The 144,179-nt window shown below is 35.6% G+C and overlaps 9 protein-coding genes and 1 non-coding gene across 18 annotated transcripts; 8 read left to right on the forward strand and 2 right to left on the reverse strand.

The window, feature by feature from the left end:
• Positions 1-4,716: 4,716 nt before the first annotated feature.
• LOC144568044 (Rhomboid-related intramembrane serine protease family protein) lies at positions 4,717-8,245 on the forward strand. Its single transcript, XM_078318272.1, has 7 exons — positions 4,717-4,994; positions 5,350-5,465; positions 5,557-5,642; positions 5,877-5,917; positions 6,547-6,713; positions 7,205-7,267; positions 7,823-8,245. The coding sequence occupies exons 1-7, from the start codon at positions 4,769-4,771 to the stop codon at positions 8,018-8,020; spliced, it is 897 nt and encodes a 298-aa protein (XP_078174398.1). The 5' UTR covers positions 4,717-4,768; the 3' UTR covers positions 8,021-8,245.
• A 607-nt stretch (positions 8,246-8,852) lies between these two features.
• On the reverse strand, positions 8,853-13,219 carry LOC144568043 (Tetratricopeptide repeat (TPR)-like superfamily protein). 8 transcript variants are annotated; one of them, XM_078318270.1, is made up of 6 exons: positions 13,104-13,219; positions 12,544-12,656; positions 11,579-12,020; positions 10,915-11,136; positions 10,376-10,596; positions 8,853-9,875 (listed from the first exon to the last, which is right to left on the reverse strand). In XM_078318270.1, exons 2-6 carry the CDS (start codon positions 12,640-12,642, stop codon positions 9,063-9,065), a joined length of 1,797 nt encoding a protein of 598 aa, XP_078174396.1. In that variant the 5' UTR covers positions 12,643-12,656; positions 13,104-13,219; the 3' UTR covers positions 8,853-9,062. The 8 variants fall into 8 exon arrangements, with proteins under 8 accessions (XP_078174396.1, XP_078174391.1, XP_078174397.1 ...); XM_078318265.1 differs by having other exon boundaries at positions 11,579-12,026; XM_078318271.1 differs by having other exon boundaries at positions 11,579-12,026; positions 12,544-12,668; positions 13,104-13,203.
• A 4,484-nt stretch (positions 13,220-17,703) lies between these two features.
• LOC144568783 (Peroxisomal membrane 22 kDa (Mpv17/PMP22) family protein) lies at positions 17,704-20,533 on the forward strand. The gene is made up of 3 exons (XM_078319171.1): positions 17,704-18,047; positions 19,662-19,753; positions 19,990-20,533. The coding sequence occupies exons 1-3, from the start codon at positions 17,892-17,894 to the stop codon at positions 20,378-20,380; spliced, it is 639 nt and encodes a 212-aa protein (XP_078175297.1). The 5' UTR covers positions 17,704-17,891; the 3' UTR covers positions 20,381-20,533.
• Positions 20,534-34,090: 13,557 nt separating this feature from the next.
• On the forward strand, positions 34,091-40,762 carry LOC144568003 (TOM1-like protein 9). Its single transcript, XM_078318217.1, has 10 exons — positions 34,091-34,415; positions 34,992-35,070; positions 35,347-35,445; positions 35,560-35,673; positions 36,139-36,293; positions 36,433-36,514; positions 36,715-36,800; positions 37,138-37,371; positions 38,127-38,665; positions 39,951-40,762. The coding sequence occupies exons 1-10, from the start codon at positions 34,315-34,317 to the stop codon at positions 40,568-40,570; spliced, it is 2,109 nt and encodes a 702-aa protein (XP_078174343.1). The 5' UTR covers positions 34,091-34,314; the 3' UTR covers positions 40,571-40,762.
• Positions 40,763-43,090: 2,328 nt separating this feature from the next.
• PEX4 (peroxin4) lies at positions 43,091-46,276 on the forward strand. Its single transcript, XM_078318221.1, has 6 exons — positions 43,091-43,278; positions 43,465-43,513; positions 43,687-43,806; positions 44,800-44,928; positions 45,239-45,368; positions 45,969-46,276. The coding sequence occupies exons 2-6, from the start codon at positions 43,511-43,513 to the stop codon at positions 46,055-46,057; spliced, it is 471 nt and encodes a 156-aa protein (XP_078174347.1). The 5' UTR covers positions 43,091-43,278; positions 43,465-43,510; the 3' UTR covers positions 46,058-46,276.
• Positions 46,277-50,692: 4,416 nt separating this feature from the next.
• Positions 50,693-106,134, forward strand: LOC144568004 (uncharacterized). Of its 2 annotated transcripts, none has more exons than XM_078318219.1 (16): positions 50,693-50,843; positions 81,900-82,457; positions 82,712-83,836; positions 84,538-84,862; positions 85,158-85,413; positions 85,518-85,734; positions 86,454-86,815; positions 86,938-87,474; positions 92,642-93,818; positions 94,178-94,531; positions 94,909-95,146; positions 101,306-103,791; positions 104,032-104,171; positions 105,037-105,319; positions 105,397-105,536; positions 105,714-106,134. In XM_078318219.1, exons 1-16 carry the CDS (start codon positions 50,778-50,780, stop codon positions 105,976-105,978), a joined length of 8,529 nt encoding a protein of 2,842 aa, XP_078174345.1. In that variant the 5' UTR covers positions 50,693-50,777; the 3' UTR covers positions 105,979-106,134. The 2 variants fall into 2 exon arrangements, with proteins under 2 accessions (XP_078174345.1, XP_078174344.1); XM_078318218.1 differs by lacking the exon at positions 50,693-50,843 and adding an exon at positions 80,825-80,959.
• LOC144568005 (uncharacterized) lies at positions 59,231-63,391 on the forward strand. Its single transcript, XM_078318220.1, has 5 exons — positions 59,231-61,008; positions 61,248-61,387; positions 62,242-62,524; positions 62,624-62,763; positions 62,943-63,391. Exons 1-5 carry the CDS (start codon positions 59,269-59,271, stop codon positions 63,211-63,213), a joined length of 2,574 nt encoding a protein of 857 aa, XP_078174346.1. The 5' UTR covers positions 59,231-59,268; the 3' UTR covers positions 63,214-63,391.
• Positions 106,135-110,099: 3,965 nt separating the features above from the next.
• On the reverse strand, positions 110,100-111,882 carry LOC144568684 (histone-lysine N-methyltransferase, H3 lysine-9 specific SUVH1-like). The gene is made up of 3 exons (XM_078319055.1): positions 111,831-111,882; positions 110,959-111,706; positions 110,100-110,859 (listed from the first exon to the last, which is right to left on the reverse strand). Exons 1-3 carry the CDS (start codon positions 111,880-111,882, stop codon positions 110,100-110,102), a joined length of 1,560 nt encoding a protein of 519 aa, XP_078175181.1.
• Positions 111,883-131,559: 19,677 nt separating this feature from the next.
• Positions 131,560-131,666, forward strand: LOC144569016 (small nucleolar RNA R71). The gene has a single exon (XR_013515929.1). It is a non-coding gene; the product is annotated as a small nucleolar RNA R71 (small nucleolar RNA).
• Positions 131,667-143,353: 11,687 nt separating this feature from the next.
• Positions 143,354-144,097, forward strand: LOC144568685 (uncharacterized). Its single transcript, XM_078319056.1, has 2 exons — positions 143,354-143,563; positions 143,645-144,097. Exons 1-2 carry the CDS (start codon positions 143,354-143,356, stop codon positions 144,095-144,097), a joined length of 663 nt encoding a protein of 220 aa, XP_078175182.1.
• The last annotated feature ends 82 nt before the right edge of the window (positions 144,098-144,179 follow it).

The raw sequence follows: 144,179 nt of genomic DNA on the forward strand, positions 1-144,179 counted from the left end.
TAAAATTGTTGATATTGATAATGCAAAAAGGGTAGGGTGTAGACTGTAGAGAGACAGGTGACCTGCAGTAAGTGTCAAAAATCAATCGCATCAAAAAGTGTGCAAATGAGTGAAAGAAAAGTTGTGAGATGATAGCAAGACTGATCAGGCTCCCAATTTCCATAAGAAATTGGCATAGTAACTGTACGAACTCACCTCAGAATAGGTCAACTTTGGATACCCTGACACTGTTATGACAAAGAAAGTTAGCAAGAAAACAATTGCAGAGTATAACTAAATTTGTTGCCATTTGAGCACCATTATTTCGGATTTTCAGAGTAAAGAGAAAGCTACTGTGGGAGTATTATGAAGTAACCGTAGATGATAGAAATATGCAAGTTCTAAGAAGTAACCGTAGTTTTGAGGTAAAAATACCAAAATACCCCAGGTTAGTTTTGGGTACATTATGGGGCTTTTATATGGTATGTTGCATATTGAAATTAAAGTTTGGATTAACTACGGAATATTATTTGAGTGAAGGTTTGATGGAGATGTTTTTACTTTTAACTCTTGGTCTCTGGTACAAATGGTGCTCTTGGAGCAGCTAATAAATTTAAGCGTTTCTTTTTGCTATGGTTTTTCTTTTCTTTGTTAGTCCAGAATTAAAAGAAAAGGTTGGTATTTAAGGGAGGTTACTCTTTACGCTGTCATGTAGCAATTTATTTGTTTTTTTAAATTTGAAGTAGATTAGAAGTTCTGATTGATATTAAATTCTGTGAAGGCTATTGATATATAAAAAATATTTTTACATCCATAAATCTCTACAAGCTCATTCAATTTTTTTATAATTATTATTCAAAATCTTCACGAATTATATTATCATTGTCATCATCAACAGAAAATATATAGTTGATATTTGTTAGTAAAAATTTGCCTAAGGTTAATATTTAACCAATTGAAGGAATATACTTAAGAAAATTAAGGTTTGACATTTTGCTAAGAAATTGTTATTTGAACAAGGCTACTAATATATTTTTTCTGCGACATTTTTGTTAATTGGATGAACACATGGAACAAAATTACGAACGAAACAAAAAAAATTACTTATGAAAAAAAAAATGAAGAAATTTTGTGTTTTTATAGTTCATTCTCAACACAAATATCATCCAACCTCGGAGACATGTGATTAGATTTGTTTCCTTTATCTAATAATTAGAAATATGTTTCATGCTCAAATTATTTGTGTTTAGTCTAAAATTGTTGAACTCATGTATTTTAACATAATCTTGTCATTTTTTTAAAAAACCAAATATAAGTTTTAGTTGTTTTGAAATCTGAGCAGAAAAAAATAAAATAAAAATATTACGAATTTTAATTTTAATCTTTATGATGGAGGTCCAACTCTTCCGAGATAAATTTATATTTGATGTTATCCTATTTTAATTTTTTCTCCTTTCAGTTAGCTGATAATGTGTTCATCAAAATAATATTTATTCTGTTATTCTCAAAGACAGCTTTATAAAAAAGCTATTTTAGACAAAATAAATTGGTACATTCCTTTATGCAGAAAAGAAAAAAAAAATTATTTATTATGTATCTTATTTCTCCGACTATTACAAATTACTGGGAATACGGCTTTGTAAATTTTAGACATTCAAAAAGATTAATTACTTTTTTATGTGAAAACAATTGTAGGAAAAATTAAGATTTATGTATTTGCTTTGATTTTGTAATTATATAAATGAATCTGTTTTGTACATATTAGATAATTCAGTGTAAATACCATTTGTGTTGTCCAACCATAACCCTAGTATGACTAAATAAGCACATTTAGAGTGATATAGACATGCTTTTATCACATCATATCTAATTTAATAGTAACAAAAGTCATTCCATCATCTCCTCTCCTCGTAGCTATATATAAAAAATAATCTGTTGTCATGTTTGTTTAAATTGAGATTTAATTCAACTCATTTCTTCTAAGTAAAAAACAATCCAAACCATAATTATTTGTTTAATGCAATTATTTAATAAGATGATGGAGGAAACTAACAAAAAACAATCCAAACAGTCTCTGATTTTGCAGCTAACATGTCTATCTTTTTTCTGCTGAAGTGATACTAACTCCATTTTCACAAAAAATGAAGAGAAGAGTGTGAAAAAGAAAATATATTCGTCGAAGCGGTAGCCCATGGGGGTACGAATTCAACTGCTATTATTAAGGAGCTTTAGCTGTTGGCCGATGCCTTGTTGGCAGAAGATCCTGATTTTTTCACAGTTAAGTGCTTTTGTATTTATTTATATATGTTGAACCAACTATTTATTAATTGTGTGTTCTTTTTGTGTGCTAACATAAATTAAATTGATCATCTATTGTTAATGACTAGTCTTTTTTTATTGTTTCAGGAGGAAAGTGCGCTGATTGAAAACTTCCAGGACCAAATATGATTCAGTCCTGCAAAGCTATTGAAGAAGTGTTAGGATTTTTCTTTTTAAATATTTAAAAATATATTAAATCTCTTACTTTGGAGATGATTTAATAATATTGCTTTAAATCTTGCTGCATAAAAACTTTTCATGTATACTTATAAATTATAATACATTTTTATTCTTTATTTATTAAAAGAATAAATGCATAAAATAACTAACTAAATGGACCGAAACAAGGCGAGGTTTCGCATGTAGTACTTTATTATTTCTACTATGTCTATTTTTTGAGTTATGTCCCGAAATAAATAAATACTAAAAAAATGAAAATTATAAAGAATATATTTTTCGAAATATTAAATTTTATATATAATGGAAAGCAACACAATTAGTTGTGCCAGAATATTTAAAGAGTAATGCAAAAGATTTGTTTTATTTAAGTACTTAACAACACTACCTTAGATACATTAGATATATTTTTAAGTGAGAAAAAAAAATGTATACAAAGCCTTCCGATTAAAGACAAATCAGAAAGTTGAAAATGTATACAACAATTGGTGTGATGTGACATGATGCCACGTACAACCATACTGACACTAATGCGCTGGTGCACTCGAGGTCTGTTTGTGCAGCTAACAAAAAACAAAAAATAAGATGGAGGAAACTAACAAAAAACAATCCAAACATGAATTCTCTGGTTTGCAGCTGACCTGTCTGTCTATCTTTTTATCTGGTAAGCTATCAGAAATATTATATCCAAGCTGAAGTAATACTGGCTCCATTTTCAATATCTTGTTTGATCGCTGGTTCAAGGAGACAGTATTCACACCAGCATCAGATTCACTGGTCGGGCAGACATACGAAGGCGGCACATTGCTCTCAGTATCCATGTGGATGTACATAAGATACGGCATAGAGATATTCCAGAGAAAACAAATACCTTATGTATTTTGTTTTCATTTCTGTGAATCAAAGAATACCCAAAAAGACAAAACATTTTCAAGCTTCATATATTGTGAATGGTTGATTCATAAACAATTTGAAGTTTTTCTTAATGACTATTTAATTAATACCATTTTCATCTTTGTAGAGTTGTCCATCGATCAATATGCATGGAAAAACTATTTAAAGCTTTTCTTAATGTGTTAAACAGTGTTACGAGGAATCCATTACTGACAAATTCCTAAGCTGTCTGATTTTAGAGAGTAATTGATGGGAGCCATATTTCATAATTTTCATTTGTTAAGGAACAGATTCAGCTATCATAACATTACCACAGCCTCGTTAATATTTTAATATTTTTTAAATTTGTTTCTAAATTTTTTTTTTTTTTTTTTTTTTTCGATTCCGGGGACAATAAAAATTGCAACACGCATGATAACCATCTCCTATGAGATGCCTCTGAAATGTCTCCCATACAATTTGTTTTACTTCAAATTCCTCAAATGTTTTTCCAAAGACTGCTTGGGTTGTAAGGATATGATATTTACATGATTTTGTTATGTGAGATATATATATTGAACAAGTCGAATTTACAGTTTGAATACGATAAAATTTCAACTGTTATTATATTAGATGATATACTAATATTAGTATGTTAGAAAAAAATGTATTATTATTTAAAATATTTATGAGTTGTTAATACTTAACATTAGCTAGATATTTTAGAAAATAGATTTATACATAAAAATGGAATATATTACGAAATTAATTACTTAAAAAGAGATTAATAGTTGGTGTTAACTGTTAAGTAAGATTAAGAATTGGAGGCTAGCTAGTTGTCACAAATTAAATTTTGAGAAAAAATTGCAATGTCTAGAGCAGATGTAAGCTCTTCCTCTCTCTACTAGGAGCATTTTAACGATTCAGACTGAACATGAGAATATGTTAGAATTTGAAATACAATGTGAGATAAACTTTAGTTAATGCGGAGGATACGAATTCCAATATGGAAGAGAGATGTATTTGGTAAAAGTTGTATTGGATTTGCTAAGTGTCTCTAAGATTTGCATATCCAATAATATATATTTTTGTAATTAATTTCAACAGAATATATAAACCGTCCGATTGGACATACGGAGATATTTTTAAGAAACAGATGTATGCATGTGAAATCAGGTCCTCGTTGGATGGGTTCAGATCATGAGATTTTGCATCGTCCGTTTTAACTTGACACGAATCTCAAAGCGGATCCCTTGGGCTTGGGGGCAACCCACTACACGTCAAGCATCTTCCTCTCCTCCACAGCACGCTTAGTACTTATGCCATGTGGGCCCCAACACTTCTCTCTTTACATAAAACCGTACTGTCATAGACCGCTTATAAAATTCAAAAGAAAATAAAAAGAAAATAAAAGAGGCAAATGGCACAGCTTCAGCTTCTTCATCTCCTGTCACTCGGGCAGCACAATCCCCCGACGAGGAGACACTTACATGTGGGCCCCACCACCCTCGCTTCTCCCGTCTCGGCCCTGGACACGTGGCGTACTCCCGTTGCCTGCACCCTTCCCAAGTTTCGCCGGAGATTGGATAAGTCGCCTTCGGTTGTGTTTCGTTCTCCGCACTTCATTTGCAACGCCAGGGGATCAGGTATATGGTTTTATATTTCTCTTTCTCTTTTTAATTTGTAATCGTTGATGTTAGCTCATTACAACATGAGAATTGAAGAAATGGTTTTTTCAAGTAGTAATTGATGAAATGCTTTATCTACTAGTTATTTTTTAATTTACATTTGGTGATATTTGTAATGTGTATTATCCAAATTAGTCTGTTGGTGCTGAAACCAAAATTCAAGTCTGTGTGTTAAATATTATTGCAAATTTGTAGTATTTAACTAAAGCAACTGCTTTGTTATGTAGATTATTTCTTTTATCTATTGGTTGGCAAGGGTTTGTATTCTTTCAAATTTTCTCCTTTTTTTTTTTTTTTTCAAAACAAAAAATAGATTTCACACCACACTTGGAGCTTGAAGATAAGAGGCCACCTGACAGGCGAGTAAATGGTGTATTTTGGATAATTCTTCTCAACCTTGGTTTGTATGTTGCTGATCACTTACTTATGGTATGCGCTTTCATTTATAATCAAATTAATTGAAAAGATAATCAGACTCTTAATAAAGATCCAGAGCAATTTGATTTATAAATTTTGTCAGATTAGAGAGATAAAGGCACTGTATCTGTACCATGATTGGCCTGCTTGGTACCAGTTTGTGACTGCGACCTTCTGTCATGCCAATTGGTACACAAATTTCTTTTTCCATTGGTACTTATTTCTATAACAATCAAGAATTCAAGATAACTTCTCCATCTCCTAATATTGGTTTGGACTCTATTGAAGTTTTCGCCAAAAGGGTATTAAGAAATTTACTTGTTATTTATATCTGTTGGGTCTTTGTATCAATACTACTAAGTTTGGAAAAATTTTCCCAAAAAAAGTTGCCTATTATTTACTGTAGTTATAATGCTTCTGCAGGCAGCATCTCTCAAGTAATTTATTCTTTGTCTACATCTTTGGTAAGTTCTTTTCTGTTACTTGACTTTTTGTTTGTTTCAATCTGTAGTTTATCTTTTTTGTGGTAATTTGACCTTACTTAATGAGAAACCACAGATAATCATAAATCAAACAAAATGGGTAAAATTAAATTAAAATTAGCAAAAAGGCCCATGTATTATGTATTTATGGCAGAAGAAGCATTACTTCTTTTTTTTCAAATTGGCATAGAAGTCTTATATATTATAAGAAGGATATTAGATTATTTTGAATATTGTCATATGCTGATCTATGCTCTTCATTACTTAAAGATGTCAAATCTCCAATCTTTAAACAACTGCTTAACTGTTTTTGTGACACAATTGTTCACACTTCTATTGCCTTATAGTTATACATCTTTTAAAGTTATAGTACTAGTCGAGCAATGGTATTGAGCGCTTACTAATGGTAGTGACCCCTTTTGAATTTATTGTCCAACAGTGTGGGGCTTTGTGCTATAATGTTGATCATACAGGAGATTTATTTTAACAAAAAGAAAAGAAAAGGAGAAACAAGAACAGTAGAAATCAGAGGTGCCTAGCTTGACAGTGATGTAATGACTAAATAAACTATTGTATAAAATCTTTATATTTAATATTTTTTTGCATAACAGGGAAGCTTGTGGAGGAGGAAGAAGGCAATCTTGGATTGTGGATTTCTTACATTTTAACGGGTGTCGGGGCAAACTTCGTCTCATGGTTGGTTCTTCCCCGAACTGCTGTTTCCCTTGGATCCTCTGGTGCCGTTTTTGGTCTTTTCGCAATTAGTGTTTTGGTTAAGGTAATTCTGTAACAACTTTGTGGCACGATGTTTGTGTGTTTTATCAGAGGCATGATTCATTAGATGTTTTCTTTAGGCAAATTATATTAATGTTTACAGTATTTTCTTCCAACTTCCAACATGATTTGGGTTATCTGCAAACATAAAATAACTCTTAAAACAATGTCATGGAAAACAAACAAATTAGCCAAATTTTTCATGATTCATCTTGGTGTTTAATACATACGTCCAACTTATAATTTTAGAAGTTCATGTACTTCAATTTTGACTTGATTTCACTCCATGTTGAGCTCAGGTAAAAAATGCTTAGACAATGAGGAAAAAAAATGGCAATACTTTACTGAATATATCCTTTTCTCGCCAATTGATAGGTGTTTTTAATTGCAAATTTGTGGAATGTTGGATGCATATTGGACTTGCGGGTATATTGGCTACATTTTCGAATAATCTGATAATTTATAAACTTAATATGATTGTGATTGTGATTGCAGATGTCATGGGACTGGAGGAAGATAATAGAGGTTCTTATTCTCGGCCAGTTTGTTATTGACAAGGTCCTTTAATACCCTCTTTTTTACTAATGTAATTCCATTGATATTGTTGGTACCAATTCTAAATCTAAAATGAATTTGTTTTACTGGAACATGTTTTTTTACAGTCATTTAAGCAACTCACATCAATAAAACAACAACAACCAAGCCTTTAGTCTCAAACAAGTTGGGTTAGGCTAGAAATGAAACCCAACCGGAGTCTCAGAAACAAAGTAGATAGTAATAATAAATAATAATACCTATAACAATAATAATAATATCAACAGTAGTAATACTAATAGTAATAATGGTACCAATTATAATAGTAATACTACTAATAATAATACTAACTATATTATGCCTACACTATAAATCGTAGGAGCTGAAGTCCTAAGCGCTACGTCCTTGACCCCAAATCAAAAGCCTTAGGACATAAAGCCTATAACACTACCCCTTAACCCTATAACACCCGAAGTAACTCACATCAATATAGAGAGAAAATTAGAAAAGAGACGAGTTTGTGAGATCAAGCTATAATGAACAGGTACAAAACTATAATTTTGGTATTTTCCTCAATAGGTGATGGAAGTGGCCCAAGCTTCAGCAGGATTTGCAGTTCCATTGGTTAGAGGTTACTCATTACAAGTCAACCACATTGCACATTTATCAGGTGCTCTAATTGGCGCTGCTTTGGTGTTTCTAATAGGCCGAATTCCTTCTCAATCAGCTGGCCATGATACCAAGACCTTGAGAGGAAATAAAGATAAGAAATTTTAATTCTTTTGCTGAAATTGGTCTTTGTATTTTTTAAATGCCTTTGTTGGAAACACCAGCAATGATCTACGATTCAATTGATATTCAGTGGGTGTGGTAGGGCCATATTGTCAGCAACATATTTATGTTTTTAGTTTCTGTAATTCTTGCAATTGCTTACATGTATCAAATTAATGTACATTCTCTGTTCATATATCCCATAAGTTCCTTTTGCTGGACCACTTTAAAGGCATCAAGCCCCATTAAGTTGTCTGAAGAAAGAAAAAAAAAAAACATTTCAGTTGTTTTGAGTACATTTATATGGATACAAAACAACTCGTTAAAGAGAGAGGAGGGTTCTGGTGGCACATGTTGCCCATACTCGATTTTGTATTAGTAAGAAAAGCCTTTAGTCCAAACAGTGAATAAAAACAGGTGATATTGATGCTAGTCATGAGCGTAACTGCCATGTAAAATACAATAATGTTTTGAGATTTATTTTGTATGACAGATCAAGAGGCAGAAACAACAACACACTTTATTCATCACTTCAAAAACTACTATGGTTATGTGTTGAATTTATGCCTGAAGCAAAACATAGGAAGCAAAATGAAAATTTCCACCCTTTAACAGATTGAACTTAACATTTGGACTTCTAAGTTTTGTATCAACACGAGAGAGAAAAAAAAGCAGCAACTTGCAGTACCAAAACCTTATGTTGTAGGAGCCCTTCTCATTCTTTAAAAAATATGTATGTTATATTAGTAAACCCTTGTGGCTGCTAGAGAACACTGTAAAAACCACAAAAGGGGTATCATATTGTTAAGCAATGAATCAGGAGTACACACAAAAAAAGTGTAAGGGAAGTCATGAACTTGTATATGATGAATCCAAATTGTGGTTCAAGGAAAATAAAATTGGCCTATAAATTAGGTCATGGAAAACATAAAACAGTAACCTGACTAGTAACAAAGAATAGATCCTTGACAAGTAATCATTTTTTCCACATAAAAAAATACTCAACCCATAAAATAGCTCTGGATTTCCCAGTATAATCAGAATAGGCTCAATTTGCAAAAAATATTTTGCATGAGGTTCTTATGAACTGCCCATATGACAGGGGTCCCGTGTGCCATCTTTTCGTGCAAAATACGGAGCACTTGAGCCGAACACCAAAGAACCTTCCATCCATATCTAAACTATTCACACTAACTGAATTTTGTACCTTGACTAAAGTTGATTTTTTTGAAACGGAACTTCGTCCATTCATCCCCTCCAAGCCCTCCCCTTCACTCCGATCCATAATTTTTTCTTCAACGCTTACTCTAGTACTACCATTCAGAGATTCTAAAACTCTATTGGCTTCATCTTGCAAACCTACACCCTTCCATGCACTGGCAACAAGATCATATGTTTCTTTTCTAGGGATAACCCTGTGATCTTGCATAATTTGGAGAAGCTCCTCGGCCTTCAGTGGGAGTTTGGCCTCCCCATATCCCCATATAAGTGTATGAAATGTCTTTATGTTAGGTGATATTCCTTCTTCAATCATCCTCATATAAACCCTAATTGCATCATCCATATTTGTTGTACTGCAGTATCCACTTATAACAGTGGTGTAAGTCACTACATTAGGTTTAATGCCATTTTCCTTCATTTCTTGCAAGATCGATTCAGCTTTTTTGGGATCTTGGGCACGCGCATGGGCTTTTGCAAGAATACTGTATACCTGGTAATCTGGCTTTATACCATCTTGTACCATTTTTTCAAACACCTCTGTGCATCTGTCTATCATGCCCATTTCACTCCATGCATTTGTTTGGTGGCTGTATGTCACGATGTCAGGCTTCACTCTGAATTTTCTCATCAACTTGAGGACCTATTTAATGCAAAAGACGTCATTCAATATTTTATCACTAAAACTGTGCATGTTTACAATACTTGATGAGTGAGGCCATGGTACTATGTATAGCGCAAATTGTTCCGTACTTTGATCAATATCTTTGTTTTCAAATTTCAAAGGTTGATCTAAACCATTCAACATGTTCTCCATATGAAAATGTACTTGCAGACTAAATTTGTTATTTTTTAGAATTTTTTAGATAGGTAGAAAACCACTACTTCTGGATGGTGTAGAACTTTTAGATTAAATAAACTTCTATCTTTCTAAAAACTAGTAAACAAAATTGTAAAAATGTAAATTTTGATCTACAAGTACATTTTCATATGGAAATCATGGTTCAGATCGACTGTTTGGACTTTGAAAACAAAGATATTGATCCATAGTATGGACAAATTCACGCTATACATAGTATTATAGCCTCACTCATACTGTCATACATACTTGGTCTAATGGTTTATACTAAAGCAACTACTTACTTCGTTAACTCCCGCTATGTCATGAGCATCTAGAAACCCCTTAATGAGTGTGTTGAAGACTACTATATTTGGATAAGAACCAGCATCGCTCATCTCTTGTACACATCTAAAAGCATCCCTCATATTTCCTTCCCTGCAATACCCGCTAATAACTATAGCCCAAGTTCTTTTGTCTGGCTTTAACCTAGGTTGCATCCCAAGCATCAATTGTTCTCCCTTACCTGCCAAATGGTTTCAAAGTTTTCTTCAACTGCTATCATCTTCTATTTTTTAACAGTAGGTACTGTTACCAAACATATTTTGATACTGTTCAAGTTGGGTTATCAGCACAAAAGGAGATATCTATTAGGTATTATAGCTCATTGGGTTATCACAGTTTTTTGCAATTTTGTGCTTTTTCCTGCTCAATTTTTTGGAAATTTTTTCGGTGCTTCTTGCAAATTTGTGGTAGACCCAGTAACAAATTCATTTGCTTTGCTGAATATTAAAATTTAAAAAGGGTTTTAACAAACCACTGGTATGGTGATCCTAGCTTGTACCTGTATCTCCAGTCTTAGCATAGCCGCCTATTATTGTGTTGTATGTGATAATGTCAGGCAAAAAATTATTGGCTTGCATTTTTTCTAGGGCATGCCAAGCTTTATCAATATTTTTGCTATCACACCATGCTTTAATAAGAATGTTGAATGTTCTTATTGTTGGCCTCAGATCCTTGTCAGAAGACATCATGTCAAATACCTGTTGTGCTTCCTCGGGCTTCCCTGCATGTTAGTTGCATGTCAATATGTAGTCGAGGACGGATTTACATGGACTGAATGGGGGTCAATTGAACCCCCACAATTCATTTTAAAAGTTTATGAGGGTGTTCGGCAAGGGTCACAAGCTTAAAATTTAAGCTCCACTAAAGAAAGCCCGTTTGGCAATAAAGTTGAAGAATCACTTTCTTAAGAAGACCTTAAGCTTGGAAAGTTGCTTAAGTCATGTAGAATCAAGGTTTAAAATCTTGGGCAAGCTTAAGAAAAGTGGACAAAAGGAGGACTAGGAAAGTGGTTTTAAACTTTGTAAAGGAACACTTGTTCGGCAAGCTTAAGACTCCTTAGAGTGCTAAGGAGCTCTAAGGAGGCTTAATCTGCCCCTGCCGAACACCCACATGATTATCTGTACCAAAAGCTGACACTTGACATCACCAAATAACTGTCTTACCTGCAATGCCGTATCCTTTAATAAGCGTGTTGAAAGTACTAACATTTTGCTTACAACCGCTTGCTTTCATCTTCCAATACACACCCATGGCCTCATTTATTTGACCCACCTCACAAAATGCATTAATAACTGCATTATAATAGATCGAATCTGGTTTGATCCCATACTTTTCAACCTGAGACATGACCTTGGGTATTGACTCGAACTGCCTCCCTTTTGTTAGAGCCTTCAGAAGGGTTGTATAAGTTAAAAGAGAAGGAATGTGACCCTCGTCAGTTAGAATTTTGTAGATCAAGTGCACCTCCTGAGGCTTATTTTGGAGGATTAAAGATTGCATTTCTGATGTACGGGCGCGAACTGTTTGGCAACAGTTATCTTTTGTACAGATGAGACAGTTTTGTTTTGTATCCTTTTTTGTTTGTTCCTTGTTGATGTACCTTTTCTCATCCTGATACATACAAATAAAAGGTATCGTTATAGCTTTAAGTGATGCAATATATATAAAAAAAAATGGTAACTACAGCAATCTCACTTTTTTTTTCATTCATTTTGTTTAATTGCTAGACTGTCTCAAACTAAAACCCCAGTTCAGGAGAAACATATCATGAGAATGCATATATAAAATAGGGTGGGGATCGATTGAGAACAGCTTATTTTTGACAATCTTGACAAAAATTATAGGCATGTTGTTTTCCTTGTAGATTGTTCATCAAATAACTGTTAAATATGGCAATTGCAAATTTCATGGCATTTGGTGAATGGTAGATATATAAACAGTACAGATTACCTTTTACTCTTGTTGGATTAAAAGATACAAGTTATTTTTTACTGTTGTCAAGGTTCTAACACCAATATATTTTCAATGAATCCTCATCCTATAAAATAATACAAGCATTTGTGGTTGAAATGAGATAATAAAATCGTGGTCCTCAAAAATGCTAAAATCCTGAAATGAATTCTTATACCTTCGAATGCGAGGGACTGAACCTTTTTCCTTGAAGTTGTTGCTCACTCGAATCCGTCATATTCGGATTCAATTCCAATTGTGCACCTTGTTGTGGCATGAGGATTTTCCTGCCTACATAAGCTTCTACTCGATTTAGCTTAAAAACAACCATGCTTGATGTATAATGTTCGTAATGAAGGTAAGATACATATATGATTAGAACATGGTTGGTTCCATTTAAGTATATTTTACCAGTACCGAGTAGTTTGCATGGTACTGGTATAATTTTCTGTCTGGAAAAATTGCATCAGATGTAGTGACTGAGCCACATATTTTTTTTCCCACTTCTAAGACAACTTGCTAAGAAACCATACTATTTTTAAAACAAAGCAATGAACCACACAAAATAAATAAATAAAAAAAAGACAAAATTCTCTAGCAGCTAGTTTCCAATTTAACTGAGAAAAGGTAAGCACCATGCAGCTAAGTCCCCATGAATTCTATGGAAATACACCAAATTCTTGTTGTCCGTGTGTGTGTGTGTGAGAGAGAGAGAGAGAGAGAGAGAGAGATGGACACCTCTCACCGGAGGAGAGAAATGGGAGGCGTGGGTGGAGGAGGAGCTTACATGTGGTTTCTTTCTTTTATGACACTTTATCTTCAATTTGCTTTCAAGTTTCAAAAAAACAGGAGGTTCATCATGGGGTAGTAAAGAACTGGAGGGTAGGATTAAACAAAAATAAATGGTCCAGAAGCGCTACTATGTCACACAGTACCAAACGGATAAATTTCGCACCGTTCCGACCGAAATTTCAGTTGAATTTCGTTTATTGGTTTAATTTTGTTGTATAATGTAAAAAAGAGACTGGAATTCATATATTTTTGTTTTGCTGCGTCTATTGTTCTGGAACGCTATCCTCTGCGGAGTTTTTCCGTGCGGAGCTGTGCGGAACTTTTAATCTGGTCCGTTCGTTTCGGATTGGACGGACTGGATTAAGGGTTCACCAAATTTTGAGTTTTTTAAAATTCGGGCAAGAACTGATTTGGTCTGTTCGATTCGAAACGAACAGACCAGATTAAAAGCTCCGCACAAAAAAACTCCGCAGATGATACTTTCCCTATTGTTCTAGTCAATTTAATATGTAATAGTTCATGGTTCAATTTCATTTTGAGGAGGGTTAAAATACACCAACCGTTTATACCCCAACAAGATCCCATCATCTATACCGCACATCTAATTTTAAATCAGCGGTCCAGATATCACCCGCTTCGGACCTTACAACTTTCCTAAAGTGCGCTTTGACCTCTTCCTCTCCTCTCCAGTTTGCTATCGCTTGAACTTCTCTTCCCCACTGAACGAAACTCGCACGCCAACATAACTTGCTCTTCTTCCGGCGCGCTTATCTTTTCCTCTCCTCTCCATCCACCCACTTCGCTCTTTCTTGACCATGAATGAAACTCACTCTCTTCCTAGCAGCGAACACGGGGTGGCTCACAACCTTATATTTTCAAATCAAGCTTTAGGACCAATTGGTGTTCCCTAAAATTTCATTGACCAAATTGGTATTTCAGAAAATTTTACAAACTGCCCAAATTTAACTTTTTTTATTTCTCAAACATCAGGAATTATAGCAATAAGATTAATAAGCAAAATACTTGAAATTCACAAATGTTGGTAAGAACAAATAAGAATTACATTAGTGAGGGCAGTAATACTGTATTTTGACCCAGCATATTCAGTACCACCTGGGAGTTGGCCACGATCAATAGTGGAAATAGATGAAATGCTAATCATTGCTCCTTCCAATTTAGCATAAATGGTCAGTCATGAGTTTTCACTGGTTGGCTGGAGAGACAGACGGAGGGAGGAGCCAATTTCGCTGATGGAGAGCAGAGAGTTCCTTTGCGCGCGTGTTTCGTTCAATGAAGAAGAGAGGAGCTACCGATAGTAAACTGGAGAGGAGAAGAAGAGGTCAAATCACACTTTTGGAAATTGAAAGATCTAAAGCGGGTGATATCTGGACCGCTGATCTAAAATTAGATGTGCGGTTTAGATGATGGGATTCTCTTGGGGTATAAACGGTTGGTGTATTTTAACTCTCCTCATTTTATTAGGTTGAGATTGGAGTTCAAATTTAAAAGTAATTTTGCGTTTCTTTGTTGGATTCTGACATAGTATAATGTTATGGGGGCTCCGAAATTTTTATAGTGATAAATAGATTTTTGAAAATTTAATTTTAATAATTATCTTTATAAACTATACAATATATGACAATGACTTTTTCTGTGGTTAATTCACTATAAAAGATCAATTTTTAATGTGAAATAGCCATAATGTTTGTAGTATAATATTTAATATATTTATAATTTATGGTTTTGTAATTTTGTAAATTTTGCTTCAAAAAAAATTGTAAATAAATAATGTAAACAAATACTACAAAATAACGTAGAAAGTTCGAATTTAAATTTGTTTTTATCCATATATAATACAGATTTGATCAGTAAATAATGTAAAGAAATAAAGAAATAATAAAAATAAAGTTCAATAAATGTATGCATATGTGTCAATTATTTCTCAACAGATATAAGTAACTTTTATTTAAGACTGTAGGCTTAAAATTCAGTTGAAATATTTTTTTTTGTGAATATTTAAATTCAGAAGGCTTGATCTCATTTTATCTCAAAGAAGTAATCCGTACTCCAACTTATGGATGACAAAAGAGCCCAGGGATGTTCAAACGGTTCGGTTTATTCAGTTTTCAACCAAATCGAAAAGATTTAGTTTAAATGGTTTGGTTTTTTGATTTAAATGGATTGGTTCGGTTGAATTTTTGAGTTATTTCAGTTTAAATGGATCTGTTCGCTTTAGACTTTTCAAAAATGACTAAACTGAACCGACCGAATGATATTGGTTCAAATATGATTTATGTTTTGTTTGGTTCAATTATTGCTTCCTTTCTTTCATTTTAGTTTAAATATTTTAGAACATCTATATATTTTGTATGAAATTGAACAATGTGTGTATGAACATGTATAATTTTCATTAATAATAACACCAATAGGTTTACTTTAATTTGAATTAAACAAATCAAAATTTACTTTGATTTGTTCAGTTCGATTCTTAATCAATTTATAAATTTAATCGGTTCGGTTCAGTTCAGTTCTTATTTTGAAAACCGAAAAAAAATTAATTGAATTATTTTAGTTCGATTTCAACTGAGCCGACCGTTTGAACACCCCTGCACATAGCTCAATCAGTACGACGGACAACCCACCCGATCTGATGGGCTCAGCAAATAGTCTGGATTCTACCTCAAATCAAATTCGTCCGAATTCTGATCGGACAGTCTGAATCCAATCTCAAATTTTGAGTTACTCTAGGGGATCCGGACCTGTTACCGGAAGCGTATCCTCTGCGGAGCTGTCCGGAGCTTTTAATTTGGTCCGTTTATTTCGGATCGGACGGACCAGATCAGATCTTACCCGAATTGAAAAAAAAAAAATATTCTCAAAATTTGCAAGATCTAATCCGATCCGTGTTATTCGAAACGAACGGATCAGATTAAAAGCTCCGCACAGCTCCGCAGCAATTGGCTCCGCAGAGGATACGCTTCCACCTGTTACCCTCCAATGGATTGGTGACAAATCAGGGAAGCGGCAGATTTTCTCCCATCGAAATTCTGGCAACTAAATTATTACAACATATAGTGTAGCGAGTCACTATTTCACCAAAAACGGGTTAGTTAATCTAACACCAGATATGTGTTCTTTTACTATTGCCGCAATAATCCCACAGAGGAATGAAATTTGTCTCGTTTCTTTTTTATTCTTTTCTATTTGGAAAAGGAATAGCTGTTACTTAGAGGATCCAAGTTATTGGTTACATTGCAAAATCAATTTTGGACGAAATTAATTAGCCGTTTATTTCGGCAACAAAACAAGAGTTATTTAATTAACACTGACTTGTCAAAATAGTGATTTAATGACTTGCCAAACAAGTAATGAAAATGAAATTGAATTATCCAGTGTTGATCAAACCATGAACTCATGCATGAAGCAAGATAACTTGTTGGAAAAAAAAATACAAAAGGGATATGATAAATTAATTTCAGTCACCAATTTTTAATTTTTTTTATCCTTAAATAGTGAGTTATGATTTGGTTGGTTTCATTTCAAATTTTGATCAAAATTAATTTGTATATACAAAATAGTGTATAAATTGGAAAGGGTTAACTTCACAATATAATAATTAAAATTTAATAAAAAAAATTCAACCCCAACATTTATAGAAATTTGAGCACACAATCTCTCACATGAGAAATATTATGTTAGTCAACTGTACTAAATGTAGTTTAATAAATTTTTTTTTCTCTCCAGAGTGTCAAAGAGAAGTCAAAAGTATTTCAATATATATTTTTTTTATTAAAAACTATGTCTAAGATCTTAATTGCATTGGGTTACTTCAATTATATATTTTCCGCTTCGAATAAATTATAGATGGATTTTAAATTTAATCTGACATGTCCATTCAAAATCAAACGATAGAACATGAAAACATGATGGTATTTTAAAAACGTAAATTCCAGCAGAAATGAACTGTGTTGTTCCGATTGTGAATGCATAAAATTGATGTTTTATTTTTGCGATACTGATGTTTGAGAGAGACGTTTATTGTGAAAGCATTTCACTTCGTAAAAAAAAAAAAAAAAATTATTTCTCTAACATTGAGAGAAACTCTTTTTTTCCATAAAGCGTTTTACTTCGGAAAAATATTTGTAATTTTAAGAAAATCAAGGTTTCTTTCGCGAAACATCCTTATCCTGTTATCCAGGTCTCTGCGTTGAAAATAACAGAACTTTACAGGGGCCAATATAGAATATCCCTTGAAAACCTCACTTTATCCTTATCAACGTCTAAAAGCAGACAGTCGATATTCTCTGAGGTAACAGAATACTTCTGTTTATATGAAGTCTGTCCGATCAGAGGTAGAATGCATGGGAACCTTTAATATTCGTGCGGGTTATGATCGGACGGTTATAATCTAAACCTAAATATTCTTTTACCTCAGGTAATAGAATTCGAAAGGGCAACGAAAAGGAGGAAAAAAGAAAAAAGAAAATAAAACTATTTTTTGTTTCCTGCTTATTTTTCTTTAAAAAAAAAACAAAAAAACTACTCATAAGTCATAACCCGTACACAGTTCAACTCGGCTTCAAATCAAAACAAAAAACAAAAGAAAACCTCTCTCTTTTTCTTTCTCGTATCGTATCAGATACCACAAGAAAAGAAATTGATGAACAATCAATCGATTGCTGTCATTTTGTAATCGCTCGAATCAATCCCCATTTTGAAAACCTCGCTGGTGTGATGATAGGTAGGGTGTGGCGATGGTACCAGAGCTGTTTGGAGGTACACCCAGTCAAAACCCAGATGGCGAGCTCCGCTGTGCTTTGGGGTTTAGGTGACATGGGTGCTCAGGCTGTCACACACCGTACTCACATCAGAAAACAAACTCTCGCCTCAGTAAGTACCAGATTTTTTCTTTACCGTTCTATTTTAGCTCGATTTGAAGCTAATAGGGGTTAATTTGGGGTGGAGACATGATAGATTGCTCTATGTCGTGGTTGAAGTGATCTACATTTACTAGAATCGATCAATCTGATTGTCAGTTTATATCTAGTTATGTATTCAGTGATTTTATTAGTATCCAGTATGTAACAAGGTCATGTAATCCCTTTGATCTTTGTTTCGTATATCTGCTCAATTTGTGGTGTATACATAGTTAATCAAATTAGGGATTTGGTTCATCTCCTTTTGTATGTGTTGTATCTAATCTGCATTTGCTTTTCTAGTCTGATATTTTGGGATTTGATTACAGTGGTTGGAACCTTTGATTTATAGATACATTATAGGAAATTAAGTGTGAGGTTTCTTTTCTAGGTTGCTTTTAAATATTGGGAGCTATTTATAGATTTTTCCCCAATCCCTCATTCTCAGAAGTTACCAGAAAAAAAGTTTATCTGGAAAATTTGATTTTGTGAGAAATTTGCTTTGCCAGCTAAAACAATCAAATAAATACCCCAAGCAGTCTAACTTTGACTTGCAAATTTTTGAAGAACGTCAAACTTTTGATTTATTAGTTGATTAGTTATAGCTTATAGTTCGAACCCTCTATTCAATAATAGTAGTTTTCTTACCTTAATACATAGTTTGAAGATGTGTTCAGATTAAATCTTATCGAGACATGATTGTCAGTTTTCGTAGTGTTGCTAAGAAAAGGAGATGCTTATTTGCTGTTACATTTTGAAAAATGATTACAATTTCAAGTTCAAGCAGAGATTAACTAATTTGAGATCATGCTTTTAGGATTGATTTGGCCATTATTTATGTCCTTTAATATTTCGCAAACAACAAAAGCGGAGTGCACCAGCTCCATAATTAATAGTTCATTCATTAAAACATGTTAATGCTAATTAACTCCAACAAAAATGTAACTTAGAGAGATTGAGTTTGGATACAAAAGTAAGCTAGAACTATTCCCTTTGCTGTAATGAATATTAACTTAAAACAAAAATGTGCTTAGAGAGATCGATTTTGAATGCAAATGAGTAAGATCAATCTATTGCTTTTGCTATGTTAGATCCATTACATTTTTAAACACTCATCGTATACAAGGTCATGAATTAAAATTTTCCTGTAATCTTTCTAACTTTGTTACTCAAAATATTTAGCAACATGTCATAAATCTTATGTGAATTTAGGTTAAAGTGTATTTGGCAGTTATTTATTTTTAGCTGAGTATTTCGCAAACAACTAATGCAAAGATCGCTGCAGGACTATTAATACGTTAATGCTTATTATTGGTGACAAGAATAAAGCAAAAGGTGATGATTAACTTTGATGCACATTAATAAAGTAGAGCTATTATGTTTTGCTATTTCCAATATTTTGCACAATTTTTTGGAAATATTTTGCATAATTGAAGACACTTAAAAATATTAGATGGGATTAAATAAATTCCTTTATTCTAATTTGTAAATTAAAAACAAATATTGATATCACTTCATAGCACACCTTTGCTTTGTCTATCTCATCAAAATTTAGCTTCTTATAAAAGATTGTTATCTTATTTTTCAGGACGAAGAAAAGGATTTTAAGGTCAACTGGAGAAGGGTCGGCATCACTAGTATGTTTGGGTTCACTTTTGTGGGGCCAGTTGGTCATTACTGGTACATGTTCTTCTCCCTAACTTGTCATTTAGCTTCTTGACCTAATATTTCAGTCACTAATTTTGCTTGGTGAAAGGACACTTCAATTAATTTCCAAAAAAAAAATAATAATAATAAAATAGAGAGGTAAGATCTGATTAATGTTATTTTATTCTTCTCGTTGGTTCGTCAGTTACTTTATGTATCTATGTAGAACCCTTATTTAGCTCAACTCTTTTCTCTACATTGCATCACAGGTATGAGTACTTGGACCGGTACATCCGCCAGCGGCTCCTCATGAAGCCCAACTCGGCTAAATTTGTGGCCACAAAAGTTGCGGCTGACGGGCTTTTGTTCGGCCCTGTAGACCTCCTTGTGTTTTTCTCCTACATGGGCTTCTCCTCTGGTCATAGTGTCCAACAAGTGAAAGAGGATGTCAAGAGGGATTTCCTCCCTGCTCTACTCCTTGGTGGGACTGTCTGGCCAGTGGTACAGATTGCCAACTTTCGGTATATACCAGTTCGGTACCAGCTGCTCTATGTGAACCTATTCTGTTTGTTGGATAGCACCTTTTTGTCGTGGGTTGAGCAACAAGGCGATGCCCCTTGGAAGCAGTGGTTTAAGTCTATTACTGGTGTTGATGATTAAATAGAGGACGGTGTATTTTAATTTCATTTTCGCATTTTATTGAAGGAGAGAGAGTGGGAGTTAGAAGAAGCTAATTTGGGGCTTTAATTGATGGCAACAGAAAAAAAAATGGTGAGGTGTTTTTTTTTTTCAAAAAAAAAATTGAATCATTTTTACCAAGGTATAGCGCTGCTGAACAAGGTTTATCTCATTAACTAGAAAAATAAGGCAAAAAATAAATCTTTTAAACACCATGCCAGTACCACAGGCAAGTTGCATCGCTCAATTACCAAGTATTGCTACTTTTTCATGCTGTGTAATGCTCAATTGCTTTTTGGTTTTCATTCTGCATAATTGAACCCATGTTAGGATGTACATTGAAATTCATAACTAGAAGGTAATATTGGGAAAATGGTATATTTTAATTTGTGCGCAGGTGGCAAACATTCGTGCTTGCCAAAAGTTTTTTAGTAGTTTACAAAGATACCTTGTTTCATTCTTTTGAAATTAGCAGTGTTTAATTCATCTGGTTAAATTGGTTTAAAGCATGCTTAACTTTCACAACTAAGACCATATACATCAAAATATTCGCTGGCGAATCAAAATTTCTTCCGACAAAAAAATCATTTCTTGAAAAAAAAAAGTATTAGAGTGCACTATAATGCAGTGCTTGTTTTCTGTTTCCGGTTTTTACCAATAAACCAGGGTGAGTTGGTGAGGACAAGGTACCAGTGAAAAAGATTAACATATAGTTTTTGAGTGAGTCTATGGTACTATGCATATCACGGGTTGTTACCGTGCTACAGCTCTATATTCCAGTTTTCAAATCCTAATGGTTGATCCGAACCGTTCATCTTGTTCTCCATATTAATATGTGTTTATATTCCAGTTTTCAAATCCTAATGGTTGATCCGAACCGTTCATCTTGTTCTCCATATTAATATGTGTTTGGAGACCAAATTTTACACTTTTTGAAATTTTTTACTATTTTTTTAGATATTTAGAAAATCACTTGATCTGAAAATTCTGGACCATCCAAAAATAGTGATTTTCAATAAATCTAAAAAAATAGTAAAAAAATTTCAAAAAATGTAAAATTTGGTCTCCAAACACATTAATATGGAGAACAAGATGAACGGTTCAGATCGACCGTTAGGATTTGAAAACTCGAATATAGAGCCGTAGCACGGTAACAAATCGTAATATGCATAGTACCATAGACTCACTCTATAGTTTTCATCAGAAAAAAAATAATATATATATATATATATATATATATACAAGTGAAAAAAAAAAGGATTAACTGAGGAACTATAAACATATGTGGCTTTGCCACGATGGTTTTTTTTTTGTTGTTGTTGATGAAAGCTACAATAGTATCTAAATTATATTAAAATTGTAGTATTGTACTAAGACTCGACAATTAATGAATACGCTTAGACACTGCTGGATCCACAACCCGTTTTCTCGGATCCAGTACCATCAACCCATATCACATTAACACGCTCTAAAAAAGCTTGAAAGGCTTATCATACTGCACAATTTAATATGTACAGGTGCTTATCATCATACTGCCCACAATCTTTTACATACTCTCAGTGCCTCTTTGGCAACATCCTACCGAGGATCTGGAGACCACCGTCGCCGCGCTAGCAACATCATTACAATGAAAGGCGCTCAATCCGTCGCTTCACACCATTTGCGCTCAACCCGTCTCTTTAATGAGCTCCTAGCTCTCTTGGTTGGCAAATCTGACCTCACCGTTTTCTTATTCTTGGGTTAGCACTACACTGTTTTCAGATTAGTAACTATTTTTCTCTACTATTCTACGTTTGAATCACTCTAAAAATAAATCTATTATTGGAGTTAACGCTATTCTTGTTATTCTCATAGTTCCATCCAAATGCACACATATGTCATATTGTAAACAAGGTTTGACAAGTCTTGTCAATTTTAACAGTAGACAACCTGATCAGAAAGAATGGCCTATGTCTAATCTAACACGCGTCATCTCTGTAAAAGGCAGGGAGAATCAACACTACACATGTTTCACACATGCTCTTACACCAAGGTATTATTACTTGCAAGAGATCAAAGTCAGCTCTTTGGTAAGGTAGTGGAAAGACGATGCAACAGATATTATGGTATACTGTTGGAATCAAAGAACATAAAGTAAAGACAGATACAACTGACAATCTGTTTCGTGATATGGAGAGAGATACTGCAGAATCTTTCAGAAAACTCAAAAACCTTCGAATATTCTACTGGTAGAAATAAAAAATGAACTACGAAGTTGGTTCCCGGACCAGGACATGGTGAATTAGGAATAGAAAATAAAAACAAATAGGGGTTCAATCTTGTTTATGTTTACTGTTTTATTTATTTCTTTCTTTTCTTTTCTTATTTCATTTTCTAGTTTTTCTTTATTTTCAGTTTATTTCTTGTATTTTCTTTATTTCATTCAACTCAATCAGAGTTGAACTTTTGTATCATTTGACACATATATCTTGTGTCTAATTAGAAGCTTGACTCTCACATTTCTACTTCAAAAAAAGGTCTTGTCAGTTTTTTATTCTGTATGAATGCTCAATTTCATTTTGTTTTCATCTCAGTAGAATTAATTTTCTGTAAAAGTGATGCACCCAAAATAACTTATGATTTTTTCGTTTCTCTTTTACTGCTACTTGACGGACAATTTTTAAGAAAATCTGGTTAATTTATAACGATTCCTATTTTGCATTGAGTCCTCTTTGATTGATTGGACCCATCTCTTACTAATTTATAACAATTTTTTTTTTTTTTAATTACATCTGTAAAAATGTTTGTTCTAAGAAATTTGGTAGAATATTTGACCCGTTTAAATCGTGCTTAATTTGTTCACAGTTAAAAACCATTTCATTAGCGCAACAGCGGGTAATTAGGTCAACAATAATAGAAGTATGGTTGAAGGGAAGAGAAGCAATGGGATCCATGCAAAGGGAAACATGGGTGGCAGGTCTGTGGATCCTATGAAAAGAATGAAACATGCGAACATTTTCAGGTAAGGCAAAGCCTATTCGAATCTTAGTTACAGAGGCGGGAATAGATGTCCATAACTGGACACTATTCGGAGTTTAGGACAGTTAGGGTCTGATCGGAACACTGAGGGTGTTGAAGTTCAATTGATTTCAATTCAATGTAATTCAATAGGGATGATTTCTATTTGAACTTTGTTGATTGGAATAAAAATAGAGAAGAATTGAATTCTTCTCTGTTTACTGATTGAAATGTACATATAACAAAAGATAAATGATTTCATTTGAATAAAAATGACTTTTATACCCTTTAAATAATATACTTCAAAAGATTAAAAAAAAACAAAGTGATACGAAGCACCAATAAATACATCCACTAACTCAGTACTAGTAAATACAAAACAACATGACACAAGTTGTCTAGATTACATGATTTAGTAACATGAAACGAAAAATTATGAGAAAAATTAAAATACAGTACAAGGGGTATGGAAAAATAATAATTAGAAAATTAGAACATTCAATTAGTGGCAGTACTTGGAGAATTTAATGCTCACTACCGGGTTCAATACCAGCGCCCACTGGTACCTGGTTAATTTGCAAACCAGCCCTCCATTTTCTTCCATAATTTCCTTTGCCATTAGTTGTGCTGATTTTTGCAAACCAGTGCCTGGAGATTTGAGTGCCAACTATCTGCTCCAATACCAGTGCCTGGAGATTTGAGTGCTGACTATCTGCTCCAATACCAGTGCCTACTGGTACCTGTGTAATTTGTAAATTGACCCTCCAATTCTTCAATAATTTCCCTTGCTATCAGTTGGCTATCAGTTGTGCTGATTTTTGCCAAATTGAAATAAATAAAGTACTTGAGCACTTCAGGAGTACTCAATGCCAGACTGAAAATAACAAGCACTACATGTCTAAGCAATCAAAATGTTTTAATTAAAAAAAGAAACTATAGTAAATGATCTATCATACACATCTGCCAGTGAAGATCCTCTTAATTACAAAACTAATCATCATTCTAAGAGAAAAGCATTAATGTTGTCCTGGTCTGAATCAAATGCAACTTCACTTGCTTCATCATCTCCAATGTAACATAAAATATGACAATTTGATTGAAATGTCGGAATGCTCGTATAGGCACATGGATTGTCCAGACACATTAAAAACTTGTAGATCTGAAATATTAAAAGTCACCAGAACAAAATTATATCTGATCAAATTTATATTAAGGTCGATCATACCTCACAGGAGTCGTATTATTAAAGGAACAAAATGAACCTTGAATTAGTTTTCACAATGCACTAGCACTGCTTATCAATTCAGTAATAAAATCATTTCTGAAAATTTTCTTAAGCGCACGGCAAGCAAAGAATATTAAGAGTACTGACCAAAACTTACAAGGCATTGTCAGTGTTAGGATTTGCAATTTTGACCTGAACGTAGTCAACAAAGCGACTTGCTGACTACATACGGCTGCATTCTTCTCGGCCTATCATTCTTGATATCCCTCCTTCGGTTGTTAAGTTAGTGCGTATGAATGACTGTGACTGTGTTGGTGCTGCAAATATTAAGCATCGGAATCTTTTTTATTCTTATTCAAGGACTTCAAACTTGGATTTTAGTCGGTTGGGTATTGAAAGTTCTTATCATACCAGTAGTCCCAATTTTATGTTTTTCAATTGCTTGCCAAGTCAATCGACAATCTCACTTTTTTAGTTTGATTTTTTGTTAACTAGAATATTACCTCAAAACTCTCTGGACATTCCCCTTGACTGCCTTAGCAATTTCACCTTCTCTTCGAGGTGAGCGGCTATGGCTGAGTGATACATGGCGTCAGGATAGGTCCCTGTTTCCAACATCTCCTTGTGATGCACTTTCGCCTTCTCTTTGGTGAACGCTGTAGACCTCCGCCTTGCCACCGGCAGATCCGTCGCTGCTGCATTCTGAGATGCGACAGAGGTGTCCTCCAGTGTGGTCGGGCTCCGCTGTCATTCTGAAGAGTGGTGCCCACCAGTTTGGGGATCGGGAACTAGTAGCGCAGTTCTCGGATCCACCATTAGAGGCTGCTGGAGCGCTGATTCTTCGGAGAGGCGCGAGCGCAATGATGAGAAGGTAGAGACTCGATTTGAGAGAGAGAGTGGGGGTATTGCTGGAAATAAATTACCGTTATTTTTTTAGCAAATGAACTCTCGCCAAATCTTTACATTTTTCACGGGAATTAATGGGAGGAAAATTTTCTCGCCAAATCGCGTTAAAAGAAATCATCTCCTGTCGCTTCCGCTGATCCGATCAGAGAATTTGAGAAAACTTGAATTCCATTTCTCATTTTGAATAGAAATTGATGGTTCCGATCAGACCCTTAGGAATATCTAGAGGATACGATTTATACGATGTTTATGTATATATGCTGAGTGGAACTAGGGTGTTCTTAAGTTTGGTGAACTCAAGTCTAAAATTCATCAAATCAGTTTCAAATGATGAATCCGAACGTTGAAATTCATCTACTTTATGAGTGATGCGTCTACATATAAAAATTTTAAACATTTGAATTGATTTAGTATGAAGTCAAGCAGTAAAAAAATATTCAAAAAAATGAATGCATCAAAATTAATTTATTAAGATTCTAATTTTGACCGTTTGACTTTATACTAAATTAATTTGAATGTTAAAAAATTTCACACGTAAACGCATCACTTGTAAGATAGGCAGATCTCAACGGTTCGGATTTGTAATTTGAAATTGATTTGACAGATTATAGACTTGAGTTCACCAAAGAGCTTAGTGAACTTAAGAACACACTAGTTCTACTCATATATATACTTTCATTCAGTATGAGTGGAGTCATATGTAAATAATGAGTGAGTCTATGGTACTATGCATATCATGGGTTGTTACCGTGCTACGGCTCTATATTCGAGTTTTCAAATCCTAACGGTCGATCCAAACTGTTCATCTTGTTCTTCATATTAATATGTGTTTGGAGACCAAATTTTACATTTTTTGAAAATTTTTTACTATTTTTTTAGATATTTAGAAAATCACTTGATCTGAAAATTCTGGACCATCCAAAAACAGTGATTTTCAATAAATCTAAAAAAATAGTGAAATTTTTTTCAAAAAATATAAAATTTGGTCTCCAAACACATATTCATATGGAGAACAAGATGAACGGTTCGGATCGACCGTTAGGATTTGAAAACTCGAATATAGAGCCGTAGCACGGTAACAAATCGTAATATGCATAGTACCATAGACTCACTCGTAAATCATAGGACCTTGTAAAACTTTTCTTATTTATCAATCAATTGTTTGGACCTTCACAAAAAAAAAATATATATCATGCATCAAAATATGCGCTGGCGAATTAAAATTTGTTCCGACAAAAAGTCATTTCTTAAAAAAAAAAATTATCACAGTGCACTACAAATTAATAAGACCTTCCGTGCTTGTTTTGCTGTTTTCTGTTTTTACCGATATACCAGGGTGAGGAGAAATACCTAGTGCAAAATATTAACATACCGTTTTAATCAAAAGGAAAAAAAACAGAATATTCTCCTAAAGATATTTAATCTAATGTTTCTTTAGAATAAGCAAAATATGTTATGGGGAGCAAGGAGGGAGATACAGTGCCGCAGGAGTAGGCAGTTGTCTACTTCTGAAATTTTTTTTTGTCGGACTAAGCTCTTCAACAAGTCTTGCCTACTTCTAGATTTGATTCTACCTATTCGTGGATTCAATTCGGAGTAGCAACTATCAGTTCAGACTTCAGAGATTTATGTGTGAGTCATTTAATCTAATTAGGAAAGAAATATATTTTTAAATCTTTGTTCAACTCGGAGTAACAATTCTCCTCCACCCAATTGTTACCAATTGCTTTACAAGTAATTGTTTCAGTAATTTTGGTACTGATTAGTAATTTAGAAATTACAACTGATTCGATAGGCAGAGATGCAATTTGGTAGGCGGAAAGATAACTATGGAGGTGATTCGAACCCGAACCTGTTCAGAAAAAAATAAAAGGAATCCGATTTCTACTTTTCTCTAGCTCAAATCCTGGCTATGCCACTGATGGCGAGGGAATGCAGAAAAAAAAATTTAATAACCATTTTTAAATGTTGTATTTGGGATATCAGGAGAAAATATATACAGCGATATGTTGTTAATTGTAACAGTCAGTACGCTAATTTTGTTTCTAGTAAAAAAATTTCAGGCCATTTTTTGTCATCTTTCATAAATGATAAAAAATAGTAAATTTTTTTTCAAAAATAGTAAGAATTAGTATTCTACAAGTTTATTGTATAACCAATTTATTGAGCTATTTAAACCGAAGTTTGAAATTTATATGATAGGTTTTTGAAGCCGTAGCATGAATGACCTTATGCTATCCATAGCACCCAAGCCTTTATATATATATAAAATGAGCCATGGAGTTGATAAGCCAAAATTGTATCTATTTAAACCTAGGGTTAGGTATGTAAATTAAGCCAAGTTTTGGTTAAATTAGTTTAAATTAGGTTTAATTAGGTTAGAAATGTCCAAAAGTTCAAGTTACTGCCCTAGTTATGTTTGTTTTACAGGTAATCAAGTGTTTGGACCTTAACGAAGCAAAACGGGTGAGTTAGCACGAAGAAATGAGCTTCTGCCAACATTTATTGCGGCCCGAAATGGAGTTATTGCGGCCCGCAACGCACTGTAGCAATCAGCCAAAAATAGAGTCTGAACTTAAAACGGCCATAACTTTTGACTCGTAACTCCGATTTAGGCTTGTGACCACTTTTTGGAAAGCTAACGAGAAGATCTACAACCTGAGGATATAAAAGGAATGTATTGCGACCCGCAAGGACCTCTTCAGAATTTTTCTGCGCAGTCTGTTAACTGCTACAGTACATTGCGGCCCGCAATTAGGTCGGTTCAGAGTCCGAATTTGCTATTTTTGGTTGGTTATTTCTAGGTTTTAGAGGGGGCTATAAATAGGAACCTGTAGAACAGATTGGGGGACGTTTTTTAGGCAGAATTTCTAGGGTTTTAACAAGGAAAAGCAAGGAAAAGCTAGAAGAGAGAAGAAGGAGGAAGAGATCATTGATCAATCGGTTTTATTTGTTTTCTTTCATTCGGAACTCTTCTATTTTTCTTTGATTTGATTTGTATCTTAGCCATGACAGGCTAAGGACTCTTCTAGGGTAGATTAGGGTTGTACTTGAAACTTTTGTTATGATTTAGTTGGTTTTATTTTATATATTCTTGTTCTTTATTATGATCTATTCTTTATTTTAATTGATTGTGAGGACTTAATCGAAATCACATGAAACTCTAGGATTTGGTATTTGCAATTGAGAAATTGAATATTAGGTCCAGACCATAAGGAATAGGGTATTTGATAGGCTAAGTACCGAGAGGTGACGCTTGTCTTATACGGGCTTTACCTAATAGTTTAGAGAATTGTGCCAAGTACCGAGAGGTGAAAGATACTTTTATAGATTTATTGGGACAGTAAGAACTTAATGACTTTAGATTAGGGTAGCCAAGTACCGAGAGGTGACGTTTATTCTAATTTAAAGATGGTATTAATATAGAGATATCCCTTTGTACCTACAACACCCAACTGTGCCTTCATAACTAAAAGAACAAATTTAATAAACCAATTAGTCATAACACTAGTGGATAGGAACCCTAAAAAACCCTAATTTCTCATTCTTGTTAAAAACCTAATTTTGCTTTAAAGACTTTAGTTTAATCACAACCAAACCATCCTAAAAACAAACAAATTCCTTTTATTCTCTTTTACTAAATTAAATTGTTAGGTTAGAGTTAATATTCCAACTTGTCCCTGTGGAGACGATCCCTAAGTACTACTTGACAAGGTTGTACACTTGCAACCGAATTGAGTATCAATTAGGATTTATTACTTGTATTGTAATAATTCACATCAGGAGTAAAACAAGTTTTTGCTCCATGACACTATATTTTCATTTTGAAAATTCAAACAACCGATCCGAACCGCTCAACACGATCTCCATGTTGAAATGTACTTGGAGACCAAATTTTACATTTTTTAAAATTTTTTTACTATTTTTTAAGCTACTTTGAAAATCGCTAATCCGATGGTTCAGAAATTTTTACTATTTTTTACTGTTCACAGCAAAACAACGATTTTCAAAATGGCTTAATAAATAGTAAAAAAATTCAAAAAAATGTAAAATTTAGTCTCCAAGCACATTTCAATATAGAGAACATGTTAGAAGTTTCGAATCGGTTGTTTGGATTTTTAAAATGGAATTATGGCGCGGAGTACAAACACGTTTTACTCCATGGCTCACCCAAGTCAACCTCATATATATATATATAGAGAGAGAGAGAGAGTGGCTAATATCAAAACGTTTGCACCAACCCTCCTGTGCAACCGAGTCAGTTTCCAATTTTTAAAGTTCAAATGATAAATCTAAACCGTTAGATGTGTTCTCCATATTAAAATGTGCTTGGAGACCAAATTTTACATTTTTTGGAATTTTTTTACTATTTATTAAGCCACTTTGAAAATCGCTCATCCAACGGTGGCTGTTTGGAACAGTAAAATCAGAAGCCACCGTTGGATCAGCGATTTTCAAAGTGGCTTAATAAATAGTAAAAAAATTCCAAAAAATGTAAAATTTGGTCTCCAAGCACATTTTAATATGGAGAACACATCTAACGGTTTAGATTTATCATTTGGACTTTAAAAATCGGAAACTGACTCGGTTGCACGGGAGGGTTGGTGCAAACGTTTTGATATTAGCCACTCTCTATATATATATAGATATATAGAGTGACGAGTAAAGCTAGGGTGTAATGTGCTCACCAAGAGAGTTTGGTGAGCATAACTCCAAAAGTTCATCGAATCGACGTCAAATGCCGAATCCAAACCGTTGAAATCCATGTACTTCATGAGTGATGCATATACATGCAAAATTTTGAAAGTTTCGAGTTTATTTGATACAAAGTCAAGCGGTCAAAGGAATAATAAAAATTGAATATATAAAACAACTTATGAATTAACTTATAAAAATGTTCATTTCTTTGACCGCTTGACCATATAGCAAATAAACTCGAAACTTTTAAAATTTTGCATGTATATGCATCACTCATGAAGTACATGGATTTCAACAGTTTGGATTCGGCATTTGACGTCAATCCGATATACTTTTGGAGTTGTGCTCACCAAACTCTCTTGGTGAGCACATCACACCCTAGCTTTGCTCTAGAGTGACTAATGTGCATTCGTATGCATATGGTCAGATATGCATACGGTCCAAATTTAAAATTTTAAAATCCAAAACGTCGATCCGAACCGTTCATCTTGTTCTCCATATTAATATGTGCTTGGAGACCAACTTTTATATTTTTCTGAATTTTTTTACTATTTATTAAGCCACTTTGAAAATTGCTGATCCAACGGTGGCTGCTGATTTTACTGTTTTGTTAAGCTACTGTTGGATCGGCAATTTTCCAATTGGCTTAATAAATAGTAGAAAAATTCAAAAAAATATAAAATTTGGTCTCCAAGCACATATTAATATGGAGAACAAGATGAACGGTTCGGATCGATGTTTTGGATTTAAAAATTTTAAATTTGAACCGTATGCATATCGGACCATATGCATACGAATGCACATTAGTCACACAGACACTCTCTCTCTATATATATATATCACATCATAACTTTGAGATTTAAGTATTAAGTTAACCCATCAAAATTTTGAAATTAGTTATTTCCACACATTTAAACTCATTTATTAACACCCATCTCTTTATTTAATCAATTAATACAAACTGAACAAGCAGCTGTAATTTACTTGAGGTCTGAATTGAATTTCTGTTTAATATTTTCTGATTACAGAACTTATAACTAGTGATTATCATCCCTAGGTAGTTCAATGGCTCATTATTTCTTTTATCACTCATAATCCTAGGTAATTACTTCCCAACCTAACATCTGCTTAGCTTTTGTATATATCTAATTGCTTGCTAATGGAATCCATCTTTACTTGGATAATGGAGATTCCATTGTTTTATTACCATTTGAAAGTAAGGGTAAAAATGTCATTTTGTTCTTTTATTAATATTAATATGTATTTTACTTAATCAAATCAAGAAATGAGAATATTAATAAAATAAATGAGTTTACATGGAAAATCACTAATTTGAAATTTTTGATGGGTAAGTATTTAAATCATGAAGTTATGATGGGTATGTATATAAGTTTATCTTTATTTTTTTTATGGTAAACTTTGGTTAGTTACATTTGTTTAAAACTAGCATCGTACCCGTGCGTTGCAACGGAAACAGATTATTTCATTATAAAATATTATAAAATGAAGAAGATCAAGCGTTTCATTATTTCATTATTTGCGTGACCTTTTTGAAAATCAACCGTTCAAATACCTGCTGCACAAATCTCAAAGCAATAATAATACTGATACGATACGGATACGGATATGGCGATACGGCAATTTTCAAAAATGAAGGATACGATACGGCTATTAATATATATATATATTTTTTTATTATTTTATATATGATATTTATATAATTATAATTTAAATCAAATTTGTAGAGAAAAATAGTTAAATACTATATTTATCTACAAGATAACACATGTGAACTCTAGTGTAGTGGTAAGAATTTTGGCACCAACATAACTCAACTGGGTTCGAATCCCGCCTTCAGTAGAAAAAAAAAGGATGCGCGGTGCATATGCTCGGTCCGCAGGCGCCGTGCGTGGTTCAGAGGCGCGGTTCACAAGTGCGGCGCGCGGTCTACGGGCGGATCATATGTGGCGCGACCAGTGCATGCTTAAGTGTTGAAGCGCATAATTTGGAAAATTCATCTATGTGCGTTCTGAAAATTCAACGGCTGAGCATCATTCCGAAAAAAAACAGTAAATCAGAATCCTTGCAGGATCTAGACATTAATCTCCTTAATAAGGAAGAGAGATAAGACATTTTGCTAATTTTATGTATGATAACATTCAATTGGTTAACTTTGTTATTTTTCTAATATTGTTTATAGTCACAATCGGTACGCTAATTTTGTTAATTGTGATAAGGATCCTTAATTTTGTTTGTAGTGAGTAGTGACAGTCATGTCATTAAGTTTGTTTACAAAAACAATTTGTGCGATAAACCTAATTTATTTAGTAAAGCATTTTAGGTTTTTAATTTACTTGGTTCCGTTCAAAATTAAAATTATTAAAAATTCAGTTTTTAATTAAAACAAATCAGACCAAATAAACCAAAATAGTAGTAAATTCTATATAATAATTGTAATATTAAATTGATGATATTAACACATATATTAGCTTGTTATTAATCACAGTATTATTGCTTATAAGTAGAATCCGGTATATGTGGATTGGTTATTTGGTTTACATTTCTACGAACCCAACAATTATTCTCTGATAGTAATAGAAAAAAAAGGTTAAACTTTTAAATTATCTTTAGATACTCGTCTTATTTTGATAATTTTGACAATTTTTTTTTCTAAATTATGTAAAAAAATAGAAAATAGATTTTTTTGACATGTTAATTGCTTTCGGTATTGATTAGTTGTATATTAATTTTCATGTAATTCCAACAATTATTCTATGTTTTATGAAATAATATGGTTGTTAATTATTTGCTGGAGTTCAAAATCATTAGTTATTTTTTAAAGTTATTAAACTATTTTTTTGTTAATTTATTTCCACCCATAAAAGAATATTTTTTTTATTACTTCAAGTCAGGAGAGTGATTTCTAATTGTTTTCTCTTTTATGATTAACCAAATAGACAGACACATATAAAACTACTAAAAATTATTCATATTTCTGATTTGAATTACAGGAAGAATTAACAATACACAAAAAAAAGAAATAACAAAAAAATAGACTTAAAAATAACAAAAAGATAGACTTAATAGCTCAGAATAGCAGCTATTTCTGAGTTCAGAATAGCAGCTAACCCGAGCTATTCCTTTGTTGAGAATAGTATTTTTTTTCACCCAAACGTGTTGTGTTGAGAATAGCTCGCTAGAAATAGCAGCTATTTCTGAGTTAGCGCTATTCTTGTGTCACCCAAACACGACTTCAGCTTGGGTCCGATGGCCATGAGACCCAAAGTGGTTCCAATGGGTTTGCTCACCATCGGATCTGTTTTATAATTTGTGCGCACCAATTTTAAAGCATACGCAAAAGTGCGAGCGTGAATCCTAAAACAGATCCGATAATGAGCGAACCCATTGAAACCACTTTGGATCCAATGACCATCGGACCCAAGCTGTTCTCCCCAAACACACCCTAATATCTGACGTAATGTGTCCGTTTGGTGACATAAAAGATTCATATTACTGATACAGATAACCAATTACGGGAAGAATAAACTTTTCTTTGATTTGAATTGTGTAGATGAATGTATAACGAATTAGAACAACCCGGTTGAAAGTTGAAACGCAAACCAATATTATACATCTTTTTGTCGAAAGGCTCGCTACACAAAATGCTCAATTAGAAAGTACTGACGAGATCTTTGTCAGAATAAGTGGAGTACACCATCGAAGTTTTGGTTAAGGAATTTAACAGAGTAGTTTTGGCTTCCGCACACGAATCATATCTAACGCTGTTTTGATTCGATTGTAATTGCGCTGCATGAAGCCATTATTACACTGTTAAAATCTTTACCCGAAGTTTTGTCGCTCGCCAGAGAATAAAGGAAATAACAAAAAATAGACGTAAAAATAGCAAGAAAAAGGTAAAGATTTGAGAAGAACACAAAAAAAGCATTGATGCGAACTGAATCGAGAGGCGAATAAGGCGGTGAAATATAGTCGCTGGCGATTAGGTTAGAGTTAGGGTTTCTTTCGCGATCTCCGTTTCACTTGGGGGCGAGATCTCCTTCTCCTCTACTCGGATCCATTTGTGGGAAAAATGGCGGATTCGCTGGTTCAACGGGCGACGAGCGATCAGTTAATCGGCCCGGATTGGGCTATGAACATGGAGATCTGTGATATACTCAATCGCGACCCCGGGTAATCCGATGGAACAGTTTATATTTCGGTTTTTGGTGTATTTCAATATATTTTGTTGATAGTTCTATTACATTTCTGGTTCTGACGAAATCTGAATTCAGATTTACGCTGAATGGATGATTTCTGGTTTATTTTCTTTTCTTCACCGGACATGTGTTGATTATTTCATAAGCATCTCAAGCCAGTAGTTCAATTGTAATGTTGGTTCAATAAATGGCATTCGAGAAATCAATTTTGGTTTATTTATCTAACTAAAGATCTGTTGTCTGTTTATAATAGTGCTAAAGTTGAGTCCAGTTTAGGATGGTATTATATCACTTGGGATTCCCTGACACCTTTTTAGTTTACATATACTTTCTAGGGGATACCTCTAGTCAATTGAGAGGATACAATTGAAATTAATTAGCCGAATTGGCCTTACTAAATGTTCAACAAAATACTTCTTAACATTTTACATAAATACATACATGTTCAGTATTGAAAATGTCAGAAATGGTTGCTGTTTCTACAAGTTTGGTATCTAGTTTATGAGTAACAGAATGTTGACAGTTCGGTATTAATTTTTGTTTGTTACAGACAAGCAAAAGATGCGGTAAAAGCACTCAGAAAACGTATTGGGCATAAAAGCTCCAAAGTTCAACTTCTTGCTCTAACAGTAAGCACTAATTTTCTGTTTATATTTTGTAAAAAGTAAAAAACCAAAGCAAAGTAACTGTGCATGTGAGACTCAATCATGGTTTATTCGATGGAATATTCCCAACTATTGAGAACGGAGATTAAACCAACACAAAAAAAAAAAATTCCTGAGAAAGACTTGTTAGTTTAAGGTTGATTGGTAACACATGTACTTTGTGCTTCAACAATCCATTGTTAGGCTTATTCTGGAACAAAATATTGCTAAGGATGTATGTCTTTTTGGAGTTGATTTCAGCTTCTAGAGACAATTGTGAAGAATTGTGGGGATATAGTTCATATGCATGTTGCCGAGAGAGATTTGCCCCATGAAATGGTGAAGCTATCAAGAAAAAAGGTTCTTTACTTTGTATAGAAGTATTATTGTTGTATTATTCAGCTAGTCATTGTTTTGTTGCCTCACTATATTTGTTATACTCGGCTGATATTTTTAATTATTTAAATGGTGTAGTGTGATCCGCATGTCAAAGAGAAGGTGCTGATACTGATAGATACATGGCAAGAAGCTTTTGGGGGTCCACGTGCCAGATACCCGCAATATTTTGCGGCATACCATGAGCTTCTTGTATGTTCTCATGCTTCATTCAACTGAACTATGTTTATAAATTTGCTTTGATTACAGTTTAGTAATGGTATCTACCTATGCTGTTTAAACACAACTAGCAAGTTTCTTGTGCAGTTTAGACCCAACATACATTGAGAACATAGCACCAATGACAGACTAGTGCACAAGTACTTAACAATAGTGCCTTAGACACTTGAGACTTCTAATTTGATGTGAAATAAAATCACACCAAGTATATATGGTGGGCTGTTTGTGGTTGGCTGAGTTAGCATTAAAGTTTGGTGCAGAGTATTTGCATTGTAGTTGGCTTAACTATCCTTAATATTGGGTGTCTGAATTTTATTTAATTATTTTATTTATCTGTCAGGTTAGCATTGGCATATTTATTATCTTAATCGTAACACCTAGTCTGAGTGGTAGTGTTTTTCCAAGTTGCCAGTTAATATTATATTAATTTGTTTTCAGCGGGCTGGAGCTGTATTTCCACAAAGAGCAGAGAGGTCGGCACCATATTTCAACCCACAAGTATTGCCAGCAGGAACATATCCTGGATCTTCTCGTAGCCCTGACTTTCAGAGGGAAGAAGCGGAATCTGCTGGGACTGAACCTCCTGCCCTGACGTATTTATTTCCCTCACTCTCTCAGTCATTCACTCATACACATCCAGAGTCTCTCATATTATTAATTTACACGTAGTGCTGAATTTTTTTTTTTTTAAGAATTTCAAATAGCTAAGATATGATTTTTTTTTGTTATTAGCTTGTCAGAGATTCAGAATGCGCGTGGTATCATGGATGTTCTTTCAGAGATGCTCACTGCTTTAGATCCTGCAAACAGAGAGGTACGATATTCTCTTGCTGATGTGTTATATGTTTGATTTTGTACATGATATAACAATGGGACAAGATCTCTCTTTGGGTGACCGTATGTTGACTTACTGTTTATTGATAAAAGAACACTGTATAAATATATCAAATACTTGGGTACCTTTAAATGAGGCTGTGACTTTTCAATGTGAATTGCGTTTATTCTCTTATACAGGGGGTACGGCAGGAGGTGATTGTAGACTTGGTTTCCCAGTGTCGCAATTACAAACAGAGGGTGGTCCATCTCGTAAATTCGACTGCGTAAGCTGTTGGTCTTTTGTTATCATTTCATGGAGTCATTAGTTAACAATAAGGCACCAATAATGCAAACAGCCTATTTGGTTTACATTTACTGCTCTATGACAAATTGAAGCATTTGGCGAATGATAGACCCTGAAAAATGAATACTAATTTCATAAATTTGTACTCCATTAACAAATTTGAAGAGTTTGGTGGATAGAATTAGGAATATAGCCACAAAAATGTTGTACTCCAGGTCAATTGCCTGATAAATGGAAGCACTTGCCTCCCATTTAAGGATAATTTGGTGAACTCTTACAATATTCTTATTTATGTTATGTTAATTATCTGATGATAGGGATGAGGAGCTGTTGTCTCAGGGACTTACATTGAATGATGATCTGCAAAGAGTGCTGGGGAAGCATGATGCCATTGCAGCTGGAATTCCATTTCGTGAGGATAATAGCAACAAAGGTAAAGATAAGGACAAGGAGAAAGAAACAGAGAAGCCGAAGCAGAACTCTCTTCAACGGCTGGTTGATATAGAGGATGGCACCTCCAACCGCACTTCCACCAATGATCAAGACCGAGTGTAATTTCTCTCATTAAATAATTTAGTTATAATTTTTTAATTGTGCACATTTCTCTGTTTACCAAAATGCTACAAACATGTTTCTGTCAATGAGAGGAAAATACAGAACTAAAATATTAGAAACTACCCTCATCTTATTTTCCTACTTTGTTGTTTCTATATTTACAACCAACTTAGTTGACAACTTTTACATCTGATAAAACGGTTATAAAAATTAAAGAAGCAAAATTGTGGATACGTTTCTATGTTTAGATATAAAATTTGGTGCTATATTAAAAACTGATTGGTCATCCATTGAGCGATTTGAAAAACTAATGTTAAAAAAAAATTGCACTTGATTGTGTGGCTAAATAAAACTTTGGTTGCACAGGAATTAGATACAGCTTATCTATACTACGGAGAACATATTATATATATATATATTTTTTTTTTTTTTTTTGCTTTTGATAACCATTTTCTCCTCTTTGAGGGAAATAATGAGGGTATTTGGACTATTTTGGGGACATTGAGTGTATGCATGATTGCATGATTGCATGATTGCATGATATTTATTGTCTTATGGAATGCATCTTAGTATCTTGATGTTTATGGTTCACATGAATCTTCCCTAACTTAATATCCTCAGTTTGAACGACTTGCAGACAAGAAACAATGGTATGAAATTGGGATGCATGGTTGTTTCCAGCTGGTTTGGCTTAAGATTTTGTAGATTTTTTTATACCTTATTCTACATGATTTGCGTTTGTGATATCTAGATCTGGTGCAAGCATGGGAGACAACCCACCCCTTCAGCAGCTAGCACTCCCTGGACCTGAAGGATCCAACGGCCCAGCTGCAGCCACATCATCTAAACCTGAACCTAGTATGGATCTTCTAAGCTTTGATTTTGACACCCCAGAGACAGCTCCCACAAATGGAAGTTCACTTGCACTTGTCCCCGTCACAGATCCCCTTTCTGCTTCCAATTCCAATTTTAATGCTGCTTCTAGCCCTGGTGATCTTTTGGCACTAGTAGATATGTATCCTCAAAATAATAGTGCGCCGACGACTGATCCAAGTGCCAACTTGATGGGATCTCAGTCATTTGGAGTTAATGCAGTTCAGCCACAGCAACAGCTGCCACCTCAACCAGGATTTTATGCAAATGGAGCTGTGGCACCTAATTCTGTGGCCAATCATGTGGCAACACCTCTTGATCAGGCAGCGCCACAATTGAATCAACCTGCCTTGCCCTGGAATGGTCAGATGGTCCCACAAGGCATGAGTCCCCAGTCACCGACTGGAGAATATGGTGGTAATGAACCAACACTTTTCACTGTGCTTTTTTTTTTTTGCTTCTATGCAAAAGAGGTTGGATCAACTACCAAAACAATATTTACTGTTATGTGTATCAGGGTTTCAGTACCTGATACCAGATTTGATGGAACAAATCCCTTTCACATTTTTTTTCTTGATTTTTCATTTGGGGTTTTATTTAGACTGTCCCCACTTTATTAGAAGTCCTAACAGAGGCTGTGGTAGAATAACAATCATCACTTGTATAGCTGTGGCCTGTAGATACCTCCGCTGGGCTATACTTGATGACATTCATACAGCAATTCTTTAGTAAATGAGCTGCTTTACTTTAAAATGAAGCAATTCTGTTTATTGTCAATCTTGCTAGAATTAGACTGTCCCCACTTTATTAGAAGTCCTAACAGAGGCTGTGGTAGAATAACAATCATCACTTGTATAGCTGTGGCCTGTAGATACCTCCGCTGGGCTATACTTGATGACATTCATACAGCAATTCTTTAGTAAATGAGCTGCTTTACTTTAAAATGAAGCAATTCTGTTTATTGTCAATCTTGCTAGAATTCTCTTTGTAGTACTATACTTTTTATTACTTGCATACGTGTCTGCATAATTTCGCAAGGACTAGATTGGGAAGATTTGAGGTTTTGGTTCATGATTTTGCCAAATGAACAAGTTCCTTGACCTTCATGTACAAACTTTGTTGATGTTCCCAATAAAATAACCAAGTTGGTTATTTAACTTTGAAAAAGAAAAAAAAATGTATATTCGAACTTTAGTTCGCACCAAGTTTGTCCTTGGACTAATTGTTATTTTCAGAGAAGTTTAAGGGGTAGCTCAGTTTCTTTCTGAAAATTCAAGAATCAAACTGGCCCAGGCACAAGCTCTGGGACTGATTTTGCTCCTTTTCAGAAGTTTAAGAACCAACTTGGTGCAAATGTTCATGGGCTAAGTTCAAGGATTAAAACCTGGTTTTATCAATTAGATATAACACATGTTAGGAAGGTTCAATTTATTTGAATAATATCAAATTTATCAGAATATTGTTCTGATGCAACTAAAAGAGCTTCAATGCTTTAATGGGAGACCAAACTATTAGTAAAGTTATTTTGTTGTGATTTTTGATAAGTCTGTAAATTATTTTGCTTGAATTTAGTTTATGCATTAAAGGAAAAAAGACATGTTTGCTAGTTGGGGTCATTTGCCAGAAAAGAAGCCCGAATTGGCACTCTTTGCCTTCTAAGCACGATCACATTTTAACTTTGCCTTTTGCCTTCCGTATGCAGATAATCAAGGGGAAGCTTTTCCGCTACCACCATGGGAAACCCAACTGGATCAGTCCAGTCAAACACAAGCTGTGCAACCAGGAGGAATGCAGATACAAACTCATGCTGGCCAAGGTGTTTCCACAATGCAACCACAATCCCCCATGCAAATGGGTCAGATGCCAATGCAAAATGGTCAACCTGGTTTCTTACCACAGCAACAACAACAGATGGTACAAGGGGCTCAGTACCCTGGAATGCAGTACCAACAGGGCCCGACTGGCCAATATGGCCCGCCTGGTCAGTATGGTATGTATCCTCAGCAAATGGCTATGTATGGCAATCAAATGATGGGTTACGGTGGGTACATGCAACAACCAGCACAGGATGCATCACAATACTACGGTCAGATGGGGCAACAAATGTATGGGTATGGTGCCAACATGGGCGGTACAAATGATCTATCTCAGAGGATGTACGGCCTCTCTATGCAGGATAAGACTGGTGGGTATGGGGGTGGGGCTGTTAGCGGTCTCTCTTATGGTAGCAGTACCCCAATGGTACCGTCTAGTAGGCCCGCCAAGCCTGAGGACAAACTTTTTGGAGACCTTGTTAGTATGGCAAAATCTAAGCCCAAATAAAAGTTGAAGGCATTTTTTTTTATTCACGGCAGTTCATTTTTTTTTTGTTGCATTTTCTTGTGAGGTTGTTGTACTGCTTGTAGAAATTTTATATATAATTTGTTTTCTTTCTCATTTGTTGCGGGCTATTGGTTCTGATAGTGCAAATGGCATTGTTGAATAAAGAGCTTTTGAGATTATGTGCTTCTGTAATTACACTTCTCTTTGTTTTCTTTTCCTTGTATATATATATATATATATATATGGAAAATTTCTGGTGTATCCATGAAAACTTTTGAAATAGCCAATTTACCCATCAAAATATGAAAATATCCTATTTACCCATTCAAACTGAAGTTGTTTTCTTTTATCCCCATCTCTTCATAAATATATTATTTGTCTTTTATTAAAAATCAAGTTGACTAATTTACCCGTCTTCTTCTCTCATCTAATTAATTCAACTATTTTAATCGGAGAGAACTGGTGAAGGCGAGAGAAGAAAACAATTAATCTGACTTTAAATTTGCCAAAAAGAAACTCAATAGAAGAAACAAAACAAAGAGTAGAGTGCTTTGGGTGTGGGTGGGTGTGTGTGTGTGTGTGTGTGTGTGTGTGTGTGTGTGTGGGGGGGGGGGGGGGGGGGGGGGGGTTGTTGAAGAAAAATCAAAGAAATTGCATAGTGCTACTTCGTTTGGTATAATTTCAAAAGCTTCTTTCTTCGTTAATGATCAATGGGCAAAATGACAAAAGAAAGTTAATCTTCAAGTAGCCTTTGACTCCAAGCACCAATTACTGTACTCTATGACCTTCTTCGTTGAATACAAAGATCAACTAGAGACTAGGCTTGAGCGGTTCCCTTGCAGAAACAAGGTTCTATCTCATTTTAGAAAATCATTGTCTCAATCGTTTAGTTAAAATTCTATTTGATAGTCTTACCCAATTCACTTTAAAAAAGTAGCCAAAACACTATAAAAGATCAGAGAGGGATATAGCCATAACGCTCACCCCAGGATCATTGCAATAATATCCATCGCCATTATGTATGCCGACAGGTTGGTTATAGGCTAAACAATAAGCAAGACTGCTCTCCGATTGAAATAGTCAAATCAATTAGCACATGAAAGATATCAGAGAAGAAGACGGGGTAAATTAGTCAACTTGGTTTTTAATAAAAGACAAATAATATATTTATGAAGAGATGGGGATAAAAGAAAACAACTTCAGTTTGAATGGGTAAATAGGATATTTTTATGTTTTGATGGATAAATTGGCTATTTCAAAAGTTTTGATGGGTACATTGGAAATTTTCCCTATATATGTATATATATGGGTCCGGCTAATTTGCTGCCGGCAGCATTTTTGCCGGAGGTGCTGCCGTCCTTTTTTTATTTTGTGATGTCCAAACAACAAATTCAAACCGTTAGATGTTTAATCTATATTATAATCTACTTGGAGACCAAATTTTACATTTTTTGGAATTTTTTTACTATTTATTAAGCTAGTTTGAAAACCGCTGTTTTTAGTAAATTTCTGCAGCATTGAAATCAGCGGTTTTCAAACCAGCTTAATAAATAGTAAAAAAATTCCAAAATATATAAAATTTGGTCTCCAAGCAGATTATAATATAGATTAAACATCTAACGGTTTGGATTTGTTGTTTGGACATCACAAAATAAAAAAAGGGGCGGCAGCACCTCCGGCTAAAATGCTGCCGGTAGCAAATTAGCCGGACCCTATATATATATATATATATATATATTCTTTCTATGTGTATAACGCATATTCATATGCTCTTTCTTTTCAATGGATGTCTAAATCACTTTTTGTTAATAATTGCATGCACAAACCATTATTCATATACTCTTCCTTCCTTTGATGTATCTTGCACTCGAGTATAAGCTTTGTACATTTCTTTTTTTCTTTCAAAATTGTTACAATGCGAACTAATTGAAACGATGCAAACATAAACAAAATATTATCATGTGATATTAACTCGTGTTTGATTCATCTCTTACATTGGAATTTGAGTACTTCCACATAGAGTGGGAAAAATGGCATGGCGGAGTCAGCTCACGTGTTACTGTTCCATGCTGTGATTCACATGTCGCGTGCCGTGACCACTCATTGACATTTTGGTCACCACACGGCACGTAATCACGCGAGTCATGTGTAATTAGGACCGTTAGGTCTTAATCAAATGGTGAATCTTGAATAAACTAATTTAAATTATTAAAAAATAGTTAAACATGAGAAATGTGACCAGTTATGTTTAGATACGGCACGTGAGTCACTCGCGTGCTGTGATCATCCCTTGACATTTTGATCACGGCACGACATGAGTCACTGTTTACTTGGTCACGGCACGAATTATTGTTCACTTAGTCACAGCACAGCACGGCACAGCACGTTTTTTCCACTCTGATGTATATCTCTAATCAGAAAGGGCACAATGGAATTTGAGAACTATGATTCGGCCCAAGAAGATTACAAGTAATAGCTGACCAATAAATCTCTAAATACACGGCCCAATAAAATTGCCCTTTTCATTTTCTTTTATTCTTTTCTCTTCCTAACTAACGAAACATCATTCACGCTACCCGCAACCCAATATTCTCCTCCGATCATCAATCGCATCCAATTTTGAACATACCAGTAAAAGAAAATCAAATCGGAAGACTTATCAGTCGCAAACAAACGAGAAGGAAGGGAAAATCGGCGTGAATTCGACGGTGAGTCTCTCTTCCGATTCAATTTTGCTTTCGCCCAAAACCAAAACGCAGCCAATCGGTATGCAAAATCGCCCAATAATAGAATTCCTAAAAGGGTTGTCAATAACCACACGCTGTCTCTGTATAAGATGGAACCGATCTTATTGATTACTTAAAAGTTCTCTTTTGTGATTTTCATATTTGCAGTTTGGAATTGGAATCAGAGCTTGAGATTGAAGTGATTTTGATAATCATGGTTTGTTACTCACTATGCTTTTGCTTAATATGTGTTTAATCTGCTCTGAGTTTGGGTTTCAAGGCTGAAATGCGAATTTTTGAGTGTCAATGGAAGTTTTGTCTTTGTACACCTGCGAGTATAGATTGATTGTTTGGACTAATTGATCTAATTATCTTAATTTGTAACAAAAGGCATCTAGAGCTAGGTTACACAAGGAGTACAGGGAAGTGCAAAGAGAGAAATCAGCTGACCCAGATATCCAGTTAGTATGTGACGATTCTAATATTTTCAAATGGACTGCTCTTATCAAGGTATCTTATTTTATCCCTTTTTTTTAAACAAGGAGTTCACAATTGTTCCACATTTTTAATAATGATAAAATAGCCATGGTATTTTTTCCTTGTCAAGTTTAATTTCATTCAGGAAATTTGCAACATCAGCATTTAGTTTCCTGTAAGCACCCATAACAATTCCTAATCTTTGATCTTTTCTATGGTGAGTACGGTGTAAATGGCAATCTATCTGGTCTATATGCAGTTTCTTTTGTTTACGAAACATAAATCAAACTTTCAAAATTTATACTAATATTCTTTTGTCAACAAAGTTACCACTGTGTTCTTGATAAATTTTCTATGGTATTCTAGCATAAAATAGAATATTAACAAATTAGCTTCAAGGTACATCAGTAGCAAAAAAAGGAAAAAAAATGAATGTTTACTTTTGATCTTTGGTAATAAAGTGGATTTTTTTTTCAGGAGGTTATTGACTGCCTTAACTTCGATTTTTCTCACTCTCATCAAGTCACTAACTTTCATTTTGCCCCTATTAAACGACTTGGAAAATTTTATTTTTTCTTCTTTCTTTTAATCTCCTAATGGGTCATGGTAGGAGAAGAAAGTGGTGGTTGGTACTATAAAATGAGAAGGACAAATGTCTGCGAGGGAAGTGTATATCTTGTTAGTTTACTTACAATCAGTGGGGTGGGAACGTAATGTCCAATTTGGAATTTTTTAGCAGAATTAGTGAGCTTTTTACGAATTTTCCTTGAACAAAACTTGAGTGTGCATTATTTGCATCTGTTTGGATTTATTTTTATTTTTATGAAGTTATTAACTTTAGTTTCTTTTATTTAGAAAACATTCTACCATCACTATCTCTGTAGTCTTTTGCATCTTTTACAATGTGAATGGAGTTACCAAAATACTCTCTAGAATTATTCAATGCCAGAAGGAAAGAAAGAAATTGGCTGTTATATGGGGTATAATGTGAATAGTACTTGATAGCCTGCTGTCTGTGATGTGCAGGGACCGTCAGAAACACCCTATGAAGGAGGTGTTTTTCAGCTGGCATTTGCAATTCCTGAACAGTATCCTTTATTGCCTCCTCAAGTTCGATTTTTGACCAAGATTTTCCACCCAAACGTGCATTTTAAGGTAAGTTCTCCCTTGTCTTACGAGTAATTTTTTAACTTAATAACACTTAAGAACATTTCATGGGAGTCTAGCCACTTTTGCTAGTTTGACCATGTTCATCAACTTTTGCCCTATAAAAGATGACGATGGTTTACCTCACTTTCATTTCTTTGAGGTTGTAAGCAACTTGTTTCATTCCAGAAATCATATGTAAATTGTTATTATTTTTTTTATAAGCCCTTGTAATTAATATTTAGAATTCAGACCATCGAGTATGTGCATATTCTAGTTCTGTCTTTCTCTTTTGTTTAAAATTTATTAAAAAATACAGACGGGAGAAATATGCCTAGATATATTGAAGAATGCGTGGAGCCCAGCGTGGACCCTACAGTCAGTCTGTCGGGCCATAATTGCCCTTATGGCCCATCCTGAGCCTGACAGCCCCCTCAATTGTGATTCTGGTTCGTCTTTACTTATCATTGAATCATTTGTTTAAGGCTTGATGGCATGCAACACCCTCACCTTTATAATTTTACTAGAAAGCCCAAAAGAAACGTTGAGAAGTTTAACACCTCTGAAGCTTAAAAACTTGGATACCGGTAATATACTACACAAGGACTCGAGGAAATAAATTCTCAACTTGTAGGAAGATATGTTAATATAGCTTCATGGTTCTTTCATTGTGTAAAAAAAATGTTATTTGTGATAATACCGATCCTTGAGATTTTGTTATCTATGAACTTGCAATACATCTTTCCTGTGCTGTATGGGCACATACATGTTTCTTTTACCTGATTTTGTTAAATGGCATTCTATTTGTCTTAGATCAATTAGAAACAATCTTGTTAAACTGTGCCATAAGCAAAGGAACAATTATACTCCAGGGCTTATGATTAAATATTTTTTAAGTCCAATTAAAACTTAACACAAGTCATCGGCCAACATTGCTCATTTTCTGGGAACTCCTCATATATATGGATATTTACAATCTGAATTAAAAATCATCTATCCTGTGTGTTTCTCTCTTAAAAACTGAAGTTTTGAGTTTTGTTCATTTGTAGGCAATCTTCTCCGATCAGGCGATCTTAGGGGGTTCCAATCGATGGCTAAGATGTACACAAGACTCGCAGCCATGCCAAAGAAAACTTGAACTCGTGGGGTAAATGATATAATAATTACTATGCATCAGTCTACTGGTTGATGTGGTTGATATTACTGTATTTTTATGTGATACGTGATATGGCAGTTGAGACTTCATAATAATAACAATGCATTAGTTCATATAAGACCTGATAATCATTTCATGGATGCATGAGCCTTTTGCCTACTTGATTATGTGGATTGTTGTTATAGTATATTTTTATGGAGTGAGGCTATGATACTTTGTAAAGTGCAGATCAATCCGCACTATGGATTCATATCTTTATTTTCGAAGTTCAAATAGTCGATCTGAACCGCTCAACATGATCTCTGGATGAAAAAAGTAGTTGAAGACTGGATTTTACTTTGTTTTTTTTGGGGGACTTTTTTTTCTGTATTTTTCGATAGATTGAAAATTACTACTTTTGGAGGATCTAATTTTTTTTTAAATTAGGTGATTTTCTTCTTATTTTAAAAGATAGTAAAAAAAATGTAAAGTTTGACCTACAAGTACATTTTCATATGGAGATGATCATGTTAAACGGTGAGATCAATTGTTTGGATTTCAAAACGAAAATATGGATCCATAGTTCGGATTGATGTGTGCTTTATATGTAGTTGAAGATTGGATTTTACCTTCTTTTTTTTTCTTTTTGGAATTTTGTTATTATACTTTTAGATAAGTTGAAAATTACTACATTTGGACGGTCTAAAATTTTAACTTGTGTGATTTTCTACTTATTTTAAAAGATGATAAAAAAAATCTAAGAAAAATGTAAAGTTTGATTTACAAGTATATTTTCATATGGAAATCATGTTGAATGGTCCGACCAAGTGTTTGGACTTTGAAAACAAAAATATAATCCATAGTTTGAATTGATGTGTGCTTTATATGCAATTGGAGATCGAATTACTTTTTTTTTTCTTTTTGTTTTGGAATTTTGTTACTATATTTTTAGATAGGTTGAAAACAGTCTAAAATTTTAAATTAAGTGATTTTCTACTTATTTTAAAAGATAGCAAAAAAAATCTAAACAAAATATATAAAGTTTGATCTATAAGTATATTTTCCTATATAGATTATGTTGAATGGTTTGATAAATTGTTTGGATTTAAAAAATGAAAATATGAATTCATAGTTTGGATTGATGGAAATCAAATTTTTTGCCCACTAGTCGACGGGCATGATTTTTCTGCCATCCTTGAAAACTAACAAATATACATGTGCCACGTGTTTTGAACTCTTTTGAGAAGATTTTCACAATAAATAATTCCCTAGTCCGTCATTAATATTTGTAGACTAACTTAAATAAATTTTCTAAGCATAGAAAAATTAACTCACATGACGAGAAAAAATTAGATAAAATAATCCAGTTTGTTTTTTATGAAATAATTAATAATACCACAAGTAATTTAGAAGATAATCATTATAATGAAAATGAATTAATGAAAAAAATATGACAAGATATTTTTCTTTTATCAAAAAGTAAGTCATCCAGCGGAGAATTTCGATACAACAAATTTAATGCCCATGTCGAGTTATAAATTATTAAATAGAAACAAAAAAAAAACTTTGGACATTTTGTAGTACAAAATCTCAAGATAATTTTTATTTCTAAAAATTATTATTAAATAACATAAGAAAATAGATTTATTACGTGAAATTTTTATGACCAAGAAGGCACCGAGTGGGTAACTCAGATTCAAACTTTGGAGCTGAGTTAGTAGTATGGGTCCAAAGTTTGAATTCGAACCACTAACTTGCATAGTCACAAGATTCGCGAATTAAATCCGGATAATTTGTTTTTTTGGTGATGCTGAACCAAACATTGAATTATTCGGTTGACCAAACTTTGACCGAATTAAACCCGAATAATTCGCGAATTTTTCCCATAACATTTTTTTTTGGTTTATTTTTTTTTTCTCTTTTGTAGGACTGAGATCTTTGATCCGGATAATTCTAAATCATTCTTGAATTATATCCGAATTATTTCTGAATCACGAATTTTTGACCTCATCGAATTGAACGCGAATAAGTCATTTGTCACTATGCTAGCTTGAAGCCTTTTAGGCCATCGAAAATCTCACGGACTCAATATATATTTTTATATAATAATAATTTAAAAAAATAAAAGTTCCCACTCAGACTACCAGATTTTGTTCTATAAAATATCCAAGTTTACTCTTTTATTTATAACTCAAATTACAAATAAATTTGTTGTATTGAAACTCTCATCTAGATAACTTATTTTCTTATAAAAGGAATATCTTGTGATATTTTTTTTATAAATGTATTTTTATTTATATTCATTATAATGATTATCCTTTAGATATTGGCATATATTATTAATTATTTCATAAAAGACAAAATGGATTGTATTTTTTATTTTTGTTAATTATCTGAGTTAATATATCAGTGCTTAATAAACTTGCTAAGGTAGTCTACAAATATTAATGACGGACTAGGGAATTAATTATGTTGAAAACTTTCATTGAGAGTTCAAACAACGTGGCATATACAGATTGGTTAGTTTTTTAGGATGGCAGGAACATCCTGCCCACTAGTCCCACCACTAGTGGGCAGCAGAGAATGATGCCGAAATTTTTATTAATAGGAAATATAATAAAAAAATATTCAGATTAGAGAACACTTTTGATTTTTTTCGAGATATAGGGAAAACGTTTTGATTTATCACAGCCTCTGACCGTTATGACTTATCACGGCCAAGATTAGCACTAATTACCGCACTTATTAAAAAAAAAAAAAAACAAAAAAAATTCATGGCCGTGATTGATAATCACGGCCAGCAATGCCATATTAAAATGGACAAAGGACAAACTCAGATCTCATTCTACACGGTCAGATATTGCACTGGATTTGAATTCTGGCCGTGATTATCAATCACGGCCAGGAACTCTTTTTTTTTTTTTTTTTTAATAAGTGCGGTAATTAGTGTTAATCCTGGCCGTGATAAGTCATAACGGCCAGAGGCCGTGATAAATCAAAACGTTTTCCCTATATCTCGAAAAAAATCAAAAGTGTTCTCTAATCTGAATATTTTTTTATTATATTTCCTATTAATAAAAATTTCGGGAGAATGATGTGCACTTTGTAAAGTAACATAGGCTCATTATTTGTGGGCAGAGAATTTGATTCATGAATCGATGTGCACTTTGCAAAGTAACATAGACTCACTCTTTCTTTATGTGTATATTAGATTATATGTACATATTTAGTATTTAAAAAAAAATTCAATTATATAAATTTTTTAAAATTATGAGAGTGCCGATGACAAAGCCAACAATAATAAATTCACAGATTATAAATATTTTCTGAATATTAAATAATTAGATCAGCTCTGACCTTTATAAAAAAAAACTTAATTAATAATTAATATTAGTCACTGCATTTTAACTTAACCTCTCCAATTTGCTGATGCCTCCTGGTTTGACATAAATGGAGAAGATGAGCAGCTCCGTCGCTTCAGGTCTTCAGTTCAGCTTCTTGGTTCCAGCTCCTCCTCTCTTTTTTGAAATCTTATCAGCAGCTGACAAGTGTTTAGCTCCTTCTCCTCACCATTTAATTAAGCTCCTTTTTCCAACACGAATCGAAAAGCCTGTGCGCATCTTTTTAGAAAATAAAGTTAAAAGTCTTGTTCCAGGTACTGTTGGATGATACAGTAATAATGCTAACTCAAAAATAACTGTTATTTCTGGCGAGCTATTTTTAATGCAGCACGTTTGAATAAAAAAAAAACGCTATTTTTAACAAAAGAATAGCTCGAGTTAGCTGCTATTATGCTATTCCTATTAAATGTTGGATTAGCAGCTATTTCGAACTCAGAAATAACTACTATTCCGAGTTATTTCTTGATTCATCCAAATGCATTAAAAACAAGAAATCAAGGAATACCAAAGGTCATGTATCGTCTCACGTCTATACGGTGGAATTATTAGGGTTTTAATTAGTTAAATTAAATATCATCATTTTACAATGGAAAAATTTATAATATTTGAGAAAAGAAAAGATGAATAAGAAGAAAAACTCTTTTATAACATAATTCAATTTTTATGCACAGAATATTTTTCTCGTAATATAAATCATCAACAATAACCAATGCAACAAATAATCGTAATTTTAAGAAAAATATACGCTAGGCGAAGCAGCATGAAGAATTCCAACACAATCTAATCTTATTCTTTTATTTTGTATCGTCCAGAGAATGGAATAATCAATTCTTTTTTTTCTATATTTCAATTTTTTTAGTAAAACAATTTTCATTGGCAATATTTTTTTATTTTATTTTCGATTAATAAAAAAAAATCGGAAAAAACTAGTACATCTCAAAAGAGAAAATTAATTACATGCTACAAAAGAAAACTAATTAAATTGTAATATAGACGCTTCACGCACAGTACCCTAAATGCGGTTTGAGATTCATTTTAAAGATTCCCCTCCTAAATGCGCGTCATCTCTTTTCATCAGCTTTGCTTCTCAGAGAAGAGAAGAAAGAATTAACCTTTAAAACAAAGAAAAAATAAACAATTAACTTTTGCTTCTCAGAGAAGAAACAAACGCTTTATTCCCTTGTTTGTTTTCATAAACAAGACGCATATTTCTTTATTTATAAAGGCGAAAATTGAAGTGGCATGCTACTGTGTGTGATAGCACCTCAAACGCTTTGTTCCCTTGTTTGTTTTGTTTGATCATTTCTCAACTAAGCGCATTCATGGATGAAATAATTCTTTCTTGGAAAATTGAAGACATATGCAACCAAGACCTTTACAAAGATCAGGTAATTTTTCTTTTTGATTGTTGAGAATCTGATAATATTTGCAATAAATTCTGAAGTCTGCGGGAGGCCTACTTGAATTTTATTTAAATATTTGCAATATATTAAAGAAATGCTACAATATCCAGCATAAATTGAAAATTTGCAATACAATTTAGCACATTCCATATCAAGACAGTTGCATTGGACAAGGGGATTTAGAGAATTTTGAAATAAGTTCCATGTCATTTTGTTTATTTTGGGAAAATACACATTTTGAAACATAAGTTGCAAAAAAGGACATTTATAATTCAACCTCTTTTAACATTTGGTTTGATTTCATAAACAAGACACATATTTCTTTATTTATAATGGTTATATTAAGATCACTACCAGTACATGTATGAAATTACAAAATGTATAGAGTTACAGATGGTATAGATTATTCATGCCCCGAGTAATGATTAGACTTTTAGTAGCTATACATGAGGTTCGGAAATGTCAACCATGGAAAAATTTGATAAAAATGGAAAATCATAAGTATAGTGATGATTGAGACAAAGCCAAGAAACATAAGACTGTAGTAGACACAGTGTCAACTGTCAATGCTATTTTTAAGTATAATATTCCTATTCAAACATGTCATTATGTACAGGTCCATTCAATAAGTTATGTGTGCTGTCAGGATATAAATCATATGAGTTCTTTTTCTTTTCTTATTATCTAGGTCCAGAAGATTCCAGATGAGTTTCAGTCCATTAATGAGTATTTAGAATCATATAAACTTCCTCTTATTGAAGATACTCGGGCAAAGTTATTTTCTGGTCTGGAAACGATCTCTGAGGCCCCTTGTGCCAAAATACAGGAGATAGCATTGCGTCATACCAAACTCGGACTGGTTTGTAACATGCATACCCTTGCAGACGGGTTTGCCGGTGAAACTGGGTCAACTGACAAGTATGAACCAAAGAATGGTGATGTTTTTATATTGTCAAGCTTGAAACCGGGGTCTATTGATGACCTATTCCGATATGGTGTCAGTTATTGTTTAGCCATAGTAAAGAAGGTAGTGGAGGATGTGTTAGATAAAGATAAAGTTATGGTGAAGCAGTTTACTATGAATGTGTCCCCCCCAATGACTTCAGATGATGAGATACAGAGATGCACCTTTGCTCTCCACTTGACAAGTACCATAACAAATTCCCGTATTTGGAAAGCACTACACTCCGACGGGGTTGGCCGAAATTTCACACTTCTCAAGAAAGTTCTTTCCAGAAATCAAATGGTATGCTTCTTTGTTTTGCATAGTAATAAGTGGTATTATATTTTCATTTGGAAATTCACATTGTTAGTTAGAGAAAACCAGAATACTGACTTTAATTTTGTACCAGTGTGTGTGCCTATTACCTTTATACATGTACTGGCTGATAGTATGTAGACTGTATGGCAGACTATATCTCTACATGAGTAATTATTAGTTTAAGCATAATTTCTTGAATGCTACTATGACACTTCCTTTTTTTTATCTATATTATATAGGAAGAAAGTTTATATGGCAACACCCATGAACAGAACAACCCAGAAATGAGTAGGCTTCTAGAGCAACTACTGTCAATTGACCTCAATCTGTCACAACGAGAGGCGGTCAACTCTACCATCTCAGCTGTCCGAGGCAACAAATTAAGTTCTATAAACCTTGTGTGGGGTCCACCTGGCACTGGAAAGACGAAAACTACTGGTTCAATTCTTTGGTGCCTCAAGCAGTTAAAAATCCGAACTCTCACATGCGCCCCCACTAATGTTACCATTTTGGGAGTTTGCTCCCGGCTGGTTCAATTGCTCAAGAATTTTGACGGGGATAATGGTGATTCAATTGAGCCCCCCCTCTCTCTAGCAGATGTTATATTGTTTGGTAACAGGGGGGGCATGGACATTGTTGGTGATCTAGAGGATGTTTTAATAGACTGCCGCATTGATCGGCTTGAGAATTGCTTTTTGTCAGAGAACAATTGGAGACGTGGAGTGGCTTCAATGATTAATTTTCTTGAGGATTGCGTTAACATGTATGATGTGTACACGGAAAAATGCAAAAAAGATAACCAAGATAGTTTGGGCTTTAGGGATTATCTGAGACAGCAGTTTGAAAAGCTTCAGAAGAATCTCAGCAGTTGCTTTCGAACAATGTTTGTTCACCTGCCAAGACGGTTTCTCTCTTCTGAAAATTGCACGTGCATTGTCTCACTAATGGATTTGCTTAGAGAACTTGGTAGTATGCTATCGAGCAGTGTTATAACAGAAGAGCAACTAAAGCAGACTTTTGGAACTCCAGTATGCATATTTTCCACACGGGGGAAATTATTTGATGCCCGAGAAGAGTGTCTCAAACAATTAAGGGACCTGCATGACAACCTTACACTCTCTTTATCATCTCTCACAAATGATGGTTCTATTAAAGGCTTCTGTTTTCAAAATGCAACCCTTGTGTTCTGTACTGCCTCGAGTTCTTTCTCGCTTCATAGTGAACAAACGGGTTGTTTTGATGTGGTAGTTATTGATGAAGCAGCCCAGCTAAAGGAATGTGAATCAGTAATTCCCTTAAGGCTAAATCATGTGAAGCATGCACTTTTAGTGGGTGATGAATGCCAACTTCCAGCACTTGTTCATAGCAAGGTATTTTTTTTGTTCTTAGCTTGTGCATTTATTGATGAACAATGGAGTCCAATTTATGCAGATGATGTATATATAGATGATTTTTAAGTGGCATGATTTTTTGTTGATTTTATGGTTGAATGGTTAGTCAAACCTCACATCACAAGTTTAGTCCTAATTTAGCAATATAATTTCCTCCTAAAACAGGAAACACCTAAAAGTGTTTAAAAGGGTAAAGAAAAGACATTATGTGCTGTAATACAAATAATGGTACTGATGATTATTCAGAGGTTATTTTATATCACCCATAAGTAAGCACTGGATGTATATTTTGTGGCATTTATCTTTTGTTTTACCTGTTAACTATACCAGTGCTGTTTTTTAGTCAACCCAGAGTATTGCATCTTTGGCACCATCCTGGTGACATTTTGTATTATTGGCATAATTTGCATTGAGTTAGTGGTTCTTTGAATATGGTTGGATATGTACTTCCATGGCATTGTATTGATAATTTTTCAAGGGAGATATGTTCTCCCTGGCTTGTATTGAATTACCAGATTATTGGTTACTGTTTTATTCATGGACTAATTGATCAGTTTAGTAATTTCTTGTTTCAGTGAAATGATATCTCTATAGTATTCTAGAAATGAGATGTACATAAGTGGCATCACATTGCCTCTCTCTCTCTAAATATTATGTTTTTTAGACATTAACTATGATTTTCTGTTTTCTCATTTGTAGGTTAGTGAAACAGCTGGGTTTGGAAGGAGCCTTTTTGGGAGGCTGGTATCACTCCAGCATGAAAAGCATCTACTAAACATTCAATACCGCATGCACCCTTCCATAAGCCTCTTTCCAAATAACAGGTTTTATGATGGCCAGATTTTGAATGGCCCAAATGTTTTGAAAGAAGGATACAACAACAATTACATGGATTTCAAATACGGAAGCTATGCTTTTGTACATATTGCTCATGGAAGAGAAAAAAAGGATGAAGTGGGGAAAAGCTGGATAAATTGGGTTGAAGTTGCTGTTATTGCGCACTTGGTCAAAAGCATACATGAAAGTACGTTGCTTTGTTATCAAATCATCTACTGCAATAAATTATGTATTAATTATTTACTCATTGCTCGAAGTGTGATTTTGTATATACTGGAAAATTTGTCTTTCCAAATAAATCCTAAAGTTCATTGTATTTTGTTTCACCCTGACTACAGTGATCTTCCTCATTTCTATTTTGTAATGTAAACTATATTAGATTAGTTTTTTTTCTAAAATTTCTATAAGGTAGATTTCTTTCCTTTTGTTTAATGGATTGTTATGTTTCGACATTTTGAAATATCCCATTTGTTGATGCATGTAGGTTGGAAGAGAATGAAAGGAAAGCTTACAATTGGTATAATTTCTCCATATGCTGCACAAGTTAGAACAATTAAAGATAATATTGGTCGGAGGTACGATAATCATGAAGGACTTGAAGTACGAGTGAAGTCAATTGATGGCTTCCAAGGACAAGAAGATGATGTTGTAATACTTTCCATGGTCCGATGCAACACTGAAGGAAATGTTGGTTTTCTGTATGATTATCAGAGAACTAATGTTGCCGTTACAAGAGCACGGTACTATTTCCTCCTGAATTTAGTTTCCATTAAGTTTTGTAGGAAAAAGCTTTCACAGTAGCATCCTGCTTACTTTTTTTCCCTTTTGAATTACACGTGTAGACATTGCCTCTGGATAGTAGGAAGTGCAACTACAATGTCGGATAGCAGGTCCGTATGGTCAGAGATTGTATCTGATGCAAAAAAGAGGGGACATTTGTTTGATGCAAAGGATGCCGAGGACTTGAAAATTTTGATTTTAAATGCCAAAAATGAGCTGGACCAACTTGCGGATTTGATGAACCCAAATTCTGTCCTGTTTAGCTCAACAAGGTGGAAGGTATGGAATAAAAAGATTACATTTAAACATCATATGTCAAAACCTCAATTATTATTTGGGTCAATATAGATATATATTTGCTATATAAATATTTAGATCCATGTTTAGTCTCAACATGCATAGAAGTTCGCACCACATTAATTAAATTTATTGATTGTTTTGTCGAACTGTTCATATAAGGGTGACATTAGCATTTTCCTTGTAAACATAGTGAAAATGATTCCATGTAAGTGCTATGTCGTCTCTTTACTGTGCATCTATATGGAATACAGAGGAAGAATTAAAATTTGTTTCCTATCTATGAAATTTGTTTTCCTCTTTTGTCAAACTGTGGCCTTCCGGTACAAAAGTTTTCTGATTCTGCCCCTGATATCATAGTGCCCTAATTTTATTTAGAAAAATGAAATCCCCTTGAATAGTAGGGTTTGCTTTCTGTTTTACAACATCTATCCTTTGGACCTTAATTGCACAAACACTACCAATTTAATCCCCTAGTCTTTATTTACCTCAAAAAAGAATTTTTTTCTTTATCATGCAGCTCGTTTTTAGTGATGAGTTCTTAAGATCTTTTGCGAGGTTAAGGTCGAAAACCACCAGAATGAGTTTGATTCAAATGTTGTTGAGACTTGCTGGTGGTTGGAGATCTAAGAGGAGGAATCTCAGCATGGCGGATCGTCCTTTCCCTCTTGCTAAAGTTTACTTGCACAAGGAATCTCAACATTGCCTTGTGTGGAGTATTGACTTGCACAAGGATCAACAAGTATGTACTCAGATCATTAAGTTGTGGAACCTCGTTCCACGTGCGGATGTTGAAGGATTACTGAAGCGCATGGATTATATCTTTTCAATGTACACTGATGCTTACATGGAACGGTGCAAAACCATTTTCCTTGAGCAGTATGTTCCAATTCCCAAGCTCTCTAAGTTTGTGTATTTTCTGTTAAATTTTTCTTTTAATTATTATGTATTTTTATTGTATATTCAATTTCTCTGTGTTGATCATTTTTCAATCTGATCAGGACGATTGAAGTTCCAATGATGTGGACAGATGGGCATGAGATAGCTCAATACAGAAAGATCAATCAACATGAGATCACAGGAGAGGATCAAGATCATTTTGATCCCAATTCAAGTTTACTAGAAGATTCCAAAGTCAACGAGAGTCTTGTTTTGATGAGATTCTATGCTTTATCTTCTGGTGTGGTTAAACATTTACTCATGGCACGTGATGGTTCAGATATTGATATCCCGTTTGAGCTGAATGACCAGGAGATGGAGATAATCCGATTTCCTAATAGTTGTTTTATATTGGGAAGGTCTGGAACAGGGAAGACAACAGTTCTCACAACCAAGTTGGTTCGAATGGAGCAGCAATTTTTTGTTGCATCACATGGAATGGGCTCTTCAGATGAGGGTCCTTCTGGGGTTGTTGAGAGGGCCCATGAAAATGAGCAGATTGAGGAGAGCATTGAAGTTGGTTTCATAAAACAACTTTTTCTCACTGTTAGCCCAAAGCTTTGCTCCGCTATATGTGACCAAGTTAAAAGGCTTGTAAGGTATAGTTACTCTCTTTGTTCTCTTCTTCCAAGTTGTATAATCATTGCGCTTATAATAAGCTTGATGTTGGTTAAGTTTAATTAAATTAAAATTATTATATTAAAGGGAAAATTTCTAGTGTACCCATGCAAATTTTTAAAATAGCCAATATCCCCATAAAAACACCATAATATCCAATATCCCCATCAAAACTTAACATTCTTGCTCCTATCCCCTTTTAATTATTTAACCTTTTATTTAATTATTTTACAAACTTGACTGACCAATATACCCTTGATTTTTTACTGGATGTATCCAGTTGAATTTCTAAAATGTTAAAATTTACACAATGATTGAACAAGAAAAGGAAAGACGCCTAGGTAATGTTTCCTCCCATCTAATAGTCATCTTCCCTCCTTTCTGTGCTAGAAAATTTCTATCCTCTAATCTGACAATTTAGTTGAAATCTATCCATTTTTTATTTTATTTTATCGTTCTTCTTCTTTTTCGTTATCTCTGCTCCACCATTCTCCATGTGCTACTACTACAACAATGAGTCTGACACTTTCCCATTCATCTTATACTAAAAAGATTAGGTAGGAAATTGGAATAGACAACGTTAATTAAGATGAGTTGCTTGGTTTTTTTTATATATATTTTCTATGGTCACTTTTGAGCCACTAAAGCATTTCAATTGAATAGATAAGAAATAGTTTGTGCTCATAGTTATACTGGTACATTCCATATCCAAGATCCAACATGAGAATCCTGAGACACAAAAGTTGCAATTCAACAATCAACACACGCCATTGAATTATAACAAATATAAGTGAAAAGTAATTGCTTGTACTTAAGTTTGTTTTAGATGTTAAATAATTTCTCTAATTTGTGTTATTTTGTAGAATTATAAGAAAAGGTACTGGATCAAAGAACATAGCATGTCTACCTAGCATCTATAAGCCACTTCAAGAAGAAATTTGATATTCTCTGATTGTCAATACGACGAGTACAACTATAAGATATCAATTCAAAATAGTAACAAAATAATCAAACTTATAATGAAACTTAAAAAGAAAACCGACACACACATAACACAAAAGAATATAAGCTAAACAGTTTGACTGAAATAGATATAGAAGGGGATATAAGCACATAAATCTAAGCCAAACTGTTCAGAGAAATGTTGGAGCTGTCGTAAGTAATCAAAGCACCTGAGATATTTGGGCTACCAATAAGAAAAACGCCATTACTGTTCCGCCTTTGTTCCCCATCTTGCCCAAAAAATAAACAAAACAAATATGCGAAATTGATCCAATATATGACTATAGTTTCGACATTTGTATGATCAGACCTTTAATTAGATCAAATGAGATCACAATCACAAAATCCGGAGGATAAAGATGTGATCAAATTCATCGCCAATGGCTTGAGCTTCATATTTTCTTTATTTTGTTGAGACACGCACCAGGGGGAACTAGGGCTAAGAATTTGTTGTGCGATCTCTAGCAAAATCTTGATTTTGCTGAGAGAGAAGCATATAAGGGTCGGAGAACTGGAGTTGAGAGTGACATGAGGGAGAAACATTTGGGTCCCTTCAGGAGAAGGGAGGAAGAAATGAATTAAATTATTAGAAATGGATACTTCCGGTTAAAATTCAGGGGTACATTAGTCATTTCTGTTTTAAAAATAATTAAATAAAATGTTAAATAATTAGAAGGGGATATAAGTAAGAATGTTAAATTTTGATGGGTATAATGGATATTATGATGGTTTTATGGGGATATTGGCTATTTCAAAAGTTTGTATGGGTACACTCAAAATTTTCCCTATATTAAAATAACTTATTGGGATGCAGTTATTTAAAAGATCCTCCATTTGGTTAGATAGCAACTACTGAACTGATTACTTAGATGGTGTATGATGTCTAACGGGAACTTTTCTAATTTCATCATATTTGTTGAGTTAGTTTGAAATGCTCATTTGTCTAATATATTTCTTAGGCGGTGCATGTATGGTAAAGTTCATCAGTGAGTAATTTCTTCTAGTATGGATTGTTTTTTTAATCTTCACATAGATATATTGTTTCAGCATTCTTTCTATAATTGTGCTTAATGAGAGAGAGAAGTCTTTAAGAGATTACATGTTTAACACTTTTCTTTTTTTCATTTTTAGATTTGCCAACTTTGGTGAGCTTTCAAGTCCTACAGATGTTGTCACCATGCATGATGTCATTGATAAATTAGATGAATTTTCTGATATCCCCGATCAGTTCAATGCTTAAACTCGGGACCATTACCCTTTAATTATAACATTTCGGAAGTTCCTTATGATGCTGGATGGAACAATTGGATCTTCTTTTTTTAATAAATTCTACTCTGACTGGGGAGTATCAATGGAACAGGGAGTTTCAAAGTCCCACACCCTACAGTCCTTGATTCAATCAAAGGAGGTCGATTTTGATAAGTTTTATGGTTCCTACTGGCCTCGTTTTAATGAGCAGGTGACAAAAAATCTGGATGCCTCAACTGTGTTTACACAAATCATTTCGCATATCAAAGGTGAATTTGGTTCTATTGAGGGTGCCATTGGGAGGGAGCAGTATGTCTTACTTTCTGAAAAGAAAATCTCTTCCCTGAGCAGTGAAATCAGGGAGAGAGTATATGGCATTTTTCTGGAATACGAGAGGAAGAAACGAAGTGAGATTTTCAATGTTGGTAAAGCCGTTGTGGCAAAGTTGGATTCCCTTCTTACGTCCTTTAGCAAGCAAACATTATCTTCCGAAACCAGAGGAAGGATCTCTCTTTCAGTGTATGAAATTATAAAATCTCTTAAAGAAACCTCAAGCTATAAAGATAACAATATCAATTTCCAGAGCTATATGTTATCAGTTGAGAAATGGTTTTGGGAGGCAATCTTTCCGTGGGACTCAAAGAATAGAGCTACACCGGGTGTTCTACCTATCATTGATTGCCCACCTGCTGCTGAGTTGGTTGATGAGTCAGTTGACCGATTTCTGAGCCGTATAAGTGGCAAGTTCACCTATGGGCAGTTAGGAAAATTGTCCATGATTCTTCTCTTGAGTGGAAAATTACCTGAAAACCAGTCTGCAAAAATCATGCAATGTACAGAAAATATGCCAGAATGGCGGGAGTTTTTTGGTTCTCTGGAAGTTTTCTTCAATAGTGGTTTTGAAAGGATATCCATGGTCATAAACTTCCAAAAATCACTTCAAGCGACATTCAATGTGGACTGGAGGTCGGAATCTGACTACATGTCTCCACATTGTTACCTGTACCTTCTAGAACTCCTTACCTTCTTTGCCTCATCTTGCCTTGGATCTGCTGGTTACATGATTACCACACGATCTGTACTTGCTGAGATCATGAAGTTAAGAGGTTGTAAGAATTTTCTGGATTCACCATTAGATCAAATGGTTCGAGGAGCTGGGAAACCATCTAATTTACCTAGCTTGTTTGAATTTATTGTATATTCTGTTAAAGAGCTTCTTTATAACAAGAGGGAGATGTGTCAATGGATAGACTCCTGCTCCCTTCCAGGAAACTTTTACCGTCAAATGGTGCTGAGATTAGCTATCATTCTGCACATGCCATATCTGAACATGAACAAGAGTTTGGATATTCATAGCGCTGGCAAGTTTCTGTCGAGCTGTAATGACATATCACGTGATTTACCAGGGCAATTTTCTAGCAAGCTCAACCAAGCCAGAAACAGCAGGGAGGGGGATCTAAGTCTCATTGCTTTTGTGAATGATTTTGCATCTGTTGGAGATCCTTTGGTCTTTATCAGCAGAAAGAAGGATAACTTTGTGTTTCCTCCATCCAATTTCTTTTCTTTTTGCTGTGACGAGATGAGGAACAAAGACCATGTCATGTCAGTTCTCTTTCCAGGAAGTACCGGCCCTGATGTTACACCATCTGTGGTGAGTTGTACTAATCTTCCATCTACCACTGCGGTAGCAGATGTAACTGAAGGTACACAAGACGGACAGGGTAATGTGGAAGACAAACTTGTGAAAGTGCTTCAAGCATTCCGACAGTGTGAAAAGGTAAAACAGTTGTATTACTGATACTTTTATTCTATTATTTTGAAGACTGGTGCACTCGTTACAACAAGGTACGTGGTACTGTACCATATCACTCCAGGCTCCATCCCTGCATGTTATGGTTTTGGTATTGTGCCTCTTGTTTGTACCTATCATGAGCTGAGCTGCATTAAATTTGTGGATCGCACTTGGACTTGCACAGAGGCTAACGACTTCTCTACCTTTTTTTTTCTGTTTTGTAGAAAGACATTGCAGGTACCATAGATGTTCTTGGTGTACTGCTCTCATGGTTTCAGGAAAATAAACCTCCCATGGGTTTCTATGATCAACTTGTTGAAGAAGCACGCAGCGTTTATGACCATTTTGAGAAGATTAATTTCCCGTAAGGATGCCAATTTCCATGTTTCACCTTATTTTACTTTTGTGAATTCACTTATTGTTTCACTTTTTTCTTATCCTGTACAATTTTATGATTTCCCAATATTGTTCTTGTGGGCCACAAATAATCTACAATATAGGTGTAGAAACTGGAAAGACAGTTATAGTGCATATATAACCTTTTTAAGAAGAAGAGTATCCTATCAAGCAGAGGCATTTTCTGCAAATAAAATATAGTAGTAGGTATAATAAGTTTTGAAGGAGCAAGTCATTATTTCTTCTGAAAATGACCCTTATCTCCGGTTGGTAAGCAAACATGCTCCCTTCCAGATTTTTTTTTCTTGCAGAAGTGGCTCTGTAGCTGAAATAACTAGTTTCCTATTGATTTTGAGAGGACAATTTGCTATTGATGGTTTACCGACCTTATATATTTTGGTGTGCTATTGACTCTTAGCAATCCAAAGCATGGATTTTTTTTCTTCAGTTATTTCAATTCAAACCAAAGAGCCTAATTGTGAAGGGTATATTGTGCCATCTTAATCCTGCTACAATTAGTCTTTATTTAGATAAATCATTTTTCTTTTGCGTGTCCACAGATCAACAATTTTTGAAGTCAACCACAAAAAAAAATGATTGATTGCGTGTTCAGAGAGAAATGTGGATAACTCCCCAAACTTTGTGGTGGTCTATTCTCAAATGACATATTAACTAATTCTCTGTTCCCACGTGAAACCACCCCTTTGGATGTCCAAGCAGAATTGAAAATTGTTCTTACCCAAGGGATAATACACCCAAATGATCTCTGAGAAATTTCCAATTCAAATGGTTTTTTACTATGTTTCCTTCTTTGGTTGTCAGGGATAAAGAAAAGTACTCTTATCCAAACCTGGAGACTCTTTATTCCTACTGGCAAGATGGTGAGGCAAAATTGAATTTGATCATAGATACACTTGTTTCCGAAAAAAGAAGTGAAGAGGCCTCAGAGAGAGATGCAAAAGATGCAGCATTGGAAGAAAGAAAGATTGTGGCTCCCACTGTTGTAGTGAAGAAAGAGGTTAAAGAAAAGGAGCTAGTCATGGATACTCCCAAGGAACTTTTCTGGGAAGAGCTTGAAGCATTCCAGCAGAGAAGTTATCGGAAGGTACATAATTAACACAAAGCACTATTTTGTTATTTATTGAAGTATAAATATTAGAGCAATATACATCTTTTTCGTTACTATTTCTCTTATGTTATGAAGGATGATTTGAAAAGCATTGCCAATCCTCTCGTGGCTGCCCTTTCGTTGTTAGATGAAAAACAATCTTTCAGAAGTTTTGATGAACATCTAATTGAAGAAATGAAAAGCGTGTACAATTCTTTTTCAGACCTACTTTCTAGGTAAGATTTCTATGGATCTGCTCTAGCATCATTTTTGCTCTTGTAATTGATCCCAGTTACCTATGCGTGTAATATATTGCCTATGTCTGATTCAGATCTTGCAGCTATAGGATATAAAATATGCACACGAATCTAAGAATCTAATTTTCCTTTTGTGCTATTCCTAATTTGTATTACAGAGGTGATCATGGCCCTACTTTGGAGGATATATATTCTCGATGGCCACATGGAGAAATAAAATTGAAACTAATTATCGACACACTATGGAGAGCTCATGGAAGAAATTTCTCTGATGACAAAGACGCTTCAGAAAGAAGACCTGTCAAAAGCAAAGTGGTTGAAGCAAATGCTGTTGCCAAAACTGGTCCGGGATCTTCTAGCAAGTCCAACATAAACGAACCAAAAGGCAAAAAAAACAAGAAGTCTAAGAAGAGAGGGAAAAAGAACTAAGGGCTAGTTTTTTTTTTTTTTTGTTTAAAAAAAACTCTATTGCATGGCTCTCTATAGAAGCTTATATTTTAATTATTACCTTTTGGAGGAGGGAAAGGGCAGTACCTCCCATTTTGGTGATGTAAATGACATTCTCTGTGACGCTATTTTGAGGATGTTTTGAAGTTACCTAATTTTTGTCAAACCGGCCAATTGTCATGAATTGTGATATGATTTTGAGGAATAAGTCTGATGGTTTATTAGTGCTTACAGAGTTGCAGAATTATGTTCGTTACAATACCAAAAAGAGCATAAAGCATCAAATGCCTTGGTCGAAATTTTCTAACTCAATACCATGCTAAGCATATAATTGTCAATTTTAACGCAGCACTAGCTCATAACATTTTCCCCAGAATAAGCTATTATTCGTGGGAGTGTATTTGTCGAAGACATTAAATAGCTTATCCGGAGATGGGTGATGCGTGATGGTGTGTGTAAGAATCTGTACTCACACAAAGAAGGGGGGAAAAAAAAAGCTAATGATTTATGATCATTGCAATAGAAGCTAATTATAATAAAAGTTTCTTTTAATATAACTATTGCAGTTTATATAAGTTAAAAGTTTTGTGAACTTTATTCATTTAATTAAGAATCTTAATTTCTTTCCGTTTTAAGTATTTAAGTAGCTTCTTAAGCCTTAAGGTAATGTTTGGTTGTTGATTAAGTTACTCTATCTTTCTAGGTACATAGATTAATTTAGAGATTCATTTTCTTCACATCTTACTCTTCATAAGAATTAATACAAGTCATCAATTTAAATTACCACACAGGATATAAAATATATAGATTAAAATGGAGTAAACAATTTAATTCACATTAACTTTTACTTCCCGATCAAACATGACCTAATATAATTCAACCAGCTAGATTTCGTCTCTAATAAGTGCAGTTTATTTAATATTATCATCGGCAATTTTTATCAACAAATTATATGGGGTTTCATAAAATATGCAGTCTTAATTACTAACAGATGGATCAAAGGCGGATCGAAAAGGTTATATAATCTAATGTCAATAAGATTTTAACTATAAATACATCTTCAAAATTATTTTACTTTGACAAAAAAAAAATGAAATCATTGTATGACATTGTGATTTTGAAATATAAATACATCTTCAAAATTATTTAAAAATGATTTTATTAACATAAAGTAACAAAATTATTTTGAACTCAAGATGGGCCTTTCCAGATAGAGATTACGCAGGGCCATCGTCTTTTCGTCCACCTCTTGGGACCTAGACTGAGACGGATGTGACAGATGAGAGTCACTCTAGAGCAGCTCAAAAGGACGGCCACAACAGCAACTACAGCTTGATGTTCGTAGGCCACAACGCTTCTCGCATTCACAATATCCCAGCCATTGATCTATTTGAGATGTACTATATGTAGGATTTATCTATTATCGTATGCTTTATCTATTTGAGATGTAATGTTTGTGGGAGGTATCTATTTTAATTTGTATTGTTTGCTTTATCTATTTGAGATGTACTGTAGGATTTTTCTATAGGGTTGATCGTTTATTTTGTATGTTTTATTTTATCTATTTTAACCAATGTAAATAACATACTAAATAACAAAAATAAAAACGACTTATTTTTCGACCCTAATTCATCCAATTACTTCTTAAAAAGAGTCTTGAACGTACATGGAACAAAAATAACTCAACTAGAATCATTCATCCTCAAAAAACTGCTTTCTGTCTCAATTTTGTCCAGGAACATGTTGTTTCGGCTATGACCAAACTATCCGCATTTGTGCGCAGCTGTTTTGACCTCGGTTTCATACAGGAACAGTTTGTTTCAGCTATGGCTGACTACCCACATTTTTGTAACTCTATTTCGGCTGTGACCGAACTACCCACTTTTCTGCACAGCTGTTTCGGCCTCAATTTTGGCCTAAAACTGTTTCTTTCGGCATGGAACTGTCTGTTTCATCTAGGAACTAGTTTTGTTTTGGCATTCACAGAACATGTTGTTCTTGAACACTTTGGTTTTTGCCAGGAACTTATTCCGAAACTTTCCGGAACAGACTTTGTTTTGGCCAGAAACTGTCTATTTTGGCCAGGACCTGTGGTAAATATTCAGAATTCCTGTCTGGTCACAAAAATTCCTTTTTACAGCCAACAAAGATTCTTCCCGCTAGATCTTTTCAGATATTTAGATTGCATTAACTATAAATACATCTTCAAAATTATTTAAAGATGGTTTTATTAACAAAAAGTAACAAAATTGTACAATAGTAGAAGGAAAAAAGTACCTATTCTGTGATTTATCGCAATAGTTATAGAAATTGGAAATGCAAACAAAACTTTTGCTCTTACTAAACATAAAAAATTTCCAAATTTTTAATTAAAATACAAAAAAAAAATCAAAATTTCAAAATCTACATTCAAGTTATTTCCAGATCTGTCCAAATCAGGCAATTATTTTTCGAATTCAGCCCCTAAATCCAAAAAATAATTTTCCGGATCTCAAGGGTCTCTTTCTGGAAAATTATTTTTCAGATTTGGTTGTTCGGAAAATAATTCTCTGATTTTTTTAAATAGAAAATGTTATGATTTATTTATTTTTTTGTATTGAAATATTACAAATATTTTCATATTTCTTTAAAAATAAATAAAATACTATATAATTGTGTTAAGAAATACTGCGACAAATAATCCGGATCAACATTTTTCAAACTGAATTTTTTGCGGTTGTAAGAAAAATTAAAATATTTTTTTGTGTGTTATTGAAGAAAATGTTTTGGATTTAAGTTATTGATTCAGGTTGAAAAATCACTTCTGAGTAAATAAAGAAAATATCGTGATCATTTTAGTATATTCAAATTGTAAGATACTTCATCTATTTTTGAAAAAAAAACCAATTTTATTTGACATTTCATAATGATTGCAAATCATTTTTTTTTTTTCAAAATAGATCGAGTACTTTAAAATTCGAATGTACTACAAGTATCACAATAATTTCTTTATTTACCTAGAAATGACTTTTGAACCGGGATCAATAACTCAAATCCAAAACATTTTTGTTCTATTCCCAATAACACAAAAAGAAATATTTTATTTTTTCTTACCATCACAAAAAATCCTATTTGAAAAATGTTGATCCGAGTTATTTGTCATAATTTTTCTAAAAAATTCAATTATGTAGTTGTTGTACCCTAAAAAAATTGAGAAATGATTATCTGGACAAAGATACCATTTAATCAGATCAAATTGATCAATTGACATGTCAATAATATGTTAAATGGTTCAAATCCACAAAATGGGAAGCAAATTCCTCAAATAAAATTCATTATTAGATTCTATACAAATAATCATGAATTTTGATATGTTATACACTTCCTAACTCAAAATGGTTGGAAAGATATGAAATTTTGAAAGTTTTGATGACATGGCATGCTCTGATTAGTGCCACGTGCCTCTGGTTACCCATAGCAATTACCCCAACCTCACTGTGTGCAAATTGGAGCGCCTAAACAAAGGTATGACAATGTGGATCCACAAGTCAGACTCTCAATGCTATTTTCGCTAAGAGGCTGAGATGGATGAGCATGGTTCATGAGTTTAAACCCTATACACCACACTGTCAATGGAATGGTCTACAGAAAATCGAGTCTACCCAAACTATTAATACAAGTTAAAACCTAGGCGCTGCGCGCTCTGACCCCTTCGATTCACATGTGCTTGGAGCACCATGCACCATGCCGCTACCCTTGCACGGTTCATTGAACACCAAGTGCAACCAAAACAAATTTAAATCAAAGGGAAACAGAACTGCCGCTCTGAGTGACTGACAAGTGGGACCTGTACCTTTGATTCCTCCCTCTTCACTGCTTCATCTTGTCATGGCCGGAAATGGAAGCTGAAAATTCGAGGAAATGAAAGGAGCTCAGTGCAAGCCTTGACCTAAGAATGAAAGGGGGTTGTATTCTCTCTTCTCTGTCTAAAACTCTATTTGAAATCTCTCTCTCACAAGCTTCAATTACGGCCGAGAATGGGATGAAATGGAAATTTAGAACTCGAGTTATATGTCAGATTGAGACTCGAGACTCAACCGGCTAGCTAAATATGAGTAGGCGATGCCATTTAACATGCCAATTCAATGTGAAATGCAAAGAAGCAAGTCGCAGCACACAAGGCCATAAAGTCAGTGCACAAGATGCCAAATCCCCATGGACACGTGTTAAAAGGGTTTGGGGTTAGGCCAAAATGGAAGAATCTTCTCCTGCACAATGGGAGCGCGCATTTCATCATGCCCTTTTCACATGGCAGTAAACCAAGGGCTATGATGCCATTTGATGTTTTCAATGCAATCCAAAGGTTCAAAAGCATCCAACAAAGGATTGGTGATCTGTCTAAATGCAATAAGGTGATCCCCTGCCTTGATGGCACATAATATGAAGATGATACATCTTTGCCCTTGATCAAACACTTGATGTGCAAGATGGAAGACACATCACCAATGCCTAAACCCTAAACCTGATGTTTGCCTATATAAAGGCACCTATACCCATGTTCAAATGCAAACGCATATACCATATACCCCTGTTAGGTTAGACATATAGTTCAAAGCCTTGAAATTCTTGTAATTTGGCTCTTCAGAGGCAATTTTATTCCCTTTTCTCTGTAGCAATCCTTTGAAATAGGTAATTGAAGTTCAAAAGATGTAAGGCCTTCATAAGCCAGTGCGATGTATATACATTTTCATGAATAAAGATCTTTCTTTGCCATTTTCTTGCATTTTCTTTACTGTTATGCACTGTTCTTAGTTCCTTTGTTGCATTTTTCTTCTTTTTTTTGTTTCTAATGTCTTTTAAATGATAAAAGTGAAGGCTTGTGAATTATCTAGGTTCTTTCTATGAAGAACTAAGGATATACAAGCCTAATGATCATAAAAATATCATTTCTTTTGTATTTTCTGTTTTAAAACATAATAAAACGATATAAAATGTTATTTTAGTGTATTTTAATATCTTTTTTGCCATTTATACTTATTTGCAACTTTCAACAAAAAATATAAAAAGATATGTATATAAAAGTGTTTGAAAACCCTTTTTCTGCCTCTCTTTTGAATTTTCCTTCATACCAGATCCTTTAAACCCTTCTAAAATGATCAAGTAGTGAAAATATAGGAATTGAGCCAGCTAGTATCCTCCTACATCAGATCTATGAGGTTATTTTGGTTTTAAAAGGGCTTTAAAAAATCTAAAATCATGTTTTCAATGAACAAGGGTTGATGAAGTTGAGCCAGTTGATATTCTTAATCAATTTCTTTCAAATTTGACCTGTTTTGCAAAGAAAAGAGGTGTTATGCTGCCAAAATCAGCAAAAATGCCTCTTTTAAACCCTTTCTTTGCAAAATAGTGAGAAGATGAGGTCAAAGATGCAAATAGACAATAGTTATGCTGCCAAAATGTCATTTGTATTCTTTAAACTATGATTCTTCAATGACATTGTCCAATTCATGTGAAAATACATGTTTAAAACATGATTTTCAGCAGTTTCAGAGGCTTTTATGCTCAACTGTTAGCATAGATAGTCTCCAAATGTTTTAAAATGATGCTTTGATGATATTTTGATGCTTTATTCTATTTTGATTGGTTGCTAGTACAGTACATTGGCTTTAAAGCCTTTAAAAACTTGTTTTGAACCTAACCTGATCTCTGTCTATGCGTATGACATCTTTACTTGACCTCGATCTGGTATGGTACCAAGTATTGACTCAGGACCTACATGTGGTACATTGGCTATCAATGCAAGGAAATACATCAAGATGCCCTAATTGCACTGTTCTAGTAAACTGGTCAATGCAGACCAGAATAGGGATCAAATTGTAAAATAAAATTCATAGTTGGATAGAGCATTAAAAACACACACAAGATAGACTCAAACTTGACATTTTTTCTGATTTTTCTACAATAAGATATGAATTTTCAAAGTTCATCTTTTAAAAATACAAAAATGTTGATTTTACTGTCAAAATGACAGTTCATGCCCTTGACAGTAATTAAATATGTGCCCTGGCTGCGAGTAATTACTGTCAAAATGACTCCCACGTAAAAAGCTCACTAATTCTGCTAAAAAATTCCAAATTGGACATTATGTTCCCACCCCACAGATTGTAAGTAAACTAATTACAAGATATACATTTCCCTCGCAGACATTTGTCCTTCTCATTTTATAGTACCAACTACCACTTTCTTCTCCTACCATGACCCATTAGGAGATTAAAAGAAAGAAGAAAAAAGAAAATTTCCCGAGTCGTTTAATAGCGGCAAAATGAAAGTTAGTGACTTGATGAGAGTAAGAAAAATCGAAGTTAAGGCGATCTTAAGGGGTTCCAATCGATGGCTAGGATGTACACAAGACTCGCAGCCATGCCAAAGAAAACTTGAACTCGTGGGGTAAATGATATAATAATAACTATGCATTAGTCTACCGGTTGATGTGCAATTGATATTACTGTATTTTTATGTGATACGTGATATGGCAGTTGAGACTTCATAATAATAACAGTGCATTAGTTCATATATATAAGACCTGATAATCATTTCATGGATGCACGAACCTTTTGCCTACTTGATTATGTGGATTGTTGTTATAGTATATTCTTATGGAGTGAGGCTATGATACTATGCAAAGCACATATCAATCCACACTATGGATTCATATCTCTATTTTCGTAGTTCAAACAGTCGATCTAAACCGTTCAACATGATCTCTATATGAAAATGTAGTCTGATTTTACTTCTTTTTTTTCTTTTGTTTTGGAATTTTGTTACTATATTTTTAGATAGGTTAAAAATTACTATTTTGGACGGTCTAAATTTTTTAAATTAGGTGATTTTAAAAAAATCTAAAAAAATATAAAGTTTGATTTACAAGTACATTTTCATATGCAGATCATATTGAACGGACAGATCAACTGTTCAGACTTCGAAAATGAAAATATGGATTCATAGTTCGGATTGATGTGCACTTAGCAAAGGAACATAGACTCACTCTTTCTCTTTGTGTATATTTGTTTTGTGGTTTATGTCCGAGATAGTTTTTTTTGGGGAGAATTGGTTCCATGCCACTCCAAAAGTTGAAAATTAGGAAAATGTCACCCCAAAACATGAAATTAGTTATTCGCCACTCTAAAGTCATCAAATTTATCAAATTGCCACAATTATACAAATTTCATACCTTTTTAATTATAAAATAATCTATATATAATTTATTTTGAGATATATTTTGGTATTTTCAATTTTACCCTTTATTTCATCCTCTTCACACACCAGATCATTCCCTTGAATCATTTCATGAGCACTGCTTCTTCCTCAATGGATCCTCCTCCAGTTCTTCTTCCACCCTCGTCCTCCAATCCGCGCAATCGGTCTCCGCGCGATCACTGACCATGCATCAGCAGCCCAGAATCGGCACAATCAGTCCCCTTTGCCGATTGTTCGGTGCGCAATCGACAGACCATGGATCGGCAACGCCTCTTTAGAACCTCTGGAAAATACTGAGACAACAATTTCTAGAAATGCCCCATGGACGTAATCTTGGTTGAGGTCCAGCCTGGTGATTTCTCCTCTTACAACCTCATGTCTGTCGCCATTCGACTCAAAAAAGCTAGGGAAGGCACTCTGTATCAGCTGCTCCATTTTATAAAGGGGCCCACTTGGACCTTTAGGTGATTTGAGAACAGCTGGGGGTTGCAGCCGCAAGGGGGAAGAGTGCATGGCAATAAGTTGTTGAGCCATGGGCTTGCTCGGGAACGAATGTTTCATGAGAAACTTCAATCCGAGGAGAGAATCATGTGTCACTTGAAGGCTGAGGGTCCCATTATACGAATTAATCAACTGCTTCTCAACACTAAAGAGTTCAAGTGCCTCAGCTTTTGCGGGGAGGGATTGTGGATAGAATATGTGAATGCAGTCCCCATCAAAATCTGCACCAAATGGAGAGCAGATTAACGGGTTAATCTTCCCCATGATTTCTTCTAAACTGGCGGAGAGGAGAAGAGGTATGGAGGGGAGATGAGAATCATGAGATTACCAATTTCAATCGCCATTTTATTGGAATGATGAGGGGCATTATTGTCAGCATGATTAATTTTAATATTTTTATAATATAATTATAGGAGTAAAGCTAGCGTGTGACATGCTCACCAAGAAAGTTTGGTGAGCATAACTCCAAAAGTATATCGGATCGACGTCAAATGCCAAATCCAAACCGTTGAAATCCATATACTTCATGAGTGATGCATATACATGCAAAATTTTGAAAGTTTCGAGTTTATTTGCTACACGGTCAAGTGGTCAAAGAAATAATAAAAATTGAATATATAAAATAACTTATAATAAAATGTTCATTTCTTTGACCACTTGACCGTGTAGCAAATAAACTCGAAACTTTCAAAATTTTGCATATATATGCATCACTCATGAAGTACATGGATTTCAACGGTTTGGATTTGACATTTGACGTCGATCCGATATACTTTTGGAGTTATGCTCACCAAACTTTTTTGGTGAGCATGTCACACGCTAGCTTTACTCTAATTATAGAATAATACAGTATAGATGGCAATTAGTTAAATAAAAAGGTTTTGTAGTGGCATTAAACTAATTTCATGTTTTGAGATGATATTTTTCTAATTTTCAACATTTGGAGTGACATTAAATCAATTCTCTCTTTTTTGTAATGCAATTGTTGCGATAAGGTGATGACAAGGGACGATAATAAATATTACCGTCGTATGCAAAAAAAAAAGAAAAAGAAAGGAAAACTGTGAGATATTTCAGCTCAGATATTTCTACCGGTATTGGTACCATATATCATATATTATTAATATTGTATGAGTTAAAATTGAATAGATGAATCCTGCGGGTATTATTTAGCTTTTATTTTCAGATAGACAAAGTAATATAAACTTTCGTGATCTAATTTGCTGACAAGATTATCCAGTTGTAGTAGATGCCAGCTGGTATTTCCAAATAAGGTACCTTTAAAATTAGGAATGCTTTCAGCGTGGGCTTTTAGGGTGTCTTTGTATTTTATCTTGTCAAATTGCAGATGTCCATTATTTTATCCCAACAATTTCACAAACTAGGATGGGTACATTGTATAAAGAATAAAGTGTTGTAAAAAATGATCGACCAGTAGTTGGTAATAATCAAACTGTTATAAATTTTTTTGACTAATTGATTTATTATTACTGATTAGAGCCAATTTTTATTTTATTTTTGATTAATTGCTTAACGGTATTCTATCCGTTCGACGAATACATACCATTATTTACAACACTGATATATACTGTGTGATCATTATTAGATGTTTCTGAGCCTGTATGTAGTTCCATTTTGCATTTTGCATTTGCGGTGGTTTTTTAGATGTCAAGTAAATGCAAAATGGAAAGTTCTATACTTGACATCTAATAGTTTGGATCAACTGTTTGAACTTTGAAAATCGGAAAATCAAGTCGTTTGTTCCGGAGACTAGGAAAAAAACACCGAAATTTTTATAAATACCCAAAACAAATATAAAATTACGGAATCTACCCACTGTTTGAATGAAATTCGAAAAATACCCAATCCGATTATCCAATAACCGGATTTGTGACAAATTTCCAGTTAATGAATTCCAAGACTCAAAACAATATATCCGGTTAATGGTTAACCGGAAAGTTGTATTTTTTTTAAAATAAAAAATAACATATCCGATTAATGGTTAACCGGAAAGTTGTATTTTTTTTTTTTAAAAAAAACAACATATCCGGTTGGAAATTTGTACTTTTTTATTTTTTTTTAAAACATAATTTTTTTTATTATTTTTATTTTTTGTATTGAAATATTAGAAATGTTGAATATATTTTTTTTAAAATAGATGGAACACAATATAATTTGATTTATTAGGACTGCAACAAATAACTCAGATTAATATTTTTCAGGCCGGATTTTCGCGGCTGTAAGAAAAATTAAAATATTTCTTTATGTGATATTGGGAAAAAATAAAAATGCTTAGATTCTGAGTTATTGATCCCGGTTCAAAAGTCACTTCTATGTAATCTAGAAAATATTGTGATCCTTCTAGGACATTTAATTTATGAAAAGTTGTATCTATTTTGAGAATTCTTTTGAATAACAATTATTAAATAACTTAAAGTTTTTGTTTTTCTTCAAAATTAGATACAACTTTTCATAAATTAAATGTCCTAGAAGGATCACAATATTTTCTAGATTACATGGAAGTGACTTTTCAACCGGGATCAATAACTCAGAATTTAAGCATTTTTTTTCCAATAACACATAAAGAAATATATTAATTTTTCTTACAGCCGCGAAAAATCTGACCTGAAAAATATTGATCCGGGTTATTTGTTGCAGTTTTTCTAATAAATCAAATTATATTGTATTTCATCTATTTTTAAAGAGAAATATTCAACATTTATAATATTTCAATACAAAAAATAAAAAAATAAAAAAAATAATGTTTTTAAAAAAAATAAAAAAGTACAAATTTCCAACCGGATATGTTGTTTTTTCAAAAAAAAATAAAATACAACTTTCCGGTTAACCATTAACCGGATATATTGTTTTGAGTCCAGGAATCCATTAACTGGAAATTTGTCACAAATCCGGTTATTGGATAACCGGATTGGGTATTTTTCGAATTTCATTCAAACAGTGGGTAGATTCCATAATTTTATATTTGTTTTGGGTATTTATAAAAATTTCGGGAAAAAACGCTTTGGACTTAGCAAAATGCAAAATATTATTGTAAATTTTCATTGTTTGAAAAATACTTGTAAGAAAATTCTTATGAATCCTTTAAAAAAAAAAGTTTGTACTTGTCCTGCTATCATCATTAATAATAATAGAGCAAAATCATCAATTTAACTTCATATCTCGTTACAACCGAAAGAAAAAAGAATAGAGGTTCGTCATATCAAATAATAAGATGAAAAACATAATGCTATCAAAAAGTAAGATTAAAAAGAATAAAATCTTAGCTTTGCATATATGCATAATCTTATAGGAGTAAGACTTGGGTGCAATTGATAGCATAAGGTCATCCGTACTATGACCTCAAAAATCTATCGTATAAATTTCAAATTTCGATTTAAGTATATAGCTCAATAAATTGGTTATATAATAAACTTGTAGAATACTAAATTTTACTTTTTTTGAATTGTTTTTACTATTTTTTATGATTTATGAAAGATGGTAAAAAAATTGCCTCAAAATAAAAGAAAATTATCAATATTTTAGGCCAATTTTTGCCATCGTTCATAAAACATAAAAAATAGTATTCTACAAGTTTATTATATAACCAATTTATTGAGCTACTTAAATCGAAATTTGAAATTTATACGATAAGTTTTTGAAGCCACAGTACGGATGACCTTATGCTATCGATAGCACCCAAGCCTTACTCATCTCATAGTCTGTATATGTGTATACAAATATGTGTCTATATACACGTGCAAAAAATCTTTTCATTAAATACGTTTTCTTTTTATTGAAGGTCTAAAACTTAATTATAACTTTTTTTTTCTTATGATGGGATTTATCATACATGTAATTATTTTTTTAATACCAAAAAGTATAAAGAGATTATTCATTAGAAATTAAATTCCCTGTATGGAGAGAGAGGTGATGAGTTTTGCATGATATATCATACAATTGTTACTTTATTCAATTTTTATATACTTAATACCAAAAAGTATTAAAAGATTCTTCATTAGAAATTAGTAGGCGAGAAAATTGCCTGTATGGAGAGAGAGGTGATGAGTTTTGCATGATATATCATACAATTGTTACTTTATTCAATTTTTATATACTATATCTTATGGATTGTGCAAACAATTCGAACTATCAAATAAGTCTACTTTAGATTTTTCTTAAACAAATATTTAACATAAAGATGTATCGTTATTATATTATTAATTTGATACATGTTTTGATATTATCTAATTAGAAATCAGAGAAAATCAACAAAGATTAGTTGTTTTGATACTCAAATCTTTACTAATTTTTTTTTTAAGAAGAGATTTTTCTCCTTCTCAGAATCAATCTTGAAATGATAAAATGAATATAGAGTCGAGATCAGATAAAAGGGGAAGAAATAAAATCAAATTCACCTAAAAAAGAATGACAACTTAGTTTAATTCTCTCTATTTTACTATACTTGTTTACAAAAGGTTTCTTATCCTTATGTGAAGATTGACATGAAGGCCTACTATTACCAGAATCCATCTTGAAAGAGTTTACATTACAATACGATCAAAATCCTCTGAGTAAAGCAAATGATAATTTTAGATTTGGACCGTGCAATTAGAAGGACTGGCCTAGATTAGCCCGGAATCTAATCGGACGGTCAGTTTGTTAATGTAGAGGATGCTATCTTGGCTTAAAATTGAGCGTGTTAGATATAAAAATTTAAAGATTCGGTCAATTTTGGGCCCAAAAATGTATTTTATTAGAAATATCTCAAGGCCTAGTATGTAACTTATTCGGAATATAAATATGAATTTTAAGCTGAGAATACAAAATCTAAGTTTATAAAAAAATAATTAACATGTCACAATGAAAATAACTAGATTAATAAAAAAATTAGTGAAGTCGGAAAAAAAAAAAGGAGAAGCACCAATCTGCAATATTATTCAAATCTAAAAAAAAAAAAAATAGTATAAAGAAAATGTGAAAAAAATGAGATGGAAATGCTTTCACAAGTGTTGCAAATAGACCCTGTTTAGTTTATTTTGAATATTGATCTGAATTCATAATGTTTTCTTCTTTCAATATATTCAGTGCAGCTTTGTTCAAAATTTTGTGATCCGTTGATGTGGTTGATATGGTTGATATGGTTAATGTAATTGAATTTTGGTGTAAATGGTATAATAATAAAATGCAAATTGAATATTTGGATTTTTAATACAATATTTCTTTATGTTTAATATTTTTGGTTTATATGTTGGAGATAGTTTTCTGTAAATTTTTGTTAACTTAAATGATATACTGAGCACAAGCTTCATGCAGTTCCAGCACAGTATCCTTTATTGCCTCCTCAAGTTTGATTTTTGACCAAGATTTTTCTACCCAAACTTGCATTTTATGGTTAGTACTCCCTTGTCTAAAGTTAAAATTTTAACTTAATAACAGTTAAGAAAAGTATTTGGAGTGTAGCCACTTTTACTATTTTGACCATGTTCATCAACTATTTGTCTTATAAAAGATGATGGGCCTTTACTTTAATTTCTTTGAGGTAACATGCAACTTGTTTCATTCATTTCAGATGTCATAATTACCTTATTTTCTTTTGTTTAGATAATTAAGCCCTTTGTAAGTAATATTTAGAATCCAGATCATGGGGGTATGTCATATGTGCATAGTCTAATTCAGTGTTTCTCATTTGTTTTAAAATTTATTAAAAATTACAGAAGGGAGAAATATGTGTAGATATATTGAAGAATGCGTGGAGCCCTGCGTAAAGATTTACCATGGGCTATTGAATGGTCTGATTAATTATTTAGATTTCTAACATGAAAATATGAATTCAGGATTCAAATATGCTCCTTTTCTACAGAAAAGGAGAGCACCCTTCTATTTTTCCATCCGAACCGTTGAAAATCGATCACACGGCTTCAATTACATATAATTCATTTTAATAGATTATATTGATATAAAAGAAGAAAAGTAATTAAAGTCGTGTGATCGATTTTCAATGGTTCAGATGGAAGAATAGAATGGTGCTCCTTTTTTTAAGAAAAAGAGCAGATTTGAATCCATAAATTCATAGTTCAGAACTTCAGATTGATGTGCACTTTGCAAAGTATCATAGACTCACTTTTTATTTATGTGTATACTAGATTATATGTATGTATTTTACAAAAAAAACCTAAATTATATACAATTTTTAAAATTACGATAGTCACTAAGTATCTATGGACAAATTCACCCGATGACAAAACCAACAATAATAAATTCGCAGATTTTAATTATTTTCTTAACATTAATTTTTTGTGTGAATATTAAATAATTAGATCATATCTGACCTTTATAAAAAAAAAAAAACTTAATATTAGTCACTGCATTTTAACTTAACCTCTCCAATTTGCTGATGCCTTCCTAGTTTGACATAAATGGAGAAGATGAACAGCTCCGTCGCTTCAGTTCAGTTTCTTGGTTCTAGCTCCTTCCCGAAATTTTTATTAATAGAAAATATATTAAATAAATATGGAAATTAGAGAACGCTTTTGCATTTTATCGAAATATAGGGAAACCGTTATGGTTTATTGCGGCCTCTGGCCGTTATGGTTTATCACGGCCAGCATACCCATTCTAACTGAACCGCGCAAGAAAAAAACCGGAAAAAAAAACCATGGCCGTTACTATCTATCACGGCCAGAGGCAGAAAGAAAGAAAAAAAAAAAAAGGCTGGCCGTGATAACCCATCACGGCCATAGGTTAAACAAATTTTTTTTTTTTTTTTTCTTCTGACCTGGCCGTTACTGTTCATCACGGACAGAGATTTTTTTTTTTTTTTTTCTCTGGCCGTTCTAATCTATCACGGACAGAGTTTTTTTTCCCGTTTTTTTTATGGTTCAATTAGAATGGTTAAGCTTGTTAATTAGGTGCTAACTCTGGCCGTGATAAGCCATAACGGCCAGAAGCCGTGATAAATCATAACGGTTTTTATATATCTGAATAAAACGCAAAAGCGTTCTCTAATCTCGATATTTATTTAATATATTTCCTATTAATAAAAATTTCGGTAGCTCTTTCTCTTCACCCTTTAATTAAGCTCCTTTTTCCAACAAGAATTGAAAAGCCTGTGCGCGTCCTTTCGCGTCTTTTTGGAAAACACAGTTGAAGTCTTAAAGACTAAGAAACCAAGGAATACCAAAGGTCATATATACGGTTGAATTATTAGGATTTTAATTAGTTAAATATCATCATTGTACAATGGAAAAATTTATAATATTTGAGAAAAGAAAAGATGAATAAGAAGAAAAACTCTTTTATAACATAATTCAATTTTTATGCACGGAATATTTTTCTCGTAATATAAATCATCAACAATGGATTTGGTTAATATGCTATGGGTTGCATAGAGGCCTCCCGTGCTACGGTTTAATATTCGACTTTTCAAAATTCTAACGGTCGATCCGAACCGTTCATCTTGTTCTTCATATTAATATGTGTTTGAAGACCAAATTTTACATTTTTTGGAAATTTTTTACTATTTTTTTAGATTTATTGAATATCGCTGTTTTTTATGGTCCAGATTTGTCTGAAAAACAGCGATTTTCAATAAATCTAAAAAAATAGTAAATTTTTTTCAAAAAATGTAAAATTTGGTCTCCAAACACATATTAATATGGAGAACAAGATGAACGGTTCGGATTGACCATTAGGATTTTGAAAAGTCGAATATTGAGCCGTAACACGGAAGGTCTCTATGCAACCCATAGCACCGTAGCCAAGTCTATCAACAATAACCAGTGTTTTAAATAGCGCGCTATAGCGTTTTCCGACCAAAAAAGCTATGGCGCTATGCCCAAATAGCGCCGCTATAGCACGCTATTCCGCGCTATAGCGCCGCTATTTGAGCATAGCGCGATTTTTTTAACCCGTACGCTATTTCGCGATAAACGCTATTTAAACCATTGACAATAACCAATGCAACAAATAATCGTAATTTTAAGAAAAATATAATTATTTATATTATCATACGCTAGGCGAAGCAGCATGAAGAATTCCAACACACAATCTAACCTTCTTCTTTTATTTGTAGGAAATATATACAAGAAATAAGATATCAGTATTCCAAATATATATCTTTTTTCTCTTCCGTTTTCCTAATTTCTCTTATTTTTTCATTCGAATAAAAAAGAAGAAGAGGGGGCACTGAAAAAGGGCAACCACAAATGGAGTTTGAAAAAAAAAAGTACAAATGTTGAGGAAACTAAAAAGGTTATGATTTAATTAACGAATTTAATATGTCATGTTATGTATTATTTTATTTTTTTCTAAAAAGTGTTATTTAATTAAATAGTAAGGTCTCAATAATTTTTTTTAGATGCATCAAAAAGGAAACTGGAAAAAAAAATAAACTATTTTTAATTAAGAGAAAGTTAATGCATACCAAAAAGCAATAGAAAGACCTAGTCGATTTGTTTATTAATCGAAAATAAAATAAAATAAAATCACGAAAGAAGATTGTTTTGCTGAAAAATCAAAATATAGGAAAAACGGAATGGTTTATCCCGTCCGACACTATAGTTGGACGGGATAAAACAACTTGTCTGTTACTGTAGTTTTTTTAGTTTTTTTTTAATTCTCTTATACAAAAGTGCTACCGGTCCAAATTCAAAAAAATTGCATTTGAATCTTCGAACTAAATAACTCAGTAAATTCGTTATATATTGAACTTGTAGAATACTAATTTTTACTATTTTTGAATTTTTTTTACTATTTTTTATGATTTATGAAATATGCCAAAAAATAACCTAAAAATAAAAGAAAATTGCTACTATTTTAGGCAATTTTTAGACAGCTTTCATAAATCATAAAAAAATAGTAAAAAAATTCCAAAAATAATAAAAATTGGTACTCTACGAGTTCAATATATAACGAATTTACTGAGCTATGTAGTTTGAAGTTTCGAATGCAATTTTTTAAAATTTGGATCGATAGCACTTCTGCCGAAGTGCTACCGAAAGCATATTAGTCACTCTATATATATGTGTATAGAGTAGAACTAGGGTGTTCTTAAGCTCACCAAACTGTTTGGTGAGCTTAACTCTAAAACCCATCAAATTGATTTCAAATGACGATTCTGAATCATTGGAACCCGTCTATCTTACGTGTGATGCGTCTACATGTAAAATTTTTAAACATTAGAATTAGTTTAGTATAAAGTCAATTGGTCAAAATTAGAAGATTAATAAATTAATTTTAGTGCATTCATTTTTTGAATTTTTTTTGACCGCTTGACTTTATACTAATTTAATACGAATGTTTAAAATTTTCACATGTAGACTCATCACTCGTAAGGTAGGCGGATTTCAACGGTTTGGATTCGTCATTTAAAACATATTTGATGAATTTTAGAGTTAAGCTCACCAAAGTGAACTCTATGTGTAGAGTATATATATATTGCTACAGTGCTATACCGGATAATCTATCCCGTCTAATAATTTTTTTTTCTAATTAGCCGGATTAATGATTTAGATAAGCGGGTCAAGACAAAAAAATTTTGTACTGTCACATGATAATATTTTCTGTATTTCAATTTTTCAGCAAAACAATCTACATTCGCTATATTTTATTTTATTTTATTGTATTTTCGATTAATAAAAAAATCGAAAAGAACATAGTACATTTCAAAAGAGAAAACTAATTGCGGTTTGAGGTTCACTTTAAAGATTCCCCTCCTAAATGCGTCATCTCTTTTCATCAGCTTTGCTTCTCCGAGAAGAAACAATTAACCTTTAAAACAAAGAAAAAAGAAACAATTAACCTTTTCTTCGCAGAGAAGAAAAAAGAAAGGCGAAAATTGAAGTGGCATGCTACTGTGTGTGATAGCACCTCAAACGCTTTGTTCCCTTGTTTGTTTTGTTTGATCATTTCTCAACTAAGCGCATTCATGGATGAAATAATTCTTTCTTGGAAAATTGAAGACATATGCAACCAAAACCTTTACAAAGATCAGGTAATTTTTCTTTTTGAATGTTGAGAATCTGATAACATTTGCAATAAATTCTGAAGTGTGCGGGAAGCCTACTTTGATTCTTATTTAAATATTTGCAATAAATTTAAGAAATGCTACAATATCCAGCATAAATTGAAAATTTGCAATACATTTTAGCACATTCCATATCAAGACAGTTGCGTTGGACAAGGGGATTTAGAGGATTTTGAAATAAGTTCCATGTCATTTTGTTTATTTTGGGAAAATGCACATTTTGAAACATAAGTTGCAAAAAAAAGTACATTTATAATTAAACCTCTTTTAACATTTGGTTTGATTTCATAAACAAGATGCATATTTCTTTAGTTATTATGGTTATATTAAGATCAATACCAGTACATATATGAAATTACAAAATGTATAGAGTTATAGATGGTATAGATTATTCATGCCTGAGTGATTAGACTTTTAGTAGCTATACATGAGGTTTGAAAATGTCAACCATGGAAAAATTTGATAAAAATGGAAAATCAGAAGTATACTGATGATTGAGACAAAGCCAAGCAACATAAGACTGTAGTAGGAGCCAAGATGAAATGGCAAAAACAGGAAGAATAGCAGGAGCTGATTTCACAGGATATACATATCCTATTCTCTAGACTGGTCATAGAAGCTTTTGTACTCAGGATAGCAGAATGGTGGTAGGGAGTAGCGGTTTTCCTAAAAAGAAAATTTACATGTAATGCTCCAGAAATTTGTACCTCTGCCTACGGCCTTTTGAAAAAAAATAAAAATAAGACTGTAGTAGACACAGCGTCAATGCTATTTTTAAGTATAATATTCCTATTTAAAAATGTCATTATGTACAGGTCCATTCTATAAGTTATGCATGCATAGATATTTGGCAGGTCTGTGTCAGGATATAAATCATGAGTGTTCTTTTTCTTTTCTTATTATCCAGGTCCAGAAAATTCCAGATGAGTTTCAGTCCACCAACGAGTATTTAGAATCATATACTCTTCCTCTTATTGAAGAAACTCGGGCAGAGTTATTTTCTGGTCTGGAAACGATCTCCGAGGTCCCTTGTGCCAAAATACATGACATAGCATTGCATAATACCAAACTCGGACTGGGTTTTAACATGGATATCCTTGCAGACGGGTTTGCTGGTGAAACTGGGTCAACTGACAAGTATGAACCAAAGAATGGTGATGTTTTTATATTGTCAAGCTTGAAACCGGAGTCCATTGATGACCTGTTCCGATATGGTGTCAGTTATTGTTTGGCCATAGTAAAGAAGGTAGTGGAGGTTGAGTTAGATAAAGATAAAGTTAAGGTGAAGCGGTTTACTATGAATGTGTCCCCCACGATGACTTCAGATGATGAGATAGAGAGATGCACCTTTGCTCTCTACTTGACAAGTACCATAACAAATTCCCGTATTTGGAAAGCACTACACTCCGACGGGGTTGACCCAAATTTCACACTTCTCAAGAAAGTTCTTTCCAGAAATCAAATGGTATGCTTCTTTGTTTTGCATAGTAATGAGTGGTATTATATTTTCATTTGGAAATTCACATTGTTAGTTAGAGAAAACCATAATACTGACTTTAATTTTGTACAAGTGTGTGTGCCTATTACCTTTATACATGTAGTGACTGATAGTATGTAGACTGTATGGCAGACTATATCTCTACTCGAGTAATTATTAGTTTAAGCACAATTTCTTGAATGCTACTCTGACACTTTCTTTTTTTTATCTATAATATGCAGGAAGAAAGTTTATATGGCAGCACCCTTGAACAGAACAACCCAGAAATGACTAGGCTTCTAGAGCAGCTACTGCCAATTGACCTCAATCTGTCACAACTAGAGGCGGTCAAATCTACCATCTCAGATGTCCGATGCAACAAATTAAGTTCTATAAACCTTGTGTGGGGTCCACCTGGCACTGGAAAGACGAAAACTACTGGTTCAATTCTTTGGTCCCTCAAGCAGTTAAAAATCCGAACACTCACATGCGCCCCCACTAATGTTGCCGTTTTGGGAGTTTGCTCCCGGCTGATTCAATTGCTCAAGAATTTTGATGGGGATAATGGTGATTCAATTGGGCCCCCCCTCTCTCTAGCAGATGTTGTATTGTTTGGTAACAAGGGGCGCATGGACATTGTTGGTGATCTAGAGGATGTTTTTCTAGACTGCCGCATTGATCGGCTTGAGAATTGCTTTTTACCAAAGAACAATTGGAGACGTGGAGTGGCTTCAATGATTAATTTTCTTGAGGATTGCGTTAACATGTATGATGTGTACGCGGCAAAATGCAAAAAAGATAACCAAGATAGCTTGGGCTTTGGGGATTATCTGAGACAGCAATTTAAAGAGCTTCAAGAATATCTCACCAGTTGCTTTCGAACAATGTTTGTTCACCTGCCGAGACGGTTTCTCTCTTCTGAAAATTGCACGCGCATTGTCTCACTAACGGATTTGCTTAGAGAACTCGGTAGTATGCTATCAAGCAGTGTTATAACAGAGGAGCAACTAAAGCAGACTTTTGGGACTCCAGTATGTATATTTTCCACACGGGGGAAATTATTTGATGCCCGAGAAGAGTGTCTCAAACAATTAAGGGACCTGCACGAGAATCTTACACTCTCTTTATCATCTCTCAAAGGTTGTACCAAAGGCTTCTGTCTTCAAAATGCAACCCTTGTGTTCTGTACTGCCTCGAGTTCTTTCTCGCTTCATAGTGAACAAACGGGTTGTTTTGATGTGGTAGTTATTGATGAAGCGGCCCAGCTAAAGGAATGTGAATCAGTAATTCCCTTAAGGCTAAATCATGTGAAGCATGCACTTTTAGTGGGTGATGAATGCCAACTTCCAGCACTTGTTCATAGCAAGGTATTTTTTTTGTTCTTAGCTTGTGCATTTATTGATGAACAATGGATTCCAATTTATGCAGATGATGTATATATAGATTATTTTTAAGTGGCATGATTTTTTATTGATTTTATGGTTGAATGGTTAGTCAAACCTCACATCACAAGTTTAGTCCTAATTTAGCAAATAATTTCCTCCTAAAACAGGAAACACCTAAAAGTGTTTAAAAGGGTAAAGAAAAGACATTATGTGCTGTAATACAAATAATGGTACTGATGATTATTCAGAGGTTATTTTATATCACCCAGAAGTAAGCACTGGATGTATATTTTGTGGCATTTATCTTTCGTTTTACCTGTTAACTATACCAGTGCTGTTTTTTAGTCAACCCAGAGTATTGCATCTTTGGCACCATCCTGGTGACATTTTGTATTATTGGCATAATTTGCATTGAGTTAGTGGTTCTTTGAATATGGTTGGATATGATAATTTTTCAAGGGAGATATGTTCTCCCTGGCTTGTATTGAAATACCAGATTATTGGTTACTGTTATATTCATGGACTAATTCATCAGTTTAGTAATTTCTTGTTTCAGTGAAATGATATCTCTATAGTATTCTAGAAATGAGGTGTACACAAGTGGCATCACATTGCCCTTCTCTCTCTCTAATTACTATATTTTTTAGACATTAACTATGATTTTTCTGTTTTCTCATTTGTAGGTTAGTAAAACAGCTGGATTTGGAAGGAGCCTTTTTGAGAGGCTGGTATCGCTCCAGCATGAAAAACACCTCCTAAACATTCAATACCGCATGCACCCTTCCATAAGCCTCTTTCCAAATAACAGGTTTTATGATGGCCATATTTTGAATGGCCCAAATGTTTTGAAAGAAGGATACAACAACAATTACATGGATTTCAAATACGGAAGCTATGCTTTTGTACATATTGCTGATGGAAGAGAAGAAAATGATGAAGTGGGGAAAAGCTGGCTAAATTGGGTTGAAGTTGCTGTTATTGTGCACTTGGTCAAAAACTTATACGAAAGTACGTTGCTTTGTTATCAAATCAACTACTGCAATAAATTATGTATTAATTATTTACTTGTTGCTCGAAGTGTGATTTTGTGTATTCTAGAAAATTTGTCTTTCCAAATAAATCCTAAAGTTCATTGTATTTTGTTTCACCCTGGCTACAGTGATCTTCCTCATTTCTATCTTGTAATTTAAACTATATTAGATTAGTTTTTTCTAAAATTTCTCTGAGGTAGATTTCTTTCCTTTTGTTTAATGGATAGTTATGTTCCGACTTTCTGAAATATTTAATTTGTTGATGCATGTAGGTTGGAAGAGAATGAAAGGAAAGCTTACAATTGGTATAATTTCTCCATATGCTGCACAAGTTAGAACAATTAAAGAAAAAATTGGTCGGAGGTATGATAATCATGAAGGATTTGAAGTACGAGTGAAGTCGATTGATGGCTTCCAAGGACAAGAAGACGATGTTATAATACTTTCAATGGTCCGATGCAACACTAAAGGAAGTGTTGGTTTTCTGTATGATAATCAGAGAACTAATGTTGCCGTTACAAGAGCACGGTACTATTTCTTACTGAATTTAGTTTCCATTAAGTTTTGCAGGAAAAAGCATTCACAGTAGCATACTGCTTAGTTTTTTTCCCTTTTGAATTACATATGTGTAGACATTGCCTCTGGATAGTAGGAAGTGCAACTACAATGTCGAATAGTGAGACCGTATGGTCAGAGATTGTATCTGATGCAAAACAGAGGGGACATTTGTTTGATGCAAAGGATGCTGAGGACTTGACAAATTTGATTTTAAATGTCAAAAATGAGCTGGACCAACTTGCGGATTTGTTGAACCCAAATTCTGTCCTGTTTAGCTCAACAAGGTGGAAGGTATGGAATAAAAAGACTGCATTTAAACAAAAGAATAATGGTTCAAAAATGAATTGTATTGATTCCTTTGTTCCTTTGGGCCTATATTGGTGTTACAATTTCATTCGAGTCCCTAAACTCTTCTATAATTCCTATCTTACCAAAAGGACCCTATAGTTCTATATAATGCATAAACATACATAAATCTCAACATAAACATCATATACTCATATGTCAAAACCTCAATTAATCTTTGGGTTAATATAGATATATATTTGCTATATAAATATTTAGATCCATGTTTAGTCTCAACATGCATAGAAGTTCGCACCACTTTAATTAAATTTATTGATTGTTTTGTCGAACTGTTCATATATGGGTGACATTAGCATTTTCCTTGTAAACATGGTGAAAATGATTCCATGTAAGTGCTATGTCGTCTCTTTACTGTGCATCTGTATGGATTACAGATGAAAAAATAAACTTGGTTTCCTATCTATGAAATTTATTTTCCTCTTTTGTCAAACTGTAGCCTTCTGGTACAAAAGTATTCTGGTTCTGCCCCTGATATCATAGTGCCCTAATTTTATTTAGAAAAATGAAATCCCCTTGCATAGTAGGGTTTGCTTTCTGTTTTACAACATCTATCCTGTCTTTGGACCTTAATTGCACAAATACTACCAATTTAATCCCCTAGTCTTTATTTACCTGAAAAAATAATTTTTTTCTTTATCATGCAGCTCGTTTTTAGTGACGAGTTCTTAAGATCTTTTGCGAAGTTAAGGTCGAAAACCACCAGAATGACCAGAATGAGTTTGATTCAAATGTTGTTGAGACTTGCTGGTGGTTGGAGATCTAAGAGGAGGAACCTCAACATGGCAGATCGTCCTTTCCCTCTTGCTAAAGTTTACGTAGTGGCTGAGCATTGCCTTGTGTGGAGTATTGACTTGCACAAGGATCAACAAGTATGTACTCAGATCATTAAGTTGTGGAACCTCGTTCCACTTGCCGATGTTGAAGGATTACTGAAGCGCATGGATTATATCTTTTCAATGTACACTGATGCTTACATGGAACGGTGCAAAACCATTTTCCTTGAGGCGTATGTTCCAATTCCCAAGCTCTCTAAGTTTTTGTATTTTCTGTTAAATTTTTCTTTTAATTATTCTGTATTTGTATTGTATATGCAATTTCTCTGTGTTTATCATTTTTCAATCTGATCAGGACGATTGAAGTTCCAATGATGTGGACAGATGGGCATGAGATAGCTCAATACAGAAAGAACAATCAACATGAGATCACAGGAGAGGACCAAGATCATTTTGATACCAATTCAAGTTTTCTAGAAGATTCCAAAGTCAACGAGAGTCTTGTTTTGATGAGATTCTATGCTTTATCGTCTGGTGTGGTTAAACATTTACTCATGGCACGTGATGGTTCAGATATTGATATCCCGTTTGAGCTGAATGACCAGGAGATGGAGATAATCCGATTTCCTAATAGTTCTTTTATATTGGGAAGGTCTGGAACAGGGAAGACAACAGTTCTCACAACCAAGTTGGTTCGAATGGAGCAGCAATTTTTTGTTGCATCACATGGAATGGGCTCTTCAGATGAGGGGCCTTCTGGGGTTGTTGAGAGGGCCCATGAAAATGAGCAGATTGAGGAGAGCACTGAAGTTGGTTTCATAAAACAACTTTTTCTCACTGTTAGCCCAAAGCTTTGCTCCGCTATACGTGGCCAAGTTAATAGGCTTGTAAGGTATAGTTACTCTTTGTTCTCTTCTTCCAAGTTGTATAATCATTGCGCTTATAATAAGCTTGATGTTGGTTAAGTTTAATTAAATTAAAATTATTATATTAAAATAACTTATTGGGATGCAGTTATTTGAAAGATCCTCCATTTGATTAGATAGCAACTACTGAACTGAATACTTAGATGGTGTATGATGTCTAACTTGAACTTTTCTAATTTCATCATATTTGTTGAGTTAGTTTGAAATGCTCATTTGTCTAAAGTTGATTTCTAGGAAAAAATGAATTGTATTTTCCTTTGTTCTCATACAAGCCTATATAGGCGTTACATCTTTCATTCAAGTCCCTAAACTTTTCTATAATCCTTTTTACCAAAAGAACCCTATAAAACCCAAAATACCGAAAACATACAATAAATCTCAACACTCCCCCTCAAGATGGGCAAAAGATATCCATCAAGCCCATCTTGTCACATAACCTAGCTAGATCTATCGAGCTAAGTCCTTTGGTGAGGCAGTCAGCTACTTGATCTCCCGTAGCTACATGGCTCAGCTCCAATAGTCCACTTTCCAGCTTTTCCTTTATGAAGAACCTATCGATCTCCACATGCTTGGTTCTGTCATGCTGCACAGGATTGTTGGCAATGCTGATCGCTGATTTGCTATCACACCACAACTTCATTTTGGCTCTGTGATTTACCTTGAGATCTTCCAGTAACCTCTTCAGCCACAGCATCTCGGCAACTCCCAATGCCATAGCCCTGTACTCAGCTTCTGCCGTCGATCTCGCAACAACCGGCTGCTTCTTGCTCCTCCAGGAGACCAGGTTGCCCCCTACAAACATGCAGTAGCCAGATGTGGACCTCCTGTCATCTTGGCAACTAGCCCAGTCAGAGTCACAATAACCCTCAATGTTCATGTGCCCATTCTGCCTGAAGATCAAGCCCTTCCCCGGTGCACTCTTCAGGTACCTTAGGATATGATACACTGCGTCCATATGGCCCTTCCTAGGGTTATGCATGTAGCAGCTCACCACGCTTACTGCAAATGAGATATCAGGACGAGTGTGACCCAAATAGATCAATCTGCCTACCAGTCTCTGGTACCTTTCACGATCAACCTGTTCTCCTGCCTCTGCACTCATCTTGGCCTTCACATCAATTGGAGAAACTGCAGGCCTGCACCCTAACATGCCTGTCTCACTGAGCAAGTCCAGGACATACTTCCTTTGAGATAGAACAATCCCCTCTACTCCGCGAGCCACCTCAATCCCAAGGAAGTACCTAAGTTGTCCCAGATCTTTTACCTCTAATTCCTTCCCCAATTTTGTCTTCAATTGTGCAATCTCCCCCTCATCATCCCCGGTAATGATCATATCGTCGACATACACAGCCAGCATAGTAATGTGACCACCATGTTGTCGAAAGAACACCGTGTGGTCGGCATTGATTTGCTGATAGCCCATGCCTACCATAGCCATCCTGAATCTATCAAACCAGGCCCGAGGGGACTGCTTCAGCCCATAAAGAGATTTCTTGAGCCTGCACACCTTACCCTCCGTTTGTTTTGTGCCAAAACCCGGTGGGACCTCCATGTATACCTCCTCCAACAAATCACCGTGAAGGAAGGCATTCTTCACATCGAGCTGGTGCAACTTCCACCCCCCATTCGCTGCTAAGGAAACAAGTGTCCGTACTGTGCTCATCTTCGCCACGGATGCAAAGGTCTCATCATAGTCGATACCATAAGTCTGACTGTACCCCTTCGCCACCAATCGGGCCTTGTAACGCTCAACACGACCCTCTGGGCTTTGCTTCACAGTAAATACCCACTTGCATCCAACTGCCTTCTTGTCTGGTGGTAGTGACACAAGCTTCCAGGTTTTGTTCTTAGCGAGAGCCTCGAGCTCTTCTAGCATGGCTGCTTTCCACTTTGGATCCTCCTTAGCAACCTGCCAACACTTGGGTAAAATAACAGAGTCCAACGATGCAATAAATGCTCCATGTGCTGGTGATATGGTAGAGTAAGAGAGAAATTGGGCAATGTCATGTGGAAAACCATAGCGATCAGGAGGATGTCCCGCATTGGACCGAGAGGTCCGTCTCAATGACATGGGAGTGGGAGGAGAATCAAGAGGAATTATATCACCTGAGTACTCTGAATCTGAGGTGGATGGTGTAAGTGCCGCAGGAGTCGAAGTAGGCATGGACAAGGGACTTGGCACAGGTGGCACTGTAGGCACGACTCCCTCACTCTGCTTATTTCTCCTCACATACACCTCACGGTATCTCGACTCCCCTTGAGCCTGAGTGCTACCACCTTCGGGCTCATTTCTCTCAACTTCCGGCTCACCCATAGCCGAATCCTCCCTTTGCGGCTCAACCCTGGCCGAATCCTCATTTTCCGACTCAACCCTAGCCGAATCCTGCTTTTCCGGCTCAATCCTAGTCGAATCCATCAGTGGGCAAGGAATACCACTCACACTCACCATCCTCCTCTCACCATCACTACTACTCTCCCCCTCTCGCCTCATACCTCTTGTATCGAGCGAGTCTCCAAAGGGTGATGTAGTCTCTGAGGAGTAGTAAGGTTCGAGCTCACGAAATGTAACATCCATACTCACAAACAATCTCCTCTCTACTGGACTCCAGCACACATAACCCTTTTGAGTACCAGAGTAACCCACAAAGATGCATTTCACTGCTCTGGGATCCAACTTTCCCACTGTTGGTCTGTTGTCTTTCACAAAGCACACACAGCCAAATACCTTTGGAGAAATAATACCCCCATTATCTCCTTTCAACATCACACACGGAGTCTGCCAGTCCAACACTCTAGATGGCATTCTGTTGATCAATTGTGCGGCTGTCATGACTGCTTGTCCCCACAAATGTTTCGGAACATTCATGGAGGTCATCATGCACCGGGCTACCTCCAACAAGTGTCTATTCTTCCTCTCCGCCACTCCATTTTGTGCTGGTGTGTAAGGGCACGTGGTCTGATGATGTATCCCATGAACTGACAAATACTCCTCGAATGCCTTGTTTGTATATTCGGTCCCATTATCGGATCTCAGTGCCTTCACCACAGCACCGAACTGAGTCTGAGCCGCCTTATGGAAATCCTTGAAGCAAGCAAGTACATCATTCTTGTTTTTCATCAAGTACAACCATGTGACACGAGAATAACAATCGATGAAAGTCACAAAAAATCTATACCCATTTATCGAAGTTGTTGAGCAAGGCCCCCACACATCCGAGTGTACCAGATCAAAGGCATGAGAACTCCTACTTCCTGAGCTTGCATACGAACTCCTTGTGTGCTTCCCAAACTCACATCCATCACACACAAGTTTCTGTTTGTCAGCTTTCTCATACTTTGATGGATACAAATGTTCCAGTAGGCTGAAGGAAGAGTGCCCCATCCGTCGATGAATCAGAAGCAACTCATCCTCCATACTCACCCCAGATCCTCCTGCCTCCACTCTATCGACCACAGATGCCAGCGCTGTGTCCATACCTTTTCTATCCATGTACCACAACCCATCACGCCATGTGTCAGTTCCAAGTATTCGACCTATCCCCTTCTCCTGAAAGACCATCTTTGGAATATCAAAGGTCACAATGCATTTCTGCTCACGAATAATAGCACTAATGGACACCAGGTTTACGGGAAAAGAAGGAGCATGCAACACATTTGTCAGAGTCACTGAATCGGTACATCTCACAGTACCCTTACCAACCACGGGCCGGACAGTACCATTGGCTATCTGAATGCTATCTGGGACTGCTAGGTGAGTATAGGAAGAAAACTCCTTAACAGCACCAGTCACATGGCGAGATGCACCAGAGTCTACTATCCAATCTGGTAATCTAGTAGTGGGTTTAGAGGCAAGAGCAAGTGTGTCAGCGACCACACTCTTCCCCTCACTTGCTCCTTTCTGCCTCCTCCTGACTATCTCCAAAATCAGATCCTCCTCGGATAACCCCACAATAGCTTCTTTCGTTTCATTTGCAACCATCAGATTTGCCCGGTTGCCTCCTCTTTCACCTCTTCGGCCCTCACGGCCGCGTTCACAGTTCTCAGACTGCCCCCTCCTACCTGTATCTCTCTCCTTTGGTGGTTTAGGGCAAGCCTGCTTCAGGTGACCTACCTCACCGCATCTGTAACACCGTCGAGGCTCGCCTCTAAACCCTGTGTTACCTATGTGACTTGAGTTGGAGACCGCTAGTGCTGACTTCACCCCTGGAAGTCCTGCTGCCCCAGCCTGTAGCCTAATCCGACTCTCCTCCTCAGTCAAGTACGTAGCTGGCCCTTCGAGTCTCATGTCGATAGGTGGCAGCTTCGCGCAAGCCTTCGCAAACGCATTGCCAGTCTCCTCCTCTGACATTGATCCGAGTCCGAATCCCTCCTATTACTCTCTTAGACCCGATCTTACACTGTTAAGATCGAGATCCATATTATCTCCCCCTTTCTTCTTCTTTTTCTTGACCCGATCTTGATCCCTCAAGACGAGATCCACATTATCTCCCCCTCTCTTCTTCTTCTCCTTGACCCGATCTTGATCTATCTCATCAAGATTCGAGTTCAAAGCCCGATCAAATCTCAATCCAAACCCGCTTCTCGGGTATCGTGGGGTAGAGGCCCCCCACGCCGGCCAAATCAACACAAAGAAGCTACCTTTGGTGGCCGGCCGACTTTAGAAGAAGAGAGCACCGAGCGGTGCGGTACTGTAGCGACCCGGTACTGTAGCGATCAGATACTGTAGCGGCGCGGTACTGTAGCGATCCGGGTTAGGTCAGCTCTGATACCAAGTTGATTTCTAGGGAAAAATGAATTGTATTTTCCTTTGTTCTCATACAAGCCTATATAGGCGTTACATCTTTCATTCAAGTTCCTAAACTTTTCTATAATCTTTTTTACCAAAAGAACCCTATAAAACCCAAAATACCGAAAACATACAATAAATCTCAACATCTAATATATTTCTTAGGCGGTGTATGGTAAAGTTTATCAGTGAGTAAATTCTTCAAGTATGCATTCTTCTTTTAATCTTCACATAGATATATTGTTTCAGCATTCTTTCTATAATTGTGCTTAATCTTGTTTGCTATGCATGAGAGAGAAGTCTTTAATAGATTACATGTTTAACTCTTTTCTTTTTTTCATTTTTAGATTCGCCAACTTTGGTGAGCTTTCAGGTCCTACAGATCTTGTCACCATGCATGATGTCATTGATAAATTAGATGAATTTGCTGATATCCCCGATCAGTTCAATGCTTTAACTCGGGACCATTACCCTTTAATTATAACATTTCGGAAGTTCCTTATGATGCTGGATGGAACAATTGGATCTTCTTTTTTTAATAAATTCTACTCTGACTGGGGAGTATCAATGGAACAGGGAGTTTCAAAGTCCCACACCCTACAGTCCTTGATTCAATCAAAGGAGGTCGATTTTGATAAGTTTTATGGTTCCTACTGGCCTCGTTTTAATGAGCAGCTGACAAAAAATCTGGATGCCTCAACTGTGTTTACGCAAATCATTTCACATATCAAAGGTGAATTTGGTTCTATTGAGGGTGCCATTGGGAGGGAGCAGTATGTATTACTTTCTGAAAAGAAAATCTCTTCACTGAGCAGTGAAATTAGGGAGAGAGTATATGGCATTTTTCTGGAATACGAGAGGAAAAAACGAGCTGCCAGAGAGTTCGATTTGTCAGATTTTGTCAACGACCTGCATGACCGTCTCAACACTGCTGGTTACTTGAGTTGCAAGGTCGATTTTATATATATTGATGAAGTGCAGGACTTGACAGTCAGTCAGATAGCACTGCTCAAGTACATTTGTAATAATTTCCGAGATGGATTCGTTTTTGCTGGGGACACAGCACAGACCATAGCAAGAGGGATTGATTTTCGGTTTGAAGACATCAGATCTCTCTTCTACAAGGAATTTCGGTCTAAATTGAAGGGAAAAGAGAAGGAGACCCGTTTGTCTGACATGTTTCAGCTGTGTGAGAATTTTCGTACTCATATTGGGGTCTTGAAATTGGCACAAAGTGTCATAGATCTGTTGTACTACTTTTTCCCATTTTCTGTAGATAAACTGAATCCCGAAACCAGCCTAATTTATGGGGATGCCCCAGTGCTTCTAGAATCTGGGGATGGTGAAAATGCAATCACTAAAATCTTTGGGGAAAGTAAGAGCTTCGGTAGAAGGACAGCTGAATTTGGGGCAGAACAAGTCATATTAGTACGTGACGACTCTGCCAAGAGGGAAGTTCTAGAGATTGTTGGTAAACGAGCGCTTGTGTTGACAATAATTGATTGCAAAGGCCTCGAATTCCAGGTATTAAGAAAATGTATTCCTTCTCTCTTATTTATAGTTAATTAATTTGCAAATTTTTTAGTAACTAATTATTTTCTCTTTCCTTGGAAATTGATCATTCTTTTAACATTTATATTACTCTTCTAATTAAGTTCTGAAATTTCATTTCTGATCATATACGTGGATAGCAAAACCTTGGAATTTCTTCATATTAAAATCTATGGATCTCCAAATTAGAAGTTTTTATTTTCATATGACTTGAGCACTGAATAAATTTATAAGAGTATGGATCTAAGGACATTTAATTATTGCAGTTGCCTGATTTACTAAAAAAAGGCTTATAGTTCAACATTTTCTTATGCATTTTGTTATATCTACAGGATGTCCTGTTGTACAACTTCTTTGGTTCATCACCCATGGAGAACAAGTGGAGAGTTCTCTACGGGTATTTGGAAAATGAAGATATATTGGATCCGTCCATGACAAGAGCATATCCTAGGTTTGACGTTGCCAGCCACTATCTTCTTTGTTCAGAGCTGAAGCAGTTGTATGTGGCCATAACTCGAACAAAACAAAGGTTGTGGATTTGTGAGAATTCAATGGAATTTGGTAAACCTATGTTTGATTATTGGAAGAGGCTGTGCCTTGTGCAAGGAACTCAGTTGGATATGAATTTTGTTGAGGCCATGCGGACAGCAAGCACTCCAGATGAATGGCGGGTCCGTGGCATTAAGGTAGGGTTATTTTATTGCTTGGTTTATGTCAATGAAAGCAAGTCAAATGATTGATAAATAATTCAAGATTGAAAAATTTAACAACTGTTTCTATATATCTCTGTTTGGGTATCGAAATGGAAGTATAATATAGTTGATCGTCTCTTTCTTACTATTAGTCCATTAGAATTCACTAATGATGCTTAAGGAGAGTGATGTCATATTGCTACTTATTTTGCTTAGATCCAAATTGATTTGAAGGCTTGTTTTTCATTAATTTTGTAGTGACGAACTAAACTTTTGGTCAAAATTGTTTCTTGTATTCCCCCAGAGTATAGATCACTTTGAAGTACTCTATCAGACTTCTTATTTGCAAAACTGTTTTCCTTTATCTGTAGCTTTTCAATGAAAGACAATTTGAGATGGCAAGGATGTGCTTTGAGAAAGCTGGAGATGCGTACAATGAAACTTGGGCAAGAGCAGCAGGACTATTTGAGAGGGCTGAGCGTCACATTTTCACAAACTCGGAAAAGGCTAATAGTGCCCTACAAAAAGCAGCAGACTTGTATGAAACAATACAAAAGTATGACAAAGCTGCTGCCTGTTATATCAAACTTGGGAATTATGCAAAAGCAGGTAATGATATTAGCTCTTTCGATGTTTTGTCTTGTTTTATACTTCATATGGTCATTGATACAATGTTGTTTAAGATTGTTTTTTTTCTTATTTAGTGTTGGCACTTTTTGTAGGAGTTCTAACTAGTATTAAATTTTCAAATATCTGCTTCAACAAGGAATTCCTAAAAAGCATATCTGACTCGAGAGCCAAAGAAGTTCTTAATGAACAAAGTCAAACGGCTGGAGGAAAAACATTTTTAAGTTTTAATATTAAGTCGGGGCCAGTGGCAGGATTTTAACTACGGGATCATTATATACAGAAAGTCATTGCTTTCTCTGGGTTTTTTTTTTTGGAAAGAATTGGAGGTCAGTTTAGAAAATTTGATTAAGCATATTTTAATTTCTTTTTTGAAAAAGAATGCGTCAATTAGCGCCCATTCTCTCTTACTGTCTCACCATGGATACTAATGAACATATACTGTTTAGAAAAAATAACCGGTTTCCCATCTTTTGACCGTCCCCACATTTCAATATTCCTCACCAATGTTGGATGAGGACCCACAGTACATGATGGTAAGTGAAATTAAAAGAAAATGGTTCAAAAAATTAATTGTATTGATTTCTTTGTTCCCTTGAGTCTATATAGGCATTACATTTTCCTATAACTTCTATAATGTGATAAACATACATAAATCTCAACACTCCCCCTCAAGATAGGCAAAAAATATCCATCAAGCCCATCTTGTCACATAACCTAACTAGATCTATTGAGCTAAGTCCTTTAGTGAGGCAGTCAGCTACTTGGTCTCTAGTAGCTATATAACTCAGCTCCAATAGCCCAATTTCCAGTTTTTCCTTTATGAAGAATCTATTTATCTCCACATGCTTGGTTCTGTCATGCTGCACAGGATTGTTGGCAATGCTAATTGCTAACTTGCTATCGTACCACAATTTCATTTTTCCTTCGTGCTTCACCTTAAGATCTTCCAGTAACCTTTTCAACCATAGCATCTCGGCAACTCATAATGCCATAGCCCTGTACTCGGCTTCTGTCGTCGATCTCGAAACAACTGGCTGCTTCTTGCTCTCCCAGGAGATCAAGTTGCCCTCTACAAACATACAGTAGCCAGATGTGGATCTCCTGTCATCTTGGCAACTAGCCCAGTCAGAGTCACAATAACCCTCAATATTCATGTGCCCATTCTTTTTGAAAAATAGGCCCTTCCCTGGTGCACTCTTCAGGTACCTCAGAATGTGATACATTGCGTCCATATGGTCCTTCCTAGGGTCATGCATGTAACGGCTCACCACACTCACTGCAAATGAGATATCAGGACGAGTGTGACCCAAATAGATCAACCTGCTTACCAGTTTCTGGTACCTCTCACAATCAAACTGTTCTCCTGCCTCTGCACTCATCTTGGCCTTTACATCATTTGGAGACACTGTAGGCTTGCACCCCAACATGCCTGTCTTAGTGAGCAAGTCTAGGACATACTTTCTTTAAGATAGAACAATCCCTCCTGCTTCATGAGCCACCTCAATCCCAAGAAAGTATCTAACCTGTCACAGATCCTTCACCTCGAATTCCTTCTCCAATCTTGCTTTCAACTGTGCAATCTCCCCCTCATCATCCCCAGTAATGATCATATCATCGACATACACAACCAGCATAGTAATGTGACCACCATGTTGTCGAGTAAACACCGTGTGATCAGCATTGATTTGCTGATAGCCCATGCCTACCATAGCTTTCCTGAACCTATCAAACCAGACCCGAGGGGACTACTTCAACCCGTAGAGTGACTTTCTTTAGTCTGCACACCTTACCCACTATCTGGTTTGTGCCAAACTCTGGTGGAACCTCCATGTACACCTCCTCCAACAAATCACCATGAAGAAATGCATTATTCACATCGAGTTGGTGTAATTGCCATCCACCATTCACTACCATGGAAATCAGTGTCCTCACTGTGCTTATCTTCGCCACTGGTGCAAAGGTCTCATCATAGTCAATGTCATAGGTCTGACTGTACCCCTTTGCTACCAACCAAGCCTTGTAGCTGAATTCTGCTTTACTGTGAAGACCCACTTGCATCCAACAGCCTTCTTGCCTGATGGTAGTGACACTAGTTCCCAGGTTTTGTTCTTGCAAAGGGCACTGAGTTCTTCTAGCATGGCTGTTTTCCACTTCAGATCTCCTTTAGCAACCTGCCAACACTTAGGGATAGAGACAATGTCTAATGATGCAATGAATGCTCCATGTACAGGTGATATGTGTGAGTAAGAGACAAATCTGGCAATGTCATGTGGAAAACCATATCGGTCAGAAGGAATGCCTGTATTCTCGCGAGGAGTCCTCCTTACCGATAGAGGAATGAGAGGAGTAGAGAAGAATCATATCACCTGTGTATTATGGGTCTGAGGTGGATGGTGAAAGTGTCTCAAGAGTCGGAGTAGGCAGGAACAAGGGACTTGGTACAGGTGGCACTGTAAGCATGGTTCCTTCATTCTGGTTCTTTCTCCTCACATACATTTCACCATATCTCCACTCCCCCTGAGCTTGAGTTCTACCACCCCCGGGCTCAATCCTCTCAACTTCTGTCTCAATTCTAGCCGAATTCTCCTTTTCTGGCTCAACCACAGCCGACTTCTCCTTTTCCGGCTCAATACCACCCACACTCACCGTCCTCCTCTCACCATCACCACTACTCTCCCCCTCTTGCCCCATACCTCCTTTATCGAGCGAGTCTTCGAATGGTGATTTTGCTTCTGAGGAGTAGTATGGTTCGAGCTCGTGAAAAGTAACATCCATACTCACAAACATTCGTCTCTTAACTGGGCTCCAGCACGCATACCCTTTTTGAGTGGCTGAGTACCCCACAAAGATACACCTCATAGCCCCTGGATCAAGTTTTCCCACATTGGGTCTGTTGTCATGTACAAAACACAGACACCCAAAAATTTTGAGAGGAATAATATCTCCATTCTTACCTGTCAGCATATCAATTGGAGATCTCCAATCCAATACCCGTGAGGGCATCCTGTTGATCAAATATGCTGCTGTCAGAACTGCTTGCCCCCACAAGTACTTTGGGACTTTCATCGAAATCATCATACTCCGAGTTACCTCAAGGAGATGCCTGTTCTTCCGTTCCGCCACCCCATTCTGCTCTGGTGTGTACGGACACGTGGTCTGATGCTGTATTCCCTGAGATGACAAGTATTCCCCAAACGCCTTATTAGTGTACTATGTCCCGTTGTCAGACCTCAATACCTTCACAACTGCACCGTATTGAGTCTGAATCATCTTGTGGAAATTTTTAAAGCAAGCAAGCACATCACTCTTATTTTTCATCAAGTAAAGCCAAGTTAAACGAGAAAAACAATCAATAAAAGATAGAAAGTATCTAAATCCATTCAAGGTAGTTGTAGGACAAAGTCCCCATACATCCGAATAAATCAAATCAAAACTACAAGACCTCCTACTCCCAAAGCTAGCATAAGAGCTTCTGGTATGCTTGCGTAACTCACACGCATCACACACTAATTTTTCCTTGTTTGCCTTTTCAAATAAAGGCTGATACAACCTACTCAAAACTGGAAATGAAGAGTGACCCAATCGCCTATGATGGAGCAACAGTAGGTATTCCACACTTCCCTCAACAATGGATGAGAGGGCCGAGCCCATACCCTCTTTATCCATGTACCACAGGCCTTTATGCAGTGTGCCAGTCCCAAGTTCCTTGCCCGTCCCCTTCTCTCGGAGATAATGACACTTATAGATAGAAGATTCACAGGAAAAGAAGGAGCTTGCAAAACATTAGACAAAGTCAAAGTGTTGGTACATTTCACTGTACCCTTACCAACCACCGGCTGGGCCGTACCATTGCCTGTCTGGATGCTCTCTGGAACCGCTAGGTGAGTATAGGAAGAGAACTCCTTAGCAGCACCAGTCACATGGTGAGATGCACCAGAATCGACTATCCAATCTGGTGATCTAGTGGTGGATATAGAGTGAAGAGCAAGAGTATCACAAGTACTTGTGGCTGAGTAAGCAACAGAAGCAAAGTTACCCGTGGTGGATGCATCATCGACTGCACTCTTCTCCTCACTTGCTCCTTTCTGCCTTCTCCTGACTATCTCCATGATCAGATCCTCCTCAGATAACCCCACAATAGGTTCCTCTTCCTCTGCAACCATTAGATTTGCCCGGTTGCCTCCTCTTCCACCTCTTCGGCCCACACGGCCGCGTCCACGGTTCGCAAACTGTCCTCTACCACCTGCATCTCTCTCCCTTGGTGGCTTAGGACAAGCCTTGATCAGATGACCTGTTTCCCCGCAGTTGTAACACCTACGAGTCTCCCCCTTGGCACCTGTCATACCTGAGCTCGAGGCAGCCAAAGCTGATCGTGCACTTGGAGGTCCACTCGGCTCAGCATGTATCACCATGCGACTCTCCTCCTGCATCATCGCAGCAATCATCCAACGAAGGGATCTCCGTTTGAGCTAGGAGAACTGATCTCCTCTGATCAAAAGCCGAGTTCAGCTGAGCCAGGAATTGCATAGTCCTCATATGTTGAATGAACTCCTCCTTCTTGCAGCTTGGATCACTACAGCACAACCCCTATGAGAAGTGATCAAGCTCTACCCATAGCTTTTCCATATTCAAGGAGTAATCCTGAATCGATCTATCACCCTGCACCACAGCCAATACCTCTTGCTGGATCTGGAACACCCTCATGTGGTTCTCAGTCCCACCATAGGTCCTCTTCAGCTTTGCCCAGATGTCCTTCACAAGTCGAATGCCATCTACTGAAGAGGCGATCGATTGTTTCATCGAGTTGAGCAACCAGGTGTAGATCAGAGCATGTGTGGTCCTCCACTCCTCAACTTGAGCAGTAGCACTCACTGGCTCATTCTCTGTCAGATACCTCTTGAGCTTCCTCCCTTCTAGAGCAGTCTCGATTCGACGCGACCAACTCAGATATGAGGCCGGTCCATCAAGGTTAAGCTCCACAGTTTGGAGATCAAACTTCACCTGCGGTGGATCACGTGCCAAGGTACTAGTCTGGACACTGGCTCCCTGTATGAGACCAATCAACACCTTTAGAACTTCCGGATCAACACCCGTCAGGCATTCTAAAGCCCCTTTACCTTCCGAACTCCCACTTGACATCTCTCAAAGGATCCAAGTCTCGATCACACAGATCACACGTGACTTCCTTCCCTTTCTTGATCCGATCACTCGTAAAGACCCGATCTTGAACTCTCAAGACGGATCTAAAACATCTCCCCCTTTCTTCTTCTCTTTCTTAACCCGATCTTGATCTACCTCATCAAGATACGAGCCCAAACCCGATCTCGGGTATTGTGGGGTGTAGGCCCCCCACGCCAGCCAAATCAAGCAAAGAACTACCTTTTTAGAGGCTGGAAGGGCTAGAAGGTGGCTGAAAAGAAGAAAAACAGCCTCAAAAGAAAGAAAGGAAAAGAGAGAAGGTGGCTGATCGGAGAGAGGCGGAGCTACAGTGCTCGACCTGAGATAGAGAAAGGCAGGGCGAAGAGAGAGAAGGCGGACCGGAGCAGCTAGGTGGTGGAGCGGACCGGCTAGGAGGCAGACGGCCAGCTCTGGGCGGATCTAGGTCAGATCGGACCTAAGGCATGCCAGTAGCGGCTGGGCCGATCAGACCCAATCAGAGGCGGCAACCCCACTGCCTGGGCGGAGGCGACCCAATCTGGGCCGGCGACGGCGGTTGGAGACGCAGGGAGGCAGCGGAACTGGTGGTGGCTGGTCTCTCTGCTACATTGCGCGAGCGGCTACTGTAAATTCGGAAAAAAAGAAGAAAAATAGAAAAAGAGGTTAAACCTAGGTCTGATACCAAAAAGAAATGGTTCAAAAAATGAATTGTATTGATTCCTTTGTTCCCTTGAGCCTATATAGGCATTACATTTTCCTATAATTTCTATAATGCGATAAACATACATAAATCTCAACAAAATTTGTATGGAAGGGCGGGGGGGGGGGGGTTGGGGTGGAGCTTAGGAGCATTTTATCATTCTTTTAACAATTATATGACATCAGTTTGGTTTGGTACTTTTCTTGATGCTTAGGCTTAGTGACCTTGATCCTAATCAGATTTTGCAGTTATCTTACTGTATCTTGCTTTTATTTTGTCAGGTACAATTTACTTGGAAAAATGCGGCAGGCTTGAGGATGCTGCTGACTGCTTTGAAATGATAAAGTGTTGGCCAAAAGCTGCAGATTTGTACTTCCAAGCAAATTGCTTCTCGAAGTGTACATATGCTTGCTTAAAAGGAGACCTCTTTCATGCAGGCTTGATCTATTTGGATAAATGGCAGCTTCAAGAATCACAAAGTACAGATAATTTAGAAGCTATCAGAAATGATTACATAACGAATTGTGCGAATCACTACTTTCAACGTGAAGATTTTAAGAACATGATGCATTTCGTGAAGGCATTCAAATCAATGGAAGAGATTCGTAGATTTCTAATGGCAAAAAAGTTTCTTGATGAACTGTTGACTCTTGAGTTGGAAGCTGGTAACTTTGTTGAGGCTGCTGGACTTGCACAATTCAAAGAAGATCTTTTATTGGAGGCAGATGTTTGGGAAAAGGCTGGTTCATTTGAAAAGGCAACCCAACTGGTTATCTTAGATGTGATCATGAAATCACTTTGGTCGCATGGAAGCAAAGGGTGGCCTCCAAAATCTTTTCCAAAGAGTGAGGCTCACTTCACAAAGGCGAAAGGTCTGGCTAAGAAGGTGTCAAATTGTTTCTACAATTCAGTTTGTTCTGAGTTGTACATTTGGGATGAAAAGCCTAAAACTTTTTCGAAATTGTCGAAGATGTTACATGAAGCTCAGATGCAGAAAAACACTCGATTAACTTTCCTGTCCTTGCGCTCCCTACTTGACCTTCATCTGGCTCAAGAGAACTCTGGTTATTTGTTTGATTCAGAGCCTGCCTTGGATTTGGAAAAGTGGTTTCATGAAATGATGGCTCAAGGGAGGGTATCCTTGAATACATTAATTCACATCTGGGTTCAATGTCGGGAATCTGCTACAGAGGTTAGCTCATCATTATTTGAGGAGTTGTGCCATGATTATCTGGGAGTGAGAAAAGAGGATAACTGTGGTGAATACTGTGTTCTAAATCCTAATGCCTGGTGGATTGGTGGTGGGGTAAGAGCCTCGTTGAAGAAGTCAAGCAGTGGCAGATATAATTTGATGACGAGTGAGAAATACACTTCATCTGCTGCAAGTTATTGGAAGAGTGAGATTTTCAATGTTGGTAAAGCCGTTGTGGAAAAATTGGATTATCTTCTTAGGTCCTTTAGCAAGCAAACATTATCTTCCGAAACCAGAGGAAGGATCTCTCTTTCAGTGTACGAAATTATAAAATCTCTTCAAGAAACCTCAAGCTATAAAGATAACAATATCAATTTCCAGAGCTATATGTTATCAGTTGAGAAATGGTTTTGGGAGGCAATCTTTCCGTGGGACTCAAAGAATAGAGCTACACCGGGTGTTCTACCTATCATTGATTGCCCACCTGCTGCTGAGTTGGTTGATGAGTCAGTTGACCGATTTCTGAGCCGTATAAGTGGCAAGTTCACCTATGGGCAGTTAGGAAAATTGTCCATGATTCTTCTCTTGAGTGGAAAATTACCTGAAAACCAGTCTGCAAAAATCATGCAATGTACAGAAAATATGCCAGAATGGCGGGAGTTTTTTGGTTCTCTGGGAGTTTTCTTCAATAGTGGTTTTGAAAGGATATCCATGGTCATAAACTTCCAAAAATCACTTCAAGCGACATTCAATGTGGACTGGAGGTTGGAATCTGACTACATGTCTCCACATTGTTACCTGTACCTTCTAGAACTCCTTGCCTTCTTTGCCTCATCTTGCCTTGGATCTGCTGGTTACATGATTACCACACGATCTGTACTTGCTGAGATCATGAAGTTAAGAGGTTGTAAGAATTTTCTGGATTCATCATTAGATCAAATGGTTCGAGGAGCTGGGAAACCATCTAATTTACCTAGCTTGTTTGAATTTATTGTATATTCTGTTAAAAAGCTTCTTTATAACAATAGGGAGATGTGTGAATGGATAAACTCCTGCTCCCTTCCAGGAAACTTTTACCGTCAAATGGTGCTGAGATTAGCTATCATTCTGCACATGCCATATCTGAACACGAACAAGAGTTTGGATATTCATAGCGCTGGCAAGTTTCTGTCGAGCTGTAATGACATATCACGTGATTTACCAGGGCAATTTTCTAGCAAGCTCAACCAAGCCAGAAACAGCAGGAAGAGGCATCTCAGTCTCATTGCTTTTGCGAATGCTTTTGCATCTGTTGGAGATCCTTTGGTCTTTATCAGCACAAAGAAGGATAAATTTGTGTTTCCTCCATCCAATTTCTTTTCTTTTTGCTGTGACGAGATGAGGAACAAAGACCATGTCATGTCAGTTCTCTTTCCAAGAAGTACCGGCCCTGATGTTACACCATCTGTGGTGAGTTGTACTAATCTTCCATCTACCACTGCAGTAGCAGATGTAACTGAAGGTACACAAGACGGACAGGGCAATGCGGAAGAGAAACTTGTGAAAGTGCTTCAAGCATTCCGACAGTGTGAAAAGGTAAAACAGTTGTATTACTGATACTTTTATTCTATTATTTTGAAGACTGGTGCACTCGTTACAACAAGGTACGTGGTACTGTACCATATCACTCCAGGCTCCATCCCTGCATGTTATGGTTTTGGTATTGTGCCTCTTGTTTGTACCTATCATGAGCTGAGCTGCATTAAATTTGCAGATCGCACTTGGACTTGCACAGAGGCTAACGACTTCTCTACCTTTTTTTTTTTTGTTTTGTAGAAAGACATCGCAGGTACCATAGATGTTCTTGGTGTACTGCTCTCATGGTTTCAGGAAAATAAACCTCCCATGGGTTTCTATGATCAACTTGTTGAAGAAGCACGCAGTGTTTATGACCATTTTGAGAAGATTAATTTCCCGTAAGGATGCCAATTTCCATGTTTCACTTTATTTTACTTTTGTGAATTCACTTATTGTTTCACTTTTTTCTTATCCTGTATAATTTTATGATTTCCCAATATTGTTCTTGTGGGTCACAACGAATCTACAATATAGGTGTAGAAACTGGAAACACAGTTATAGTGCATTGATACTTTCGCTTTCAAGTCTTTAACCTTTTTAAGAAGAAGAGTATCCTATCAAGCAAAGGCATTTTCTGCAAATAAAATAGAGTAGTAGGTATAATAAATTTTGAAGGAACAAGTCATTACCCCTTTCTGGAAATGACCCTTATCTCCGGTTGGTAAGCAAACATGCTCCCTTCCAGATTTTTTTTTCTTTTTTTTGCAAAAGTGGCTCTGTAGCGGAAATAACTAGTTTCTATTGATTTTGAGAGAACAGTTTGCTATTGATGGTTTACCGACCTTATATATTTTGGGTGCTATTGACTCTAAGCAAAATCCAAAGCATGGATTTTTCAATTCAAACCAAAGAGCCTAATGATGAAGGGTATATTGTACCATCTTAATCCTGCTACAATTAGTCTTTATTTAGATAAATCATTTTTCTTTTGCATGTCCACAGATCAACAATTTTTGAAGTCAACCACAAAAAAAATGATTGATTGCGTGTTCAGAGAGAAATGTGGATAACTCCCCAAACTTTGTGGTGGTCTATTCTCAAATGACATATTAACTAATTCTCTGTTCCCACGTGAAACCACCTCTTTGGATGTCCAAGCGGAATTGAAAATGATTCTTACCCACGGGATAATACACCCAAATTATCTCTGAGAAATTTCCAATTCAAATGGTTTTTTACTATGTTTCCTTGTTTGGTTGTCAGGGCTAAGGAAAAGTACTCTTCTCCAAGCCTGGAGGCTCTTTATTCCTATTGGCAAGATGGTGAGGCAAAATTGAATTTGATCATAGATACACTTGTTTCCGAAAAAACAAGTAAAGAGGCCTCAGAGAGAGATGCAAAAGATGCAGCATTGGAAGACAGAAAGATTGTGGCTCCCACCGTTGTAGTGAAGAAAGAGGTTAAAGAAAAGGAGCTAGTAATGGATACTCCCACAGAACATTTCTGGGAAGAGCTTGAAGCATTCCAGCAGAGAAGTTATCAGAAGGTACATAATTAACACAGCACTATTTTGTTATTTATTGAAGTACAAATATTAATTACTATTTCTCTTATGTTATGAAGGATGATTTGAAAAGCATTGCCAATCCTCTCGTGGCTGCCCTTTCGTTGTTAGATGAAAAAGAATCTTTGAGAAGTTTTGATGAGCATCTAATTGAAGAAATGAAAAGCGTCTACAATTCTTTTTCAAACTTACTTGCTAGGTAAGATTTCTTTGGATCAGCTCTAGCATCATTTTTACTCTTGTAATCGATTCCAGTTACCTATGCATGTAATATATTGCCTGTCTGATTCAGATCTTGCAGCTATAGGATATAAAATATGTACACGAATCTAAGCATGTCGTTTTTCTTTTGTGCTATTTATAATTTGTATTACAGAGGTGATGGCCCTACTTTGGAGGATCTATATTCTCGATGGCCAAATGGAGAAATAAAATTGAAACTAATCATCGACACACTATGGAGTGCTCATGAAAAAAAATTCTCTGATAACAAAGAGGCTTCAGAAAAAAGATCTGTCGAAAACAAAGTGGAAGAAAATGTTGTTGCCAAAACCGGTCCGGGATCTTCTAGCAAGTCCAACATAAACAAATCAAAAGGCAGAAAAAACAAGAAGTCCAAGAAGAGAGGGAAAAAGAACTAAGGGCTAGTTTTTATTTTTATTTTTTTGTTTTTGTTTTTGTTTAAAAAAAACTCTATTGCATGGCTCTCTATAGAAGCTTAGGTTTTAATTATTACCTCCCATTTTGGTGATGTAAATGACATTCTCTGTGATGCTATTTTGAGGATATTTTCAAGTTACCTAATTTTTGTCAAACCGGTCGATTGTTATGAATTGTGATCTGATTTTCAGGAATAACTCTACTGGTGCTTACAGAGTTACATAATTATGTTCGTTACAATAAATACCAAAAAGAGCATAAAGCATAAAATGCCTTGGTCGAAATTTTCAAACTCAATACCATGCTAAGCATATAATTGCCAATTTTAACGCAGCGCTAGCTCATAACATTTTCCCAGAATAAGCTATTATTCGTAGGAGTGTATTTGTCGAAGACATTAAATAGTTTATTCGGAGAGAATTCACATCCCTCAGGTTACCTGACTGAGTACAATTAAATCAGACGGTCCAAAATTAGAATTTTTAATTTTGCACGAATCTCAAAGTACAAATAATACTGCCCCTTCATCATCCTGAACAGGCACCGACTGATAGTAAATCTGGGCCGTCCATTTCAATTTTATTGAGTCAGGTACCTGAGAGGATATGAATCCATTTGGAGATGGGTGATGCATCATGGGGTGTGTCTAAGAATCTGTACTTACACAAATTAAGAAGGAAAAAAAAAAACCAGGTAATGATTATGATCATTGCAATAGAAGTTTCTTTTTTTCCTATAACTATTGCATTTTTTTTCTTTTTGATAAAATTAAGGCAATGCAATGCCCGTTTTAATATATTGAAACTGGAGGTTAATTTACAAGCAAAGTTGTCTGTGTTTAGCAACTACTGAAATATAACTATTGCACTTTATATAACTTTAAAGTTTTGTGAACTTTATTCATTTAATTAAGAATCTTAATTTCTTTCCGCTTTAAGTATTTAATTAGCTTCTTAAGGTAATGTTTGGTTGTTGATTAAGTTACTCTATCTTTCTAGGCATATTAACTTAGATTCTTCACATCTTACTCTTCAGACGAATTAATATAAGTCATCAATTTAAATTACCAAACGAGATAAAAAATATATAGATTAAAATGGAGTAAACAATTTAATCCACATTAACTTTACTTCACACGATCAAACATGACCTAAGTTTTTGATACTAATTCAACTAGCTAGGTTTCGTCTCTAATAAGTGTAGTCTATTTAATATTATCATCGGTATTTTTTATCAACAAATTATATGGGGTTTCATAAAATATGCTGTCTTAATTACTAACAGATGGATCAAAGGCGGATCCAAAAGGTTATATAATCTAATGTCAATGAGATTTTAACTATTAATACATCTTCAAAATTATTTTACTTTGACAAAAAAAAATGAGATCTTTGTATGACATTGTGATTTTGAACTATAAATACATCTTCAAAATTATCTAAAGATCATTTTATTAACATAAAGTAACAAAATTATTTTGAACTCAGGATGGGCGGCGTCTTTAGATGAAGGTAACACAAAATTATTTTGCTTTATCTATTTGAGATGTACTGTAGGATTTTTCTGTAGGGTTGATCGTTTATTTTGTATGTTTTGTTTTATTTATTTTAACCAACGTAAATAACAAACTAAATAACAAAACTAAACACGACTTATTTTTTTGACCTTAATTAATCCAATTACTTCTTAGAATGAGCCTTGAACTTACATGGAACAAAAATAACTCAGCCAGAATCATCCATCCTCAAAAAACTGCTTTCTGTCTCAGTTTCGGCCTCAGTTACATCCAGGAACAAGATATTTCGGCTATGGCCGAACTACCCACATTTTTGCAACTCTGTATCGGCCAGGTTTCATCTAGGAACATGCTATTTCGACTATGACCGAACTACCCACTTTTCTGCGTTTCTGTTTCAGCCTCAGTTTCGACATGAAACTGTATGTTTCGTCCGGAAACTGTTTCTATTTCGGCATTCACATAATATGTTTTTCCACACTTTGGTTTTGACCAAGAACTCATCCAGAAACTGGCCGAAACAGACTTTGTTTTGGCCAAAAACTGTGGTAAAAGTTCATAACTCCTATCTAGCCACAAAAATCCTTTTTACAGCCAGCAAAGATTCTTCTTACTAGATCTTTTCAGATATTTAAATTGCATTAACTATAAATACATCTTCAAAATTATTTAAAGATGATTTTATTAACATAAAGTAACAAAATTTTACAATAGTAGAAAAAAAAATACCTATTCTGTGATTTATCGCAATAGTATAGAAATTTGAAATGCCAAAAAAAAAAAAAAAAATTTTTGCTCTTACTTAACATAAAAAAATTTCCCAATTTTTTTATTAATATACAAAAAAAATCAAAATTTCAAAATCAGCATTCAAATTTAACTTATTTCTAGATCTGTCCAAACCAGACAATTATTATTCAAATTCAGCCCCCAAATCCGAAAAATAATTTCCCGATCCAAAGGATCTCTTTCTGGAAAATTATTTTTCAGATTTGGCTTTTCAGAAAATAATTCTCTGATTTTTTTTTAAATAGAAAATCTTATGATTTATTTATTTTTTTGTATTGAAATATTAAAAACATTTTTATATTTCTTTAAAAATAAATAAAATACTATATAATTGAATTTATTAGAAATACCGCGACAAATAATCTGGATCAACATTTTTCAAGCCAAATTTTTTGCAGTTGTAAGAAAAATTAAAACATTTCTTTGTGTGTTATTGAAAAAAAATGTTTTAAATTTGAGTTATTGATCCGGTTAAAAAATCACTTCTGAGTAAATAAAGAAAATATCGTGGTCCTTCTAATTTATTCAAATTATAAGTTAATCTATTTTTGAAAAAAAAAACAATTTTATTTGACATTTCGTAATGATTGCTAATCATTTTTTTGTTTTCATCGGAGGCCGACAACGGGTCCAGGAAATTCCCTGAGTCAAGGCGACCACGATAGAAATCTCTTTAGGAGGCGCCATGGCTGGGAACGCCATACAGTCCGTTGACTAGCTAAATTTTGTTGACTATTTCAAAGATAAAACAAATTATAGGTATGTAAGGTGTTGTTTATTATATAAACGGGTCGTATATTACTTTTATGTAATTTTAATTTTAATTAAAATAATAAATATATAAGTTGTAATTTAAAATTATTTGATGAATGGTAAAACTTATATCAAATTTTATTATTTTAAGCTCATATGACAATGCGTAAAATTACAGATCATATTTAAACAATACGATTCAATAATTATATTTTACTATGGTATTGGTATGTATGATGTATCATGTTTTTTTTACTAATAGTTACTGCGTGAAGAATACTTTTTGCGTTGTCGTTTCGAATTCGATAAAATAAAAGAACATCAGATAACAGTTTGCAAAATCAAATTTTATTATATTTTGGTAACTAAAATTCCTTTCAATTCAATTGTGAATTGGCTGTGAAATGCGCAGCTGGTCCTTTATTTAATTCTTCTTTAAAGCTTAATTTGACATCTAGATATTACACTCCACAGGCGAAATTAGGGATAAAGATTTTCCTTCCTTTTTTATTTTCCAAATTTATTCACAAAAGTATCAGACTATCAGTAAAAGATGTTTAAATTGTGAAACACACAAAGAAAAGCATTTATCATATTCATATCTAAAAACCTTCATTTTATTCCAATGCACACTTGTACCAGCATTTTTGGTTTTGTATCAACCAGCATGCAAGGAATCCTATATACTATTCTTGAACTGAACTGGCTAACACAACTAATATGTACACACAAAAATCAAACTAAGTAGATCATTTATTCTACCCAAAATGCCCCCGGCAGTTTGCGGCACCACAGAGGCATTGCTTAGCTCCAACTCCTCTACCCCCGTTCCCCTCTGTATTGCCATTATAATCATATGTCAGTTCAGTCATGGGCGGGATGTGCTTCGTGGCGAAAAACATGACGCGTGTGCACTGGCCATCCCCATGTCCATACCGCACCAGCTGCCAAAACAGATTTGGGTCGCAGCTGTGATTGATGAAGCGTGACACATTTCCGATTTCTTTTGAACTTATCATCGGTACGGTTACCTTCTCAGTCTTATCATTTATGATTTCCGATTTCTTTTTGCCTTCTGTAGCCAGTTCCATACCCAGGTTCCATTTCAGTGCCTTCTCTCCCGGGTGAGTTGCGCAAAACACATACTCGTTGCTGTCTGAAGTCTGAACATGGGTTCTCCAAATACTTGCCCACAAACTCACATACAAAAGAGCCGGCACGGATTGGGTCCCACGACCGGACACCCCAACCACGATTTTCTGTCCGGAAAACCTCGAAATGTAGCTTGACACCCCTCTGTGTGACCCTGTTTTGGCATTTAACCCTGCACACACATCCTGAGCCACACTCGTACAACAGTGGCAATTGTTTGATTAACAGACCCGACGAGCTATAAGGAAGCCAACCTCCATTTTTTTCTGACGCACAATAACAATCCGCAGCGCCAGTAGGAATGCACAGTTTTTTGCACTGGCATCCTGCCGGCACCTGGTCCTTCGCTCTCAAATTTTGTCCATGCGCAATAGTGGTGACATATGAGAAATTATTGGGTGTTGGTTCGTTATCCACTTCATTCATAACAGTTACAGGTATACTCTCTATACCATAGGACAGATCCGAAGTCAGTACCTTCCCTCTAGAATCTGGGTTTTTTTTCCATTGCTCTGTCATTTTCCAAATGGCGAATCCGTCGGGCTGGCCTTGTTCTCTCACTAGCTTAAACTGAAAAGTCTTGGATCCCGACTTTGAGTTCTTGGTCTCCGACTTCTCAATTTTGTACAACCCATCGTAGATATAAACCGTCCTTTCTACCCCTTATAACCCTGATCAAGTTTTTCGCAATATTGCTTTGTTCCATGGCATAGTTTCCATGCTCGAGCTTCTGGTCACCTCTCTGCTCTACCTTCTTACCATTTCCTCCATGTCCGGTGTACACCATCTTATCAACATCATCATCTTTATTTTCATATCTCCCAGAGAAACAATTGCTATGGCTATCTGATTGGTACCATTTTTCATGTAATCTATACCTGTCATGGTGAGAGAATGCAATCCCACAACGCGCATCTCCATCCTGAAATAAAAAATGTCCCCGACCTCTATGCCCGGCACGCTGCCAACCCGCATCTTCGTGTTTGCCATCAAACCATTTGCTATCATGATCATTTGTGCATTCAGGTCGGCTCGGTTCTTCACACCAACTGCTTTACTGATTTGCTCTAGCCTGCGCCTGAGTGCATCGAAAACCGCAAGAATCGCATTTGCATGAGCCCTAGGTTGAGTCACGGCATTTGATGAAGAAGCCAACAATGCAAGATCTCCTCTTAGGCTCCTTACCATCTGCTTGGCTTTCTTGGTTGCTGTTGTTTCATTTGAGACGGGTGTTTTGCCCTTCCGTACCCGACCCGACTTGTTTTGCCTTCCAATAGCATAGGATATTGGTATGGCAGGAATCGGCTCCTCCATATTAAAACCAGGTGAGACATCATATCCAGGTGGGACTGCTGGTACAACTGGGTCAAATGGATCAGTGTGAGATGGGGGTAGGATGCCCAAATCCAAAGGAACTGGTAAGGCTTCTTGAATTTCTTCTGGTGATGCTGCCAGCAATGAGATCTTACTCTTTTTCATTTCCATGGTTGATGTGATAACTGCATAATGTAGAAAAAAAAAGTATTAAACAAAACAAATGCCATTAATAAAGTAAACAAATAAGGACAATAGGAGATAAAACCCTACTGGTATGTCTGACACTGTGCCAGTATCAGTATATACCATGTGTAGGGCAGATTGCACTTAAATAACCTGTTGTTGGTGTCTTCCCCATCTTTCTCCATAAAAGAAAAAATAAATCTTACTGTTGCAGCAATCTGCCTTTGTAGAGTTTTACGGCATCAAATCAATGTATTAAGTGTACCATTTTAAAGACTCTATGATATTAAGAGTAATATATGAGGCTTTGACATATATTATTCACCCTGTTTCAGACATAAGTGTAGAAGTAGAACCACCATCCCTGTGCAAATCCAATATAATGCATAAAATACTGGCACCAGCCCAAGACATAATCTTGCATTAATTAATAACTTTAATGGAGGGTAGAGTTCTTAAAAATTAATCTCCAGATTCTTGCAAAATTACAATCTTGAGGGGGTTAAGCAGAAATGTCAACAGTAACATGAGAAATTACAACAGTTTGGCAAAATCAATTATTGCAATATTAGCAATCAACGATGCGAAGTCCTCATCCAAGATAATCTTGTTAACAAAATGCATTGTTCAGAAAATTTTATTTATTAAGGAAAAAGGTAAGAGAAGAATTAAAATAAGATAAAAAAGAGACCAAGAACCTGGTATAGAGAAGAAAACGCCTCTAGAAGCTTTTCAGACAAGAAACCACCTTTGTTTTTCTCCTTGCTATTACCTTGCAAAATTACAAATGCGATGTTTTTCTCTATTTGTAAAGATGAAAAACAAGAGCGGTGATATAGTAAGGCAGCGGAGAAAAACGAGAGATTAACCTGGCAAATTTATAAGCACTGAGATTACTCTAGTTCAACTGTAATTTGAAAAATAATTAAGCTAAAATGAAGAAAATAAAACAGGGGAGAAAAGGCCACGTGTAACGCTTCTGTTTTTGCGAAATCTTTATTCAAATCCTAAAAAAAAAAAAAAATTCAGCTATACCCTCCATTTTTAAAATTTTCGAAAATCACCCTTACCTTTCGAATTGTGGCATTATCAGCAATTCAGCAGTATACTATCTACTACCGCCAAACCAAAGAACAGAAGAGAATTTAGTGGTTCATTCATTTTTTTAAAAACGTCCCAATTTGTTAAAATTGTTTTTTTTTTATGGTCCCTTTGGACTTTGAATCGATTGGTTTAGAGTCTAATGCAAAAAGCTAATATATTGCAATGTACTATAGCCAATTCATCTATTTAATTAGCTATAAGATTTGCTTTACATTGTAAGGTACAGATTCTTTTGTGCATTAAATTATAAATTGTTAGATTTAAAGTCCAAATAGTCGATCTAAATCGTTCAACATAATATCATTGCGGATACTCGATTATGTCGGCAGTAGTAATATTCTAAAAAATAACAATTTTTATCGGCTTACTATTCATAATAGTTATTTTTTACCTTTGCAAATAGTGGCAGTGACACAAACTTGATCTCAACTCTCACCTTTTCAAAGTGATTCCGAATTGAATCTGATTCAAGTTGATTTGCGTCAGGCAGATTCTTATAGTATCATAATAAGTGTCAGATAATTAACATAAAATTAAGGAGAAACAATCAGATTTTTTTTTTCCCTTTTGAACTAAAAAAATTATTGACCACTTAAAATAGGACCTTACATTTAGAGGTGAAAATGGAACGGATAGTGGTAAGACTATATTCATATTATTTTTTTTATTTCTCAGATACAGAGTGAATATCAGATATATCAGACAGATACGGATGATCCGATATTTATTAAAGTAATATAAAATAATATTAAAAAAATATCCGGATACATATAATTGAAACATATGTATAATATCTGAATAATATAAAACTACATGTATTAAAAAAATATATGAATAACATAAATTTTTCATAATATATATTAAAATATATGGTATATATCTACTATTCAGATACATATAATTGAAACATAAAACTATATCAGTGTATATTCTTATCCACACGGATATTCAGATATCTACATTTAAGTTTTTCGAATACGGATCAGATACGGATCGGATATTATCCATACCGTTTTCACCGCTAGTTATATTTCAGTTAAGGATCATGATAACAATCCCCGCATGTCTATCCCCGCAGATACTGCCAAAAAAGTCATGGGGGACCGCTCAATCATTAATGAGCGTTTAAAAAATTACGGGTATTTAACTTGAAGCATCAAAGTATTTACCTTGAATTTGTCAGGTATTAAACCCTCTGGAGTGATATCTATTTATGAAAGAATAAATCAATCCATTAATTGTCCCGGCACAAAATTTCATTTTTTTTTTAATCGTCCCCGCACAACTGGGGACCATTAAACATGGGGGGACCGCTCAATCATTAATGAGCGTTTAAAAAACTGTTAGTATTTAACTTGAAACATCAAAGTATTTAACTTGAATTTGTCAGGTATTAAACCCTATGCAATGATCTCTATTTATGAAAGAATAAATCAATCCATTAATTGTCCCCGCACAACTGGAGACCATTAAATAAACAATCCCCTCACCCAATGATAAATACTTTATGTTACATAGATAAATACTTTGTATTACATAGATAAATACTTCTCAGATATAATTGCAACTTACAGTAAAACATCAATGATAAATACTCTCAGACATAATGATAAATACTCTATGTTACATGGATAAATACTCTATGTTACAAGGGTAAATACTTATCAGAAATAATGATAAATACTTTTTTGAACATCAATTAACAGATAAACATTTATTAACGGGAATTGTTATTAGATAACAGTATAATTAATGCAGAGATTGTTTTTAAGGGAATAATTAATGCGAGAATTGTTATTAGAGGAAGGCATAATTAATGCGGGGATTGGTATTAAATGACAGTCTAATTTAATGCGGGGATAAAATAAAATTTTTAGGTAAATTAGTGGGGGGATATATGACAGTTAAGGAAGAGAGAGAGTGCGGAAAAAATGGGAGGATGGGAGTGGGGGGTTCCTTATAATTATTCTTCAGTTAAAAACCAACTCTTTCAAAGAGTAAAGCTAATATAGGTGTTCGCGTGAAAGCGCAACGCAAGTTTCGGTACGCTTGAGAGCGTACCTTTTAAAACCGCGGTTACACCTTCCGATTAGGGTTACAAGTGCACAACCCTATCGAGGAGTATAATCGGGTATCGATCCACAGGGACGGTTCCTTTATCTAGATATTTACTTATCTCGACTAAAGACTAGAAGTGAGAAAGAAGGAATTTTGGTATTTAATCTTCCTAAAAGATCAATTCAAACAATCAAACAATGCAATAGAATAGTAACTGTGCAAGGAAAAGTATAAACTGTGTTTTGATTTGGGATAAAAGATGTTTCAAGGGTTTCAGACTTCATCTCTGATTTGCCTCTAGTGGTACGGGTCTTACCAAGTTGGTACGGCTAGGCCGCACCAACCTGGTCCGACCAAGCCGAGTGGGGCTTGGTACGGGTAGGCCGCACCACTCTTGTAAGACCCGTACCGATGTACCAGTACAGAGCTTACAAGTTCGAGTTGATGCATTTCTTGCTGGTACCTCGTATTAAACTCTTCAGAAAGGTTCAATTGACCATACCTAAGGTTCCTAAACCTCAACTCTCGTTTGTTGGCTCAAGATCTAGGTTTTGGAGTCAATTCTTCACCTTCTAGGGTTTCTAAACCTCAACTCTCGTGTTTTGGTCCAGATCCTCTAGTTGATTGATTGGAGATCTAAGGTATCCTCTAATCTGTCAATTAGAGGAGAATTCAACCTTTCGGCTTCAATTCGAACAAGTCTACCTAAAGGGATTGGTTTGGTTGAGAGAAAGCAATGGTCACATGACCTTGTTAGGGTTGATCTACCACTATAGGCACACCATATGCAATCACAGAAAGACAAATCAATCAAGACAAGCAAATACACAATCAATTCAATCAAAAGAGTTCATACAAGATCCAAATCAAGAAAAGCAACACAAATCAAGAAAATCCATCTACAAACCCTAGAAACAATGATAAACTACTCACAAGTCATAGATCTGTCCAGAAATACAAATAAAGAGATAAAGAGAGGCATGATAGAACTAGATCGAAGATCGGATGTGGAGAAGAGGTTGATCCGTCGATTCTCGCCTCTTCCTCTTCCTTCTTCTTCTCTCCTTGCTCCTTTTCTCTCTTTCTCTCTTTCTCTGAGCTCTCAATCTGGAATGGAATGGAATCCTCGAAAATGGAGAGATCCCTCGCTTTAAATAGCCTCTGCCAAGATTTGAATTCTGTCAGGCGGCATCTATGTACGGCCCGTACCAAGGTGGTACGGCCAGGCCGTACAAGATGGGAAAGAGGCTGGATCGGCTAAGTCTGGTAAGGGCCGTACCAAGTCTGGTAAGGGCCGTACCAAGTCTGGTAAGGGCCGTACCAACTCTGGTAAGGGCCGTACCAACTCTGGTAAGGGCCGTACCAACTCTGGTAAGGGCCGTACCAAGCCTGGTAAGGGTAGGCCGTACCAAGTCTGGTAAGGGCCGTACCAAGCCTGGTAAGGGCCGTACCAAGCCTGGTAAGGGTCGTACCAGAAAGTCCAAAAATGCCGTTTCTTCGTGTATTTTGCTCCAATCCTGCAGAAAACAAACAAACTCTCAGCAGTACCAAATTCTAAGGATATATCAATGAAATGCACATGATTTTGACAATTTAGAACGTGAATTTGGTACGAAATCAAGTCAAATATAGGCTAAATATGCGAGGTATCAATAGGCTTCGGTGAGCCGTGAGCTGAACTTTATTGCCGTTGGATCTCTTTAAAATTTGTATTATTTGTGCAAGAACCTCTAAAGCAAATTGATCCTTTGCGAACAGACTTTAAAGAACAGAAAATATAAATGAACTACTTCAAAGTGCACACATTCAACACACTATATATCTTCTATTTTCAGTAATAAAACAAATGAAACAAACATAATAATGAACTTATACCTCCTCAAAAATCTGCATTCATTCGGCAATAAAGTTGAAAAGTAACTTTCTTAATAAAACTTTAAGTTTGACAAAATACTTAAGCTAGTGAAACCATGACTTAAAAACTTGAACAAACACTTTGGTGCTAAGTACGAAACTTGTAAATACACTTTCTTTTAAATATATTTGTTGCCGACAATTGTCGACAACCTTTAAAAAAAAAAAAACTTGAACAAACTTCAGAAATATGGGCAAAAGAGACACCAAGGAGCTGAGATTAAGCTACACTAAAGAGTACCCATTTGGTAAACTTAAGACTCCTTAGAGCACTAAGGAGCTCTAAAAAAGTCTAAACTGAGCTTGCCAAATAACATTTTAAAGCTTGACAAAATGATTAAAACTATGCTAGTTACTCCTTTGTTTTCCCGTAAAAATCATTTTACATGTGAGGGATTTCACCTATTTACCATTACCGTTGAAGTTTTTCGTTATAGATAGTGGTGAACATATGTATCAACCGATCATTGAATTTTTCTTTCCCAATTTTGGTAGAATGTTATTCGAATATATTTTAGAAAGGCTAAAATTTACTATTATAACATTATTCGAATATATTTCACTTTTATAATGTAAAAACATATTCATCAATAGAACATTCAATCGATAAGTTTCATCTCTTCTATACCAGTGTTGTAAATCATTGAAGAGGTACTAAAAAACTTAAAACTCCTTTATGGAATTAATTATTTCTATTTTCCGTTTTCTGTATTTCTTCTATGATCTTGTTTCTTCAATATAATTTAAGATTCCAATTCATGTAATTAAGCGCATCATCATATCATAATGTAACACAAGGTACCTAATCGGATTAATTGAGCAAGTAATCTCGCAAACGCCAGGTTGCGAGTTGATAATAAACTTACATGTGACCATCTTGTTGATGCATCAATTAATACCAAAAAATATTTAAATGGTTCACATGATGGGTGTATTGGTCCACAAATATCACCCTGTATACGTTCTAGAAATGTAAGAGATTCATTTTGTATTTTCGCTGGTGATGGTCGAATAATCAACTTTCCTTGAGAACATGCAGCACATGACAATTCATTAGATTGAATAATCTTCTGGTTCTTTAATGAATGTCCACATGAATTATGTATTATTTTTCGCATCATTATTGATCCGGGATGGCCCAACCGGTCATGCCAAACTATAAATGTATTATTATTTGTAAACTTCTGGTTTACAATAACATGTGCTTCAATTGCACTAATATATGTGTAGTACAAGCCGGAGGAAAACATAGGCAATTTTTCCAATATGCATTTTTTATCTGATATTATGCTTGTAATATAAAGATATTCAATATTTTCTTCATTGGTTGTCTCAATATGATATCCATTTCGGCGGATATTGATAAGCCAAAATTATATATGTTGAAACCTAGGGTTGGGTATGAAAAATAAGCCAAGTTTTGATTAGATTAGGTTTAATTAGGTTAGAAATGTCCAAAAGTTCAAGTTACTGCCCTAGTTATGTTTGTTCTACAGGTAATCAAGTTTTTGGAGCTTAACGAAGCAAAACGGGCGAGTTAGAACAAAGAATGGAGCTTCTGCCACAACCATTGCGGCCCGGAAGAGACCCATTGCGACCCGCAACCAAGAAGCCAGAACCAAGCAAGCCAGAAGGTTTTCAGCACAACCATTGCGGCCCGTAATGGAATGGTTGCGGCCCGCAATAACCTTCAGTATTCTGCGCAGCAGAACTGTCTCTATATATTGCGGCCCGCAATGAATGTGTTGCGGCCCGCAATGAATGTGTTGCGGCCCGCAATTAGGTCGGTTCAGAGCCCGAATTTGTTATTTTTGGTTGGTTATTTCTAGGTTTTTGAGTGGAGTATAAATAGGAACCTGTAGAACAGATGGATGACGTTTTTAGAGAGTTAATTTCTGATTTTGAACAAGGAAGAGCAAGGAAAATCTAGAAGAGAAAAGAAGGAAGAAGAGATCACCATTGATCAACCGGTTTTTATTATTTTCTTTCCGTTGGAACTCTTTTATTCTTTTGAATTGATTTGTATCTTAGCCATGGCTGGCTAAGGGCTTTTCTAAGGTTGATTAGGGCTGTACTTGAAACTTTTGTTATGACTTAGTTGATTTTATTTTATATATTCTTGTTCTTTGTTGTGATCTATTCTTTATTTTAATTGATTGTGAGGACTTAATCGAAATTGCATGAAACCCTAGGACTTGGTATTTACAATTCAGAAAATGAATATTAGGTCCAGACCATAAGGAATAGGGTATTTGATAGGCTAAGTACCGAGAGGTGACGCTTGTCTTATACGGGCTTTACCCAATAGTTTAGACAAATTGTGCCAAGTACCGAGAGGTGAAAGATAATTTTCTAGATCAATTGGGACAGTAAGAACTTAATGACTTTAGATTAGGGTAGCCAAGTACCGAGAGGTGACGTTTATTCTAATTTAAAGATGGTATTAATATAGAGATATCACTTTGTACCTACAACATCCAACTGTGCCTTCATAATTAAAAGAACAAATTTAATAAACTAATTAGTCGTGACATTAGTGGATAGGAACCCTAAAAAACCCTAATTTCTCGTTCTTGTTAAAAACCTAATTTTGCTTTAAAGACTTTAGTTTAATTCATTTTAATCGAAACCAAACCACTTGAACAAACACAAAACCTTTTTACTTTCTTTTACTAAATTAAATTGTTAGGTTAGAGTTAATATTCCAACTTGTCCCTGTGGAGACGATCCCTAAGTACTACTTGACAAGGTTGTACACTTGCAACCGAATTGAGTATCAACTAGGATTTATTACTTGTATTGTAATAAAATTCACATCAGATATCCTTAAAACTTAACAAATTCCTTTGAGACTTAGAAAAATATAATGCATCATCAATATAAATTTGTGTTCCTCCATGTAACAAAAAGGTTGCTCTTCCGGAGCCTTCAATCAATTTTGTACTATCAGCAATAGTGCCAACATTGGCTTCTTGCATTACTAAATAAGAGAAATATTTTTTTTATCTTTGAGAATGGTATGAGTTGTTGCGTTGTCGGCAAGACATATATCTTCATTATTGACATCATTGTTGACTAAAGAAATATTTATTCTCGAATCTTCAACAAGTAGAGCTCTTGTGCTGATAACGTGTTATAAAATAAATATGAACAAGCATAAAGAAGAATAAGCAAAATAGAGATAAAAAGATGGCAATCTCTTATTCATATATTTCTCATGTGTACAATACAAGATTACAATGCCTCTATTGATAGGTTATCAATTATAAATGAAAAACCATTACAATAATAAATATGAAAATGAATTCTAAATAGTAATGGGATATAAATTCCAATGGTAGTAGAGTAGTGGGGATTAATATTGGGAGTAATAAATGAATGGACCATCCACTTTATTCATAACACAGATGTCCATTCTTTTATCCCCACTCGAATGCTTATTGTTTCAAATGTCATCTGACACAATTTCACAAACTAGGATGGGTACATTATATACAAGTGTTGTAAAAAATGATCGATTAGTAGTTGGTCAGGGGCGGACCCAGAATTTTCATCAGGGGGCAAAAAAATATCGAATCGAATTTAAACTCATTAACTAATTGGGTACTCGATAAAAAAACAATGTTTTAACTTATATTTTCCAATATCTTGACTTATAATTTATGATCCTAGAACTTATAATTAATATTACCAATCATAATTCAGAAATTTATTTTGATTTTAACACTAAATTTAACATGAATTACAAATCAAACATCCAGAGGGGGGCAAAAAAATTCCCAAGGAGGGGCAAAGTCGATCGGTACCAATGGATCACCACTAAAACTCAAAATCCAGGGGGCGGCTGGCCCCCCCTGTGCTATAGTAGATCCACCCCTGAGTTAGCAGTAATCAAACTGTTATAAAATTTTCTGACCAATTGATCGACTATTACTGATTAGAGCTAATTATTTTTTATTATTTCTGATTAATTGTTTGACGGTATTTTATTCGTCTGACGAATACATATCGTTATTTACAACACTGATATATACCGTGATCATTATTAGATGTTTCTAAACCTGAATGTAGTTCCATTTTGCATTTTACATTTGTGGTGGTTTTAAAGATGTCAAGCAAATGCAAAATACAAAATACAAAATGGAAAGTTCTATACTTGATATTTAACGGTTTGGATCGACTGTTTGAACTTTGAAAATTGAAAAACCGAATTGTTTATTCCAGAGGCTAGAAAAAAAAACATTTTGAGCTTAGCAAAATGCATTGTAAATTTTCATTGTTTGAAAAATATTTGTAAGAAAATTCTTATGAATCCTTTAAAAATAAAAGTCTGTACTTGTCCTACTATCATCATTAATAATAATAGAGCAAAATCATCAATTTAACTTCATATCTCGTTACAACCGAAAGAAAAAAGAAGAAGAGAGGTTCGTCATATCAAAGAATAAGATGAAAAACATAATGCTATCAAAAAGTAAGATTAAAAAGAATAAAATCTTAGCTTTGCATATATGCATAATCTTATAGGAGAAGGCTTGGGCGCTATTGATAGCACAAGGTCATCCATACTATGACCTCAAAAATCTATGGGATCGACTAACAGTCCCCCTACTTCAGTCCCCTATCTGTCCCCCACACTAAAAGACAAAAAAAAAAAGTTAAAACGTGTTAACTACCACCAAAGAGCAAGATTGATGCTATTTTATTAATAGTCAAAATGTATAGTATTCATACCTATTGTTCGCACAAAAGCGTGCACACAAAGTTTCAGGTACAGCTTGCTGTACCCTTTTAAACCGTGATTGAGCTTTCGTATTAGGTTGCAAGTGCACAACCTTTTGTCCAATTGTACAATCAGGTATCGATCCTCAGGAACGGTACAATTCAAGTCTAGATCACTACTTATCCTAGTTAGGTACTAGAAGTGAAGAGTTTGGTTTGACTTCGTTTCAATTTTCTAAATTCAATAACAGAGGATAACAGAAAATAAATGTTGGTTCAAATTGATTTAAAATGAAGTTTCCAGGGTTTCAGATTTCATCCTCAACCTTGCATCTCTGGACCTTCACGCGACTCGCATGCTCTCGCATGCGACCCTTGTGACGCGACCCGCATGGTCTCCCATGCGACCCGCGTGGTCCTCGAGTGAATGCAGCATTGAACCCGTTTCTGAGTTATTTACTTGTGTAAAGATCTATTGACCGTACCTAAAGTTCCTGAACCTCAACTCTCGTTCATTGGCTTAATGAACCTAGTAAGGAATTGCAATTTCACCTTCTTAGATCTACAACCTCAAACTTTCGTTTACAAGTGTTCAATCTAAGTCATTTGATCGGTTTGCTAAATGTATCCACTATCTCTCAATAGATGGAAATCTCACCTCTCGGTTCAATTGATCTATCTTTTCAGATCCAAGACCTACCTCAAGTACTTGATCAAAAGCGGCCCGGCCTGCTGTGTGTAGATGCGGCCCAAAAAATGAACCGCTTCTCTCAGCTACGGCCCACTCCTATATGCCCGCTGTGTGGGCAAGCGGCCATGTCGTTTTTCTAAATTCCAGCCATCCGTGGCGTTTTGGTTTATTTATTTTCAAAGAATGGTATATTTAAAAATTTCGGGTTTAGTGCAGCCTTGTTTTACATTTTGTGATCTGTTGATGTGGTTGATATCGTTGATGTAACTGAATTTTGGTGTAAATGATATAATAATAACAATGCAAATTGAATATTTGGATTTTTAATATAGTATTTTTTTTATGTTTAATATTTTTGGTTTATATGTTGGAGATAGTTTTCTGTAAATTTTTGTTAACTTAAATGATATACTGAGCACAAGCTTCATGCAGTTCCAGAACAGTATCCTTTATTGCCTCCTCAAGTTTGATTTTTGACCAAGATTTTTCTACCCAAACTTGCATTTTATGGTTAGTACTCCTTGTCTAAAGTTAAAATTTTAACTTAATAACAGTTAAGAACAGTATTTGGAGTATAGCCACTTTTACTATTTTGACCATGTTCATCAACTATTTGTCTTATAAAAGATGATGGGACTTTACTTTAATTTCTTTGAGGTAACATGCACCGATTTTTTTATTTATATCAAAACAAAAATATAAATTTAAAAAACTAATTAAACTTCTTGTTTATTTCGAAAACTATTCAAATCGGAAATTTTTTTTCCGGTAAATGGATATTAAAACCGGAATAATTTTTTCCGGTTTTAGGAATTTTTTTTTCCGGATTCTTTTTTTTTTTTTCATTTTTCAGTTTTTATAATTTATTTATTTTTTGTATTGAAGTATTACAAATATTTAATATATATTTTTTAAAATAGATGGAATACTATATAATTTGATTTATTCGAAAGACTATTACAAATAATCCGGATCAATATTTTTCATGCCGGATTTTTTACGGCCGTAAGAAAAATTAATATAATATAATATATGTATATGTATATGTATATATAATATAATATAATATAATATAATATATGTATATGTATATATAATATAATATATATATTAAAATGTGCTCGCATATCAAATTTTATATCCATCATGTTGAACGATTTGGATCGACTGTTTGGACTTTGAAAACTTTGAAAATACCGATCGTTGAATGCCTACTGTTGAACGAAAACTTAAACTGAATTTTTGAGGCACTAAACGAGGGTTCCAATGACTCATTTTATAATTTTTGAAATTTTTTTACTATTTTTTAAGATGGGTAGAAAATCACAGTTTTTTGAACGGTTCAAAAACAGTGATTTTGTACCTATCTTAAAAAATAGGTACAAAATATGTTATACATAGAGGAGGGTTCCAATGCATATTTTAGTATAAATATTTTGTTGAACGGTTCAAATCGACAATTTGAACTTTGAAAACGAAAATATAAAATACGAGATATGATGAGGTATGAAATAAATGAGGCATTGGAACCCTCCTCTATGTATATATAATACAATGTATGTATATATAATACAATATATATATATATATGGAATTGGCTAGCATGCAACCCATAGCTAACTCAGTTTTTTGCTACGAACTTTTTAGCCACCTGATTGCTTTAGATTTCGTGCAGAGAGATGAAGCGCTAGAGCAGATAGAATTTAACGGAGAAAAAAATTAAACGCGTTGAAAACCCCTCCGTTAATTTAATTTCCTCTGTACAGCCCCCCACCCCAACCGTCCACCACCCCAATTACTAGGGTTTAGCGTCCGGCCTCTACCTATGGCTTTTCTCTCCCCGCTCACCCTTCCCTTCCCTGACCCCCACACCCCTTCCCAATGCAGGCCCCACTCTCTGTCGCATGCTCTCCCTATCGCTTCTCTCGCAACTCAAGCTCCTTTAAACCCTGTCGCGCGATCTCAAGGCAACCTCACCTCGAATCGATACGGTGATAGTCTTTGTTTCTCCGCTTCACAAGGGATCTAAAGAGCAAGTATGTTTATCTTCCCTGATTCCAAAAATGCAACTAATTTTGCATGAATTAGTTGTATTTTTAATCAATTTTGAACTTCGGGATTTAGTAATTTGTCCTCTTTTTCAAAAAAGAAAAGTTTTTGAAATTTTTGATTTAGAACTATATAAAAGCTTCCCCAATTAGATTAATGAGGATTAGTTAGAACTTAATTAATATTTGCCTGAACGTTATGTTTCAAACTTAAAAAGAACATTAAAGACATAATTTGGATTGCTATCAGTTTAGTCTGAACTATGAAGGTTAGGTCCAGCCTAATTAAATTGCACTTAGCTAATCATGCCTGCTAATAGATATAAGTATTGGTTGTAAAATAGGCTCAGTATAGAAAGCTTCGTGATATCAGTTTGTTTGATACTGTATTTTGCTTTAATGTAAACAATTGATGATTTATGCAATGACTTAATTAGATAACTTGTTATTCGATTGATACTAGTTGATGCTGATTGTAGTTTCATTTTATGTAATAAATTCAATTTGTACAATCCATTTCTTATGTTTTGTGATTATTTAACTAGGTCAATTGAGTAACAAGAAATGTGGACTTCCAATTTTTGTTTTGGAGGTGAAATTCTGAGATGGTTATTGAAGAATGTCAACTTGCTGGTTTTGTTGAATAGCTAGCTTTTAGTTGATTCAATTGTGTTATATTGCTAACATGCAAATGCCCTTCAACTTGTTGTTGTTTTACTTTATTTTGATTTTCTGTTGGGTTGAATTTGCATTACAGTTTACTTTATTTCATTTGTAATTGAATGTTGTACTCTTTGGAATTTATACTTAGAAAGAATGTATGATGTATGCTTGTAAGAATTTTTAATGTTATAAAGGATGAATTATGTATTTTTTTTAATTGTGGTGTTTTCTGTGATTAATACTTTATAAGACAGTGGTACCTATGCTGGTACAGTGGGTGACCAAAAACAGTCTATTAGAAATGGAAAATCTGGTACAAGGGTGCTTGTCATGTCATGCTCTAGCTGTATGTGTAATTTGAGGACAATATGGGACTTGTAGCTAGGGTTTTAATTCAGTTTTCTAATAGACTGTTTTGGGTATGTATATTTGTGCTAAAAACAATCTATTAGATAGTTTTCTAATATGAAAATCGGTTACTGCCTGCTGAAAATTCGTTTTCTAAATTCTTCCAAAATTGAATAAAAAAAGAAATAATTTTTTTCCAGCAATAAATGGTAATTGTTTTTCCAAATTACCTTGTACAGTCCCTAATTAATATGCAATCAAAATACTACTAGTGATCAACATATATAAGCCAAGTGCATTAAGCACTTCACTGGTGTCCAAAACAGTCCAATAGACCAGTAATGAAAACCCATACAAAGCTAATAAAAGGCCAATTTGGTAAAATCAACTTCACAGTTAAATAAAGTACATCAAGACACTCTAGAACCAAATTTTACATTTGTTGGATTTTCTAGTCATTTATTAGGTATTTTCAAAGTTCACATTTTCAAAAAAATAAAACTTAAGTTTTTCTGCATAATTTACCAGACTGCCCCCACATACAATCACCTGTTAAACATAGTTATAAAACTAAATTTTTTTTTGGAATTTAGCATGTATTTAGAATAGGATTTCCTATACATTATCATAAAAAGAACAAAAATTATGTAGTAAATCTCTCTAAATTTGATTTTAAAGTTGGCTTATCAGAAAAATATGATAATAAAACAGTATCTAATGTAAACCTTGTGCATCCATGATGCTTAATTCCTAAATATAAATTTTCCATTTCTTAAAAAGATACATTAATTCTGAAGAACAACAATTAACTCAAAATCATTTTACAAGCGCACATTCAAAATTATAAACTATACTAATAGCGTACCAACAAAAAAATTACAAAAAATATTAACAAAGTGTACCAACACACATTCAAGTATTACATTCATCTCATAAATTGAACTGTTGAGAAGAATTGAACATTAAAAAAATGCAAGTAAATCTAATAAAAATTATTACAACACATATTCAACCCAACAACACACATATTCAGCCGGACTAAAAATGAAAATAAAGTGCTTACAACCATATTAAGTAAATTTCATATAACACATTCAGAAAATTATATTTACACAAGGATGGACTTGATGGCACAGCTCCTTGCATAAGTATTACATCCATCTTTTTTTCCTTCTTGCTACTTGCTACTGCACCATATATGTTGGCACAACTCCTCTTGTCAGAATGGGCTTGATGACACAGTTCCTCTTAATTTCCGCAAATAATACACAAGCAAAAAAAAAATTACAAAATAAAGCCCCACCAAACTAGAAAATTTCCTACTATAACTCCTCTTGTCAGATTATACCACCTTTTAATCTACCACAAAGAAATAATAAACTCACTGAACCACTTCTTATTCAATACCTTGAAAAGAAAAAACAAAATGATTCTGTGCTCAATTGGTTCACATTTGTCAAATTGAAATTGAATATGGATGCACACTAATCGGTACATGGTACTAGTGCCAAACTATACTGTTCGCTTACAAAGGTATGCTACAAAGTCTCAGGTACAGCTAGCTGTACCAGTTTAAACCTTGAATCAACTCTCGTCTAAGATTGCAAGTGCACAATCCTATCCGTATAGTATAATAAGGTATCGATCCTCAGGGACGGTTTAATTCGATTCTAAATTCCTACAAATCCGAGTTAGGTACTAGAAGTGAAAAGTTTGGGTTGAATTCGTTTCAATTTCTCAATTCAATAACAAAAGATTGCAAAAGAAAAATAAATGTTTGTTTCAGTCAAGTTTAAAAGGATGTTTCCAGGGTTTCAGATTTCATCCTCAGCTTTGCCTCTCTGGACCCTCACTCGACTCGCATCATCTCTGATGCGACCCTAGTGATGCGACCTGCATGGTCTCCCATGCGACTCGCATGGCCCTCGAGTGAATGCAGCATTACACCTGTTTCTGAGTTATTCGATTGTGCAAGGTTCTACTGACCCTACCTACGATTCCTGAGCCTCAACTCTCGTTTATTAGCACCAGAAACCTAGTAAGGAATTGCAATTTCACCTTCTTAGATCTACTACTTTCAACTCTCGTTTATTCGTGTTCAATCTAAGTAAATTGATCGGTTTGCTAAAGGTATCCACTATCTCTCAATAAATGGAAATCTCACCTTTCGGTTCAATTGATCTATCTTTTCAGATTTCTAACCTACCTCATGTGCTTGATTAAATTGCAAGAAAGATCAAGTCAAGAAATTAGAAGAGATGCAAGAAACATTCAACAATAGACAATCAAGATTCAAACAATCAAAATCAAGCAATGAAAGAATTGATACTCAATCAATTGATCATAAGAACAACTCAAATTCAAATGCAATACATACAATCAAAGCTTTAGACTACATCAACCCTAGAAACAAGAAAGATCTACTCAAACAACATCATAAAAGAAGAGAGAAGAGAAGAGATCATGATAGAACCCAATGTAGCAATCTAGCAAGGATCTTCCCTTCTTTCTTGATCAACACTCCAATTCTTGGGGTTTTGAATCTTCAAATTCGGAACTCCTCCCTCTGGTGGCAGGGGTGGTCTATTTATAGACTTTTCAAAACGAGTGCTTCAATTCTGGGCCTTTATTGGGCTTTTGCTGTCTGCTCTGGAAGCTCGCGATGCGACCAACGTCAGGTCTGATGCTACCCGCATCGACTCTGATGAGGGTCGCGTGCAGAGTCTCAGAATTCAATAACTTCCCTGATTTCGCCCGTTTTCTACAAAATAAGAATGAAATCGCAGCAGTACCACATTCTATGGATATTCAATGTAAAATACGCGATTTGGTGGTTTAAAACGCAGATTTTGGTACAGGAATTGGTTGGAACAATAGATCAAATATGGAGATATCAAATTCCCCCAAGCTGAACTCTTGCTTGTCCTCAAGCAAAGATCTGTTCTTTGTTACCGGGTTGGACTCTAAATGCAAGTTAAGTTCCTAAATGTGAAAATTTACATGAGTTGCTTAAATCAAGAGCCTCGAGAACCTTTATGGTATGATTTGGACTTTCCTTGATCAATTTTGATTCACCCCACAAATTGACTAATCAAACTTCAAGTTCTGAAATGTCTTAATATTTGCAAAGCTAATTACTCTAATCGATCGATATTTCATTCCCTAATTACTGAGACTATGCTCTCGTTTGTGGAGATTTTCTTTTTTGCTCCCCCAAGCTTGGAACAAGCTTAGATTAGAAAGTCACGGACTTTGTGTGTTGATATATGCAAAAGTTCTTTTTCTTTTCTAAATTTGGGAGACGAGCTCAAAGGCGCCCAATAGGACTTATTGCCAGTACTCTTCTTTTCTCCATCTCTTTTCTTCTTCTTTTTTAAATTTGGGAGACGAGCTCAAAGGCGCCCAATAGGACTTATTGCCAGTACTCTTATGTTCTCCATTTTTTTTTGGCACATACCATGAATACACACATCCATTGGTATTCATTCATACCAATGGATATCCAAAACTTTCTTTATTTAAAATCCTCATGTCCCTATTTAAAAGACACAGTTCAGTTTCAAAAATGGCTTGTCGATACAATTCAAGTTTTCATCTTTTCAAGTTCTCAAAACATCCTTTCCTAATTAGTTCTTTGATCAATTATGGGGTTAGTTCTAATTTTTCAAAGTCATCCAAATCACAACCAAAAATTGTTCAAACAAGTCCTTAACTCAAACAATCACACAAATTTATCACCTAAAAATGCAAATTTTGGAAAAATAAACATGACCTAAATGCAGATACAATTTTCTTCTATTCACCCCCCAAGCTTGAATGAAGCATTGTCCTCAATGCTTGAATTCACACAAGAAAAAGTAAATAGAAGAAAATATGGAAACTAACCAGACATGGAGTGAGGGGTGAGGCGGGGGTGCCTCACTGGTTGGTGGAAGGTGGATCAGGCGGTTCTGGGCGGAGCGCCCACTTCAAAGGTGTATGGATCATATGCTGGTTTGCTGGTAAAGTCCTGAGCTTGCATGTGGCTGAATGAGTGCCTATCACCTTCTCGATCAAGTCCTCAATCACAATTTGCTGAGCTTTCAAATCCTCCAAGAATCTGAGGATGCGAGCTGGGTCGAGGTCTGCATTTAAAATCACAGGACAAGAGTTATTTGGGTCTGGGAACTCATACCTGAGGTTACCTGGAAGAGGCTTGAGCTCAGGAGTCGGCAGCTCTGTGTGGACCTTGACGCGGTCCGCGTCAGGTTCACTCGGGTCGCGTGAAGACCTCGCGTCAGCTTCATCAGATCCTCGTTCTCTGTTTTCCAGGCCTTCGGACTGTGGCACGCGACCCGCGTGGGATTCATCCGGCCCGCGTCCTAGTTCATCCAGATCGTCAAAATTTACTTCTGCTGCACACATCTTCTTCTGCAAATTATCCAAATAATCAAAATAATTACTCATTATTCGTGTATCGGATCCATCTGGTCTGTATTGCATACAAGATTGTTCTTTGGCCAATTGATCGACCGCATCAAGCCAGCTGCATGTTTCTGTTTCGGAGGGACACTTCGTAGCTCGGTTGAGATTAAACTCCACTTTCTCATCTCCAATCCGCAGAGTCAGAGTTCCATTCTCCACGTCAATGAGTGTTCGAGCTGTCTTCAAGAATGGCCGTCCTAGAATGATAGGGATTTTCTTGTCCTCCTCCATCTCCATCACCACAAAATCAACAGGGACATAGAACTTACCGACTAGAACTGGCACATCCTCCACTATGCCAAGTGGTACCCTGACAGAAGAATCAGCAAGCTGTAGAGTCATGCGCGTGGGTTTGAACTCGCCTACTCCTATGCGCTCAAAGATGGTGCGTGGCATGAGACTCACGCTGGCCCCTAGGTCACACAGGGCTCGCTTGATGGTAGTTTTCCCAATTTTGCAAGGAATTGAGAATTTACCAGGGTCCTCTAGTTTGGGCGGGAGCTTGCTACTAAAGATTGCACTGCACTGCTCTGTGAGTTTCACCTTTTTGTGCTCCTCCAAGCTTCGCTTGTTGGAAAGGATGTCTTTGAGAAACTTGGCATAGGTGGGCATTTGGGTCAAAGCCTCGGTGAATGGAATCGTGATGTGCAATCCTTTAAGAACCTCGACAAAATTAGCGAATTGTGCATTCAATTTGGTCTCAGCTAATCTTTGAGGGAAGGGTACATGTAGTCTGTATGGAGGTGGTTTCTCAATCTCCTTCTTTTTCTGACTCTCAGACTCACCTAACGCGGGTCGCGTGTCTGGTATGCGGGTCGCATTCACTGGCTCTTCAATCGGTGATGCGGGTTCAGTTGATCCTACGCGACCAGGACTCACCTTTTCAGAGCTTGATGCGAGTCGCATCTCTGGTACGCGGGTCGCGTCAGGTGGAATCTGATCAGTTGGGTTGGCTGGTCCTTCATACTGGGTCCCACTTCGCAGTGTGATCGATTTGACCTCTCCTCTAGGGTTGGGTTTTGGTTGAGCAGGTAACTTTCCAGGTTGAGGTTGGCTTGAGATGACTATGTGACTCAATTGCTCCAGCAACTTATTTTGAGCAGCCATTTGAGAAGACATAGATTGCATCTGTTCCCACATGATTTGGTTCATTTTCCCTTGCTCGTGCATGAAGTCACTCGAATAAGGTGCCACATGTGGTTTGGAGGGACCGGATTGAGGTGCTTGGTTATCCTGATTGGGGAAGGAAGCATTATGGTAGAAGTTCATGTTGTTATTGCTGTTGCTTCCAGAATGGTTGTTCCAGTTGTTGTTGCCAGAGGGGTTATTGAAAGGGGGTCTGGGAGCATTGTTGAATGGCGCAGGGTTATTCTGATTCCACCTCCAGTTTTGTTGCTCAATAGGGTCCTTGGAGTAAGAACGGTTGAAGGGAGGTTTTGGAAAGAAGGAAGGTTCATTGTTGATGGAGTTGACTTGCTCGACCTCCTCTTCATCCTGCACCAATGGACATTGCTCATAAGCGTGCCTTTCATCACCACACATGACACATGCTTGGGGCTGCTGTTCGACTGCCTTCACACTCAACTTGTCCATTGCCCTTTGCATGGCATCCAACTTGGCGGTTAGAGCGGTGATTTGATCAACTTCGTACTTGCCTCCACCTCTAGGTCGGGTGTTTTCACGACTAAACCACTGTTGATTCTGTGCCATGTTGTCAATCAGATGCATGGCTTCAAGAGGCTCCCTTGACATTAGCGCTCCACCTGCAACTGCATCAACTGAAGTGCGAGTGCTCTCAGTTAGACCATCATAGAAGGTTTGAATCAACAACCAATCAGGAATACCATGGTGGGGACATGAGTATTGCAATTCCCTAAACCTTTCCCATGCCTCATTGAGGGGTTCATCGGACCTTTGCCTAAAACTGGTCAGTTGGTTCCTTACCTTGGCAGTTCTTTTGTGGGGGGAAAACCTAGTGAGAAACAATTTAGACAATTCCCTCCAACTTGTAATGGAATCCCTTGGTAATAACCCTAACCATTTCTTGGCCTTGTCCCTAAGAGTAAAAGGAAATAAAGCAAGCTTCGTGTAATCAGGTGTCGCCCCATTGGTCTTGATGGTTGTGATGCATTCGAGGAAGGTTTGGAGATGAGCATGTGGATCCTCGTGATCCATGCCATTGAACACATTCTGCTGAACCATGTTGACAACTCCATGGTTGAAGTTCGGCTGCTGCCCAGGTATCCGTGGTAGTCTGATCGCACCCCTGACATCCCCAGCCCTCGGTACTTTAAACTCTCGCAAGGTCCTTGGCATGAAGACATCCATGTCGTCGTCAGACTGGTCAGACAGGGCTTCCTTTTCTCTGGCATCTGCTTCCCTATCTTCCCTGCTTGGATGCTCTGACATTGTCTCTGTCACACAAGTCGCGTCAATAGAGATGCTACCAGCGTCAGCTCTGATGCCACCAGCGTCAGCTCTGATGCCACCCGCTTCAGCTCTGATGCCACCCGCTTCAGCTCTGATGCTACCCGCGTACAGAGTCTCAGAATGTCAGTAGAAGGAGTTTCGTCAAAAATCGGTCCTTTTCTCCTCAGGTAGTAGTTGCTTTTGATCCTCAATTGATAGTTATCTGTGGAAGGGGGGTAAGAATGCCAATTTTGTAAATGAGAAAAGTAAAAGTAAAGATACAGGTTAAAATCTAGATTAACTTAGATAAGCAAAAATCCAGAAAAGAAATGATAGCCGTCCCCGGCAACGGCGCCAAAAACTTGTTCGCTTACAAAGGTATGCTACAAAGTCTCAGGTACAGCTAGTTGTACCAGTTTAAACCTTGAATCAACTCTCGTCTAAGATTGCAAGTGCACAATCCTATCCGTATAGTATAATAAGGTATCGATCCTCAGGGACGGTTTAATTCGATTCTAAATTCCTACAAATCCGAGTTAGGTACTAGAAGTGAAAAGTTTGGGTTGAATTCGTTTCAATTTCTCAATTCAATAACAAAAGATTGCAAAAGAAAAATAAATGTTTGTTTCAGTCAAGTTTAAAAGGATGTTTCCAGGGTTTCAGATTTCATCCTCAGCTTTGCCTCTCTGGACCCTCACTCGGCTCGCATCATCTCTGATGCGACCCTAGTGATGCGACCTGCATGGTCTCCCATGCGACTCGCATGGCCCTCGAGTGAATGCAGCATTACACCTGTTTCTGAGTTATTCGATTGTGCAAGGTTCTACTGACCCTACCTACGATTCCTGAGCCTCAACTCTCGTTTATTAGCACCAGAAACCTAGTAAGGAATTGCAATTTCACCTTCTTAGATCTACTACTTTCAACTCTCGTTTATTCGTGTTCAATCTAAGTAAATTGATCGGTTTGCTAAAGGTATCCACTATCTCTCAATAAATGGAAATCTCACCTTTCGGTTCAATTGATCTATCTTTTCAGATTTCTAACCTACCTCATGTGCTTGATTAAATTGCAAGAAAGATCAAGTCAAGAAATTAGAAGAGATGCAAGAAACATTCAACAATAGACAATCAAGATTCAAACAATCAAAATCAAGCAATGAAAGAATTGATACTCAATCAATTGATCACAAGAACAACTCAAATTCAAATGCAATACATACAATCAAAGCTTTAGACTACATCAACCCTAGAAACAAGAAAGATCTACTCAAACAACATCATAAAAGAAGAGAGAAGAGGAGATCATGATAGAACCCAATGTAGCAATCTAGCAAGGATCTTCCCTTCTTTCTTGATCAACACTCCAATTCTTGGGGTTTTGAATCTTCAAATTCGGAACTCCTCCCTCTGGTGGCAGGGGTGGTCTATTTATAGACTTTTCAAAACGAGTGCTTCAATTCTGGGCCTTTATTGGGCTTTTGCTGTCTGCTCTGGAAGCTCGCGATGCGACCAGCGTCAGGTCTGATGCTACCCGCATCGACTCTGATGAGGGTCGCATCAGATGTGATGAGGGTCGCGTGCAGAGTCTCAGAATTCAGTAACTTCCCTGATTTCGCCCGTTTTCTGCAAAATAAGAATGAAATCGCAGCAGTACCACATTCTATGGATATTCAATGTAAAATACGCGATTTGGTGGTTTAAAACGCAGATTTTGGTACAGGAATTGGTCGGAACAATAGATCAAATATGGAGATATCATATACCAATTGTAATCTCTTCCTAAGTCAGTACCCATAAAAGATCAACTATGCACTTAAGGATAATTTGGTCTTAATCAGTCATATGTAGAAAATTAAGTTGTATCTGACCTAGGGTTTACTGAAACTTTTGATTCAAATTCGTGCAAAAGAAAGAGAAAAGTAGAAGCACCTGGTACACATCGGTTTTGACAAAAGTTTGGAGGACATGAAATATGAGGTATAAACATAGAGTTAACAGTTCTTAAAATTTCTGACAAACAAAAACACACGAAATTTACAAAAAATCTACGAAATTAGTAGAAGAGCTGGAGAATAGCACGGAGGAGACAACGTTACCAATAGCAACAAGATTTGTTTGTTCCACGACACAACATGATCCCAATATATAGAGATTCCGGCTTGTGGATATGGAGTAGAGAGCAAGAATGATGTGGAAATAAGATCTGGAGAACAATCTATCCGGGGTCGGTGAAGACGAGCGCACAAAATAGGCGCGGGACCGGAGGGGCGACAAGGGCAAAGAGCCCCGAGGTGAAACCTTAGCGGAGGAGGGAGAATGGAGGGAGGTGGGGGGGTGCTCTGGGAAGGGACTTTAGATTAACGGAGCTTTTGAAACACATTTTTTTTCCATCTCCGTCAATTCATTTGCAGCCAGCGCTCTATCCTGGTGCGCGAAATTTAAAGCAATCCGATGGTTAAAAAGTCCGTAGCAAAAAACTGAGTTAGCTATGGGTTGCATGCTAGCCAATGATCCTATATATATATATATATATATATATATATATATATATATATATGAGTTAGGCTGGGGTGCTATGGATAGCATAGTGGCCTCTATGCTACGGCTCAATATTTGAGTTTTCAAAATCCAAACGGTCGATCCGAACCGTTCATCTTATTCTCCATATTAATATCTGCTTGGAGACCAAATTTTATAATTTTCTGAATTTTTTTAATATTTATTAAGCCACTTTGAAAATCGCTAATCCAACGGTTTTACTGTTTTGTGCAGCCACCGTTGGATCAACAATTTTGTAAAATACTTAATAAATAGTAAAAAAATTCAGAAAAATGTAAAATTTGGTCTCCAAGCAGATATTAATATGGAGAATAAGATGAACGGTTCGGATCGACCGTTTGGATTTTGAAAACTCGAATATTGAGCCGTAGCATAGAGGCCACTATGCTATCCATAGCACCCCAGCCTAACTCTATATATATATATATATTTGGTCTCCAAATACATATTAATATGGAGCACAAGATGAACAGTTCGGATCGACCGTTAGGATTTTGAAAAGTTGAAATCCAAGGCATTGCATGGAGGGGCTCTATGCTATGCATAGCATGCTAGCATATTCCTATATATATATGTATGTATATATATATATATATATATGTATGTATATATATATATATATATATATATGTATGTATATATATATATATATATGTATGTTAGGGCTGTAAATGAGCCGAGTTTGAGCGAGTTACCCCCGAACTCGGCTCGTTTAATAAACGAGCGAGCCAACTCGAGTTGAGATGGTAATAACGAGTTGTAGAGCCAACTCGAACTCGGCTCGTTATCAACTCGAGTTGGCTCACAACTCGTTTATAACTCGTTTAACCAGTGATAGTATTACAACACAAGTTCAAACTCAGCTCATTATCAACTCGAGTTGGCTCACAACTCGTTTATAACTCGTTTAACCAGTGATAGTATTACAACACAAGTTCAAACATATTTTGCACGAATCTCAAAGCACAAATAACAGTCTAGAGATTCGGATTTGATTATTTTGGAATTTATTGTGACCAATAATTTGCAACTCGAGTTATAAATGAGCGAGTTGGGGCCAACTCGAACTCGGCTCATTTATTAAACGAGTTGGCCAACTCGAGTTGTAAATGAGCTGAGCTGTAAATGAGTCGAGTTAAACGAGCTGTAAATGAGCGAGTTACGAGCGAGTTACGAGTTCGAGCTTTTTTGCCCAATGATATTGCTCTATCCAACCTATTGTTTTGACCAATTTCAGTACCAAAACACGAATCTTGAGCCATTAAATAACATATATTATAATGATTATGCGTAGAATTGGTACTGCTGTGCTTTCATTCTTATCTTGCAGGAAAATTGGTGGAATCAAGCAAATTATTGAAGTCAAGAGACCTTGATGCGACCCTCATCAGGCTTGACGCGAGGCGCATCAACCACTCAGAGCCGCACCAGCAGGTCGCAGCACCACTGCATGCGAGGCGCATTCATCACACTCTGATGCGGGTCGCTTCAGTGGTGATGCGGGTCGCATCGCGAGCTTCCAGAGCAGACAGCAAAGGCCCAATAAGGGCCCAGAATTGAAGCAACCATTTTGAAAGGTCTATAAATAGACCGCCTCTGTCACCAGAGAGGGGGGTTCCGAAATTTGAAGATTCAAAACCTCAAGATCCTTGGACTGAGGTGCAAGAAAAGGAAGAAGGAGAGAAGATCCTTGGAAGATTGCTTCATTTGGTTTTATCATGATCTTTCCTCTTATCTCTTCTTTTATTATGATGTCTCTTGAGTAGATCTTTCTTGTTTCTAGGGTTGATGTAGTCTAAGGCTTTGATTGTATGAATTGCATTTGAATTTGAGTTGTTCTTGTGATCAATTGATTGTGTATCTTTCTTTTAAAGCTTGATTGAGATTGTGTGATTGCATTTTATTGACTATTGTTGAATGAATCTTTCATCTCTTCTAATATCTTGATCTTGATCTTTCTTGCAATTTAATCAAGCACTTGAGGTAGGTTAGAAATTTGAAAAGATAGATCAATTGAACCGAAAGGTGAGATTTCCATTTATTGAGAGATAGTGGATACCTTTAGCAAACCGATCAATTGACTTAGATTGAATACAAATAAACGAGAGTTGAAAGTTGTAGATCTAAGAAGGTGAAATTGCAATTTCCTACTAGGTTACTGGTGCTAATAAACGAGAGTTGAGGCTCAGGAATCGTGGGTAGGGTCAGTAGAACCTTGCACAATCGAATAACTCAGAAACAGGTGAAATGCTGCATTCACTCGATGGCCATGCGAGTCACATGGGAGACCATGCGGGTCGCATCACTAGGGTCGCATTAGAGATGATGCGAGTCGAGTGAAGGTCCAGAGAGGCAAAGCTGAGGATGAAATCTGAAACCCTGGAAACATCCTTTTAAACTTGACTGAAACAAACATTTATTTTCTTTTGCAATCTTTTGTTATTGAATTGAGAAATTGAAACGAATTCAAACCAAACCTTTCACACTTCTAGTACCTAGCTTGGATTTGTAGGAATTTAGAATCGAATTAAACCGTCCCTGAGGATCGATACCTTATTATACTATACGGATAGGGTTGTGCACTTGCAACCTTAGACGAGAGTAGATCCAAGGTTTAAACTGGTACAGCTAGCTGTACCTGAGACTTTGTAGCATACCTTTGTAAGCGAACACCCAGCCCTAATGTATGTGTATATATATATGTATATATATATATATATATGTATATATATATATATATATAGATATATATATATATAGAGTACGGCTAACGTGCTTCCTCTAGCATATGGGCCGAAATGCTTCCGGTGGAAAGTTGAAATTTCAAAATCCAAAAAGTCGATCTGAACCGTTCATCTTCTTCTCCATATTAATATCTGCTTGGAGACCAAATTTTACATTTTTCTGAAATTTTTTACTATTTATTAAGCCACTTTGAAAATTGCTGATCCAACGGTGGCTTACCAAACAGTAAAAATCAGAAGCTACCGTTGGATCAACGATTTTCAAAATGGCTTGATAAATAGTATAAAATTTCAGAAAAATGTAAAATTTGGTCTCCAAGCAGATATTAATATGGAGAAGAAGATGAACGGTTCAGATCGACTTTTTGGATTTTGAAATTTCAACTTTTCACCGGAAGCATTTCGGTCCATATGCTAGAGGAAGCGCGTTAGCCGTACTCTATATATATATGTATGTATGTGTATATACACATACATACATATGTATGTATGTGTATATATATATATAGATATAATATAAAATATGTATATATATATATATATATATATATATATATATATATATAGAGTTAGGCTGGGGTGCTATGGATAGCATAGTGGCCTCTATGCTACGGCTCAATATTCGAGTTTTCAAAATCCAAACGGTCGATCCGAACCGTTCATCTTATTCTCCATATTAATATCTGCTTGGAGATCAAATTTTATAATTTTCTGAATTTTTTTACTATTTATTAAGCCACTTTGAAAATCGCTAATCCAACGGTTTTACTGTTTTGTGCAGCCACCGTTGGATCAACAATTTTGTAAAATACTTAATAAATAATAAAAAAATTCAAAAAAATATAAAATTTGGTCTCCAAGCAGATATTAATATGGAGAATAAGATGAACGGTTCGGATCGACCGTTTGGATTTTGAAAACTCGAATATTGAGCCGCAGCATAGAGGCCACTATGCTATCCATAGCACCCCAGCCTAACTCTATATATATATATATATATATATATATATATATATATGTATGTATGTATGTATATATAATATAATATATGTATCATATGTGTATATATATCAAATTTGACATCTGCTGGTAAATCAGCAAATCTGGACTGATACAAGGATCAAACTGCAAAGCAAAAGTGATTACACCAGCATGTAGATCATTCAAAAAAACGTCGTTTAGTTCCTCAAAAATTCAGTTTAAATTTTCGTTCAACGGTAAGCATTCAGCGATCGGTATTTTCAAATTATTTTCAAATCCAGCATGAAAAATGTTGATCCGGATTATTTGTAGTAGTCTTTCGAATAAATCAAATTATATAGTATTCCATCTATTTTAAAAAATATATATTAAATATTTGTAATACTTCAATACAAAAAATAAATAAATTATAAAAACTAAAAAATAAAAAAAAAGAATCCGAAAAAAAAATTTCGGAAAAAAAAATTTCCTAAAAATAAAAAATTCTAAAACCGGAAAAAATTATTCCGGTTTTAATATCCATTTACCGGAAATTTTTTTTTCCGATTTGGGTACTTTTCGAAATAAACAAGAGATTTGGTTAGTTTTTTTAATTTATATTTTTTTTGGATATAAATAAAAAAAATCGGTAACATGCAACTTGTTTCATTCATTTCAGATGTCATAATTACCTTATTTTCTTTTGTTTAGATAATTAAGCCCTTTGTATGCAATATTTAGAATCCAGACCATGGGGTATGTCATATGTGCATATTCTAATTCAATGTTTCTCATTTGTTTTAAAATTTATTAAAAATTACAGAAGGGAGAAATATGTGTAGATATATTGAAGAATGCGTGGAGCCCTGCGTAAAGATTTACCATGGCCTATTGAATGGTCTGATTAATTGTTTAGATTTCCAACATGAAAATATGAATTCAAGATTCAAATCTGCTCCTTTTCTACATAAAAGGAGAGCAACCTCCTATTTTTTTATCTGAATTGTTGAAAATCGATCACACGGCTTCAATTACATATGATTCATTTTAATATATTATATTGATATAAAAGAAAAAAGTAATTGAAGTCGTGTGATCAATTTTCAACAGTTCGGATAGAAGAATAGAATGGTGCTCCTTTTTTTTAAGAAAAAGAGCAGTTTTGAATCCATAAATTCATAGTTTAGAACTTCATATTGATGTGCACTTTGCAAAGTATCGTAGACTCACTTTTTCTTTATGTGTATACTAGATTATATGTACGTATTTTACAAAAAAAAACCTAAATTATATACAATTTTAAAAATTACGATAGTCACTAAGTATCTATGGACAAATTCATCCGATGACAAAACCAACAATAATAAATTCGCAGATTTTAAATATTTTCTTAACATTAATTTTTTGTGTGAATATTAAATAATTACATCAGCTCTGAGCCTCTGACCTTTATAAAAAAAAAACCTTAATATTAGTCACTGCATTTTAACTTAACCTCTCCAATTTGCTGATGCCTTCCTGGTTTGACATAAAATGGAGAAGATGAACAGCTCCTCACTTCAGTTCAGTTTCTTGGTCTCCTTCTCTTCACCCTTAAATTAACCGATTTTTTTAAAAATACCCAAAAAAAAAATGATTTTATTAAAAATAACCAGTTTTCAACCGAAATTTTAAAAATACCCTCCTCGCAGAAAATATTTGCGCTCTGGAATTTTTATTCCCGCCCGCAGAAAATATCTGCGCTCCCACCTTGAAATTACAAATCCACTGCACGTATCTTGAAGCAAATGCGCGGCCCGGAATTATTCTTTGGAAGCGCATAAATTATATGCGCCTCAGATTAAATATTCTTCCCCGCAGAAATTTTATGCGCTCCAACCTTTAAATTATATATCCGCTGCATAGATCTTGAAGCCCCCTTTCTTCTCCAAACCCCACCCCCGTGAAAGCTCTCTCTGCCCGTGAAATCTCTCCGCCCGTGAAATCTCTCCGCCAAACCGTACCTGCCGCTGCCGCTCTGCCCTGCTCCGTTCTTGCTCCGCCCCGCTCCGTTCTTCTCTTCCCTTCCTCTCTACTGTTGAGACGACAGTGGTGGCCGGTGAACCAGTAAATACCATCCCGAAATCAGGTTAGGCATTTCAATGTAATCAAAGGTATATTAATTTATTGTACCAGTAAATATCGAGTCATCGATTGTACCCGTAATTAATTGATCTGCACAACTCTGAAATAATTGAACCAGAATGGGTTATTGGTGTCAATTCTGCACCATCTGGTAAATACTATGCGTCGCCTGGTAAATGCAGCAGATTCGTGGCCATGCTCAGATATTTATTATTATTTACGAATCCAAGGCATAGCTGCAACAACACAAAAATGGCTCAGATTCGTAAATGGATGGTACCGGTACAAATCAATGAACTTGAAGGTACCAACGCAAATGGATGGAAAACTAGGTTTAAATTGTGATTTAGATGTGAAACAGAGATGTCATGGCATGGTTAATCTTATACAGTCCTCAGTAGCCAATTTTAAAAACAACATCTGGATTGGTCATAATGCACTTATGCACTTAATCAAAAGGTTAATCTTAAAGCCAATATACTATAGCAACTGTGTTTGGAAAAGCAACACCAATTATATGGGACTAGAATGAAATTGTTGTAGGTAAATGAGGGAATTCATTTCTTTATAATAAAATTGTAAGACTCTTTTGTTTCAGTATACAATTTACTTGACCAAATCAGTTAATTTGTATCTAAGATTGAACCTGGATCCAAGAAAACACAGAATGGTAGGATATAGAGGGCATTAAACCACCCAAAAAAAGGAAGAAAAAAAGAAAAACAAGTGACTGACAACAAACTAACATTGCCTGGTGTAGGGAAGCTTTTAGAGTTAAAGTAGAAATAAGACACTAAAAATCCGTAAAAACATGTCCCCTTTCATTTCGGAAGCAATGGATTTTAGTATTTGGACACAAACTTTCTAAACAAACTGCTTCACCAAAAACCCTAAAAATCCCATAATTACGGGTTTTTAGTGTCATGGCATGGTACTGGTACGATTCAAGGTCATGGGCATGACACTGTTAACTGCATTAATCTCCTTTAGACTAGCTGGTTTTTACTTTTTTTTCTAGGAATTAAGTGAAATTTCATATTTTCTACTGTTCTGGTTTATTGCATTAGGCTAGCTTGAAGTATTGTTTTCTATTTCTCTATGACTTGGACTTATGCTATGTAATTTTTATTGATTAGTGAGCATGCCTCTGCTGGCCTTTCCCTAAAAAAAAATACTAATAAAAAAAAATATTGGCTATTTCAAAAATTTAGCTAATTTGAAATACATGCAAATTGAAACTATCAAAATTGTCATTTTTTTTATTTCTAACTAATTTAAACATTTAACTGATTTGCAGGATGAGACAGAAATTTTAGAATACTAATTTTTCCAACTTACGAATGCTTTGAATGCATGCCTTTGAGCAGTCATTTCATATATACAGCAACCTAAATTTAATCTAATTTAGTATATTTAGCCTAATTTAGTCTAATTTTGAAGTTTAAAACAATGGCTGGTATATTTAGCTTAATTTAGCATATTGTAGCATGTCTAATTTTTTTTTTAATGTAGGATGGCGGCTAGGGGACGGGGACGGCCTAGGAAAATACCACCACCCGACCCTGATCTTGAGCCAATTCCCGAGGACAGCACCGAACATTTCAGTCCTCTATTATGGATGACTCACACAGAGCACCGAGTCTCACTGGCATCTGTTGAGGTACTTGATTGCTTTTTTAAGTTTAAATTTTGTCGAGTTGTCGTATTTTCAGTTTTTTATGTTGTTTATTTTTTTCAACGCAGAGTGAGGACACTGTAGATGCCAGGAGTCGGCATCCTGGTATACAGTACTACCCGTTGATGGACCGGTATCTGCAGAATTTGGGATTGCACCATTTGGTCGATATTATGGAGTCGGAGACTAAGGCCATTAATGGATCCCTCATTGCAGGACTAGTAGAGCGATGGCACCCCGAGACTCAGACGTTCCATTTACCATTCGGAGAGATGACAGTGACTCTCCAGGACGTGAGTGTCCTATGGGGTCTGCCCATCCAGGGCGAGCCCGTTGGTGGTATATCTGACCCCCCGAGGAGGATGACGACATGATTAATGACAGACTCGCAGAGCTATTGGGAGCGGAAGGAGATATACGGGATAATAGTGGGAAGTCCAGGTACGCTCTGAAGAAGACGAAGCTACGAGCTCTGTTTGCGGAAGGTTTGGATCGGCATGCCACGGAGCTCGAGATTCAGAGGTACTCATACAAACATTTATTTTTGTACTATATTTCATGTCCATAAATAAGTTGCTTTATAATTTCAACATTACAGATACACACGGGGTTTCTTGATGGACCTATTTGGTTCTATTATGTTCTGTGATTCGGGCGGTGATACCATTCCGATGATGTATCTAGAGCTGGTGCAAGACCTTGAGCCGGAAAAAAAGTACAACTGGGGTGGGGCTGTCTTGGCACATCTTTACTTCAACTTGTTCCAAAGTTGCCAGGTCAGTATGTTCTTCCTATCTTATTTAAAATATTTTAACTTGTCTCTGATGGCTAATATTATTCAAATTACAGAGGAAAAATAAGATGATGTACGGGCCGGTGATTCTACTCTAGCACTGGGCATGGTCACGGTTACCGGTGGGGGTACCTATGCCGAATGAATCGCCAGAATGGGGAGTTCCCACGAGTCAAGACTGTCATGCATTTGGCAAGAAATGGTACGGAAATCACGAGTATAAGAACCAGCCTCATGGAAAGCCAGTAGGTATCAGGCTGGTCCGAGGTCAGATTCAGAGTCTGGGTGACACGCAGGTGACCTGGACTCCGTACTAGGAGCTATATAGTGAGGGGAGGCTGCCGCAGACTGTAGCGGATGATTTGGCGATGTGGCTATACAGGGGTCCACTGGTGTGCTTCTGGATAGTGGAGTTCCACTATCCAGACCGGGTGCTCCGTCAGTTTGGATATCCTCCACTCATCCCCGGAGTTCCAGACGTCCCGAGATCTGAGATCAGGGACTATCATCATTGGGTACTACGCATGGTCGGTTGGCACGCCTACCGTGACGAGCACGGACGTCCATTTCTTCCACCGGTATGTGATTCCTTATCTTATTTATTCCTTTATTTTAGGTAAAGATAGTTAAAATTTATTACATTATTGGTATCCGTGCAGGGTCCTGCATACATGCCGCCACCGCCTGAGCATCATGAGTCTCCAGAGATCCAGTCTGAGGAGGATGAGAGCTTGACTTTCAGCTTTGCAGATTTTGCTCCAGCTGATCAGTGGGATACAGCCGCCTCTCCGCCTCTGCGTCAGCCGTATCCACCGAGGGCTCACGATTGCGAGGCCTCTGGTAGCGGGACTCAGCCGGACTATGCGTCCCAGCTTGCGGATTCCCTATTCCATACCCCACTGCCACCGCTAGCTACCTACGCGGCCGAGCCCACAGATCCATGGAGTGTAGCACTCACGATGAGCGCACGAGCTGAGCCTGTGGAGCAAGTTACACCAGCTCTCAGAGCACAGGATGGCGAACTACAGTGGGCTCCCTGGCGTGAAAGGAATTTCAGTAGAGAAAATAAGGGGCGACCACCTCGCCGATTTAGCCATTCGGATTTCGATTGAGATAGAGTTTATTTATTTATAGTTTTAGTTTAGTTTAGCTATGTTATGTTTTATCATATTTATAGTTTTAGTTTCAGTTTAG

Source organism: Carex rostrata, chromosome 17 (genome assembly GCF_964058835.1).
Source record: "Carex rostrata chromosome 17, lpCarRost1.2, whole genome shotgun sequence".
Classification (NCBI taxonomy): domain Eukaryota; kingdom Viridiplantae; phylum Streptophyta; class Magnoliopsida; order Poales; family Cyperaceae; genus Carex; species Carex rostrata.

Bases quoted from the DNA above. Each gene is read 5' to 3' on its own strand.
- LOC144568044 (XM_078318272.1), top strand. From the start codon at position 4,769: ATGGCACAGCTTCAGCTTCTTCATCTCCTGTCACTCGGGCAGCACAAT. The intron at 5,918-6,546 runs GTAAGTTCTTTT...TTTGCATAACAG, and splicing joins ATTCTTTGTCTACATCTTTG to GGAAGCTTGTGGAGGAGGAA. The intron at 6,714-7,204 runs GTAATTCTGTAA...TTGTGATTGCAG, and splicing joins CAATTAGTGTTTTGGTTAAG to ATGTCATGGGACTGGAGGAA.
- LOC144568043 (XM_078318263.1), bottom strand. From the start codon at position 12,696: ATGGTTGTTTTTAAGCTAAATCGAGTAGAAGCTTATGTAGGCAGGAAA. The intron at 10,597-10,914 runs GTACAAGCTAGG...ACCATTTGGCAG, and splicing joins TGCTAAGACTGGAGATACAG to GTAAGGGAGAACAATTGATG. The intron at 9,876-10,375 runs GTAAGTAGTTGC...TGCATTAAATAG, and splicing joins ACATAGCGGGAGTTAACGAA to GTCCTCAAGTTGATGAGAAA.
- LOC144568783 (XM_078319171.1), top strand. From the start codon at position 17,892: ATGATAGGTAGGGTGTGGCGATGGTACCAGAGCTGTTTGGAGGTACAC. The intron at 18,048-19,661 runs GTAAGTACCAGA...CTTATTTTTCAG, and splicing joins GAAAACAAACTCTCGCCTCA to GACGAAGAAAAGGATTTTAA. The intron at 19,754-19,989 runs GTACATGTTCTT...ATTGCATCACAG, and splicing joins GGGCCAGTTGGTCATTACTG to GTATGAGTACTTGGACCGGT.
- LOC144568003 (XM_078318217.1), top strand. From the start codon at position 34,315: ATGGCGGATTCGCTGGTTCAACGGGCGACGAGCGATCAGTTAATCGGC. The intron at 36,801-37,137 runs GTAAGCTGTTGG...ATCTGATGATAG, and splicing joins CATCTCGTAAATTCGACTGC to GGATGAGGAGCTGTTGTCTC. The intron at 38,666-39,950 runs GTAATGAACCAA...TTCCGTATGCAG, and splicing joins ACCGACTGGAGAATATGGTG to ATAATCAAGGGGAAGCTTTT.
- PEX4 (XM_078318221.1), top strand. The intron at 44,929-45,238 runs GTAAGTTCTCCC...TAAAAAATACAG, and splicing joins ACCCAAACGTGCATTTTAAG to ACGGGAGAAATATGCCTAGA. The intron at 45,369-45,968 runs GTTCGTCTTTAC...GTTCATTTGTAG, and splicing joins CCCCCTCAATTGTGATTCTG to GCAATCTTCTCCGATCAGGC.
- LOC144568004 (XM_078318219.1), top strand. From the start codon at position 50,778: ATGGATGAAATAATTCTTTCTTGGAAAATTGAAGACATATGCAACCAA. The intron at 85,414-85,517 runs GTACTATTTCTT...ACATATGTGTAG, and splicing joins GTTGCCGTTACAAGAGCACG to ACATTGCCTCTGGATAGTAG. The intron at 86,816-86,937 runs GTATGTTCCAAT...CAATCTGATCAG, and splicing joins AAAACCATTTTCCTTGAGGC to GACGATTGAAGTTCCAATGA.
- LOC144568005 (XM_078318220.1), top strand. From the start codon at position 59,269: ATGATGCTGGATGGAACAATTGGATCTTCTTTTTTTAATAAATTCTAC. The intron at 61,009-61,247 runs GTAAAACAGTTG...TCTGTTTTGTAG, and splicing joins CATTCCGACAGTGTGAAAAG to AAAGACATTGCAGGTACCAT. The intron at 61,388-62,241 runs GTAAGGATGCCA...TTTGGTTGTCAG, and splicing joins TTTGAGAAGATTAATTTCCC to GGATAAAGAAAAGTACTCTT.
- LOC144568684 (XM_078319055.1), bottom strand. From the start codon at position 111,882: ATGGGGAAGACACCAACAACAGGTTATTTAAGTGCAATCTGCCCTACA. The intron at 111,707-111,830 runs GTATATACTGAT...TACATTATGCAG, and splicing joins TGCAATCTGCCCTACACATG to TTATCACATCAACCATGGAA. The intron at 110,860-110,958 runs GTAGAGCAGAGA...AGGGGTAGAAAG, and splicing joins ATGGAGGAAATGGTAAGAAG to GACGGTTTATATCTACGATG.
- LOC144568685 (XM_078319056.1), top strand. From the start codon at position 143,354: ATGTGGCTATACAGGGGTCCACTGGTGTGCTTCTGGATAGTGGAGTTC. The intron at 143,564-143,644 runs GTATGTGATTCC...GTATCCGTGCAG, and splicing joins GACGTCCATTTCTTCCACCG to GGTCCTGCATACATGCCGCC.